Below are 144,179 nucleotides of genomic sequence, written 5' to 3' on the forward strand. Positions count from 1 at the left end.
TAAATGGCAGATATTTCCTGGCTTTTACTAAGGAAATCTCTAAAGGAGAACATGTCCTGAGGTCGCATTTCTACTCTTTGAGGAAACATTTTCAGAACTCTCTCATCTCGCTTTCCCTCCCCTTTTAGAAATACACGTATAATTTTAAACGTGTGGAGTAATTTTCCACAGCAGATGACTTGAAAACACACAGTAGCTTGTGTGTTGATTTACCACAGTACCTACATTTAGATTTATTCTTCACTCACTCCATGACATTGGGAAGCTTAGCCTGTCTGTATGGTGGCTCGTATGCAAATATCAGGGTGATAACGTCACCTGTCCCGGAGAGCTGGGATGAAGTTGAGACCACACCAAGTACCTATTCTCATTATCTAGGCGCTTCAGATACTGTGTGGGTCATAGTGAGGAGTTTTTTGTTTTTTGTTTTTTTCTTTTTTTTCAGAGCTGGGGACCGAACCCAGGGCCTTGCACTTGCTAGGCAAGCGCTCTACCACTGAGCTAAATCCCCAACCCTATAGTGAGGAGTTATTATGCCTGAACTATTATTCTGTGACTTCATAGCAACATGGAAGGTTTTTAAAAATACCCAAAGGAATAATTTCATATTCTTTCTTTTTTCTTTTTTCTTTCCTTTTTTTTTTTTTTTTTCGGAGCTGGGAACCGAACCCAGGGCCTTGCACTTGCTGGGCAAGCACTCTACCACTGAGCTAAATCCCCAACCTCATATTATTTCAAAACCATGCTTTTAACATAAATTAATGATGCTTTTTGTATAACTACGTATCTTCTTTTTAAAGTCACATGTATGGTAAGTGTTTCTAGTTTAATTTATATATTTGAAGTTTTTTTTTAAAAAAAACAGTAAATTCATTTTGGATTATGCATTTAACTTTTAAAATTACATTTATTTAATTATTTATTTACACACATACCCTGTCTGTCTGTCTGTCTCTCTCTCCGTGTGTGTGTGTGTGTCTGTGTGTGTTTGTGTGTGTGTGTGTGTGTGTGTGTGTGTTAATGAGTGTAGGTCAGACTACCCCTTCTGGTTTGGCCTTTTACCACTTTTTACTAGGACCCCAAGTGGGTCCTAGGTAATATTAAACTCGAGTCATTGGGCTTCATGGTAAAGGTATTTATTAACTGTTTTTTGACTCCTACCTTCTCTTTTGACGTTAGAATCTGCATGCAGTAAATATTTGGTTTGTACTCGTTGACTCTTCTGTCTGAAGACTGTGTCAGAGATTTAGTACTTTTTTGTGGCGGCTTAAGAACTGTCCTACTGAGCGCAAGGTGCCTTTAAGTGAGTCGGTTTCACACGGGCTACTTTATACAACATTGGTCCAGCTGAAAATCCCCGTTAATTATTAAGCCCTTCGGTATCATCTGGCTAACTGACTCTGCAGACTGAGACCAGAGAGTGTTAATTCCTGAAGCTGAGCCAGCGCACTGTGAGGAAAATGTAGCTACAAAGGGATTGAAGAACACTCAGCTTTTTCCTCGCGCGCGCCCTACGGAAGGAAGCATCAACTCTCTCTGGCATGCCTGGTGCATTCTAACGCTGGTTCAGGATCCTTGGTGGCTTGTTTAAGCATGGCGGAAGTCAGTGTTCAAAGAATCCTTCTTTTGGTTATTTCTCTGGCAAAGTGTCTGGAGGGTACAAAGTTGCTGGCACACCTTAAAAAGTGTGGGGACTTGGAATGTGAAAGTAAGTTCGCTTTTCTTCTTCCCTCTCACGCTGAGTTCTAAAATCACATTAAATCTTACCGTGGACTTGTGTGATGAAAAGTATTGAGAAATATTTGAATTATAAAGCAAAGCTTGATGGGAAAAGGGGAATTCTAGAAGTAAGGTATTTTGTGGCAGCAAATTATAAATTTAACACGGTTAATATGTTTAATACTTATAATCTAACATAAATATAAAGTTAAAGGCAAAAAGAAGTCTGATATATATCAGAGAGGTTGGGGATTTAGCTCAGTGGTAGAGTGCTTGCCTAGCTAGCGCAAGGCCCTGGGTTCGGTCCCCAGCTCCGAAAAAAAAAGAAAAAGAAAAAAAAAAAAAGAAATATGTCAGGGATGGTATTAATTCATGTGCCAAAAATTAAATAATCAGCCTTTTACTGTCTTGGATTTTTTTAAAGGTAACCGAGTTGTTTAGAAGGCTCTCAGGCAGTCTGTTAACTCACTGTTGATGAACCCTCTATGGTTCAGTTTCTGTTCCACAACCAGAACTTTCCGATTCTCGTGAGCTTCTCCCAAAATGTTTTTATTTTAAACTGTCATATTTGAAAGCCGTTTCCAAATTTTATCAAATGCTAATCATTTGTGTCAATTTATTGTGTAAGAAATGCTAAAATAAGCATTCCAATATGTTTGTGTGTGTATGATGTATAACATTTAATATTAAACTTTCTTAAGTCTCTATGAAAAGAAGTTAATTTCTAGTTTGTTGTTTAAGAAGTCACTTTAAAGACGTATTTATTTTTATTTTATATATAAGGGTATTTTGCCTGCATGCATTTATGTATGTATGAACATTCCTAAACACTTATGTGCCTAGTGCTCACAGAATCCAGGAGAGGGCATTGGATTCCCTGGAACTTGAATTACAAACAGTTCTGAGCTTCCACGTGGTGTTGGGAACTGAACCTGGGTCTACTGCTGAGAGAGCATTAAGTGCTCTTACCCACTCTGTCATCTCCCCAGCCCCAAGAACTTAATTATTTGGTATCCATATGACTGTAGACTAATTTTATTCTGCCAGGTATAATGGTACCAGGAGGCAGAAGTAGACAGAGCTCTAGTTCCAAGCCAGCTTGGTCTACATAATGAGTTCTTTGTCTCAAAACAATAACAACAGGGAAAAAAAGAAATATTGTATCCTTAGAGTTCCTGAAAATAAGTCCTATCTTTCCAACATGAAAACTATTTATAATGTTGTAGAATGTAAATTAAAACACAATATATTATTATATGAAACACAAAAATGTCTAAGACATATATGCACATTTAATGATTTGTTTACTTCTATTTTATGTGTATTAGTGTTTTCCTCCATGCATGTAAAGGCATTGTGTGTACGTGGTGCCCCGGAGGCCAGGGAGCGTTCTGAATCCACAAACTGGAGCCACAGATGACCATGAGCCACAATGTGGGTGCTAGGAATTGAACACAGGTCCTCTAGAAGAGCAGCCACTCCCATATGCTGAGTGATCTCTCCAGCCCAGTAATATTTTTATAAGTAAAAATTTTTGTAACCTTTTGTAGAAGCAATTTAAAACATTTAAGTTTACTAATTTTTCTCTCTTTTGTTTCTTCTTTACTTTTCTTTCTTTCTTTCCTTTTTTCTTTCTTCCTCTCTTTCTTTGTAAACTGTTTCTCTACATGGCCCAGGCTGTCCTGAATCTCCCTATGTAGACCAGGCTGGCCTTAATCTCATAGACATCTGCCCGCCCCTGCCTCCCAAGTTCTGGGATTAAAGGGTTGCACCAGCATGCTCTGCCAACAACATGGTATTTTATAGTAAAAATTCTTTAATTTTTCCTCAATTAACTGCTTTTCATATTTTCATAGTATTTTTAATTCATTCTTTGGCAACTTCATACCTTTAAACAATGTGTTCTGATCATGTCTATCCATATCCCACTTCCAACCCGCAGGTGCTGCAGCATCTTCTCTCCTAATTCATATATTTTTAAATATTTTTTTAAAAACGTTCTTTTTGAAAATTTATTTATTTTATATGTGAGTGTTTTTGCCCTCAGAGTTTCTTCGTGCAACCCTGGTTGTCCTTGAACTCACTCTGTAAACCTGGCTGGCCTTGAACTCAGAGCTCTGCCTGCTTCTGCCTCCCAAGTGCTGTTGTGTGTGAGTATTTTGTCTGCACGTATGTCTGCATGCCACATGCGTGCCTGATGCTGGCAGATGCTATAAGAAGACATTGGAGCCCCCCTGGAGTTGGAGTTTCAGATAGTTTTGAAGTATCGTGTGGGTGTGGAGAAAATGATTCTCTGTTGGGAGCGATGGACTCAGTCGCTCCTTCGATAGCCGTGGGGACTTGTGAGCCCCTCCCCGCTTTGTTCTGGAATGTCAATGGCTTGATCTTGCGGAAGTCTTTGGTAGGCAACCACAGTTGCTGTGAATTTGTGAGTGTAACAATCATGTCCAGAAGATAGCGTTTCAAAATGCAAAATATGAGTAGTTGAAATGTAAAGATTTCACAAGTGATATTTTTACGCGTAATCCTTTTCTCTTAACCTTTTGAAAAAGTCATTCAATATGTAGAGAAGTTATGGTACTTTGCAGGGACTACTCTTTCCCACTTTGTATTAACTTATAATGCAATTTTGACTGTTATTGAAGGATTTAACCAGTATGTTTTAAAATTTTACACATTAGTATCACAATAATTATGTGATTTGCATGTTACTTCAGGCATTGAAGGGATGAATCAGTCATACATGATTTACTCAGTTATTGAGGGCCTACTATGTCTCTGGGGGTATGTGTTTTAATACAATGCATTTTAAAAGCAATAAAATGAAATGTAAGTGATTTCCTTCTCTGTAGGAATCTTCATCTTATTTAAAAATGATAAAACAAATCATGGAGGAACAAGTGTGATGAAACTGTAATAATGACAGGTGATGCTGGGTTCAGACTCAGAGCAGCATATGAGTTAAGCATGGAGAGAGGTGGGTTTTTTCTGGACTGAGGGGAGAATAGAAATAGGAGCTTAGGAGGACCGCAATGTTGCAGGAAAACAAATCTCAGGGCAGAGCTAGGCACCTAGAGCTATATGATCAGCCCCCTAAACCTTAGCTAAAGGTTCAATCGTTACAAAGAAATGGGGTGATTTACCCTATAGATGTGCACTGAGGACTCAACAGAACGAAAATATAATTTGGAAATGTAAAGGTACCAGAAAGAAAGCCAGCGTTTCCTACACACCCGAGAAGAGTCGTGCCTTATTCCAAGAACAGCAGATTTGCAAGCCGGAATGTGTGCGAGCCTTGAATCTGTGTGAAGGAGCGGTTGCTTAAAATAGGGAAGGACAGGGACTTCAGAGGGCAATGTGTAGTTAAGAGTGCTCACTGCTTCTCCAGAGGATCCAGGTTCAGTTCCCAGTACCCACGTAGCAGCTGACAACCACCCTCTCTGGACTTCATGGGCACCAGGCTTACATACAGTGCACATACATACATGTAAGCAAAACACTCAAACACATAAGATAAAGTAAAAATTAAATAAAAACATCTTTAAAATGTAAAACGAAATAAGGGAGAGCCTGTGCGATGAGTCAGAGGGTAAAGGCTTTTGCTGCCAAGCCTGAAAACCTGAGTTTGATAACCAAGATTCACAGGACAGAAGGAGAGAACTGACTCCCAAAAGTTGTATTCAGACATGTGCACTACACATACACACACACACACACACACACACACACACACACACACACACACACACGCACACACACAATTTAAGTCTAAAAAATAGGTAACTGGGATCAGGTTATGAATAATAATCTTCAATACTATGCCAAAAAACCTGGGCTTGAATTTGTATACAGTGGAAAGTCTGTTTTAGTTTTTGAGAACATAACCAATATTAGTAAGCTAGGGTTTCGACTATGATCATCATCGTTATTGTTATAGAAATGTATCAAACTCTTGGAATCGCTCTCAGCTTAATGAGTGCTGTGACTGCAAATGTGAGCCCTCAGCCCTACCTCTCATTTCAAAATTTAAAGGATGGATTGAAGAAAGGCAAAATAGATGGAGAAGTCCAATGTTATGGTGGTGTATATATCTATAATCTCGGCAGCGGCAGCAGCAGGAGAAGCTGAAGCAGGGAGATTTTAAGTTTGGGGCCAGTCTGGGATTCACAGCAAGACCTTGTCTATACATAAGTAAATGAGAAGCAATGACATTTTTTTTTTCCTTTTTCTTTTTTTTGGAGCTGGGGACCGAACCCAGGGCCTTGCGCTTGCTAGGCAAGCGCTCTACCACTGAGCTAAATCCCCAACCCCAGCAATGACATTTTAAAGTGTGAGCTCTTCTTTCTGTGTCTGTATAGCTTTGATCAGCAGAGTGTCAGCCCTGAGAGATCACACAGGACCTGACTGTCGGTACCTGAACTTCACTACGGGAGAAGAGATATCTGTTTATGTGAAACTCGGAGGAGACAGAGAAGATCTGTGGGCAGGAAGCGTAAGTATTTATTTAGTTTTAAGAACTAAATGCAGAATAAATGTCCAACTCAGACAAGAATGCCCGCTGTCAGTATGGAAAGGAACTCTTATTTAACAACCCCAAAGCTCTGTATAAACACTAACACCCTCATCATATTTGAGCAAACAAAAAAAGTGATCACATGCATGCCTTTAATTCAAACCCTTGAGAGGCAGAAGTGGTGAGTCTCTGGGAGTACAGAGCCAGCCTGATCTATATAGCAAGTTACAGACTATCCAGGGTGCAAAAGACAGACACTCGCACTTAGTGATTGCTCTAAAATTCCTGGAGAAGAGGTTTTTGAGGAAGATAGCTTGAGATAGCCTGAGGTGGAGGACTAAAGGAGTGCATCGCAATTATTTTTTACATAACATAATTTTCAGCTTAGAGGTCATGTTTATTAAGAAGGTTGTTAGGAGTGCCAGCATATTTTACGGCAACCACAGCATTTCTCTGTACTGTCAGTGGCCGAGTTCGAGGGAGACTAGGAAGTTAGTCTGTCAGATTCCAAAGCCTGTCTGTCTGAAAAGAGAGAGGACCGAGGTGTGCTGGTCAGGTCAGCAGAAAGGTTGGTATGGTAGGGAAAAGAGGTATATAATTTTTCATGGAAAATAAAATAACTGGGAGATCCTTTTATTTGCCCAAAGTAAAAGAAGCCCAGACTATCTTTTGGAATAATAATTCATGTTTTCAGTTGAAAAGATTTCTATCTCTGGTGTGTGTTATGATTTATAATGTCGGCAAGCTATGATAGATGAGTTTACTTCCAATCTGATAGACGTGGCCAGCCGGATAGCCTCTCACATAGTTCCCATACTGTGTGTACATCAGATTCTTCTGTAATGTAGCCTCTGTGCTCACTGTCTGAATGAACAACTTCGGTTTTGAGACAGTTTCATGTGGCTTAGGCCATCCATAAACTCCCGTTGTCTGTAGCTGGGGATGAGTCTGAATGCCCGGTTCTCCTGAGTGTTGATGTTGCTGGTGGTGTGGGGTACTGCCCGTCTGACGGTGCAGACTGTATTTGAAACCTTCCTCTTCCCACGAGGGGATATGTAACTGAACCTTTGCCACGCCAGATTTGATTTCTCCTTATTGCCTAGAATGGTTTTAAAATACCCGTCTCTGTCTTGAATGCATCACAGAAATCTGACACAGGTATAAGAAAATGACTGAGTATATGTCATAAAAAGCAAAGAAAACAATTTTGATTTTTTGTTTACTAAGTATGAAAATTATAATTCTACATAAAACAGTGTTTAATGGATAAAACCTTGGGAAAGGTCATGGCTGCTTTTAACTTTTGGTACCTTAAATGCTTAATCTAATTGCTTCTCTGCGTTTTGGTAAGCAGAAGTAGAGATAGTTGGTCTGTGCTCATTACCATTGAAGAACTTTATAGGAATAAGAGGGGCTCTGAGCGGTTGAATGCTGACTTCACTCATGGGGAACATCCTACATGTATTTGAACTGGGGCAAGACAATCTGTTACCACGATGGCCCAGAAAAGCCAAAAGGAACTGCATCCTTCCTTGGTGACACATGGATCTTAACTACCTTGAGAAACCCATCTGCCACTTCTGGGAGTCTAAATCCCTTTCTTGAAAGTGACATCTTGATAACTGAGTTTGCTACAGTTCTGTCTTCCTGAACTGTCACCTGAGTTGTTACTTTCTGATATCTCAGACCTAAAGTGTAAATCTGCATAACCTAGGCAAAGAAGGTCCTAGAGAACTGGGGTGAGGGTTGGGGATGGGCTAGATCAATGATCCGGTGGTTAAGAGCTACACTTCCAGAAGACCTGGTTCCCAGTAACCACATGGTAGCTCACAACTGTCCAGAATTCCAGTTCTAGGTGATCTGACAGTCCCTTCAGGTATCCACAGGCACTACAGAAAAAACACCCATACACATAAAATAAAATCATATAAGTCTTGTTGGGCAGTGGTGCTGCATGCCTTTAATCCCAGCACTTGGGAGGCAGAGGCAGGTGGATCTCTGTGGGTTCGATGCCAGCCTGGTCTACACAGTGATTTTCAGGACAGCCAAGGCTACAAAGAGAAACCCTGTCTTGAAATACACTTGCATGCATGCGCATGCATGCATGCACACACATGCATGGACATATTTAAAAGAAATAGAGTGGAGACAGAGAGAGCGACAATAACAGGAGTATATAGTACAGTTTTCAAGTTTGCAACAGTGGAGTTTTACAGTTCAGCTCCTCACGCCCTTAAGTTAATGTCATTCTGTCAAGGAACAAAACAGGGGGGCTTCACTCATGTTCATCCCACTGTTGTAGCTTTGTTTGTCACTGGGGCTCGAACCCAGGACCTGAGCAAGCACTCTACCACTTAATTATATGCCCAGTCCCCACTCATCATTTTTTTTTTTTTTTTTTTGGTTTTTTTTTTCGGGGCTGGGGACCGAACCCAGGGCCTTGTGCTTCCTAGGCAAGCCCTCTACCACTGAGCTAAATCCCCAACCCCCCACTCATCATTTTTAGATGGTATTTAATAGCCAGTTAATGTTTTGTGATTTAATATAGCTAAAAGCCAAGGTCCCAGGACAAGATGAGACCCAATAGATAGATATTCTTGCTTCAATCACTTTTTCCCTTAAAGTCTTTGTTCTTTGTTTTGACAGAAAGGAAAAGACTTTGGATTTTTTCCCAGAGATGCAGTTGAGATTGAAGAGGTGTTCATATCTGAAGAAGTCGAAATGCCAACTAAAGTGAGTAAATTCATTCTCAGCAATTAATTGAGCTTAAAAGTTCTTGGCAAGGGGTTGGGGATTTAGCTCAGTGGTAGAAGCGCTTGCCTAAAGCTTAAAGGCCTAGGTTCGGTCCCTAGCTCTGAAAAAAAAAAGAAAAAAAAAAGGTTTTGACAAAAAAAAAAATGGTTTCCTTGGTATAAATGTTCATTGGTTGTGTACCTCACTTTAGTGAATGCAAGCGATAGTTGTTAAGAACTTGTCCTTGGCATTGTTTGGGCATGTGAATACAATTAGATAAGACAGAATTAACGACCATTAAAGACTTTCCCTTCTGAACAATTAACAGGCAAAAAGAGTACAGTGGTTAAAAGTGTGAATTTTGGAGAAAGTATAAGTTTAAGGCCCCACTCATCTGTTGATTGAGGCTGCAGGGATGCTTACACTTTATCACTGAAAAACAGGAGTCGTGAGTGTACACAACACAGCGCAACCTCCAACAGACAGAAGGAGAGTAGAGCATACGAAGGCCACAGAGCAGACGCAGCAGCTACTGTTAGCCACAGCTACTGATACCGTTGTCCTGCTAGGACCAAAGGTTGCCTCTCCTTCCACCTTTCCCAGGACTCACATCTGTACAAACACTTTGGCTAATGTTTTTTTAATTAATTAATGTTATGATTTTATGTGTATGAGTGTGTCTGTCTGCACGTACGTCTGTGCACCACATGCATGCCTGGAGCCTGCAGAGGCTAGCAGAATGTGTCCCTTCCCCTAGAGCTGGAGTTATAGACAGCTGTGAGTAGCCATGTGAGTACTGAAAATTGAATCTAGGTCTTTTGGAAGAACAGCTGCTGCCCTTAAACCCCGAACCATCTCTCCAGCTACTTGCTGTTAGAATTCCTTTTTTTTTTTTAATTAATTTTACTTTTTACTTTGTGTGTGCGTGTGTGTGCGTGTGTGTGTGTATGTGTACATACACATGTGCATCCCACTGGCCTCTACTGGTATTAAAGGCATGTACCATCACTGCCTTGCTGCCCTTGGAATTCTAAACGAATTTCAAATCATGTTGAGCTTGGGAATATAAAGGCATCAGAGGGCTGGAGAGATGGCTCAGTGGTTAAGAGCACTGACTGTTCTTCCAGAGGTCCTGAGTTCAAATCTCAGCTCACATGGTGGCTCACAACCATCTGTAATGGGATTTGATGCCCTCTTCTGGTGTGTCTGAAGACAGCTACAGTGTACTCATATACATTAAATAAATATATCTTTAAAAAATAAAGGCGTCAGAAAGTGATATTTTAATATATGAATTTGGCTTGCCACTTTAATTCGGATTCCAGGTTTACCACGAGTCAGGTCATGGTGAAATGAAACTGTTTGCTTCCACACACTGTTGTTGGCACTGGGATTAGCTGTCCACTGGCTGCAGGGTACTTGGCTCTGGTCACTTTTGTGCACTTTATCTGTAGCACATCCTCTTCTCTGTAGTTTCACTCTTGTAGACCTTATCCTAGGCATAACCATGTATCTCTCTTCGTCACAATCTTATGTAATCATCACTGGGCATTAGTGTGCACCTTGAGGGCAAGAGTGCATTGCCATGGAGAGCCTGTGCAGGTCAGAGGACAGCTTTGTAGACTCAGTTCTCTCCCTCCACCCTTGTAGGGATTGGACCCAGGCCTTTACAGCCTTTACTCATGGATCTGGGTCAGTAGCCAGTCATGGTCCTTTCTTGACTGGGATTCAGTAGCTCTCTAGCTGCTTGATTGCATGTTGTTCCTTCGAACAGCAATGATCTTATTAAAACCAGCCCAGAAGATCAGGCCAGATCACTTCTTCTGTTAATTTTTATTGGACCTAGCGTACAGCCTAGACCCAATCCATCCTGGCCTCGCAGGTCCTGTTCTTGCTGCTCTTCCTGTCTGTGTCACTCTTCTTGGTAACACTCCCACCCCCGGGACAGACTGGCTTTTGGACTGACTGCCCTTAGATGTGCCAATTCTTTACTAGCCCAGGGACTTGAAGGGGCTCTTTCTCTGGGAGAGCACCCCGCACCCTTTCCATCTAGCACTTTCCTCTTACCCTTCACACCCCAGCTTAAAACATTAGTGCCTCTCAGGTATTCTCCTAGATCACTGCTTCTAACCTTCCAACGCTGTGACCTTTTTAATACAGTTCCTCATGTTGTAGTGACTCCCAATCATAGAATTATCTCATTGTTCCTTCACAACTGTGATTTTGCTACTGTGATGAATCATAATGTAAATATCAGATACGCAGGATATCTAATACCTAACCCCTATGAAAGGATTTGTTCAGCCCACAAAGGGGTCGTGACCCAAAGGATGAGAACTGCTGCTAGCCTAGACTGTTGTGATGGCAACAGCAGTGGATTTCTCTAAACTTACCAAATTAGATGCAGTTATAGAGTGTCTTTTTTTTTTTTTTTTTTTTTTTTTTGGAGCTGGGGACCCGAACCCAGGGCCTTGCGCTTCTAGGTAAAAGCGCTCTACCGCTGAGCTAAATCCCCAGCCCTAGAGTGTCTTTTTTTTGTGTGCCAATTATTACTGTATATAGATTGGGTAAATGATACAATTAGTTTGCAGTTTTAAAAAAATGGGAGCCAGCAAGAGGGCACCGTCAGTGACAGAGCTTGCCATAAAGTGTGACAGCCTGAATTTGATTCCTGGAATTCATGAGAAAGTGGAAGGAGAGAACCCACTCATCTCCACATGAACATCATGCTATACATGTGCTCAAATACACATTTCAGGCATGTGCACCTGCATATGCAGATGTATGTGTGTGTGTGTGTGTGTGTGTGTGTGTGTGTGCGTGTGCGCGCGCGCGAGCGCGCACACATATACCCATGTGTAGAGGTCAGAGGTCAACTTGCTGGGGTTGATTTTGTCCTTCTACTATGTGAGTTTCTACAGTTAGTTGATAGGCACTTTTACCTAATGGACAATTCAAATATATGAGTCTACGGGGACCATTCTTATTCAAACCATGAAGGCTAGGAAGTTTACCCTCAACTGCTGACATTTGATGAGGACATTCTTGTTATATGACTCTGTGACAGAAAGAAAGAGAGTGGGAATTGGCTTAACAGAGCTAGAGGTGAGCCTATCCCTTGATGAAGAATCCTGTCTGGAATGACACACCCACTCCTATGGTAACAACAGTTTGTATCCATCCACACTGACATCATGACCTAATCACTGACCATAACGGTCCATCTCCTAAGCTTCCAACGTATGCTTTTGGGGGAAGACATTTAATGTACATAGCCCATGCTCTCAGACCACTGCACAGATGCATCCGCTCGCCTGGGTACTCTCAAGAGGTGAAGCTGTGTGTGCTCTCTCATCCCAACGGATCTGTGGGATATGCTCAAAGTATTAGCAATCTATGCCTCTCAAATATTTGATAACAAATGAAGCATACTCTAAGGATTTTACGTCTATATCATTAACCCTTAGAGGTGAGTTGTGGTGCATTTATCTGAGATTCTGAGACCCGATTTTACTTTGTGCTCTGGGGTTAAGCTAGTTGTATATATTTCTGGGAAAATTAAAGTCATCCTTTATTTTACCTTTTGAAATAAACGCGTAAGTCTTTTTTTTTTTTAAAAAACACTTATTTTTATTTACACATCATTGGGTGTATCTGTGAACATGTATGCCACATGTATACAGTTGCTTTGGGAGGAAAGAAGAGGGGGTTGGATGCTCTGGGACTGACGTTTTAGGCAGCAAGTGAGCTCAGGTCCTCTGGGAAAGCAGCTCCTAACTGCAGAGCCATTCTCCAGTCCAAGGTAAAGTCTTTCTATACAGATGAGCTGGTCTGAAATTCACAATCCTCCCTACACAGTCTCCAACATGCTGGGATTATAGGTGTGAAACAACACATCTGGACATAGTCCTCCCTCTTAAAATATTCAGGGGGAGACATTTATGATTTTTTTTTCTTTAGGAGTCTGACTTTCTGTGCCTTCTTGGAGAAGGCTACATATTTGGAAGTGAACAGAGTGAGTTTAACAGTGATGATGATGGTGAAGAACATATGTACCCATATGAAAAAGATGAAGACCAAAACTATAACATATATGAAGATGATTTTCAGCCTGAACACGACTTTTATGAAGCTTCTGAAGGGTCTTTGCCGGAAGACCAAATTTCAGCATCAGAAGCTGCTGACGATTTTAGGTTTTCCAGTAAGTGGAAGGACTGGGAAGGGGCTGCCAGCGAGGGCACAGGGGATCAGGATTACACTCCAGATCCCGACCAAGCCTTGCCATCCCTCAGTACGCCAGAAAGGCAAGGATGGTTTGGCCTGGGGACAGAAGAAGCTGAAGAGAAGACTTTTGAACCAGATACGGAACCCACACAAGAAAGCTCATTTCAGAGCAGAAAATTAACACTAGAAGAGGAGAGTGACCTGGAGAAACTACACAATGGCGAACCCCAAGGGGAACTTGAGCAAGAGGCAAAATCACGGTTTGATTCGGAGACATCAGAATTCAGTTCAGCGCCAGAGGAACAGCATGACCTGGCATCTGGGTCGGAGGGTGCACCCAATCTGAAAGCCTCTGGCTGGTTTGGTGGTGGATTTACAAGTTATTTAGGTTTTGGAAATGAGGGTGCCGAACTTGAGCCATTGTCTGAAGAAAGCCATCCGCCATTACAAGATGTTCCCAGTCCTGTCTCACCGGATGAAGATGCTCCAGCTCCATGCAGAGAAACATCAACAGTCAAGGAAGACATAGTTGTCAATGATAGCTCCGTTCTCAGTCCGAGCTGGTTTTACTTTGGTTTTGATATGCTAGGCTTTACAAATGCTGATGAAGACAAAATTATTTCAGACAAAAGGGAAAACGAAGACGGTGAGGTAGATGATCTCAAACATCCTACAGAAAATGACTTCGACCCCGAGAAGGAACAAGAAAGGAAAACAGAAGACCAAACAGGCAAGGAAAGCACCTTGGAGAAGACAGATGATTCTGGTTCTATGCAGTATCTGAAGAAGTTCTTTGATAATCCTTGGGGCTTCCAGAATCGCCCGGAGGACACAGAATTACCATTTTCCAAACAGAGGCTAGATGAAGATGACATAGTAGGTAGTGACAAAACTGAAGAACTTCTCACTGAAAATTCTCCCACCGGTAGCATGAGAGATTCCATGATGTCGGGGAGCAGATACAGCCTGTCAGGTTAGTATGAAAAGACTTATCGACATATTTGTTAAGATAATTTATTTTCTAAGTACAAGTCAGATGAAAAAAATCATGCTGGCACTGGGAGATGGCTCAGGGGATTCAGGATCTGGCGGGGAGACATAAGGATGAGCTGGCATTCTCCCCGAACACATAGCAAGCAGGGCAGGCATGGTGGCAGCTTGTGGCCGCAGCACCCAGGAGGCAGAGAGGATTACAGGGCAAAGCTGGCTAAGCCAAGCTGGAACTGTGGAACTCCACGTTCACTGAGAGATCCTGCTTCAGTGAGGAGGAGGGCAACCGAGACAGACCGAGGATGTCAATCCAGGCTTCCACGTGCACTCACACACCCAAATAAATACACGCTCTAAAAAGAAAAAAGTCCATGTTTTTGAAAATAGTCAATGGCCAACAAGAGCTATTCTTACCAAGAGTTTGGTTTACTCTGGAACTTATAAAATAAAACCCAAGGAAAAGAATGATTAGCACTGTCTTGGTATTCTGCTAAAATTTTAAGATATTTATAGTATATTTTAATTACCAGAGAACCATACTATGTAAATAGAATTAAAAGTATAAATATGGCAAGGCCTTTTAAAGTGATAGCAATTTCTTTTTTTTTTTTTTTTTTGGTTCTTTTTTTTTGGAGCTGGGGACCGAACCCAGGGCCTTGCGCTTCCTAGGTAAGCGCTCTACCACTGAGCTAAATCCCCAGCCCCGTGATAGCAATTTCTGTTCTATCTTTAGTCTCACCTTTGTCCCATTGGTCTTAGGTTTGTTTTCTTTTTTTTTCTTTTTTTTTTTTTTTTTTTTTTTTTTTTTTTTTTTTTTTTTGAAGTCCATTTAGGGTTTTTCCTCCTATTTTTATAAATAAAATCTTTGTATCATATTATTTTGATTTATTTATTTTATCCAATGTCTGTTGACTTTTAATTGTGGTAGATAAATATTTCACTTACTGACGATCGGTTTTTAGGCATTTCTGGTAGAATCATACAGGTATTGTTTTCTTTGAAACCTAAGCTAAAGGCAACCTCAATAATTCAATAGTCTAGATTTATTTTGAGGCAAGGTCTCATTATGTAGATGAGGCTGGCCTTGATCTCACAGATGTGCCTGCCTTTGTCTCAGTGCTGGGAGTGAAAGGGAGCTTTACCACACCCAGGTAGTTTTGATTCTTAAATAATATTTTATTCTATCTGCAGTTATATATTTTTTTGTTCTCCTAAGAAGCATTATGACAAAGGTTTTTCTCTAAATGTACTAGGCCCTAGAGAACTTCAAGTAGGGTTAGGAAGATGGCTCAGGAGTTAAGAACACTTGCTGATTCTCTAGGTCAATTCCCAGAATCCACATGATGGCTCAGTCACCCAGAACTCCAGTTCCAGGGAATACAATGTTTTATTTTGGCCTCTGTAGGCACCAGTCATGTATGTGGCACACATATATACAAGCATACAAAAACTTAGATATATAAAATAAAAACAAGATACTAAAATATTTTAATCACAAAATTACAAAAGATTTTCAATTTTCTTATTTCTGAGAGTGCACCAGAGGACCACACAGTGGGGGAATATCAGAATAAACGCCTCTATTTAGATGCCCATCTATTAACCACTTCTGTGATTAAAACCACATGAGTTGAGTCAGTTGTGGTGCTGCATACCTTTATCCCTGCACTTGGAGGCAGAGACAGGGACAGGTGGATCTCTGTGAGATGGAGGCCAGCCTGGTCTACATAGTGAGTTCCAGGATAGCCAGGACTACATACAGAAACTCTGTTTCAACAAACAAACAAACAAACAAACAAACAAGCAGACAACAACAACCACAGAGCAACAACAAAAAAAACTCTCACATTTTGTTTGGGTTTTTTTAGTTTCTCCTTTCTTCTTCTCCTCCTCCTCCTTCTCCTCTTTCCCCTCCTCCCCTGCTCCTCTCCCTTCTTCTTCTGGGTTTCTTTCTTTCTTTCTTTTTTTTTTTCTTTTTTTTCGGAGCTGGGGACCGAACCCAGGGCCTTGCGCTTGCTAGGCAAGCGTTCTACCACTGAGCTAAATCCCCAACCCCCTGGGTTTCTTTGTGTAATAGTCTTGGCTATGCTGGACTCGCTTTGTAGACCAGGCTCCCAAGTGCTTGGATTAAAGGCTTGCACTGTACCTGACCTCATGGGTTGTATGTTAAGTGAAGATCTGAATTGTGCTGCTCTCAGCCATATTGTGTTGCTTGTGATGGATAGATCAGAAACCAGAAAAGGAATGGAGAGATGGCTCAGTGGTTAAGAGCACTTGATGCTGTTCTGGGGCCCTGAGTTCAGTTCACAGCACCCACACTGGGCAGTTCAGTTAGAACTCCAATTTCAGGTGATACGGCAGTCCTTTGGACTCTTGGGATCCTGCATGTACATATAGAGAAGAAGACTCACATACGTATACATAAATAAAAATAAAAGATTTTTTAAAACCTTCAGAAAATATTGATCAATAATACAGAGATAACTTGTTTCTAGAATGACAGAAAACTTTTCAGAACTAGCCAAATATACTGAGAAGTCAGAAGGAAACATATTTGCATCAAATCTAGAAACATACACGATTTAAAAAAAACAGACAGATAGGTTCATAATGTATATATTTGCATAAAACTGTCAAATATAGATTAAAAAAATACTTTCAAGAGAAGAAAGCATTCATGTAAAATGAGAGTCCTGACAGATTATGCCTAATCTTCAATACAATTATTTACTGTTCAAAAGATCTATATATAAAAATTTGTCACAGATTACCTTTTTGATTTCAAAAAATCTTGAAAAATTAGTGTTTTAAATTTTATTTATCATTTCAAAAAGCAATTCTGGTAAATTTTCTAAAGAAGAAAGCTTGACACACTGGGCATAGTGATGTTCCCCCCCCCCCCAGTTGCCCCTGCAACCTTGGCAATTGGAGTTGGAGGTAAGAGTATCAGGAGTTCAAGGCCAACTTAAGCTATAGATATGTGGGGTCAAACAAATGTAAGGCTAGCCTGGGTTGTATGAGACCTTATCTTAAAATATCCAAAAAAAAAGGGGTTGGGATTTAGCTCAGTGGTAGAGTGCTTGCCCTAAGCAACCGCAAGGTCCTGGGTTGATCCCCAGCTCCAAAAAAAAAAAAAAAAAAAAAAAAATATCCAAAAAAAAAAAAAAAAAGAGAGAAAGAATGAGGCAAGACAACTAGTCAAGTACAAATTATAAGCAGTTTCGACAAACTCTGATGATGAAAATATTCAGAAATTCTTTTAAGTTTCAGGAAGTAGATATTCCACTCATAAACAAAGCAGGGCGTGTGATTAAAAGTTGAACCCGGGCTCATTCGGCTTGCACTTTACCATTGAGTTATAGCTCCCACCATTTATTACTTTAATATTTGATGTTATTTATTATGTTTTTATGTGTTTGTTTGTTGAGACAGGGTCTAACCTTGTACTCCTGGCTGACCTGGGCCCACTATTAGACCAGGCTAGCTTTGATCTCACAGAGCTGCAGCTGCCTCTGCCTCCGGAGTGTAGAGATTATCCTGTTAGTTCTTGTCTTTAAGGCATGGTCTTATGCTGGCCTTCAATTTCCCAGGCACCAAATGCTGTGCTCAAACTCCTGACGAGCTACCTCGGCCTCCAAGGTAGTTGGGCTGACAGCCTTGTCCCATTAGCTCTGGCCCAAAATATTTGCTCTGTATTAAAACAAAGAAGCAAATAAGCAAGCTAAAAACCAAAACCTTAAAAGAAGGATAAGGCTTTAGATAAAACCCTAGACCCTATGTCTTGAGTGTTAAAGAAATAGCTTTATAGCCAATTATTTTTTTCCAGATGACTTCAATAACTTAGGAACAAATAAAAACTGTGCTAATTAGAACGGGTGTATAAGAAAAGGAATTGTGATTCCAAATCACAGTCTGCGAAAAGCTAAGACTTGAGTTTAGAAAAACTAATATATAGGAATTTGTAATACAGATAAACTAGGGAAGTTCTGTTTTAGAAAAGGCCTCCAACAGAGCTTATTTAAATGATTTTGTAAACTATAATTAAAAGGTATTGCTGTGCTTGACTTAAAATTCTGTTAGTAATGAAGAGAAATGCGTGTTCATATCTAATGCAAATCTTAAAGGTTAGATTTAAGTTATGTGAAGATAATATCCCCAAGCTATAAATGTGAAAATACCATATGGATTCACCCTTTTTCTTAGCATATACTCATTTCAAATTAAGTTTAAAACAGTATTTTGAAAAACAACACCTATAATCACATATACATTTTAGTACAATTATTGGATATATTCCTTTGAATGCTGTTAACCAGCATTGTATATCAGCATTTAGTCCTGGATTTATATCAGTCTCAGTGAGCTTACGTGGCAGTGTGTGTATGTAGTCCTGGAACCCCAGAGGCTGAAGCAGAAGGCCCCCTTGAGTCCAACACCAGCTTGGGCAACATAGAAAGACCCTGTTAAAAACAAATGAGCAAAGGGAGCTCCAGCAGCACACAAAACAAACCAGGAATGCGACCTGATCTCTACTTTTCACCTTCGATGCCCAGGGGTGTTGTTAAATTACCTGTAACATGGTGAGTCTCTGGGGACTTTGGTTCTTTAATTTTATTTTAAACATCTATTTTTTTTCATATGGGTGTTTTGTCTGCATGTCTGTCTGAGCCCTGCGCTACACAAGTGCAGTGCCCATGGAGACCAGAGGAAGGGCTTTTGATTATCTGGATTTGGAGCCTCCACGTAGGTGCTGGAACCTTCATGTCTGGAGGAGTGGCTAGTTCCCTTCCCTTCTTCCCTTCCTTTCCCTTCCTTTCCCTTCCTTTCCCTTCCCTTCCCTTCCTTCCCTTCCTTCCTTCCCTTCCTTCCCTTCCCTTCCTTCCCTTCCTTCCTTCCTTCCTTCCTTCCTTCCTTCCTTCCCTTCCTTTCCTCCTTTCCTTCCTTCCTTCCTTCCTCCCTCCCTTCTTCCCTTCCTTCCTTCCTTCCTTCCTTCCTTCCTTCCTTTCCTTCCTTCCTTCCTTCCTTCCTTCCTTCCTTCTCCTTCCTTCTCCCTTCCTTCCTTCCTTCCTTCCTTCCTTCTCCTTCCCTTCTCCCTTCCTTCCTTCTCCTTCCCTTCTCCTTCCTTTTCCCTTCCCCTCCCTTCCTTTTCCCTTCCTTCCTTTCCTTTTCCTTCCTTCCTTCCCTTCCCTTCCTTTTCCTTCCCTTCCTTTTTCCCTTCCCTTTCCCCTTCCCTTCCCTTTTCCCTTTTCCCTTCCCTTTTCCCTTTTCCCTTCCCTTTTCCCTTCCCTTCCCTTTTCCCTTCCCTTCCTTTTTTTCCTTTCCTTTCCTTTTTCTTTCCTTTTTCCTCTTCTTCGTCCTTTCCTTTCCCTTTCTTTTTGGTTCTGTTTGTTCTGAGACAGGGTCTCACTATGTAGCCTAGCCTGTTCTGGAACTCACTGTGTAGACCAGGCTGGCCCCAGACTCACTAGATCAGCCTGACTGCCTCCTGAGCGCTGGGATTAGAGGTGTGCACCACCATAGCCAGCATAGTCAGTGGTCTTAACAGCTAAGTCTTCCCTCCAGCCACTTTAAAAGAATCTTGTCTTTAAACAATGCTAAATGAACAACATTGTCAAAGTATCTTATTAGGAATCATTAAGGCAAAAAAATAATTCACATCTGGCAGTAGTGGCACGTGTCCCTTAGTCCTTACTATTTGTTTTAGGAGCACACTGACACTTTTAAGACTTTGTCTTAAGTATCTAAGTAGATTGCACAGTTCTCTTAAATATAGTTCTTCAGCATAGGACCAGTTAAAACATTAAAAAAAATTTTCATTTGATCGAATCAAATGATCCATTTAAACTATGTTTGTAAATTGTATTAATTTTCTTTTCTTTTTAAAAAGATTTAAAAAAAATTTTTATGTGTATGAGAGTGTCTATATGTATATATGTGTATGGCTTGAGTGCCTAGTGCCAGAGTAGGCCAGAAGAGGGAGTCAGATCCCTTGGAACTAGAGTTTGAGATAGTTGTGAACTGTCATATGGGTGCTTTGCAAAAGTAACTAATGTTCTTAACCACTGAGCCATCTCTCAAGCTCTTTTTTTGAATATATTCATTGTTATTGTGCATGCAATATGGAGTGTGTGTGTGTGTGTGTGTGTGAATGTGCCATGGTTCATATGTAGAGGCCAAAGGACAAATGTTGGGAGTCCTTTTTCTTCTCTCACTGAGGGTTCTGGGGATTGAACTCAGGTTGTCCGGCTTGTGCAGCAAGTGTCTTTACTCCTGAGTCATCTTACTGGCTAACCCCGTCACTGATAGTCTTGAAGTAAATCGATGACTCTTTGGACCTGTCATTGACGTAATTATACAGTGCACCATTATAAACATAGTAATTTTGACCTACCTGTGTTTGAAATCGGAAATTTAAAAGTTAATTCTGCAGCAGACACAATTCTTTAGAAAATTGCTACACAGTAACTTATTTTACTGTGTGTGTGTGTGTGTGCGTGCGTGTGTGTGCGCGTGCGCCATGGTGCTTGAGTGGGAGTCAGTGGGAAATTTTCTGGAGCTGGTTTTCTCCTCGCAGAATGTTTGTTCCAGGGATGGAACTCAGGTTATGGGGCTTGATGGCAGTGGTCTTGCCTACTGAGCCGTCGTCTGCCTGGTCAGATAATCCCTTTTTTTTCTTTTCTTTTCTTTTTTTTTTTCCGGAGCTGGGGACCGAACCCAGGGCCTTGTGCTTGCTAGGCAAGCGCTCTACCACTGAGCTAAATCCCCAACCCCCAGATAATCTCTTTAAAATGTAGGTTTCCTGCACAATTCTCAGCTTAATTTGGCAAGAACTGGAATTTTTATAAGAATCCAAGCCAATTCGTTATTTTTATTTATTTATTTATTTGCTTATTTTTTGTCTTTGCTTTTCAATACACTCTGCTATTTTTCTTTCAAAAAAATGTAGGTTATCAATAGATGTGCTCATATGATTTTATTCTGAGGTTCAGGCATGCTGTGGTGTTTAAAGAATGTACTTGTGAATTAGGTGTGGTGGCGTATCTGTAATCCTAACCCTTAAGAGGTTAGGGAAGGGAATCCAGAGTCCAAGGCTACCCCAGGTTACAGAGTGAAACTAAACTCTGTCTTTAAAAAAAAAAAGGTATTATAAAAACAGAAAGTTCAGGAATATTTTGCACAAATTTGTATCATCACTATTTCATTGAGATATGAAATATTTCCCTAGTGCTATAAAAATTGTTATCAGTTAGATAACATGCTTTAAAAATTAATTAATTTATTTTTATGTGTATATATTTTTGCCTTCGTCTCTGTCTATCACATACATGCCTGGTGCCTGAGGAGGCCAGGAGAGGACATTGGTTTCACTGTGAACTGCCCTGTGGATACTGGGAATTGAACCTCGTCCTCTGGAAGAGCATTCGGTGTTCTTTCCATCCCAAAGACAGCATGCTTTCAGATATTTTTACTTTAGACTGACAGTTTTATACTTGCGTGCAGCATACCTTGATCAAATCTTCCTCTACTCCCTCTTTCTCCTTAGACTCGACACAGCACCCCTTTCTGCTTAAATTTTATCTTTTCATTTTCTTATTTATTTTGTGTTTATCTTTTCGTGAATGTATGGGGACAGCTGTGCTATAGCATACATCGAGAGGTCAGAAGATAATGTATGAAAATTGATTTTTTTCTTTCCACCGTGTGAGTCCTAGGGACCAACTCAGGCTTTCTGGCTTAGCAGCAAGAGCCTTTACCTCAACAGACACATCGCTGGAACCTTTCTTTTTTTTTTTTTTTAAATTTTGAGGCAGGGCTTGGTCGTGTAGTCTGGGCTGACCTTGAACTCAGTCTCCTGCTTTATCACCAGGAGGGCTTGATTATAGGGGCTGCACCACCACGCTTGGTTGATAACACGCATTTTTATTTAAACAGATCTAATTAATTTCTGAGGGGAAAAAGTAGGGATAAGTTTCATAATTTCCTGAGATTGCTTCCGGGATTTTGACGTCGTTATTTTGCCGGAGTAGCGTGTAAACCACCTGAAATCACCACAGGAGGCAGTAATCTTGTGAGAGTTTTTCTTTGCCTTAGGCATTGGTAGCCAAGATGATCTAACACACAGCTTAGTGTTGCTTTTAACTTAATTTCTCAGCACAGCCTCGTGCTGTACGTGGCCTGAAAGAGAAAAGAAGCATCTGTGTGTGCAAACTCATGGCGGCATGGATTCCATAGTTGCTATTTTTATATTTCTATGACGTCAGTCTCTTCCATGTACAGAGCCAACACAGAACTACAAAATGTTGTGGCTTTAACTCTGCCAATCCTTTTCTTGTTTATTCCTTGGAGCCTTGGTCTTTTATATTTAATGGTTTGTATTATTACATACACACGGTCCAGTGAGATCCAGTTCCATCAGGTTTGGAACTTGGAAATCAATCACTGTAAGCTCTAGTATGGCTTTTCTTGCTGTAACTATGTGCTCTGTTTATTCATTAGGATTAGCAACCAGTATTAAGCATCCTCCAGATACTGTAAATAACTTTTGTCATTCTGATTGTCTGGTTCTCTAACAGATAAAGTAGGCAAAGTCTGTTTCATGGAGTGATATCTACATATTGTATCTCTTTGGATAAATGTTTTTTTTTTTTTTTTTTTGGTGCTGGGGACTGAACCCAGGGGCCTTGCGCTTGCTAGGCAAGCGCTCTACCACTGAGCTAAATCCCCAACGGATAAATGTTTCAAACAGAAAAAAAAAAGCTTTTTCATTTTTTTCCAGACAGTTTCTCTGTGTAGTCCTAGCTCTCTTGGAATTCACTCTGTACACACGGGGTGGCCTCAAACTCAGAGATCTGCCTGCTTCTGCCTGGAGTTCGGGAACAGAGGCATGCGCCACCACACCTAGCTGAAATCTTGTTTAAAAAGTTAACTTGATTATTTTATTAATGTGAGCCTTTTACCTGTATATGTACTTGTGTACCACCAGAAGCTGAGACTGGATCCCCCGGATTCCAGTTACAGGAGGCTGTAAGCCGTGGGTGGGAATTGAAACTGTGTCCCCTGCAAGGTAGCAAGTCAAGTGCTCTTAACCACTCAACCATCTATCCAACCCCAGGAATGAATGAATGAATGAGTGAGCGATTTATTTATTTATCATTTTTAAAATACTTATTTTTATTTACATGTGTGTTTGTCTCTGTATGCATTTGTATGCAAGTTTCATGGTGTATGTGTGACAATCAGAAGACAAGTTGCAGGAGCTGGTTCTCCTCCTCCTCCACCATGCGGGTCTTGGGGATTGAATTCTGCTCGCCATGTTTGGCAGCACTCGCCTTTACCTGATGAGTCATTTTGTCATCCCCAGGAACGAAATCTTAACCGGACCTTTTTATTATTCTTAGTCATGAGCTTATACAGTAGAAGAAAGTTGGTGTTGCATTCGTTCCTAGTTTTATTTTTTTTAAGACCAGGCTGATGTTGCATTTGTGACTTTCTTGTCTCTGTTTATAAAATGTTGGGATTACAGACCTGTGTCACCATGTTTGGCATCATTTCATATATATATATATATATATATATATGCATGCTTGCTTAAATGAGTACAGGTTTGTTTTTGTTTTTGGTGTGTGTGTGTGTGTGTGTGTGTGTGTGTGTGTGTGTGTGTGTTCCTTGGGCCAAGGTATCAAGCACTCTGGCGTCATCTGGGCCCCTCAAGCCTCTGTCTTAACCTCCAGCCTGTGAGCAGGTTATTTCACAAGCAGGAAGGATTCAGAAGCTGTTCTTTGGTTACAATATAACCTCAGGGTTTCTCATGAGAAGAGAGCAGGAGAGTTCAAATAAGAGGTGACAGGCTGTGCCCCTGCTAGTGAGTGGAGAATGGCTCTACAAAGCCAGGAACGTGGGAGACTTCCGGAAGCTACAGAAGGCCAGCATTTGAATTTTCCTCCAAGTTTCCAGAAGGCACACAGTTCAGCAAATATGGCTTTAAGATTTGACTTCCCACTGCTCTGGACTGGGTCAAGGGCAGAGGGAAGAGCTGTGCTTTGGGGTTTGTCCTACAAGAAAGGTTTTGGTTTGCTTGTTTAGTTTTGAGACGGAGTTTCTCTGTGTAGCTATGGCTGTCCTGGAACTTGCTCTGTAGTCCAGGCTGGCCTTGAACTCAGAGAACTGCCTACCTCTATCTCTTGAGTGCCGAGGATTAAAGGCGTGGCCGCCACCACCTTCCTTAAAAAAAAGATTTTGACTTCCAAAAGTCTAGCAGAATGAATTCTGTAACTTAAGACAAAAGCTTGAGGTCATTTGTCATACAACTATGGGAACTTGTCTGGGTCGCAGTTAAGGTCCTGTGCCTTTTCTCAAATGAAGTGTCGTACAATAACTTCAGAAAATAAAAGGAACTGATGACAAAGTATGTTAGAAAAGACATTTTTCTTTATGTATTTGTAGATGTGGCCTCTGAAACAGAGTCACCCACGGGAGTCCACGAAGGAATAAATTTTAAATCCTCATCTTCTGAAAGGAATGAGCAAGATCCAAAATCATGGGTGGACCCTGAAGAGCTCTCTGTGGCACAAACAGAGTCTCTGGAAGGCGCCTTGCTCGAGACTCAGCTGGTTTCTCCAAATGGTAAGAAATATTTGTTTTTGTTTTTGTTTTGTTTTTTGTTCCAAGTCATCAAGTGAAGAATAAATTAACTTAACAGATTATATATCAAGTGGTAATATGTTTTATTTCTAAAACAACAGAGCGTGCTGCAGAGTTTCAGCTTCTGAAGTATTTGTTACACATCGATGTCTACGGTTTCATGAGATCTGCTTTTTCACCAGTTGAAATTCTTTTAGAAAGTGTAAGTTGGATTTTAAATTTTCATTTACATTCTTTAGTGTTTGTTGCCTGTTTGTCTCCTTTCGTGTGTGTGTGTGTGTGTGTGTGTGCGTGTGTGTGTGTGCGTGTGTGTGTGTGCGTGTGCGCGCGTGTGTGTGTGCGTGCGTGTGTGTGTGCGTGTGCGTGCGTGTGTGTGTGTGCGTGTGTGTGTGCGTGCGTGTGTGTGTGTGTGCGCGCGCGTGTGCGTGTGCGCGTGTGCGCGTGCGCGCGTGTGCCGTGATACAAATGTGAGGTAAGAAGAGCCTTTGCTGGAGTCTGTTCTCTCCTCACCATGTGGGTGTTGGGGATCCAATCCGCTAGGCCTGCCAGCAAGCACCTCTAACAGATGAGCCATCTCAGCACTCCATGGATTTTTAAATCTGTTGCAATAATTTTACCTAATATAGAAATGACTTAGAGTGTCTCTTGCTTATATAAACCTCTCAGTTCCTCACTTCCCATGAAGTCTTATGTTTGAGTTCTCTGATAAAGTGGATGTTGTTAGGATTTTGTTGTTGTTGTTGTTTGTTCGTTTGTTTTGCTTTCTGACACAGGGTTTCTCTGTGTAGCCCTGGCTGTCTGGAAACTCACTCTGCAGACCACACTGGCCTCCAATTCAGAGAGCTGCCTGCCTCTGCTTCTCGAATGCTGGAATTAAAGACATGTGCTATCCCCAACACCCCAACCAGGATTTTTTTAAATCTTTTTTTTTAATACTTGAATAATAGTTTTCTGTTCTTTTGGGGAAATTATACTAAATGAGTTAATTAGAAACAGTATGGCTTAAAGAGTCTTGAGTAAATTGTTAGTACCAAATGAAGTGGTGTAATAAGAATACAAAACCTACTAGTATTGTAATAATTAAATTTACTATAGCAAAAATTCTGAATTCTACTCACATTTCTCATATGTGGCTAATGCTATCATCAGCTAGATGTGGGGTTGTATTCCTGCAATACCAGCATTTGAGAAGTAGAGGCAAGACGATGGTGAGGTGGAGTTACTGGTGTTATACACTGAAACTCCATCTCAGAAAAGAGAGGGGGCATCAGAGAGATGGCTCAGTGGTTAAAAGCACTTGCTGTTCTTCCAGGGGACCTGGGTTCAGTTCCAGGCACCCACAAGTCAAGTTACAATTGTTGGGGCGTAAGAGTCCCTTCACAAACCATATGAACATTGATCTCAGTCAGAGACGTATAGTTTATTGAGTACACATCCCAGAACTGATGGATCAGGGCCATAGGTCCAACTCAGGAGCTGAACCATGACCTTAAGATCCTACAGGGCTTTTAAACCTAAAATCCACAAACGTCTGTGCCAAGTTATCCCACTAATCATTATTTAGTGGTGGGGATTTCCTTAGGAACGTGTCTTTGTTGTACAGTTATCCTGCTCCCATTGGTTAGGGTATTCAACTGTGACAGGGTACTTGCCTTGTCTAACATCCATGTCTTAACTCATCAACCAGAGTGTCAGTTACCCATGCACATGTCTTTTTCTGCCAAGAAGGATGTCTGTTCCCAGGGAGGTCTTGGGAACTTAAACTTTACTCACCCCCTACTCAAAGTGGAAGTCTTGTCCCAAATAGTTTCTTATATATTGGTGCTGGTGTCTCTCTTATTGGGATCCATCTCAGGAGCAGCTTATAAAAGGATACACCTTGAAAGCTTATTCACACGCAGGAAGTGCTGCTGGGTGGGCGGTTCCGGTTCAAGCTTATTGTGGTTAACTATACTAAGCAGTTCTAACTGACTTCTGATGTGAAGTTCAGGAGCACGGAATACAACAGAATATGCAATCAACTTGGAAATGAAGAAGTAATAGTAATAACAGCATATGAGAGTTTCCTTATGACATTGGTAACAGCACAAGATGGGAGGCGAGACAGTTAACAGTTAACACTTCACCTAGGCCTTCACACTTCAGCTAGGCCTTAGCAACAATCAGCTGCAAATCCAGTTGCAGAGGATCCAGTACCCCTTCTGGTGCCGGCACCAGGCACACACATATTTGCAGGCAAAACTCTCACATAAAATAAAAATAAATATGTCTTTAAAAATGTTAGCCTTGTGGCACATACCTTTAATCCCAACACTTGGGAGGCAGAGGCAGGCAGATCTTTGTGGGTTTGAGGCTAACCTGGTCTACAGCTTGAGTTCCAGGACCACCAGGGCTACACAGAGAAACCCTGTCTCAAAAAACAAAAACGTAACACGTTGCGTGAAATATAAAAAAGCACATACAATAGCACCGGCTATTCTCTAGTAACTCGGTTTCCCCATCCTCAAGGTCTCCATGGTCGCCCAACTTGTGTTCTCTTGTTGTTGTGGATCCTGCTCTCATTCCTAGCCATCTGCCCCCTGTGGCTAGCTGTCACAAATCCCCATAACCCAGTAAAATCAAAACTCTGGATTCATATCAGCAAATTCTCAACACTCGAAATGCCCACACAATGAACTCAGAGCCAATTGATATTGATATAAGCTGCCCGCCTAGAGTGGACAAATTGTCCTATATTAATCCATCCCTACTATGATAATTCTAGCTACTATTTAAGGCCACGGGGTCCTGGTTCGTCCTTCTCTTCCTCCATCTGTCTTCCTTCTCTGTCCATGTGGCCCTATCTGTCCCGTCTCTAAAACTCTCAGCCTGTGTTCTCTATGCACTCCCCCATCACAGGCTTTAGCCTTATGTTGTGCTTGCCCTCACCTGCATATAGACAACAGTCCACAGAAACGAAGCAAAAAACAAAACAAAACAACAACAAGAACGGATTACTAAATGAGGTATAGCCTTCCAACAAGACCCCACTTTAGTATTTAGCACAATAAGAAATCTTTTGCAAACTTCTTTACTGTTTCCTCCGAGTTAACAGAGGAGGCATTTTATCTGCTCATTTATTTTGTAGGTTGCTTTCTGGGAGTTCGTTGGAAAATGTAGGTAGGAGAAAGAGTAATTGTAATCCTGGAATATAATAGTCAGATGGTGCTACCACCCCAGGGTCTGCCCAGGAGGTGGCTTAGGTAGTGTGGTAGGTAGAAAGTGTGGGAAAAGGAAGCTAGAAAGTGCCCTAGAGGGGAGCATATTTGACCTAATACTGAAAGAAAAGTAGAGTTAGCAAGAGCAAGAAAAGGTGGACATATTGTAGTGGAAATAACGTTTTAACACTTAGGAAGTGGAAGGGAACATGACTTTCTTTGAGAACTATACGTAGGTGACTCATCTTGATGGAATAGGGAAGACGTCATAGGTACATGAGAATCACATTAAGAAGAGTTTCATTACAACGTTTAATTTTGTTCTCAGTTTTTGCTATTTTGAGACAAGGTTTCTTTACATATTTCTGGCTGTCCTAGAACTCGCTCTGTAGATGGGGTTGACCTGGACCTCCTAGAAATCCACTCGTCCCTGCCTCCCCAGTACTGGGATTAAAGATAAGTGCTATCATGCCTGGCCATTTTTTTTTTCAATGCTGGCAAACATTCATCTTAAAAATAAGCCCGCTTGATCACGGCACTTGGGAGGCAGAAGCAAGAGGATCTCTGTGAGTTCTGTAGCCAAGGCTACAAAGTGGGACTCTACCTAAAACAAACAATGCTGTAGCAATCTGACAAAACAGTGTATGAGCTGTACATGGTCCACTAGGCACACTTTTAAACCTCTGGACCAACATGTGGTGGTGGTGTTGGTTGAAATGAGTGAGGGACCATTTGAATAGATCTTGTAGATACGTTCATTGGATTACAGGTACAGTTTATTGGATTTAGTAACTGATTTGTTACAGCAAGAATTCAAAAGAAAAGTGAGATATTAACAATGTGTGTAGCTAGCTAAGTGTATGGTAATACCGCTAACTGTACAACTTTATGGAAACTACCTAATATTTTTCCTTTCTTCCTTACCTTTCTTTCTTTCTTCCTTCCTTCCTTCCTTCCTTCCTTTCTTTCTTTCTTTCTTTCTTTCTTTCTTTCTTTCTTTCTTTCTTTCTTTTTTGAGGCAAGGTTTCTCTGCATAGTCCTGCTTGTCCACTTGATCTGTAGACCAAACTGGCCTCAAACTCAGAATTACCTGCCTCTGCCTTCTGAGTACTAAGATTAAAGCCATGTGCTACCACCTCCTAGAACCTATCTTCCCTTCCTTCCTGTCTTCCCTTCCTTCCTCCCTCCCTCTCCCCTCTCTCCCTCCCTTCCTTCATTTTTTTCCTTCCTTCCTTCCTTTGTTGAGGCAGGGTCTCAGTCCAGTCTGGAGTGCTCTATGTAGCTCAGGCTGTTCTCAAACCTGTGGCTGTGTCAGATCCTCCTGCCTCCTTCTCCAATGCTGTTATTACAGGCATGAGCCACCATGCCTGACTTCATCAAGTTTTTTTTTTTTTTTGGTTCTTTTTTTCGGAGCTGGGGATCGAACCCAGGGCCTTGCGCTTTCTAGGCAAGTGCTCTACCACTGAGCTAAATCCCCAACCCCTCATCAAGTTTCTTTAAGAAGCCCCTTCTCATTTAGTTTTCTTTGTTAGGTTCCAGAAGGTAGATATTATAAAATAAAAAGGTCCAGAAAAATCATTATTATTATTATTTTTTTTTTGGTATGACTCAGTCTTGAAGATGATTACAAATGTCAGCAGGTTAGGAGAAAAATTAGTGCTAATGATGATCGCTAAATAGTCAGAATGAAGCCTTCAATCTACTTACTAGAGTGCTCTGTTGAAATATCTTTGCCTGGGTGGCGGTGACACACAACTATAACCCCAGCACTCAGGAGACTGAGGCAGGCAGGTCCCTCTGAGTCTGAGGCCATCCTGGTCTACAGAGCAAGTTCCAGGACAGTCAGGACCACATAGGGAAACCCTGTCTTGAAAAACAAACAAACAAACAAACAAACAAACAAACATCCCAAAAGCTATTGTTGGGCTGGTGATGTAGCTCAGTGGAGGAGAAAACTTGCTTGGGTCACAGAAGGCCATGGGTTTAATTCCCCAGCACTGAAAACAATGGTGACAAGAAACATACACACACAGACACACACAGACACACAGATACACACACTCTCTCTCTCTCTCTCTCTCTCCACCCTCCACCTCAGGTCAACTTTCAATATCTAAAATGTGAGTTCACTTAAAAATTCTGGGTTTGGGGATTTAGCTCAGTGGTAGAGCGCTTGCCTAGCAAGCTCAGGGTCCTGGTTTTGGTCCTCATCTCATAAAAAAAAAAAAAAAAAAAAAAAATTCTGGATTCTCTTGAACACTGAAAGATTGCAGTCTACACAGCTCCAGGATGATAAACCTGAGCTCAACCTGATAAGCAGAGGAATGTAGACTTGTGCTGTTCAACTTTCTGTGATTCCAACAGCTTGCCTTCCCTCAGGCTGTTAGCCCATAATCGTTGGATTAGACGTTCTGAAGAGTTTCTAACACACCTGAAATCTAGCAATCTGGGCACAGCTTTGACGCACATATAGCATAGCACAGGTCTGAACGGCTTCAGTAAAGAAAATAATTGGAGCAATTTTCCAGCTAATTTTGAATGGAAGGGGTTCCTTTTCTTCTTCCCTAATTGTTTGAGGTGATTGTTTCAGGCAATGAGTATTTCAGGTAGATTATGTGTAGACGTACCTTTCTCGTATCACTTGAGAAATAGAAGTACATACAGCTTCTTAGCAACTTTATCTTATAGCTAAGGAACTTCCTCTTGAAGTTCTCACATGCATCTACTCCTCCCCTGAATGCTTCATTAGTAATAAGCAGGGAAACTGCCCAGCTCCTGTTGAACAGGTAGCTCCTGATTCAGTATATTCCGAGAACTCTGACATCACAGATTCAGAGACTAGCAATGTGGCCCCACAGTGTTGGTTTCCTTCCCAGAGAGGGGTGCTTATGTGTGTAACACCAGTGGGAGCGGCTAGTCCTTACAGCTTTGACACAGGGCCTTCATAAGGGAGAGCAGTTTCTAGGCAGTGCTCTAGGTTTTCTGGTTAGCAAGTGCCTAGTGTCCCTGGATGTTTCCTCATAGTTGTTATGAACACTAATAACATTCACTGTCCATTTCCTTGAAAGCAGGTCCTTTATAATAAAATCTCCTGTTTACTTATGGAAAACACTCTGAAAATCGTTCCCTTGATAGAAATTATGAACTCTATATGAATAGATTAGAATAAAATAGTGTTTCAGCAGTTACAATCTTTGGGTTTTACTTTCCAATTGTGGATTTTAATGGGTGATATGTGTAATATTTAAGAAAATACACATGTGCAGGCATGTGTGCACACATATATTTAACAAGTTACGAGGGCCATGAAATCGGATTACGGGTTGGTAGTCGCAGCTCCACCTACAGTACCCCTCCATCCACAGTGTCAAAACAGGATCACACAGCGTGTGGAAACAGGAGTGCAGAGGTATTAAATCTGGACTCTTTCTCAGGGAGATGAAGTATTCAGGAGGGGTGTATTTACATGTTCTAGTATGTTAACATGAACTTCCTAAGAAATGGAATTGGAAGGTCTGGGTGACGAGGTGAGTATCTACACTGCTCTAATGCACTCAAAAGTTAGATGCGGGGAATTTGCGATTGTCAAGTTTACTCTTTGGTTATGGAGGAATCTTCGCTATAGGTATGCTTGGGCTTTTTCTTCTTTTTAAAACTTCACTTGTCTCATTTATGCTGTTAGCATTTGGGATAACTCCTGCAGACTTCTGGAAATGGGGCACAGATAGGCTGAGCAAAGCAAGTTTTTCTCTTTTCCGTTTACAAATCCTAAAAGCCCGATAAGATTCTGGTGTGTTAAATATGCCAAGACTCTCTGTAAAATTTTTATTTGAGTAAGGTAGTATCCTAACTGAACCTTAAACATCTCTGAAATTTTTAAAAGTTTTAAGCACGATTTTCTGACTTTAGTATTCATTTAAGCTGATTTCAGCACAGTCCAACATGTACAAAAGTTGGGTACTACCTTCAAACCGGAGTATTGAGCAACTCCTGTTATCTCCTCATAGTAGCAGTTTTTGAAACTCCCTAGGGTGATGTGGCAAAGAGTTTTGAGTATGACAAAGTAGGCCTCCGTTTGGTCTTAGAAATCACAGGCTGCAACCGTGGCTGTTTCTGATTTTGTGTGTGAGTACTTGTGGCATGAAAAGTGATGTGTTTACTCTAAGGGAAATTTACAAAGGTTTAGGATTTTATCAAGTTCTCTGGGGAGGCTGCAGCTTTTTCAGTTTCTTCTCTGGCGACTTGCGTTAGTTTGGATAAGAATGATGGTGTAGGTAAAGAAGGCATACTGTAGAGACAGGTTATCTTTTAAAACTTACGTTTAAAATCGTCTCTCCCAGTACTTCGCGCCATGGCTCTAAAAATAGGGCCCTAAATTTAGAGGGCAAGTTGCTACATTTAGTTCTTTTCTGAGAACTCCTCGTGTCCGGCAGGAGTCCACACGGGCTTGATCTGGTGGCACTCCCGGGAGTACCTGGGGATAATGCAGTCTTAAGACTGGGGCGACTAGCCAGCGCCCATCAGGAGGACACGGTGAGCGAGCGAACCCGCACGCTGGCCCGAGGACCGACGTGTGCTTGCCCAGGAGAGGTTAAACTCTGATCAGACCACACAGTTGACCCGAACGCCTTCGTGTCCAGAGTCCGAAGTGCGGAGTCACAAAGCAGGTCGCACCGGCTCACGCGTCACGGGCCGTTTTTCTAGCCTGAATTATGGCGGAGGCCGGCGTCTCTGTGACGGAGGGGTCTCCAGGGGTACGACGGTGTGGGGCTCAGGCTCTAGCGGAGGGGACGTGGGCAGGCTGGGAGCTAGGGTGAGGGAAGCGGAACTTTTTTTCACCCCAGGACTGCAACGCAGACCTCGGGGTGGAAGGCTGCTGCCCCACGCTCGGGTTCCTCGTGCTACGAGGTTGAAGACTGGGGAGCGGCGCGCGGGCCCTTTAAGCTCGAGCGAGGACGTGGCTGCCGAGCTCGTGCAGTAGAGGGGGCGTCTCCGCCGCGCCGGCGAGACCAAGGCCGGGGGTGCGACGCGGGCTCCCCCCTCAGGGCCGCAATGGTGTGCGCCGGCCGCCAGTGCATTCGCGATCCCAGACCCGCGCCGATCGAGCCGGGCTTGCTGCTGGCCGGCGGGCCGGCTGCAAGGCCTCCGCCCGTGGGCGCGGAGATGGCGGGGCCCGGGGCGGCGGCGGGTTGCGCGCGGCAGGTTCTGGAGCAGCTGCGCAGGGTGAGTCCTGGGCTCGGGAGCAGCGGGCCTGGCGGGGCCGGGCGGCTGCGGCAAGGAAGCCGGAGCTCAAGCGCACCCGCCCGGCCTGTTCTCAGCCACTGCTCGCCTCGGGGAAAGAGGCCGGGGGATCGGGAAGGCAATGTGGACGTCCCAAAGGAGCCCGTTTTGTTCCCGACCCCGGAGTCAATTTGCCTGAACATCATTTATTTTGAACAGGGGTCAGTTACACGTGGTTTTTCTGACTGCCGGAAACTGGAGTTTCTTGGTGATGAAACTTCTTGTCTTAAGCGATCGCTTGAGCTGGGGCCAGAACGAGATTTTAATTCTACATTATTTTTCCCCGGTAAAGAATGCCCTTCTAAAATGCTTTAACCATAGCGTCCTTCCTCCTTTTTGCATTGTTCATGTAAAAGGTGTTCTTGTAAACTCTACAGTTAGTGAACGTTCAGGATCCAAAGTATGTTTTTTTTCTGTTTCATTTTGTAATCAGGTGGCAGAGGTTTTTCTCCTTTAGTGTTTGTAGGTGTTTTGTTGTTGTTAGGTTTCGGGACACCCCCCTTTGCGCGCGCGCTCGCGCGCAGACACACACACACACACACACACACACACACACACACCCCAGTTTTTGAAAACTGGTGTTTTTTAAAAGACCATTTAAATATTGTGGTTGTTCTGATGAACACGTTCGGGTTATGTTCTTCTGTGAATTTAAAATAGTGTTGCCATGTCCGTGTTTCATTTATTTATCCAACTGTAGTGTAGTGAGTGCACACGCCCGTGAATGAAAAAGTTCTGTGGAGGTCCTAAATGAACTAAGGATTTTGCCACTGGCATCCTGTTGTCTTTCAGTGGAAAGAAGACACAAGATTAGTCCGTCGTAGAAACCGATAGCTTATAGAAGCACACATGCAAAGCAAGGAGACAGAGATTGTATATTCCTAGGAGGAAAGTCTTTAACAGGCTGAGCAAAAAACTAAACCGGCGTATACAGGCTCTCTGCTGCTCAGAGTATAAAGTGAGCCAAGGATGTGATGTGAAATGATGCCTGTGTAGACAGTGGTTCACGAGGACGTTTGTGTGGTGCAGGAAAGCTCATGAAGGCTTTTCAGTGTTTCGGCTACTATAGATTTTCCTGGTAGTAGTATGTATGTAGCCCATATGTCAGGGAACAAAACTCAAAACAGGAAGGAGAAATGACCGCAGTAAGAAACAGAAGTTTGGTACTAAATGAGGAACTAGGGAGAGCTGAAATGCGTATAACTTTCTTGATTGGATGTGGAGAGGGGTGGGTTGTGAGGAGAACCTAGAATACTGCTAAGTTTCTGGCTGAGTCAGTTATTGAGATGAGGTTTATGGGAAGAGAATCATATTATAGATGAGAGATAATTTCAAACCATACACATCTCCCTTCACTGAACTCAACAATTAGCGCACAGGGAGATAGCTCAGTGGGTCAAGCGCTTGCTGTGCAAGCATTACCTGGAGTTGGAGTCCTCATACACACTAAATGCTAGGCTTGTAGGGACCTCTAACTCTAGCACTGGGTGGAGGTGTGTGCAGGGGAATCCCAGGGGCTCATTGGTCACCAGCGTGGCAAAGAATGGGTGAGCTCTAGGTTCAGTGATTAAGATGGAGCGAGACATTTCCACGTCAACGGCTGGCTTTTTTGCATGTGTGCGTGCGCGTTCACACAGTGTAAACATATAACACACACACACAGGGAACAGTTAACAATATTTGGCTTTGATAAGGTTGGTAATGAGGGACATGAGAGAAGGCAGATGTCAGATTTTGCACACTTTTTTGTGGGCTCAGTGGGCTATGTTGATATCTTTGTTCCTGGTTTTAGGGAACAGTTCTTCTCTTATCTTTAGTATGGTGTTAGCTGTGAATTTTCTATCGACACCACCTGTTAGGTGGGCGAATCATCTTCTTGGCCCAATAACTTTTTAAAAATGTTTCACAATTATAAATTTTCCCATTATGCCCTGCATTAACTGCAAACTATAAGTTTTGTTATACTACTTTTTTTCAATTTAATCTGAAAGTATTTTATTTTTATTTTAAAAAGTTCTATTTTACATGTATGGATGTTTTGCTCCTGCATACATGACTACGTAGCAGTGTGTTTGCAGTGCCTAGAGATGCCAGGCGTCAGATATCGTGGGACTTGAGTTATGGACCATGTGGGTGCTGGGAATTTAATGTGGGTCCTCTGGAAGAACAATCAGCATTCGTAACTGCTGAACCATCCCTACAGCTCCTGGAAATCCTTTGTGATTTCCCTAGTTGGACTGGAGTCATGCTTCAGTAGGTAAAGACATCTACAGCACAAGCTTGGTGGCCTGAGTGTAGATCACCAAACCCACATTAGATGTTGGACCCAGCAGAGGCATTTCTAACCCTAGCTGATCCTGCTGGTTTATGGGGGGGGGAGCCGGACCCTCTTTAGAAGTTTCTGGGCTAGCTAGCCTGGCCTATGTGATGGTGGACCATAGGAAGCCGGTCTCAAACAAAGTAGGAGGTCTGAACCAAAAACCTGAGGTTGTCCTCTGACTTCACCATATGGGCTTGTGGCGCTAATGTGGTTTTTCATTGATTTGTGGCTATCTAGTAGTATATTATTAATTTCCACATTTGTAAAACTTTCAGATTTCTTTAAAAAATGTAAAAATGATCTATTTTATGTATATTGAGTATTTTACTTGCATGCATGTCTGTACACCGTGTATCTTGTGTATCTGGTCTGGTGGAGGCCAGAAGAGGGGTCAGATCCTGGACTGGAGTTGTGGATAGTGGCGAACCACCATATGAATGCTAGGAACCAAAATTTGTTTCACCCACAGGAACGACAAATCAATGCTTTTAACTGCCGAGCCCGCTCACCAGCCCCTCCTTCTGTTTTTGATGGCTAATTTCAATTTATTGTAATCAGAGATTACACACTTTTCAAGATTTGGATTGTTTAATTAATTTTTAATTTTAAATTATGTGTGTGTGTATGTATGTATGTATGTATGTATGTATGTATGTATGTATGTGTCTCTGTGTGTATGTACATGTCTGAGGAAGCCAGAAGAGGGAGGACATCAGATCCCCTAGAGCCGGAGTTAAAGGCAGGCGGTTAGGAACTGCCTGATAGGGATAGTGGAACATCATGAACTCTGGTCCTCTGTAAATGTACTTAACCGTTCACTCATCTCTCTGGGCTGGGCTGCGAGCTTTTGTATTTTAAAAAGTATATGGAGGTTTATTATAGCTTGATGTATGGATTTGTTCTGAAGACTCTTGTGTGTGCAGTTGAGAATGTGTTCTCTGCTCTTGTGTATATTTTGTTAGCATGTAAGGTCTGGTTGTTGTGTGTATTTTGTTAGCATGTAAGGTCTGGTTGGCTATAGTGTTGTTCCAAGTCTTCTCTTTTATGCTGACTCATTGAAAGTGAGATCTTGAAATCTCTAAGACTGTTGGCGAATTGTCTGTTTTTTCCTTTACTTCATTTTGTGGTTCTTCTGTTGGGTAAAATATAACCTTTTTCTTAAGACCGAGATAGCTTTTGTCATCACAGGATGTTGTTCTCTGTTCTTAATAACAGGTTTTGTCTTAAAGTCACAGAAGTCTCTGCACTGGTTTATGACCAGTTGGTATCTGTGGTCACTGAGGGAGGAAGAGTTTGGAGGTGACCAAGGACGAGGTGAAATAGGCAATCAGCTGCAAGCCTTCAGCTGCATGGTGTGGAAGAGTGTTTCAGGAGAAGCCACATGAATGGGTCTTGGTTATAGAATTGTAGTCTTTGTTGGGAGGGATGATGGCAGGGTTGCCTTTTCCTGAGTGTCTTACCTTGTGATCCTGGAGACAGATGCTCCTTACCATTGCATGGGGGCATGAGACCATGTTTCTGTTTATTGGTGTCTGAAGTGAAGGAGAGAGGCAGAAGTAGGATGAAAGGTTGTTCACCCTTTCCTGTGCCCTTTTAAGGTTGGTGCTGTACCTTAAGAGGCTAACACAGAAGGGTAAAGGAACTCTCCATAAAACCCAGAGAAGAGGCTCCACTCCTCCTCTTTGGATCCTGTCTGGAGTCACAGTTGAAGAAAGAAGAATGAAGATATAAGTATTAAAAAACAATATTCCATGCTTTTCTAATATTATGTTAATAAACTAAATAGCAACCTAGAAGGAGTCTGTAGACACAATAGCTAAAGATAGATTTTAAAGAGAGTAACCGTTAGAGGGTGTGTGTGTGTGTGTGTGTGTGTGTGTGTGTGTGTGTGTGTGTGTCAGTCCCCGGAGGGGAAGATTGCTGTGAAGTTCTAGCTGGTTCTGTGCAGATGCCTGAAAAGAATCAAGCCTGGTCATTCTTTGGGTTCTTTTTCAAAGAACCATCCATGGTGTGTAAGAGCCTTTCAGAAGGAACGTAGTGAGGCTTGGCTTGTATTGTCTTGGGCTTTGGGGAGAGATGGTGGGAATAGTTGCTTTTTATTGAATATCTGTCCTTGCGATCAAACTACATTATTAATTCAAGGTAAGGAGAGATAGGAGAGAAGGATTCATATCTCAAATTCAAAGCTCTATCAGTTGTTTTATAACTATTTCCCCTACTCCCACCCGGAAGTTGTTTTTTTTTTTTTTTTTTTTTTTGTTTTTGTTTTTTTTTGTCAAACTCAATGTGTTGCAGGATATTTTTTTTTGTTTTTATTCACTGAAAAAAAATCTGTTTCTAATTGTGGTTCAGCTCAGCCTTAGCACATCCCTTTAATCTCTGACTGGAATATAGACACGCTCTTAGTGTACGTCTTTAATCCTAAACAGTGAAGGTAAAGATAGTTTATAGAAGGAAACACTCATGTTTGAAAGTGATGTCTAATTGAGTGGCAGACAAAGTGAAGAACCAGAGAAAGATTTGACAGAATGGCATATGCCCAACTCCCACAAGAAGAGAGAGGAAATGGAAGCTACTTAAGAGAAAGCAGTTCAGAGAGGAAAAAAAAAGGTGAATAAGGCAGTTTTACAGGACAGTTGTACAGTGACAGGTTGTAGAGAGAGAACAAACTAGATACCCGTGAGGACAGAACAAGCCAGAGAATGAAGGATCCAGAAGATTAGAGCGTATTGCTAAAGTTAGTTTGAGGCCAAGCAGAGCAATTCAGTTGGAGGCTGAGAGAGAAGTCAGATTGAATCAGTCAGCTTGGGGAGGAATTTGGAGCCAGAACAGCTGAGTTGAACCAGAAAGCCAGAGATCAGAAAGAACTAGGAATGGGTGAGCTTATTCAGCAGCCAAGTCTCAGAGGCTGAAAACATTCTAGGCCTGGATAAGATTGTATGGAGGTTAGAAGCTTCCAGGACTAGATCTAGGGTTGCAGACTGAGGCAGTAATATCAAGCAAATGAAAGCTACTTTTACCCCAATGCATATAGATAAAATCTGAGCTTGTAGTCAGGGACACTACCAGCCCAGGTCACTGATAATCTTTTCTTGGCCCTCTCCCTATCCTTGTTCCTTCCTGAGTGTAGCTCTGAAAATCGCTTCATAGTTCCTCAATGGTGTGAAAACTATTGTGTTTCACCACACTGTTGCTCTTCACCCCGTGAGAGCAATTCTAAGTTGCCAGAAGAAAGTGGTTAGAGGCAGAAATGCTTGATTCTGTATGGCAGCATGTTTCACATTCATGGCGTCGGCTTAAACCACTTGTACCTGTCTTTGTAGCAGTGATGTGGAAGGTGTGTGTTTATACGCTTGTCTTCCCTTTCCTTGAAGGTTGTGGCAGCATTGCCTGAAGATATGAGAGCAGACTTCAATCCCAATGGTTTTTCATTGGAATTGGCGATATGTGTGCTTACCATTGGACTGCTTGCAATTGTCCTGTTTCTGTGGAGAGGCTTCCGATCAGTAAGTACCTACTGCATGCTAAGAGAATGTTCATTCTGGACTTAAAGCTTTTTGTTTTAAGGTTTATTTTATGTGTGCCTGGTACACACGGAGGTGAGAAGAGGGCATTGGGTCCCCTGGAACTACAATTACAGAGGGTTGTGATTACTATGGGTGTTGGGAGTTGAACCCCTGGTCCTCTACAAGAGGAACAAGGGCTCGTAATCCCTCACTCTGTCTTTCGACTAAACAATGGATTGGAGAAACTTCATTGCTATTTCAGGGAAATAAGTTAGGTCATAGTGTTCTGGGTAATGTCTGGTTATTAGAAACTGAATAGAGATTCAGAGAAATGTTTTTATATGTAAGGATTCTTAGAGGATTTTCTTTGTAGGGATAGTACACACTAGTTCCAAAACCCCACCCTTCCTCCTCCTACTCCTTGTGTTTCTTCTTTCTCCTTCTCTTCATCTTCCTCCTCTTCCCCCACTCCTCTTCTTCATACCTACCCCCTTTTGGTCTGGGTTTGCTTTTAGCAGTATAAAAAGCCAGCAGATACGACTACCTTTCAATTTAGAATAAAAAACATGGCCACTCATTCAGTTAATAACGAGATGGTTAATTCCCCCCCCCCCCTGCTGTGTAGATGAACCCCTGTCCCAGACCCTGGATCACTTATTCCTATAGATAACATTTTTTTTTTTAAAAAGAGGGAGTCCTACCATATCCTTTTCTTTCTGAGACTTCTTTTTAGATGTTGGTCCTTGTGCTTCTGACTCCATTTCTGATTTCTTCATGGTTTTCCAGTGCCCTCCAGAAGGAGTCCCTCTACCCCATGTTGCCTTTCCCATATTTCCGGCTTACACACATCTCAGAATAGCTTGTCCTTTTGATTTTCTCTTCCCCGTCTTTGCTAGGTGGTATAAATCTTCCTTTTACTCTAGCCCTAGGGCTGTCACAGTGGGTTTATCTTTCCTTCACTGAGAGCTGAGGCTTAAAGAAGAAAGGCCAATGGGTTTTTTTTAAGAGTTGGTTCATGTTTAGAGCCCCATGGTATTTCTTAGACTATTATTTTGGCTATTAAGTAGGAGTCTTAATAATAGTGCCCTCAAAATACTTCGTGTTAGGGACAGATATGTGTGGGAAAGATGGGTCTGAGTGAAGGGACAGGCGTCTTTAGACTGAGGCTGCTTCCAAGCCTTCATATGGTAACACGCAATGTGAGTCTTCACGCTTTTATCGGAAGTAGAATGCCTCTGGGTAATTCACTCATGGCAAGGACATAGGAAGTTGTTATCTTAAAGTTGGGAGTAGAAGTCAAATAGATTTACTTGAATGTTTATTTGTTTTAATATACTTTTGTTAAAAATTTGTTTCAGATTCGAAGCCGATTTTATGTGGGTAAGTTGTTATTTTTCTATTTGAGAGCTCATTGTTGTACGTAATTAAAAAACCTAAAATAGTCACAATAATTTTCTTTTTCTTTCTCAGGGAGAGAAAAAAAACTTGCTCTTGAGCTTTCTGCACTAATTGAAGAAAAATGCAAACTACTTGAAAAAGTCAGCTTTGTTCAAAAGGAGGTAAGGCATGTCTGAGAACAGCGCTGCTGGTAGTCTGGAACTTAGTGGTTCTCCGTGATTACTTAATTCCTCCAGAGCGCTGCTGAATTCGAGTTCTGTGGCTCCTCACCCCTGTCACTTAGCCACCTCTTCCCTGACGACCAAGTAGCACCTTGATTTGTTTATCGGTCATTTAGATAGTCTTTGTGAAGTTGCCTTTTTAAGTCTTTCACCGTTAAAAAAATTACATTGTTGTTATCGTATGTGTCTGTCTGTGCCTGCGCTTGTGTGCGTGTGTGGAAGATAGTGGAGGTCACTTCTTTTCTCACTCATCCGGATCCCACAGATTGAAATCAGATTGTCAGTTTTGGTAGCAAAGTCCTTAATTCCTGAGCCGTCTTGCTGGCCCATTTCTACCTTTTTAAAGACACTTACACTCTTTTCCCCTTTATGTCATATAGAAGCAGGGTTTTTGTTTTCTTTCTAACATTTTATATCGGGGTTGGGAATTTAGTTCAGTCCTCAGCTCCAGGAAGGAAAAAAAAAAAAAGATAAAATATCAAAAAAAATTAACATTTTATATTCGTTATATATGAGTTTTGTTAGATATATGGAATGCAAATATCTTCTGACTTATATTTCTATTTTGTTTGGTGTCTAAGAAAATAGGTTTAGAATTAATGTAGTGTAATTTGTTGGTTCTTTGTTTTTTGTTTTTCTTTTGTGCTTCCTGCATAGAGATTTTTGCCTGTCAAGGCTGGAAAGTTATCCTTGCTTGTTATCACGTAGAGACTTTATTTTTTTCATTTGGGATTCGTGTTAGCTTGCAAGGGCTGCTATGACCAAATGCCACTTTACAAACCGGAGTGAACTCCCTTACAGCTCTGCAAACAGCAGTCAAAGGTTAAGGTGTAGGTAGGCTTTGCTGCTTCTGTGGCCTGTCCCTCGACCTGTGGATAGACCTGCTCACTTGCTGTGTCTCCCTCTGTCCTCAGCTCTCTTAGGATTCCAGTCATATTAGGTTAGGCTCTTCTTAACTGCCTCATTTTAACCCGTTACCGTCTGAAGACACACGCATTCGGAGTGGTTGAGACTTAAGAGACGGGCTCTCTTTGTGTAGTCCTGGATGTCTTGAACTAGCTCTGTAGATGACACTGGCCTCAAATTCATGACTGCTCTCTCTTGAGTGTTGGGATTATAAACATGTGTCACCATACCCAGTTTCAGAGTAAGCATTTTTATTATTGAATTCTTATCTGTGGATTATAGTCCACTCTTCTGTATATGCTTTTTAAAGTTCGTTGTTGTTGTTTTCATGAGACAGGGTTTCTCTGTAGTCCTGGCTGTCCTGAAATTCACTCTGTAGACCAGGCTGGCCTCGAACTCAGAAATCCACTTGCCTCTGACTCCCAAGTGCTGAGAGTAAAGGTGTGCTCACCACTGCCCAGTAAACATATGTGAGGTAGTCTTTTCCTTTCCCTTTACTACATTGTGTGGATGTGTCTTTGCCATGTGTGCATGTAGTGCCCCAGAATCCAGAAGAAGGCATAATTATTTATTTCTAATTTTGTGTGTGTGTGTGTGTGTGTGTGTGTGCATGTGAATACAGAGTCCAGAAGGTACCCCTGGAGTCTGAGTTAGAGGAATTTATGAGCTACATAATGTAGTTGCTGTGACTCAGACTCAGGTCTTCTGCGAGAGTAATATATGCTCTTAACCACTGACCCACCTCTATAGCTCTCCCTACCCATTTTTGTTAAGACAAGGTTTTGTGTAATCCAGACTGGCCTCAAACTCTTATGTAGCTGAGGGTAATGAACTTACGGGTCCTCCTGCCTCCACCTTCCAAGTCTTAGGATTCCTTCAGCCCCACAGCTTCTTTGGGATTCTACAGCACAGTTGACTCGCCCATGTGAAGTTTCTAGGGGAGTCAGCTGAGGTGATACATGACCATAATCCCAGCATTTTGAAAGCATTACAAATTTGATTATAGTAGAATTACAAGTTTCAGATTATCTTGGTCTTCATGGTGAAATGACTTTTGTTATATTCACAGATTTGGATATCCATAATAGCAATCAGATTTTGAACATTTCTAAATTTTTGTTATTCTTCACCCAACTTTCCCACTTTATACATAGTTCTAGTTACTTACACTTATATACTTTCTGTCTCTACAAGATGTTTCTCCCCTCCCCTCCGCTCCCCTCCCCTCTCCTCCCCTCCCCTCCCCTCCCCTTCTTTTCATTTCTCCAAAACAGAGTTTTTTTTCTATGTAGCCCTTGGCTGTCCTGGAACTCACTTTGTAGACCAGGCTGGCCTTGTGCTCACAAGAGATTCACCGGTCCAAGCAAGCTAATACAAAGCCCAAATGGAGAAAGTAAATGGGAGGGCTGTCTTTCACAAAGGAGCAAAGAAACCCTGTCTCAAAAAAATAAAAACAACCCCCCCAAACCAAACAAAAACAAAAACAAAGAGAGAGAGAGAGAGACAAAGCGTAAAACGCAGAGAAGCAGGGAGGCAGAGAGGGCGGTGGGGGAGGGGAGGGAGAGGGGGAGGGAGAGGGGAGGGAGAGGGGAGGGAGAGGGGAGGGAAATAGCTACCTATAGTGACTCACACCAATAATCCCTGCATTCAGGAGGCTGGGGCAGAAAGAGAGCTAGCTACAAGTTCAAGGACAGCTTGGGCTATAATAGGAGACTGTTTCAAAAGAGAAAGAAAGAAAGGAAGAAAGAAAGAAAGAAAGGCAGGCAGCCAGGCAGGCAACCACAGTATATGTTACCATGTATCTAGTAAGGGCTCTGTATCTAGGATGTATAAAACATCCTAGATGCAGCATATACCTATAATGCCTGCATTCAGAATGATAAAGCAGGATGGAGAATTCGAGGGCAGCCTGGGATACTGGTAAGGCTGTCTCAAAAACAAATAAATATATATGTAATAGGTAAACCGGATAAACTTTGCTGCAGAGAAGAAAAACTTTATCAGCAAGTGGCAGGTAAACTTTGAAGACACTCAGTGTCACCAGCTTCCAAGCAAAGGCTGGTGAAGACTGTGACGCTCTCAGCCAGTGCACTGGCAACAGCACGGCACACACTCAGGATGACCCAGAGAAACTGCAGCACTCACCTACTAGTAGAAACGTGAAGCGACACAACCACTGTGGAAGTTAGACAGTTCTACCAAAACAAATACAGACAGCACTCCTCGGGAAATACCCAAAACTGCTGAAAATGAATGCTCTGTTTTTGGGGTAGGGTCTCACTATGTAGCCTGGCTGGTTTGGAACTGAAAGAAATTTGCCTGCCTCTGCCTCTTAAGTGCTGGGATTAAAGGAGTTAGAAGTATGAAAAGAATAGAGAAAATATTATGTATCAGTATTTAAGAAATGGGTGAAAGGGGACTTGGGAATAGGGCAGAGGGGAACATCAGAAAAGAAGAAAAACGTATATATCAGAGGTATGAAAAGAAATAGAGAAAATATTGTGTATTTGGTTTAGAGGTAAAAAAGGACAGAGCCTTTCCCACCAGGATGCCAGATCCCACATAGGAACCAAATACCTAAAGTAAAGTGTTCATAGTAACAAAACATTAACAATTAAAGTTATGTATAAATAATTGGAAAATAAAAATTAAAGATTAATAACACAAATGAATAAGATGAATTGGAGGTGTTATGCTCTTGGTCAGCGCTCCTTGCAGCACAGTAGCACTACCCAAGCGTTCCGTGATTTGTGTAGCTTCTTGCTGGTGTGCCTGGTCTGGGGTGTCGGGAATCCCTTAGCTTCTGCTGTCTCCCCAGAGTGTGCTGATGGGGCCTGTCGGTCCCATCTGGATGCTGTTCTGAATTCTGCAGGCTCTTTCCCGGTTCCAAGGAAATCCTTGTTCCATGGGGCAGTAGCAGGGGCTGGAGAGAAGGTTTCTTGAAGTTCTTCAGGGTCCTATGCCCCCTCTTGGCACTTTCTTGTCTATAATTTGCTGAGCTAGGCTCTTTTAGCTGAGCAGATTTCTGAGCTGGTAGATTGAGCCTCCAAGCTAGTGCTTCCCATGGTCTGTCCTGAGTCCGCGTCCTGCTCTCTGCACAGGCAGGGAGACGGAGTAGTGGGCCTTGGAAGGCTCTCGCTCAGATTCCCTATCCCTGTGTGGCTGTGGTGGTCCACTCTCCTGACTGAGTCCAGCCTTGAATTTGGATGTTTGCTTGCAATCTTTAATGGGCACCTCCTGGCAGGATCCACTGATGCTGTCTGGTGTGACTGGGTGTGCCTTTGCAAGAGATTCCAAGTCATCTTGTTTTTCCTTTCTGTGGCTCTCATTCTATATCATTATCCTGACTTTCTTATACACAGATTCCTGGCCTCCCAACATCACTTCTAAACTACTACTGTGAATCAAGGCTGTTGGTGTCTTTTTGAGCTGCTTCATTATTTGTCATGGACTGTCTGCTACTTTATTGAATTCATTTGATGGACTTGTAGTTTTTGGGGCAGTCTTAGAGGTTTCTCTACATTTAACATGCTAGATTAGTTAGGGTTCTCTAGAGGAACAGAATTAATAAAATGAATCTATATACATTGAAAGGGGATCTTCTTAAGAGTGTTTCATAGGCTGTGGTCCTGCTAGTCCCAACAATAGCTGTCTCCCAGCAGAAAAGCACAAAATCTGATAGCTCTTCAGTCCGCTGGGCCAGATGACTGAGTCTTCCATATACCTTGGAATCCTGAAGACGTAGGTTCTAGTAGAGAGATTCTTTGTTTGTTTGTTTTGTTTTTTTGGAGCTGAGGACTGAACCCAGGGCCTTGTGCTTGCTAGGCAAGCGCTCTACCACTGAGCTAAATCCCCAACCCCGAAGACGTAGGTTCTAATACTAGTGAAGGATCTGTTCTCACAGATGAGTGAGGGCAAGCAGGCAAAAATCAAAAGCTTCCCTCTTCCATGTCCTTTTATATGGACAGCCACCTGAAGGTGTGGCTTAGAGTTAGGGTGTGTCTTCCTATCTCAGATGATCCATTCAAATCAAGGGATACCTAGTTGCTTGTGTTTTAGTTAATTACAGATATAGTCAGGTTAATAAGCAAGTTTCTTCAAATAGAGATAGTCTTTTTTGATCTGGTTAAGTGTTGGAATCTCTTCTAACTGCTCTCAGTAGGACTTTCAGCACTGTGTTAGCCAGCTGTTGTGTGTGTGTGTGTGGGGAGGGGGGATGCCCTTACCCTGCTCTCAGCTCCTCCCCGTTGGCTGGACTTTTTATAAACGATGAGGGACTTTATCATGATGAGGGACTGACCTCTTATACATAAATCTGTGCAAGTCTTGGTCAAAAAAGGATGCTGAATTTTGTTCAGACCTCTGCTTGAGTTATTTGTTTGCTTGCATGGTCTGGCGAAGCGATGGATCATGTTGACTATGCCGGGGGAAGCCCACATGATTAGGCATATAATCTCTTTGAGAGCAGTATTAAGTTCCACCTGTTAGAAAAGTACTTAGAATTTTGCAGTAGTTACCAGACACATTGACCTGTTTTCTTTTTCTTGTGTCTTTGTCTTGCTTAGTTACCAAAACAATACTTTTGAAAATATTCAAGCAAGCACAGGATAGGTCCTGAAGTATATGCATTGTTTCTCTGTGGTTTCTAATTCTCTTAAAATCCTTATCTAGTTCACTCACTCTGTGTGAGTGAGTCTCCTTTTTAAGGAGAAAGAAGTGTGAACCACTGGGCTTGCCTTTCTGCAGGTCTCTCTTCTCCCTTAAATCTTTACTGTTTAAATAGTTCTCTGAGGCCTTCAGATAGATTCTGTCTTTTGGTGTGTTATTTAGCTGTTAGTCAGCAGAAAGCTTGATTGGAAGCAACATAGTCAATTTAATCTTGTGATGTTTTATATTTAATTATTCTTAGTTTTCATCACTTGATATTCTGTCTTTTAAAAATTTTATCTTCCTTACTTGTCTTATTTGTTATATGATATAAATGTCCGATGGCCGGTTACTGCACACCACCCTACTGAAAAGGCTGGAGAAACTGTTAATTTGTTCAGGGCATGACAGAAAACTCATGTCTTTGACGCTCTTTAGCCTTGATGCCTGCGTTTTTACCCCAGCTGACTTGGGTCAACTTTGCTAGTCACAGCTGTAAGGTTCTTCATATGTTGTTCAACCTCGTGGTTGTGACTTGTTAGGGGTTCTGGCTTTGCTTGTCACAGTGGTTAGATTGCAAAACTAAGCTCAGAGTTCGTTCCCCAGGTATCTGTTGAGATACAGTTTGGATACAGTTCAAGGTTTTTACTTACGTGTTGCCTTGTTTCATTCAGTATGAAGGCTTAGAGTCATCTTTAAAGGAGGCCAGCTTTGAGAAGGAGTCAACAGAAGCACAAAGTTTGGAGGTAAAAAAAAAATATGATTTAAAAGCTAGGGAAAAGATTCTCATTAAATAGCAAACTTTAAAAATATGTTATCTTCTCAAAAATAATTATTTCAGAGAAATATGAAATGGTGTATCAGGATCTTAAAGCTTACAGAAAGATTGGAGGAAATAGAATATTTGTAGTAGCATAAAACAAAACACTTTGCACTCTTATTGCTAACTTGCTATGAGGGATACATAATCAGTTTATCAGACTATATAGGTTTATAGGAAGAAATCCTTTATTCTGTATTTCTAAGAATGTATTGAAGAGATGGTTCATTTTTTGACACTGTTTGCTCCAGGAAAGAGAAACAGAACTCTCACAAATTTAAGCATAGCAGGAGACAATAAATTATGTAAGTTGTGTCCATGTTACTTTTTTGTCGTCTGGTGATAGTAGGCATTAGCTAGGATTAAACCAGAGGTTTACATTGTAAATTGTGGTATGCTGGTAGATGTTTATTCCCTGTGTACAGACCATTTCCTGAGTTTTGTATTATAAATACTCCATCATGGCCAGTTTTCAGTCAGTCACGTGATGTCACTGAATGGGGAGTTTAGGAGAGATTCATAGTTAGCGCGATGCTAATTTTCAGCCTAGCAGACAGATTAGGACGTGATGGAGTGAGTTCCAGATGGAAGTGTAAAAAGTGAGCCTGCATGGTAGAAGCAGCCGGCCCTAAAGATGAAACCATAGAAGACGACCTTTTGCCTTTGGTTTTGTGTGTCATTCTAGTGTGGCAAGTCCGTCACCTCATTGTCTGTGCTCAGTAGAAAGTCTGTGTCTTGTGATTTAGAATGCACTTGTAGAATTCACAAGAAGCTAAAGACTCCAAATGCATTTCTTAAGTTTCTTTTTCTTTATTTGTTACCTATGAATATCCTCAAGAGCATTTTTAGTTGCTATGTGTTCTTTGCTGAGCCTCTGATATAAGTGCATTCCCAATGGGAATGAATTTGGGAATTTGGGCAGGTGTGAGGGATGCCTGCCACCCTGGCATTTGGGAGGCCAGTGCGGGAGGATTGCCAAGTCTATACTAAACAGAGAAGCAAAAAACAACACCCAAAACCAGTTAAAGCAAAAACACATGAAGAGTTTTAAAAGGTGTTTTGCATGCATGGTAACAGAAAAATTGTTACTTGGTAACAAAGACAAACATATTCAAGCTTGGTCTTACAGGTAATATAAACACAGCAGTTTGTTGTTATGACAACAGATTTATGTGAATTACGAGCCAGATGAGTTGAGATTTGGTCAAACCGAATATCTTAGAAAATACTCTGTTAATTTTAGTAGTTGAAAACATTTGTAGGAATAGTAATTGTAGTTGGACGCAAACTATAATGTAATACAAGTTTTACAAAGTTTAACAGTTGATTTTGCAGATAAAAATCAAGCCAATAGAATAATTTTGATTGAAATCAGAAGTCCTATAATGAAATAGTCAAATCTGGGGAGATTGTAGGTAAACAGTCTCTTAAACTACTGTAATACATTTTGGTTTTGTTCTTCTTTTTAACAAGTTTGTTGAAGGATCACAAATATCAGAGGTATGTTACAGTATTTAAAATCAATTAGACCAATCTAATAATTAATCATTTTAAATTAAAAAGATTACAGAAAATATGATGAAAAATATGATGATGCAGTCTTGATTTTTAATTTAATTATTTTTTATATTAAATTGACCTTGCCATTTCCCCCTGTAACATGCTTTTAAACATGCTTTACAACTAGATTGACAAGCTGTGCTTAATGGATTTTCTGTTTTTATTGGAATGCAACTGTATTAATTACTTTAGGGGTGGCCTGTGTTTCTCGCTGCGGTTAGCTGATGGGAGCCTGAAATACTTACACTCTTACAGAAGTTGCTGGCAACTGCTAGACCTGCTCTTATCTTAATATTAGAAGCAAATGTATATAGTGTCATAAACCTGTTTGATTATACTCACTGATTTTTACTCTAACTAAAATTTCTTATGCCTGGCTTTTAAAGTTGTCTTTCTGTTTTAGGCAACCTATGAAAATCTAGAAAGATCCAAATCTAAACTTGAAGATGAAATATTGCTACTAGAGAAAAAGCTAGAAGAAGAGAGAGTTAAACATTCTGAACAGGATGAGTTGGTAAGTCTTGTATATTCAACAGAATTATGTAAAGGTTATTGAATTTTATACATTTACATGACATTGATTAAAATATTATGTGCATGCCAGCCATAGTGACAAGGTGATGCCAGTACTTGAGAGGAAGAGGTGGGACTTCCAAGCTGGCCAGGACTGCTAAAGGAGAGGAGACACTGTCTTTCAACATGTAGTGAACAAAAATCACTAAACCAAGCAATAAGTCCAACCAAAGCAAAAAAAAAACAAAAAAAAAAAAACAAACAAAAACCTCAGGCATGAGAATAGAGTCTAGAAGGCCACAGACGGCAGTGTCTCCAGCTCTAACCGTTCATATTAGCTCTGACTCTTTACATGTAACCATAGATCTTTTTTACATGCTCTTTTCTTACTGTTTCTATGTAGCCCAGTCTGTGTAACTGTATCACTCAGGCTGGCCCCAAGCTCATGATCTTCCTGCCTCTGCCTCCTTCCTGCTGGGATTACAAGTGTGTACACCCCCACACTTGATTCTCTTGTACATTTATGTAGAAATTTTCCATATTTGCTGTAAAAGTAACATAAACTGTGTTACTTGAGTAATCATATACTTAGTAAAGTATATATATATAAATATATATAACTAAAAATATAACTTTCTAATTTAAATTCTGGTGTAAGGAAAATCTTGATGTATGTGAGGTGATTTAATATGACATTAGTGCACTCATCTTTAACCTGAAAAGTGCTATGGTACATTGAAATTGAGAAATGTACTATTATGTGATGTGTAAACTCTTCTTGAGCAGATGGTAAGCAAGCTGCTAATGCACTCTCATCTGAGCTCTTTTATTGATGTAATTTAACAGTACACCTAGCAAATACATGTGTTGAAGCTAGTGGGACTTATTAAATACTTATAGACTGACACTCTCTTTCCAGATGGCTGATATTTCAAAAAGGATACAGTCCCTAGAAGATGAATCAAAGTCTCTCAAATCACAAGTAGCTGAAGTAAGTAAGACTCTAATTGGTCTGGTAACTTTTGAAAACTATTTACATTTTCATGATATTTTTATTATTAGGTGTATTAGAGTTTTCTAGAGGAACAGAACTAATAGTTCATCTTTCTTTCTCTTTATCTATTTATCCATCCATCTCTCTATCTAAGGGATTTTATTAGAGTGCTTTATAGGCTGTGGTCCAGCTAGTCCAACAACAATGGCATTTTACCAGTGAAATGTCCAAGAATCCAGTAGTTCATTCTATGAGGATGGATATCTAACCTGGTCTTCAGTTTACATAAGAATCCTAAAGAACTAGGCTCTAATGCCAGTGAAGGAATGGATTTGCCAGCGAGACTGTGAGAGCAAGCAGACAAAGAGCAAAAATTTCCTTCCCTGTCTTTTATATGTCGGCTGCCACCAGAAGATTTGGTCCTTATTACAGGTGGATCTTTCTACCTCAAAGGATCCTGATACAGGAGCTCTAAGATCTGTATTAAAGCGGTTCTTCCCACTTCAAATGATTTAATTAAGGAAAACTCGTCACAGGTATACCCTGCCTGTTTGGGTTTTAGTTACTTCCAGTTGTAGTTAAGTTTATAAGCAGGAGTAACCACCATGCTCGGCTGTGGTGGTGCACACCTTTGATCCCAGCACTTGAGAGGCAGAGGCTGGTGGATCTCTGTGAGTTCAAGGCCAGCCTGGTCTACAGAGCAAGTTCCAAGACAGCAGGACTACATATAGAATTGCTATCTTGGAAAACAAAACCAAACAAAAATAGCCAACATATTAGGTAATAAAATATGTTAGTATTTGAGATAAAGGGAATCTTAATATGCATTTTTTAAACTTGAGTTACTTCAGTGAAATTCAGTTTTCGCTGGATATCTTTAAACTATGGCCATATGTGAATACTCTTGAAGTTGTATAGCATTTAATAGGAAACACTAATGGCCTCCTACAATATAAAGTGTTAGAGAGGAGACAGAGGATAAGCAGTATTGTGGCTCTCTTTCTGGAATAAGCACCCCAACAGCAGTGAGTACAGAAGAGAAATGTCACCAGAAACTAGGACAGCTGAAAGGCTGCTGTGCCAAGCCTAGTCTGTATTCTCATTTTATACTCTTCAAAACTCAAGGTAGGGCGGGCAGTTAAACAAGACTTCACAGGTCAGCAGGTTGTTAAGGGCAACAACCCATTGTTTCAGCTATTTCTCCAGGTGTTGCTGTAAAAATAAAATGCTGTCTTTTACCCCACACTAGGTCCGCCACCTTACTGCTCCATCACATCTGTTGGATGTCTTCATCTCAGTCAGCAAAGCGTCTCACCCACTCTGCTCCATCCCACATCACACTGCCAATTCTCTGGTGGCCCAGTATCTCCAGCCACCACACACTTTCTTGAATTCAATTAAATCGCCACATGAAAGAACACACAACACAATAACCTCTGATCCAGTTGATAAGATGTAATTGCCCACCTAGACATACAAAGCCCTGTATACATCCATCCCTTAAGAATATTCATAACAACCTGTAAATACACAGAGAGGAATCCTAACGTCAGCCTCCATGTTCTCTCAGCTGCTTCTCCCCCTCGCTCCTGTCTCCTCCCCCTCTCTAAAACTTTTCTCCCACCCAGCCTTCCTACTCGTCCAATGGCAGGCCTCATTCTATCCTATACCTGCCTTCACCTGTGCAATGACATCATCCTACATTCAGGTCATTCCTCTCCCAGATAGCATGTGAAGTCGTGCTTAGCCAATAGGCAGTGCAAACCATGCTGGAAGTAGACACTAAATAAGTCAATAAAGCAGTATCTAATAATCGGATTCTCCTATCTTTTCTACTTCAGTAGGTAACAGAATTGACTGCACAGTACATGGAAAGTTCAATCATTTGCCCAGAGTTACATGGAGAATGAGTGGCAGGGCTAGGACCGGGTCCTTGGTCTTGGCCAGCCTTGTTTGCTTCATCATGTGCCTCTGCTGTTAATAGTGAGATGTTTTGGCCTTTGCTTAAATCCTGTGGTCTGTGGAGAATGTATAAACCCGAGGTGTTCTGTTGAGTTGCTATAAACTGTGCGTTTGTTTTGTTTAGGCCAAAACGACCTTTAGAATATTTGAAATCAACGAAGAGCGACTCAGGGGAGCAATAAAAGATGCCTTGAATGAAAATTCTCAACTTCAGGAAAGCCAGAAACAGGTTTGTAGCCTGTACAGTCTCTTTTAGATATCGGGTATAGATTTTGAATGTTCTGGGCAAACTCAGATGATCCATGAATGGAGTCACATTCATGAGGGGCATTTGCTATAGAGCACAAGGGCAGGGCAGTCTCCCATGCATACTTTTTATCTCTGGTAAAGGGTTGAAAAGTATTTTTGTCTTTGTTTTCTCCCATGAAAGAAATAAGCCAAGGCAGTCAGCATTCTGATAACCATAGGAAACAGCAGTTAACACCGACCCTCAGTAGAGAATACTAGTAAGAGTTAACACATTAGCAGTCTGGGTCTAAAGGAAGGAGCAGTTCTGGGACACATAAAATGAAAATTTAGCTTCATTCTTATCTAACCTTCCCCCTCCCCCTGTCCCAGGTACTCCTACATATATACCCTCTCTTCTGTTCTCCTAAAACAATTTTGTCTTGTCTGTCTTGTCTGTCTGTCTGTCTCTCTTTACCAATCTTTCCCTCTCTGTCTCTCTCCCTTCTTTTCTATGATATGCATATGATGTGCATGTGTGTGTGTGTGTGTGTGTGTGTGTGTGTGTGTGTGTGTGTGTGTGTGTTTGTGAGTGTTCACATGTTATAACTTGGTGTTGGTCCTTGCCTTCACCTTGTTTGAGACAGAGTCTCTGTCTGTTTTCTTTTGTATATGCCTCGGTAGCTAATCTGCAAGCTTCTAGCTTGTCTGCCTTCCATCTCTGCATAGGAGCACTAGGATTACAGATATTGTGTTGTTCATCTCGATTTTATGTGAGTTCTGGGGAATTGAACTCAGGTCTTCATGCTCGATGGCAAGTGCCTTTGCTCATCTCCCCCTGCATAGTGAAAACATTCTCTAAGTAGTAGTGTCTCTGAGTCACATGCTGGACTTGATTATATATTCTGTGTTGACCAACATTTTCTTTTTCCTATTGTTAATAATTGCTTGGTTTTCTGTAATACATATTTGTAATGTTTTCTTCTATGCTGTTTGAGAGATGGAAATGTCATTCAGTTGACTGCTTTGGCTAATTTGTTCATTTACACTTCTCTTTTTTTCTTTTCTTTCTTTTTCTCTTTTCTCTTCTGTTCTCTTCTGTTCTTTTCTTTTCTTTTCTGAGACAGTCTCCTAGTGTAGTTTAGGGTGGCCTAGAACTCACTCCTAACTGCTGGCTTTATAGGCATGTACTATGCCTGCTGCTACCTCTTCTCTTCCTCTTCTGTCTGCTCATGTGTGTGTCTTGAGTGTGGATATAATCACACATGTGTAGGGGCCTTTAGAGGCTAGAGGTATCAGATCCCTCACAGAAGTTGGGTTACAGGCAGTTATGAGCCAACTGACATATGTGAGGGGAACCCCGCTTCAGTCCTGGGTGAGAGCAGTAGGCACTTTCAAACCCTGAGCCATGTCTCTTGTGCTCATTGTCTCTGTGGAGCTGGTTCTTGGGAGCGTAGGTCCTCTTGTCTAGTAAGAAAGTGTTCTGTAGAACGACTGACCTTTGTTCTGAGGAATCACTTCACTCCGCTGCTGAGAAGTCTTGTTTTTCCTCATCTTAAATGTTTTATTTCCTGTATCAAAGACTTGCTTTCTTGTAGTTGTTTTGATTAAACTTTCAGATAAAGAAGTACTAGAAGTAATTTTTAAGAGATTTATAGCTGAAGATTCTTATCTTTCACTTTTAAAAAAAATTTATTTTTAAATTCATTATTGTTTTAATTACATGTATGCGCATGTCTTTGTGTGCATTTGTGGTCATGATTAAGGTGTCCTCAGAGGCCAGGAGAAGGTGTCGGATCCTCTGGAGTTAGAGTTGTGCAGTTGTCAGCAGCCCGATGCGGGGTTGGGAACAGAGCTCAGGGCCTCTTGGAGAAGAGTGCGGCCTCAACCACTGTGCAGTTGCTCGAAGCTCCTGGTTGCCGTTCACATTTCTGATAGTTTGATGATCCTTGTTAGTGCTGCTTTTCCTTTTTTACACAAGTTTGACATTGCTGTATTATCTTCTTTCCACTTTGGGTTTTGAGAATTGAGTGCTGTGTAGACTATGGGGTCTTTTCTGCTTTTTTGTTCCTGCTCTTTTTGCTTCACAAACTACTAACCCGGCCTCCTAAGCCCCTCCCTCACCCCCAGGGTTTCTCTTTGTAGCTGTGGCTGCTCTGGAACTCACAGAGATCAAAGGTGTGCATCACCACTGCCTGCCTGACTTAATATATTTTTTGTTTTGGTAGGCTTTTCTCCCCTTTCATTTTTGAGGATATTGAAAAATTTTTTCAAGTGCTTTTCAGTTCATTATGTTGCCTTGTTTCTTTTGCATTCATTTTCTGTTTTACCTAAAAGGCTTACTTTTTATTTTCAGATATTTGGGACTGTTTGTTTAATTATGAAATAGTCTGAATCCAGTGGGAAGATTTGAGAGTGTCCTTGGTGTTTCTTTCTGTATTGCGATATGGCTATGGTGTTTCTGTGAGGTTCCCTAGTTGTTGTATTTGAAGATTGTTTCCATAGAAGTAATTCTGCATCAGTTTCCATTCAGAGGAGTTAGCTTTTTCTAGCAGCCTTGCAGCTCAGTGAGGTCAGGAGAACCTGCATCTCATTGGTCAGCTAGTCCCCTTACATTTTCTCTGTGTGTTACTCCTACTCCCCATCTGGTCGAGTCATCCCAGGTCCTCAGGTTCCATTTTTCCAAAGAATAACTGTTTTTGACTGTGTGTGTGTGTGTGTGTGTGTGTGTGTGTGTGTGTGTGTGTGTGTGTGTGTGTGTGTGTGTGTAAAATCAAGAGATGAATGGCATAAAATGAGAGGATGTGTATATGTATGTTCTAGGAGGAAACAGAAACAGGAAGGAAGAAGGGAAAACAGGACCAGTGCAGATGCTGGGAACTGCGTGTGGATCCTCTCCTAGAGCAGTACCAAGTGCTTTTAACTGCTCAGCTGTCTCTTCAGCCCCCCATGTCTCCCCTTTTAGTTTCCACTCATCCTCCTGTATTACTGCCTTCAAACCGTGAACCTTTCTGGGTTGTGTCACATTGTCTTTTTTTGCCTTTCTGCTTAGGTTTCTTCCATTGCCTGTGTAGTCTTTTATCATACTTACGTCTCTGCCTTCTTTCTATTTCTCTAGTTTCCTTTTCTTCATCTCTTCTCCTCCTCCTCCTCTTTCTCTCTCCTTTCTGGGTTGATGTCTTTTCCTTTTCCATTGTTCTACCATCTCAGATTTTAGAGAACATGGTGGCGATGCCAGTTGTGAAATTTCCATGCTGTAATTAAAAGTGCCCCTCCTTACACCCTGTAAAAGTCTTATTATGTAGCCCAGGCTGGATTGGAACTCACAGTGTAGTTCAGGCTGGAATTATCTGGTCTAGATAATAGTCTTCTTAAAGGTTACCTATCTTCAGGACAAAACATCCTGGTGACTAAAAGAATATCCTTAAGGTAAGTGAGAGATGTGGCGTGTTCTGTGGGTTCAACGATAAAAAGAATTGACTGGATACAGCAGAAATGTGTCAAAGACCTCGTATTGGATAACAATTTACTTTGGCAATCATTTGAAGATTATTTGTTATTTTACACTCTTCTGTTGTGAAAGTTCTTTATAGGCAGGTGGGAGGTTGAGGCAGGTTCATCTCTGTGAATTTGAGGCCAGCCTGGCCTACAGAGCAAGTTCCAGGAAAGCCAAGACTACATGGACAAACCCTGTCTCGAAAAACCAAAACCAACCAAACAAACAAAAAAGTTCTTTATAAATGAGAGCCACACCTGGCTTCCTTTTAAAAGTAGCAGCCCTACCTCTTAATGATACATCTAAGTATTTAAATCTAAAGGTTATGTTGACTTTTACCTCTTTTGTTGCTGTTTTTCCATCAGCTTTTACAGGAAGCTGAAATAATGAAAGAACAAGTGAGTGATCTCGATAAACAGAAAGTGACTTTGGAAGAGTCCAGAGCACAGGCGGAGCAAGTTCTGAGTGAGAAGGAAACTCAGATTGAGGTAATGGCCTTTCACTTTGGGACTGCTTGGCTGCCATTTTATACTTAGAAATTCAGATACTTCAGCAGCTTTCACTGCTGTCATTTCTCTGTCACCATTCAAGTGCTCCTTGAAGATTCACAGATATGTGCGTTCCCTGACTGTGTCCCTCCAGTGTTTTAGCTTGGTATTTAGCAATAAAGAAGAAAATAGGGGTTGGGGATTTAGCTCAGTGGTAGAGCACTTGCCTAGCAAGCACAAGGCCCTGGGTTCAGTCCTCAGCTCTGGGAAAAAAAAAATAATAAGAAAATAATGGTGTATTATTTTTTCTTAGTATTCTGACATCTGCTAAGAAGATGTTGAAAAGACTTTGATAAATTGGGTTTATTATTTTAATGAATTGACTGAATATTCTTAGTATCTCTACAAGTTGGTAATGCTTTTATCTATATAAAAACTTTAAAAAATATTTATTTATATTCCAGTCATCAGTTCCCTCAGTCTTTCCTCTCATAATTCCTCATCCTATTCTTCCTTCCCCTTGCCTCTGAGAGGGTGTTTCCCCCCAAGCCCCCAGGCCTCCCCGTTTTCTGGGGCCTCAAAATTCCTGACCCGGAATTGTTCCTGTCTAAAAGAGCTGCAGGGACAAAAATGGAGACTAAAGGAAAAGGAAAGGAGGTCCAATCAGAGGCCCAACTTGGGATCCATCTCATGGGGGAGGCCCCAAAGCCTGACACTACTGTGTTATGACGTGCTTACAGATGGGAGCCCGGCATGGCTGTCCTCTGAGAGGCCCTACCAGCAGCTCACTGAGACAGAGGCAAATAAATACTTAAACCCAACCATTGGACTGAAGTCAGGGACCCCTATGGTTGAATTAGGGCAAGGATTGAAGAAGCCGAAGGGGAGGGAGACCCCATAGGAAGACCAGCAGTCTCAGCTAACCCAGACCCCAGGGAGCTCCCAGAGACTGAGCCACCAACCAGGAGACACACGGGCTTGTCTGAGGCCCCTGGCACATCCGTAGCAGAGGTCTGCTTTGTCTGGCCTCAATGGGAGAAGATGCGCTTATATAAAAACTTTTTAAAAAATTGAAATTTGGTCTGGGGAGGTGGCTCACTGGATAAAGGCCTGTATTTTATAAGCCTGATGATGTGAGTTCAGATTCCTAGAACCCAGGCAAAAGCTGGCCACAGTAGCACAGTATCTAAGGCCTGTGCTCTGTGGTAGAGAGACGGAGGCAGCGTCTAGTGACTTTCCATAAGCTCGAGGGCCAACTAGCCTGGCTTCCCCTGTCTCAAACCAGTTGGGAAGGAAAGGACTGACTCCAAAGGTTTGTTTTGGTATATGTCCCTGATCCTATACATAGGAACATATGGCTCTCAGGTCACACAGAACTGATTGGAACTTCACTCTAATTGTAGGAATGAAATGCTTGACTTCCCATAGGCCGTTGAGAGCACTCCGTGGGTGGAAGCACTTGATGTACAATCTGGGCAGCCTGAGTTCATTTGCTCCTTAGGGTTCGTAGGGTGGAAAGAGAATTAACTCGTAAATTGTCCTCTGACCTTCGTGTTTATGCCATGGCGCATACACATAATGTTGCTCCCTACCTAAATAAGTCAATGTGGAAAGTAATTGAAAAAATGTTTTTGAGAGACTCTACGTTTACTTTTATTCACATCTTGCTGTATAGTTGACTAACTTTTCTACCTCTCTGAATTCAACCAGTCTGAGAATTGTGCCCTGTGGATGCTTTTCTCCCTCTAAACAGTCTACTTACGGAGCTTAGACTGCATATGCAGCTGCGTACTCACAAGCATGTGATGCACACAGAGAAAAGATTTTACTGTTTGCAGTCATTTGGGATGTTTAGTAAGAACGGGCCATTGTAAAATACTGTTGATTTAGGAAGAAGTTTTCTCTCTCTCTTTTGTTTCTTTGTTCTTTCTCTCCCTTCCCCCACCCCTTCCTATTGCTCCCTTCCTTCTCCCCTCCCTCTCTCTTTTTTAAAATATAAAGTTAAATTATATAGCCCTGGCTAAACAGACTACTTACCTTGTAGACCAGGCTGGCTCAAAGCTCACTGAGCTCTGTCTGCCTCTGCTTCTGAGTGCTGGTATTAAAGATGTAGTACCATGCTCCGCAAGTTTTGTTTTGTATTTTTTAAGGTTTAACAGTCAATAAATGCTCTAGTTCAAAACAAAACACAACCCAAAACACAACCCAAAACCATTAAAATATCTTAATGGCAGGTAGAAAATTAGAGCACATTAGGACTTACTTATGTGTATTGATTTAAAATTCTTTTATTACATCTTCGAATTTGTTTGTGTGCGATAGGTGTGGAGTTCAGAGGACAACCTTTGGGAGTCTGTTCTCTTCCTTGTGGGCGGGTCTCCGGTTCAAACATGTCATCAGCAGGAGCAGATGCTGTTATCTGCTGAGCCATTACTTGGGCCTGGGATTGATTGCTAGACTGCTGCACATTTCTAAATTGTAATACCTTCTCTCTTTGTTTTCTTGTTTGTTCTCTGTCCAGTCTCTGATCAAAAGCCTGCTAAAGATGAAGGATTGGTCTGCTGTGCTTGGAGACGACACAGCAGATGATGGAAATCTGGACCTGGATATGAAGAGTGGCCTAGAAGACACTGCTTCCTTAGGTGTGGCAACTGGCTTCCTACTTCCTCTGCATCGGGCATGTGTGCTGTGTTCCTGTACACTCGTCCTTGTACATGGAGCTCAGCTGCCCGAAAAGCTGTCTGCTCTCACCATCGCATGCAGCTAGATTTCCTAGTAAATCTTTCCTCCCCTCTTCAGTGTTGGAGCCCCTTCTGCTTTGTCCTGGGAGTCACACCTCTTCTGTTACAGTAACGTTAGGATTTGGATCATAACCACTTATGCCCGCCGTCTCTCTTGCTAATTGTATAGGTGTTGGACTAACTTATTCCCGACGCCTTTCTGCTTTGGACGGTTACGGTGCTTTAGTCTTGTTTGCCACAGACTTACTGCCATTGCTTGCTATAGTATCAGAAAACTCACGTTCCGTTAGCCATTTATTGTATTTTTAAGCCAGTTCTCTTGACTTGTTAGAGTTTAATTTGAGAAAATTACAGAATAATGATAAAAATAATACAAGAAGGTCCCATGTACTCCAGACGTAATTTGCTCCATTGGTGATTTATGTCTTGTCTCTTGGCTCCCCGACCTGTTGTATAAAGTAGTCTTCACAGAGACTAGTTTCAAGTTGTCTAGTAGAGGCCTGTACTGTACCTTGTTGCTGTGCCCTCTCCTGTCCTTAGATAACCTTTAGAAGTTTAACTGTTACATAGCCACAGTAAGAGACTTGGAGCAGCAATAACAAAACAGGACAGTTGTGACAATATACTGTTATGAAGCCACTCCCGGTGCTGGACCAGGTTGTCTAACTGAGTTGTGTACAAAGGGAGAATGAACAGATACAGTGTGGCCTGTCTCAGGAAGAGAGTGGTAAGACTTCATGCTGCTCAGTGACATGTGAGCTGTGTAGTGTAAAGTTGTTGCAATGGAGCAAGAGGTGAAGAAAGGTTACTAGAAAATGTAGCTATTTCAGGTGGTGAGAGTGGGTGGAAATTTGCACAGGCTGCTGCTAAAACAGACGAGTGGAACTATAATGAAGTTGTATTTATACTTTTTCATGTACACCTTATCATGGAAAAATAGTTTTCTAATAGGATTTATGCTTAATATTACTTTATTTGGAGCTGTAATTTCACTAATACGTTAGTATCCAAGAGTGGTTACGTCTGTGGCCAACATTTAGGTGAATATTGAGTCTTGTCAGGACTCTGTAGCTGGTACTCTGATTGCTTTTAAGGTCTAGCTTCCCGAGAAGCTATACGGTCACTCTATTTTACTTAATGTTGTTCTGAGACAGTGTCTCACTGTAGCTCAGGCTGGCCTGGAATTAACTTTGTTAGCCTAGGCTGGCCTCCAACTCACTGTAAGACTCCTGTCTCAGCCTTGGAGTGTTGGGGTTGTAGGCACGAGGCCCTCGGCTCCAATTTTTTATTGTGGGGAGAAGAGGGGTTGTAAGATTAGCTGAGGGGATAATGAATCCGTTTGGATGTCTTCAGTAATTATGGTTTCGTTTTTCACTTAGATAATCAGCCAAAGGGAGCTTTGAAGAAGCTGATTTATGCAGCTAAGGTTTGTATTTTTATGTAAATACAAAGATGGGAAAGAGGCCCTATAGCAGGGATTAAATCTGTATGTCCTTATTAATTAATTTAAAGATTGGGTTTATTTTTTTCCATATAAGGTTATCTGAGAAATTAGAATTTTATCATTTGCTTTTATATTATCTTTAGAAATTCACATAATTTAATTTAAAAAATTTCAAGTTCTATAGTAACTTTTTCAGTTAAAAATAATTTAAAAACGTTTTATAGTTATTTCACAGTTCCCTTTGTGCTTTGTTTTTCTTCTGGTTTTATTATTTTCTTACCCTGATAGGTCTAGGTCCTATTTTGAAAAGTAGATAATAGCTTTGTTTTCTTCTGGTTTATTCCTTGTACCTGTTCTTACGTAACCTGTGTGAGAAGTCCAGATCATGTAGTGTGAAGGCTGCCTTACGTCAGCTCTGATGAACACAGCTGAAGAGCAGTGCGGGGTATATGGGAAGATGTGTGTATGTTGTGTAATTGATTATTGCTTTTTTCTTCCTTTCTTTAAAGTTAAATGCTTCTTTAAAGGCTCTGGAAGGAGAAAGAAATCAAATTTATACTCAGTTATCTGAAGTGGATCAACTAAAAGAAGACCTTACAGGTAAGGTTCTTCTCAATGAGTGTATCTCCTAAAGATAATGCATTACTCCTGAGTTTTTCTGTTATTGGTAGAGGCTTTTCAGCTTCTTATACTTATAAAATAATTTTTAAAGCATGTAAGATTGTGGATCACAGTGTGTCTTAGTCAGTGTTCCATTGCTGTGAAGGGACACCATGACCATGGCAGCTCTTATAAAGGACAGCATTGAATTGGGCCGGCTTGGAGTTCAGAGTTTTAGTTCATTGTGATCACTGTGGGAAGCATGGCAGCGCTCAGGTAGACATGGTGCTGGAGAAAGAACAAGGCAGCAGGAAGAGACGGAGACAGTGGGATTGGCCTGAGCATTTGAAACCTCGAAGCCTACCCTCAGTGACACACTTCTTCCAACAAGGCCACACCTCCTAATAGTGCCACTCTGTGGGCTTGTGGACCTGTGGGGCCATTTTCATTCAAACCACTACATAACGTTATATGTTTGGTATAGTTTTAGTTGTTAAAAAGTATCAAATTGATTCCAGGACAGTCAGGGCTACATATAGAAACCTGTGTTGAATGCAGGCACTTTTTATTTTATTTCTTCTAATCTACATTTTCTTTCCTTTTTACTTGCGGAAAATGTCTTTATTGGTGCAGGCGCATGTGTGTAAATCGTGCAGCACGAGCCGAGTTTGTCCCTGCAGAGCTTTGCTTTCCCTGCCTGGTCTCTCCACGCATGTGTCTAACTGTAGACCAATCATTGCTGACCGGCCTTTACTGGTTACAGAGCTGGAAATGCACAAACCAGAAACAAACAAACAAAAGCTCCTGCTCAAGGGGGGCAAGAAAGAAATACCCAGCCTTTAGTCAGCCATTGCTACAGCTGCCCAGAGCTTTTCTCTCTAATTCTCAGCTTATTCTATTTAACCCAGAGCAGCCAGACCTGTTTGAATCTGGACCAGTGCTCTATAGGAGACTGCATCGCTGGGAGCCAGTGTCAGTGCACTCTTTTGTCCCTTTACAGCCATCAAGACTTGCACGGAGATCTGATGAGGAAGGGACAAAATGGGTCCTTGTCTGATTTTCAAAAGCTTTTTTAAATGAGTAAAATGTATAAAAAGATTGAACCACTGGATATAAAAATTACTAAGAAATGATCATTGCTCTACGTAATGATTGTAGTAGTTGCATTTTCATTAGACCTGAAAAAATGGTAGTCTAACTTTAAACCAAAGCTGCTATGAGCAAAGACTAGTACTCAGCCTGAAAGGTCCATGGAGGAGTAAGCACGGTGTTGTCAGGGTACCTGCCCTGTGGTGCATGTTACCATATGTGTGCCTTAGTGGGGAGTGCCAGTGTAGCAAGGCCAGGTCACCCGTCATGCCATTGTTTCCTGCAGTCTGTGTATATAGTATTCCTCTGAATCTAACTACTCATATCATAAAAACTTTCACAAATTGATTTTTGTTGTATATAAACATTTCCTTCTAATCCTCCTTCTCCTCTAGTCTTCTACTTCACTCAAATAATTTACAACAATCTTTCTATTGGAGTTGTGTCTTTATGGAACCCCAGGCTGTCTTGAAGTCCTGATCCTTCTCTCCGAGCCTCCCATATGATGGGGTGTATATAGGCTCATGACTACCATGCCTAGCCTGTATAGTATCCTTATAAAATAAAATATATGGGCTGCTGAGACAGCTCAATGGTAAAATCCTCGCTGCTGAGCCTGATGGCCTGAGTTCAGTTCCCAGTGGAAGAAGAGAACTGACCCCTGACCCCTGCTAGTTGTCCTCTGACCTTTGACTGCTTGACCACGCAGACACATCTCTCCCTACTCCCTGCCCCCAGCACACTAATTTTTTAAAAGTTTTAAGTAAAATAAAGTATGAGACAAATGAGCTAGAGTAGATAAAAATAAAGAATTTGTGTTGTTTTGTAAGGTTTCTGTGGTATTGTGAGTCAGTTATAGTAGAGAGAATATCCAACCTTGATTTCTTTCCTAAGTGACTGTTTTTGAAATTGGCTGACAGCATAGATGGACTTTTTTTTTTCTGGTATGAGATGTTTTTTCTGATATATAAAAATTTTCAGAAAAATAACAATTCACAGTTTTCGGTACAAGTACCATTTACTATTAATGTATTTACATAAACTTTTATGGTATATATGTTCAATTAACTGGTGTTTTAGAATAATTACATACCATTACATGTAATTACTAAGCGTTGCCACGTTTGTTACAGTTTTGGACCTGCCCTTCTGAAGCCTAGTACATTTACACATGTTTTGGGAAATGATCTTAGATGAGATTAGAACTGAGGTTCTCATCGTGGTCCCTTAATATTAGAGATGTTCAGAGTTGAAGTAATTATATTGAAAGAGTAGTGGGGTGCTGGTTTATACAGGACATATAGTTACTTGGCTTGTTCCTTTTCATTTCTGCCTGTGTTCTTGTATGTCTGTATTTACACAACTGTGCGTAGGGAGGACAAAGGTGACATACAGTGTTTTCTTCTGCTGCTTTCCACCTTGTTTGTTGAAGAAAGGGTCTCTCCCCAACCCTGGAGCTTGCTAATTTGTCTACAACAGCCGGCCAGTGAGCCCCAGAATCCTGCTTGCCTCCTTGCACAGTAATAAGGCTTACAGGTTTATTTTGTTACCCTGCTTATATGTGGGTGCTGGGGATCCAAACTCTGGTCCTCACGCTCGTGTGGCCACTACTTTACTATGTGCCATCTCCCCATTTTCATGGCCATTCTTTTAGGTAGTTTAACTGTTGAAACAAAGTTAAAGTCATTATATTCTTCCCAGGCTTGATCTTGATTGAGACACGGTCTCTCACGGCACTGGAAATGAGCACTTGTTGTCAGCTAGGGTGAATTGCAGCATATGCAGAATTTGGCTTAAACAGTGGGGCTGGGTGTTTATGGTACTGGTGATTGCAACACCACAGCTTTGTACATTCTAGGCATGTGCTCTGCCACTCAGCTCTCTGCACCGGCCTGAGCTACCGTGTAACTGACGTTTTCACTAGGTCGTCACAGATACTCAGCAAGTGAAATACAGAGTGCTGAGGGAACTGCTTGCCCTAGAAACTCTCGTCCTTCCTTTAGAAGCTACTATCTCAGACTGAAAATCAAATTCTAGAATTAGAATGCTAGAGATTTTGGAGATCTTTGTACTAATAGTATTAACTATTTAAAATAGTGTGTGTAGCATCTCAGTTAAATAGTGGAAAACAGTTGGGCAAAGAAAACATCTTATAGGTTTTCTATTGTTGCTGGAGGAAGTTTGGTTTGTTACTATTTTTAGTAATTGTCTACAGCCGAATCACCCAGGGGAATGTCCAGTCTGTCTATTTTTTTTTTTTCTTTTTTTTTTTCGGAGCTGGGGACCGAACCCAGGGCCTTGCGCTTGTTAGGCAAGCGCTCTACCACTGAGCTAAATCCCCAACCCCAGTCTTGTCTATTTTTAATAGGTTTTCTTTTATGAAATTCCTTTAGTTTTATTCCTTAGTGACTTTTCAACAATTTCTTTAGAGCATATCAAAAGTCTTGAGTCTAAACAAGCGTCCTTGCAGTCAGAAAACACGGAGTTTGAAAGCGAGAGCCAGAAGCTTCAGCAGAAACTGAAGGTCATAACTGAGCTGTACCAGGAGAACGAGATGAAGCTTCACAGGTGAGCGGTGTGGACGACCCCGCTGAGTGGCAAGTGGAATGGCTATGCAGTAGTGGTTCTCAACCTTCCCAGTGCGGTGGCCTTGAATACAGTTCTCGTGTGCTGAGCCCAGCCATCACAGTAGTTTGTTCCTACTTCATAACTGTCATTTGGCTACTGTTGTGAATCCTAATGTAAGTTTCTGATAAGTGGCCCCAGATGGGATCACGGTCCACATGTTGAGAACGGCTGCTTTAAAGTAAAGGTTATGGGCTGGACAGATGACTCAGCGGTTAAGAGCACTGACTGCTCTTCCAGAGGTCCTGAGTTCAATTCTCAGCAATCACATGGTGGCTCACAACCATCCGTAATGAGATCTGGTGCCCTCTTCTGGCCTGTAGTCACATATGCAGGCAGAATGCTGTACATAAAATAAATAAATAAATCTTAAAGGTTATATACTCATGACATTAAGGCTTACAATTATTGGAAGTTATCCGCTGTATTGCACTATCACTTTTAAGAGTGTTATTTGATCTTGAGACACTTTTTTCTTCATAGAAGAAAGTGTAAATGATGTTTGAATTTCCAAGCTACCTCACACGATCTTCTTTAATGTCTGCTAAACAGTTATCAGATTATTTATTGCCTTGGAGTAATACTAGTAAGTGGGCTCAGGGAATCTGATGTGTGTTGTAAAACTGGTTGCTTTCTCCTGTGCAAATTAGTCTTGCTCAGTGTCCTTGTCCTAGTGAATACATGACAGTGTCCTTTCTTGTGTTCAAGGCAGCTACTCAGGTCGTCCTAACGCGCCTCCTTGTAGCCCATATTCAGCCTGTCAGCCTTCCTGTCCTGAGTGTGATGGTATTTTACCTCTGCCACTGCTCTGGTTAAAGCGCCATTGGCAGTAGTTGGCTTGTCACTGTGGCCTCATGAATGTCATCTTTACACCTTAACTTCCTGCACTGTCTTTCCTCTGTGATCAAGAATAACTGTGAAAACATGAATTGTGGTTCCATATTCTTGTCCTTGGATCCCCACCCCCCCAAGTATATTTAAATAGATTTAATGCAAAATTTTATCTTGCCATCAGTGCCCTCTGTAACCTGCCTTCTTGCTATCTCTGTAACTTTTTCTATTTCTCTTTTCTTTGTTGCTCTCTGTGGACGCGGACTTTCTTGAGTTTTGATGTGTCAAACATATCTTTATCTTAAGGTCTTTTATGCATGTTTCTTTTGCCTTCAGTGGTTGGCGTTCTCCATCTGTGTTTGTATGGTTTGATCCTTTGTTTATTTGGGTCTAGGTTTGGGTGTTATCTTTTTTTTTTTTTTTTTTTTTTTTTTTCTTTTTCCTCTTTTTTTTCGGAGCTGGGGACCGAACCCAGGGCCTTGGGCTTGCTAGGCAAGCGCTCTACCACTGAGCTAAATCCCCAACCCGGGTGTTATCTTAAAATGCTTTTTGACTGCTCCAACTAAAACAATACCTGAACATCAAGTGTGTCCTCCACCTGCTAATAAATTTAAACTCTGGGAAATTTTTGTTTATATGCCCAGTGCCTAAACTGAGAGGAAACAGTAGGTTTCCTGTCAGTGTTTGTTGAACGTACAGATGCGTATCCTCAGTGCGCTCACCTGTTGACGTTAGGCTGTGCTTACAGGTAGTGATGCCTAGATGGAGGCAGAGAGCAGACCTCGAGGCACTGATCCAGAGACTGCAGATTCAAGTACAAACTATAGCATAGATTTTTCTTTATGAAACCTAGCAGACTTTCACTTCTTTTTAGGAAGTTAATGAAAGTTGGAAGTTCTTATCCTTCGTACATTCTGGATGGAAAGTTAGTCTATTGATAAAGTTTGTTTGTAACCTTAAAGGCCTGGTCTTACAGAGCCTTCATGGCCTTTCATAAATACTCAGAGAATGGTAAAGGGTTTGAGTTTCCCAGCATGAGCACTCCCAGTGGAGGACGAATCAGCAGCCTCTTTCCGTTCTCCGTCTGTAAACAAGTACCCTTCTTGCAGTTACCCAGTGCCACAGCATTGAGAAGCGTTTATTGGATGATTTAACTGTTTTGTGTGGTGATTTAACTGTTCACACAGACCAGGCCGATGCTTGAGTGCTGGTGAGGGTTCCTCGTGGTAAGAAGACCACGATGTAGTTTGTGCAGAAATAACCTCGTATTAGATTAACTTTGTTTGGGTATAACTTACAGTGCTGTTGTCTATGAGTTTAATGTTAGGACATCTACAATATATATAAAATAAGACATCTTTTATTTTGTGAGATTATTTCATGTGACCCATGCCGGCTTGACCTTGATATATAGTCAACGATGACCTTCAACTCCTGATCTTCCTGCTTTCACTCCCAAGTGCTTTACAGGTGTTTGCCACCATTGTGGTTTTTTATTTATTCTTACAGAATGTATTATTTTAAATTATGTGTATGTGTGTGGGTGCTGGTGCTTCCAGAATCCAGAAATGTTGGATTCCCCCTGGAACGACAGATACATACAGTTATGAGTCAGTAGACATGGGTTCAGTGTGGGCTTTCTTAACCTGCTGAACTATCTCTCTAGCCCATAAGTATTTATTTCTATTTTCTGTGTATGTGTGAATTCCTACATGTGTGTGTATGGGACACGTGTGCCTGTTGCCCTCCAAGGGCAGAGGATGGCATGGGTCCCTTGAAACTAGAGTTACAGACATTCGTGAGCCGCCATGTGGGTGCTGGGGACAACCTGGGCCTATGCAAGAGCAGCGAGCCATCTCTAGCCCCTGGCAAGTTTTAAATATCACACAATATACATAAAGCAACGTTGTGTACTGTTTAGTTGTAAGTATTGTGAAGAGAGGTTAACAGAACAGTAAGCTTGCATTATTCCCAGGAAAAGTGTTCCCCGTATTTGTTAATTAACAGTTTTTGGTCACTTCGAATAGAATGAGTTCAGATAACAAAAATCCACTCTCTGTATTTGAAAAAAGAGTAGAGAATATTACTGCTCTGTTGAGCTATGACTGCGGATTGGTTACTCTCATTCCCTCCCAACCCCAGTACTGCACTTCCTCACATGGACCCATCGATCACTGAGCAAGAAGATGCCTCACAGGCTTGTCCACAGCCTACTCCTGTGGACGTGTTTTCTCAAGTGAGGTTCTTTTTCCCAAATGTCTGTAGTTCGTGAGCAGTTACCAAAAAACTAACTAGCACAACTTTTGTATCCCCAAATATTATACATTCTGTTCTGAAGATACTCACTATTCAAGTTGAATTATACCACTGGTTCTTCAAGGCAGGAAAGAGAAAGCTGGTGGAACTGTTAAAATGCTAGATTCGATTGTTGCCTGTATAGGATATAATACAGGCTCAGTAATTTTCTAGATTTCTTTTTTTAGATTCAGATTTAATACACAGACCCTTTTTGGATGCGACCTTTGCAGTAGTGTACAGAAATTGCTTTGTGGGATGCATCAATTCTGTTGTGATTTAAAAAAATGTATTTTCTTGATGTCTTTCATGACATTCATTTGTTGATTGTACTTTTTGAAGTTAATATTGGGAAGTAAAATATTAGAACCTAGGAGTTGGTATACTATTTTAAATACATGATTCTTTAAAGTTCTACCAGTGGAAATTACTTTGACGATGCCATTTTCAACTTTAAGGCTGTATTAGTTACTTTTCTGTGGCTGTGATAAAACACCATGACTGAAAATGCTAAACAAAACATAGCAAAAAACAAAATACTGTGCTCAAGGCGGCTGGCGGCATGGAGAGCCTGTGATGGTAAGGGGAACACGGAAGCTGTTAGTCCTTACCTAAGCGTGAGGACAGCGAATACTGAAGTAGGGAGAGGCTCCCAAGGCCTGTTCCCGGTGACAGTCACGTGACACTTGGTGGCATGTTGGCCAGCTATGAATCATAGATATAATAATGCTTCTATGACACTGCCACCCACTGATTGTTGGCCCTCTTGGGCTGTGTAAGAACACTGTGATGTCCACAGAGTAAGGAAATGGCTTCTTGGTACATTTTTCAGAGATCTATTGACACATAGCATATGACTATGTTAGTTTTCTCTGTATTGCGTTTTCCTTTTTGTGTCACAGGAAACATAGTCCCTTGTGTATAGCTGCTGACTTCTTAAATGCCCCTGAAAAGTCAAACAACAGTTGTTGGCACACACTAATGTGTCAGTGAGTTACCTGTTACCCACTACTAGTAGAAGAAATAAGGAGTGACAGAATTAGTACGTGTGCTGGTGATCTGTGTTCTATTAGCATAATTATAAGGCCTGGAACCAAATTCTTCATTTTTATCTACCAATAAAAATATGGGGACAGGTGTGATTGCACAGACCTTTAATCCTCTCTCCCAGGAGCAGAGACACGCTGATCTGTGTGAATTAAGAGGCCGGCCAGGTCTCCACAGTGAGTTCCTGGCCAGCTAGTGAGTTTCAGACCCTGTCTTAAAAAACAACAACAAAAACCAAAACCGAAAGCCATAGTTTTAGTTGTTAGCTCGTTATTAGCCAACGTAATGCTTTACCACAGGGACTCTTGGTAAAAGTGTTTAATAATATTTATATTGGATAAAACACTTGAGACTGTTAATAGCAGTAGCACTGTAATGAGCAAAGTACAGTGCTTTATAATGTTAAATTTTATGTCAGAAATACACAGACCCTTTTGCTTGTGACCTTTGCAGTAGTATATGGCAATTGCTTTGCGGGATGCATCAGTTCTGGTGTGATTTTTTTTTTTAATGTAGTGGTTTTATACATTAAAAGAAATAAAATACTCTTTGGTTTTTGTTTTTTAAATTATTTTATTTACATTCCAGCCATTGCCCTCTCTCCAGTCCCCCCTCCCACAGTTCCTCATCCCATTCCTCCTTCCCCTTCTAGATGAAATCATACATTTCATCTAGATTTTTCCAGTTTTGTTGAATATACGCTTTAGTAGTAGGATCTGATGATTTTTTTTTGAAATTTTCTGTTTCTGCTGTTTTATCTCCCTTTTCATTTCTGATTTTGTTAATTTGTATCCTGTTTCTTTACTTAGTTTGACTAAGGGTTTATCTATCTTGTTGATTTTCTCAAAGAATCAGTTCTTGGTTTTGTCGATTCTTTGTATTGTTCTCTTTGGTTCTAACTGGTTGATTTCAGCCCTGAGTTTGACTGTTTCCTGCCATCTACTCCTCTTGGGTGAATTTGCTTCTTTCTGTTGTAGAGCTTTCAGGTGTGCTATTAAGTCGTTTGTATGGGATTTCTCCACTTCTTTATGAATGCTTGCATTGTGTCCCATATGTTTGGCTAAGTTCTGTTTTCATTTTCATTGAATTTTAGAAAGTCTTTGATTTCTTTCTTTCTTTCTTCCCTGACCAAGTTATCATTGAGTAGAGAGTTACCCAGTTTCCATGACTGTGTGGGCTTTCTGTCATTTTTGTTGTTATTGAAGACCAGCCTTAGTCCGTGTTGATCTGATAGATTGCATAGGATTATTCCAATCTTCTTGTATCTGTTGAGGCCTGTTTCATGTCTGATTATATGGCCACTTTTGGAGAAGGTTCCATGAGGTTCCATATTCTCTTGTTTTGGGGTGAAATATTCTGTGGATATCTGTTCAATCCATTTGGTCCATCACTCCTGTTAGTTTCACTGTGTCTCTGTTTATTTCCTATTTCAATGACCTGTCTATTGGTTGAGAATGGGGTGTTAAAGTCTTTCACTATTAATGTGTGAGGCTCAATGTGTGTTTTGTTCTTTAGTAAAGTTTCTATTACAAATATGGGTGCCCTTGCACTTAGGGCATAGATTTTCAGAATTGGACCTCCTCTTGGTGGATTTTTCCTTTGATGAATATGCAGTGTTCTTCCCCATCTCATTTGATAATTTTTGGTTTTACTTTGTTTTAAGGAAATTAACAGTAGAGGAAAATTACCGATTAGAGAAAGAAGAAAAACTTTCCAAAGTAGATGAGAGGATCAGCCATGCGGCCGAGGAACTGGAGACCTACAGGTATGAAGTGCTCCTTCTCGTTGGCAAACTCAGAAGCAGGAAGCAGTAACTAAAGTGATGGTGCTGGTTCGTTTGCTTGTTTGTTTGAGACAGGGTTTCTCAGTGTAGCCCTGGCTTTCTTGGAATTCATCATATACACCAGGCTGGCCTCTAACTCAGAGATTCGCCTTTCTCTGCCTCCCAAGTGCTGGTACCCCATGCAGGCACCACCACCAGCAGCAAAGTGGCTTATATTTTTATTTCATTTCTTTTCATTCCGATTTCTTTGTATTTTGCAGATATTTAGAAAATATAAGAAGAGAAATCTTCCTTTTCAAGGATTTGATACTTAAGTCTCACATTGAATATAGACATTTTCTGTGAATGTCGAGAAGTTTGTAAATAGTTATTAATGCTGAGCGTGGTGGCATGCACATTATCCTGTTCTGCAATCCCACCTGCAGTCCCAGCACCTGGGGTCACAAGGTCAAGGCCAGCCTTAGCTAAATAGTGAGTTTGAGGCCAGCTTGGCCCACATGAGACCCTGTCTTGCAGAAGGAAAATGGAGAGAGCAGTTAATTTAAGCTCACATGGCTTTGTTCAGATGGGGAGAATGTACACAGATAACATTGAGTAAGTGAGCCATGAAACCAGCCGCTCACACTCGGCAAGTGCACTGAGCAAGTGCTTAGCTGTAGTTTTTGGTTCAGGCCTCAGTGGATCTAAGGAAATCGTAGGATGTCAGTCAGAAAGAGGCTAGCAAAGTGGCGCTCTGAATCATAGTGGGACTTCTCTTTACTCCAGGAAGAGTAAGTTTGCATTTTGTCTAACAGAGAAATTACCTCTGTTTCATAAAGGCAGTAAGTCATATTTTGCCTTCTAAGAGTTCCTATCCTGGGACTCTAATGACATTACAGGCATCTGAGTTAATCTCTAAGGATTCTACGTCCTGAAAATAAAAACCTGAGGACCAGGATGGTGTCTGTGACTCCAGCACTTGGGATGGAGAGAGAGGAAATTATAAATTTGCTCAAGGTCAGGCAGGGATACATGGTGAGACCTTGTTTGTTGTATAAATCCTTGTGTGAGTTTGTTTTAGCCACACCCAGGCAGTGGTACTCATAGGTTTAATTGAGGTTAAAATTAAGGCAGGGAACTTGCTTTGGGGGTGGCATATGTCTTTGATCCCAGCCCAAGGGAGGCAGAAGCAATTGAATCTCTGAGCTCTAGGCCAGCCTCCCCAGGGCTGGGATCAAAGGCATGCACTACCATCTCTGTTCATACTTTCGTAGTCATGTGTTCTCATTTCTTACTGCATGTACCTTAGTGGAATAATTACTTGTTCCTTATAGGCAGCGTGCCAAAGACCTTGAAGAAGAACTGGAGAGAACAATTCATTCTTACCAGGGGCAGGTATGTGTGTGACTTCTGTTGTGTACACAATGAAAACAGTTTGATTCTCTAGAACTGATGGAGGACTGTAGCTTCTTTTCCTCCTGAGGAGGTCAGAGGCTGATACAGTTCCAGGGAGCTAATGATTCTGAAATCAAGATTATGAACTTTTTTTCCTTTCTTTGGGTATGAGAATTATGCAGTCAAAATAAATGTCACCTTTGCAGCCCCATGCTGGGTTCATTATCTGCTCCTTGGGAGCTCAGGTTATCACATGTGGTTTGTTGGCATTACAAAAACTTACGTTCAGTTTTTGTTTAAGAGTAGCAGAATAGATCGTGTATGTATGAAAGCGTATTTTCAGACACTCGAACTGCTTCTTCAGAGATGTTGGGGCAGCTTGAGTTTATAGTTTATGTATTCTGCACTAAATTTTAGTGTTGGGAATGAATTTTTTTTTTAACTTAAAATTTTTTTAATAACTTTATTTTTTAGGTTATTTCTCATGAAAAAAAAGCACATGATAATTGGGTAAGTTTTAAGTCCTCCTAAAGCCCTTTGTTAAATTCCTTTCAGAGAATATACTAGCATTTTAGGTTAGGGAAAAATACAGACAGTATTTAAAATATAATTACTTCCTATTAATTTTATTAATTTTACCAGTGATAAAATAGTATTAGAGACCACAGGATGTGCTGAGAAGTGATTCTCTTTTATTTGTACTTTATTTGTACTTTTCTTTCTGAATGCACTTAGTTATAAAATCACATAAATTATAAATTCCTTTTAATGGAACCCCGGGGGTTACAGAGATGGCTCAGCAGTTAAGAACACTGCTGCTCTCCCAGAGGACCTGAGCTGCATTTGGTTCTGAGCATGTCACCTGGCTCGCAAGTGCCCGTAATGCTAGTCCAGGTGATCCAATGCCCTCTTCTGCTCTCTGTGCACGTCCACTTACATGCGTGCACACACACAGCAAGCAGAGCATAATTCTAGTAATTCCACTTATGTCACCTCCAACCGGAATATTCCTACACATAGAACTAAATAAAATTTAAAAACAATTTACTAGCTAATGTTGTTATTGGTGTAACATTGGTGTAATCGTTTCTGTTCAAAATTGATTTTATGATCATGTGAAAATAATTTGGAAAATAATTTACACAAAATTCTTTGATAGTACTAAATATATTTTAGCTTTGTTTCCTGTGACTGTTTAGTTTGTCATTGGCTAACATCAATTCTTATGTATGTTTCACAGTTTTAAGTAAAAGCAAAATAGAAAGAGTTTCATTTACTTGTAAATGGTTGATGGTATAGACTATTAGCTTATTTTATACCCTGTATTTAGGTAAGCCACTGTTTGCATTTGATCCATTTCATGTTTTAGGTATTCTGTGGCTAAACTGTAGAGTCCATAGAATGGCTGAAAAGCATGCAGAACAGCATATACTTAGCCTTTGTTAATGTATGTCCTACCACACACACACACACACACACACACACACACACACACACACACACGCCATATTTTAGTATCTGTACATTGTTCTATACTTAATAGATGTGCAGTGTGCATGGATGGTACTTAGTTATTAGAAACATGACCTCTGTTGGCATTCTATGAAACTGTCGTTTCCCAGAATTATGGCCATGATGGCCATGTGTTCCCAGTGACTTTGCCCTAAGCTTGTCTGCCAGCATGCCTCTTATGATTGGATACGCACATCTTCAAATACCTGTAGGCCCTGACTTTTATCTAAATAGCAATGTTCATTAACAAGGACCTGTTAGACTCTAGGCTTATGCTTTTGACTGGCATGAAACTCATTCCTCTTTTGAATTAATTCCCCAAATTTAAAATGTTTTACATTGAATTTAATAGATGTGGACTTATATCTGTTTCAGTTATGATATTATATGCTGTCACTATATGCTGATGTTTATGCTGCTCTTTCATTTAAGTTTAATTAGATAGATTTTTCAAGTGTTTTATTTTCTTCAAGCTGGCAGCTCGGACTCTTGAAAGAAATCTCAATGATTTAAGAAAAGAAAATGCCCACAACAGACAAAAGTAAGTGTCTTTGTGGGAATACTTTAAAAGCCAGAAATACTTTAAAAGCCAGAAATACTTTCTTCATTATATAATATTTGAATAAAAATAAATAAAAATGTAGTTCCCACAGAATCTATTAGGAAATATCTAGTTAGTTTTACTAGGTGAGAAGTTGTATTTATTTTTTGTTTGTTTGAAATAGTTTTCTTAGGCTACTACAGTGGCACTTTAAAGAAGCTTTTACAAATTGTACTGTAAAAAGTGTAACTTAAAAAAATTTAAACTAGTACGAGTGGACAGAAAAGATAGTGGGTGAAAGAAAGACTGTGTCTCCTGGGCACAGTGATGCTTAGAACCCCTCCATTTTCACTGCCAGGGAGATAAAGTGTTTATTGTCTCAGCCCCTAGCTTGCTGTTGTTGGGTGTCAGGTTGAGCAGGAAGAACGTGAAAAGAAGAAGAAAAGGGACAAGTAAATGCTTTTCTCAGGGTGGTAGCAGTCTTCTGGAGTATTGGACTTGCTTGCCAAACTGTACTTTTAGCATCATTAGAAACTTAGTTTTTGTCTGCTGGCTTGTAGCTTAGAAATTAAAGTCAAACAGTTGTCTTATTCTAGATATAAGGCTCAGGAACAACATTTGTTTTAAAATGTGACATTTAAAGATACAAATAAAGTAGAAATTTGAAATAAAGTAGTAGAGTCATTTAGTGGGATTTTCATTTCACAAGGGCAGTATAGTAATTCAGGGCAGGGGTTCTGCGTTGTAGCCCTGGTCTTTTTATTTAGAATGAGTTGGTTAAACAAATGATATATTTGCATTGTTTCATCTTGAATGGTTCTCCTATTTCAGAAATGTGGACTCTGTGAGGTAGCACTCACCAGTCTAATTTTAAAGAGCCAAATAATTCCAAACACCAGTGCTCTAACAAGAAGCCAGTCACCCCAAGTCCGTGTGGGCCTATGGCAGGCATCTGCCCAGAGCACTGTCAGGCCCTCTCTTTCTGCAGATGTTGAGCTTGTAAGAGTAGCTGGTTTGGAAGTGGCCTTTGCTTAAAAAATGTGTTTCTCTTGGATAAGTAACTTAGAGATGTTTGTTCTTTGTTTGCAGATTAACTGAAACAGAGTTTAAATTTGAACTTTTAGAAAAAGATCCTTATGCACTTGATGTTCCAAATACAGCATTTGGCAGAGGTAGTCTTTTTTTTTTTTTAAACCCCTTGTTTGAAATACATATTATATAACTTATATATATTGTATGTATAGTATACATTAGTGTAAGTTACCATTTCCATTTAACAGTAGTTTGGATTTTGTAGACAGTATTCTATTTGAAACTATTACATTAACTTATGCTTCATGGTTTTGTTTTCCTAGCAACAATGAAAACGATTGGTATCTCCCCTTTCAGTAGATCTCAAGACAGAGATTTAGTGTCCTCAACTCTTTGAAAAGCCCAGTGCTCTTAATAAAAATTCCAGTTTGCTAATTTTTGAGAAAATGAATGAGAAATATTTAAGTGGAATAGCATGTGACTTTACATATTATTAATACTTGGAAATTTGTTTGGTTAAAGTGAGAATTAGCATAGTTCTTCAAGAAATTCCTAGGTATTGACTTAGAGTCAGGGCAACCTTAGTGTAACGTGTCATTACTATAATACCCAGGGAGGGCTGCTCCTTTAAAGACGCAGTCGGTATCTCTGCCCGTTTACTTCTGAGTTAAGCATTTTCAGAGTAATGTTAGTTGAAGTAGAATTAAACTCCTGTTGTTATAAAAAGGAATCTTTATAGGTGGAATCTACTTTAATAACCTCTGGGAGTCATCAAATCACTTTTCAGAGTCCACTTTCATTAAAATGTAAATATGTCTTACAAGCTAAAATATCAGATTATTGTAGATTTGAGGTAGTAGCAGAGTTTGGAGTGGACAAGTGTATGAGGGGATTTGAATATAGACCCAGTGTAGGAGTCTGAGGAGGATAAACCATGCTGTGATATTTCTGTAAACTACTAGGTGTAACAAGTACACTTATAAGACTTACTGTGCTTGAAGTGTGACGTTCTTGGGGTTTAAGTTCATTTTTGTGTTGCTGTTTTTTGACCTTTGGAAGCATAACCATAAACTGGGAGTGATTAAGGTTAAGCTCATGGTCATGTGGGTTACAGAGAAATTTATTGGCTCCATGAGAGTGTGTAATTGAATCTTTCACTTACACGGATACAAATCTGGCTCTGATTCTTTGGAATATTTTATATATTTATTTACTTTCAAATTCTGACTCTGACTAAAACCTCTCATGGTTTAACATGGCCTGTCTGGCTCTGACATAAATCATGCACTTCTAGTATTATAAACCTTCCCATTTGAAAAATTGGGAAGGAATATCAAAATCCTGAGCCCTCTGCGTGTAGTCACCTTTAGTGCTCTGAGGAGAGGACAGGCTGCTCTCTGAGGCTAACTGCTCTACATATCCAATTCTAGTGCCACATAATGAGACTGTTTCAAAAAACAAAACAACAACAAAACAAACAAAAAACGCAAACCAATGTCATGCTCCCTAACTCTGTAACTCCTAAGTACCACCCGCATCCTTGTGTAACCCATGTTGTTACTTAACTATAAGCTAATGTTTTTGTTTTGTTTGGAACTTTTTTGTCTGTTGGTTGGTTTTTATGTACCATGTGTTCTGAAAGTTGCATTTATTTAACCACATAATGTTTCTCTGGGAGTTGTGGCATGCCCTCAGCATTGCACAGATAACTCTTCCAGAGGACTTGCGTTTGCTTCTTAGCACTCATGTCAACTAGCTAGTTCATGGTTCCTGTTAACTTCACATCCAGGGGATCCACTGCCTCTGGCCTTGTAGACTACTGCCACTTACATGTACATACCCACACATAGACAAACACGCATGTGCAAAGTTAAAAATAAAATACTACCTTTAAAAACATCAGAATAATGTTTAGCTGTATATATAAGTGTAAAGGTGACAGAATTCAAGTTCTGGGTGTTCATATATACAATCTAATGTTTTGAATTGTCTAATATCTAATTTGTTGAAAAGCTGTAAAAGCACCAGGCCTCCTATTTATTTAATCCTGTGCAGTGTTCAGGGCACAGATTAGACTTAAGCTGACAGGAGGGTAACCAGGTGACAGTTACTCAATAAGATGCTGATGTTTCCGTGCAGCTGACTGGATATGCATTTATATCTGCTGTTTTAATTGTTCCAGAGCACTCCCCATATGGTCCCTCACCATTGGGCCGACCTCCATCTGAAACGAGAGCTTTTCTCTCTCCTCCAACGTTGTTGGAGGGTCCACTCAGACTCTCCCCTTTGCTTCCAGGGGGAGGAGGAAGAGGTATATTTGTTTCAACATTTTTACTACTCTAAATTCCTTCCTTCCTTCCTTTATATTTTCATCTCATCTTACCTTTGAAATAATCTGTAAATAGACATTTGGAAAATACAGGCATTCCTTGCACTTATCAGAGATTTGTTTTTTTTTTTTTTTTTTTTTAACTAAGTAGAGAATATTTGACCAGATATTGTGGCGCACACCTTTAATCCCAGCAGTTGGGAGGCAGAAGCAGGAGGATCTCTGTGAGTTTGAGACCAGCATGGCACACATAGTAGTCTCCAGGCCATTCAGAATAGTAAGATTAGTGATTCAGAATAGTAATTCTGCATAGTAAGATTCTGCTTCAAAAAACAAACAAAAGCACGGCTCTGTAGCACCTTGTTCTGGTGTTTTCTTGTGCACAGTATAGTGCAGGTGACCATCCCAACTCTGACTACAGTGTACTGCACGTGGCTGTCTTACTTAGGGTTTCTGTTGCTGTGAACAGACACCATGACCAAAGCAACTCTTGGACAACATTTAATCGGGGCTGGCTTACAGGTTCAGAGGTTCAGTCCAGTATCATCAAGGTGGCAGCAGGGAAGCATCCGTACAGCCATGGTGCTGGGGAAGGAGCTGAGAGTTCTACATCTTGCTCCAAAGGCAGCCAGGAGAAGACTGTCTTCCAGGCAGCTAGGAAACGGGTCTGAAAGCCCGTGCCAGCAGTGACACACTTCCTCTAACAAGGCTGCACCCACTCCAATAAGGCTGCACCTCCTAATAATGCCTCTCCCTGGACCAAGCATAGCCAAACTACTACAGTGGCCATCCCAACTGTGGCACGCAGTGTAATGCAGGTGGCCCTCTCAACTCTGACATGCAGTTCAGTGCAGGTGACCATCCCAACTCTGTAGAGTGCTCTGAATGCCAGACTCTTTGGGTATAGTACTTAAGAAGTTGTGAATTTTAAAACATCTTATATTGCAGATTTTAGATTTATGATGGTTATCCCTGAAGGTTTGTAGTCACAAGTCAAAAAAAAAAACAAAAAAACCAATGGTTGGAACTGGAAAATATCATCCTGAGTGAGCTAACCCAATCACAGAAAGACATACATGGTATGCACTCATTGATAAGTGGCTATTAGCCCAAATGCTTGAATTACCCTAGATGCCTAGAACAAATGAAACTCAAGACGGATGATCAAAATGTGAATGCTTCACTCCTTCTTTAAAAGGGGAACAAGAATACCCTTGGCAGGGAAGAGAGAGGCAAAGATTAAAACAGAGACTGAAGGGACACCCATTCAGAGCCTGCCCCACATGTGGCCCATATATATACAGCCACCCAATTAGATAAGATGGATGAAGCAAAGAAGTGCAGAAGTGTAGATCGCTCCTGAGAGACACAGCCAGAATACAGCAAATACAGAGGCGAATGTCAGCAGCAAACCACTGAACTGAGAATAGGACCCTCGTTGAAGGAATCAGAGAAAGAACTGGAAAAGAGCTTGAAGGGCTCGAGACCCCATATGTACAACAATGCCAAGCAACCAGAGCTTCCAGGGACTAAGCCACTACCTAAAGACTATACATGGACTGACCCTGGACTCTGACCTCATAGGTAGCAATGAATATCCTAGTAAGAGCACCAGTGGAAGGGAAGCCCTGGGTCTGCTGAAGACTGAACCCCAGTGAACTAGACTGTTGGGGGGAGGCGGCAATGGGGGAGGGTGGGGAGGAACACCCATAAGGAAGGGGGGGGGGGGATGTTGCCGGATACCGGGAAAGGGAATAACACCGAAATGTATATAAGAAATATTCAAGTTAATAAAAAAAAAAAAAAAAAAAAAAAAAAACCCATACTATATAGCAGTGTAACCAGCATAAAATGTGCTTTTATGAAACAGGATCAGAATATAGAGTTTTCTAAATATATATCTAAATATATATAATATGTATATTACATAAATTAACACTTTTTAATTGTAGAAAGTCAAAACATGAAATCCTTACTCTCCTTTTGAATCATGAAAGACGTCAGAAGCGTTGTTTCCTACAGAGTTTTGATGTGGCCTTTTCAGGAGGCCTAACTTTTACTTACACTTTGAGAGACTAAGCCAGGGTTGCTTGCTCTTTCTGTATTTCCATAGCTACATTAAGTACATGAACTGCTAATGACTGTCTCTAACCATTTATGTAAGTGATTTAACAAACTAAATGTGAGGCAGAAACAAAGGAGACTGTAAAACAGGCAGCTAAATGAAGCAGACACCTCACGCTGAGTCCACTCCGCTCCTGAGTCTCCCAGGCAGCAGGTCCTTCTGCTGAACCAACGCCACTGTACGTCTCTTCCAACCGTAGTCTTTGGAGTTGGCTTCACAGTGAGGATATGAGTTTCCCAGGCTCCCCGGGTTCACTGCTGCAGGTGAAGCAGCGTGTTTCCTCTTTGTTACCTTCTTGGCCCTAAGTTTGCTCTTCTGAATTGTTTTCACATCCCAGCTCCTGAGTTGGGTGCCAGCCCTGGCTCACCTCAGGAAGAGCTTTCTTTGCTTGTGTGGGTTTTGAACTGGAAACTTCGAGGGAAAGCGATTATGCCACAGACATGGAGCCCTAGGGGGTTGTATTGAACACTTCAGAACGGGGTTTTGTTTTGAAGTTTACATGCCTACATTAAGCTTTGGGCTTAGGGCTGTTAGTCAGTGCCACCACCGTTTCCACTTCAACTTATAGAACTAAGTCATGTCACATTACATACCTATAGCAACATAACCAAAGCCAGCCACATAACATATTTGCCATTGCACTTTAGTGATTTGTGATGTTTCTGTACAATGTTGCCACATTTCATTAAGAGAATAGTCATTAAGACAAAGTTAATTTTGCATAGCACACATGGGTAGCAGCTAGCTATTATCAGCATATTATCCTAGAAATAGGGCTAATTGGCTAAACTAACTCACTGGAAGCTGAATTGTATAAGTCAAGGATTGCTTGTAGTCAAATGCTTGTTTGAAATTAGAGTAAAAATTACATTTCCTTTCTCCTTTCCTGTTTAAGTACTTTTCTATTTAATCGCTTTTAAGTGACAGTGTGTTTAGATTATTCGAAAGGTTATTTCTTATCTATTCAAAAAGTTACAGAAGTTCTTGGTAAGTACCTTCAGGCTTAAAATCTTGATTTGGATCACTTTTCCTATGACCAATGAAAGGAAAGAGTGGCTCCTTCTACTTCCTTTTGTTATCTTGAAATTTGAAAGCTTGAATAAGATTGTATATAACTAAAACAATGATTTTTAGAGAGTGGATTATATATAACTTGTTCTTAAAACCCTTTAGCTCTTGTACTTTTAGGTTTGCAGTGTACCTGGTAGTCTGTGACTCTGGTTCTCTGGTAGCAAGTGCTGAGGAGAGCCGTTTGAAGTCTTTCATTAAGGCCTGTGCACTTCATTGGAGATGCGCTCCGCCCAGTGGACTCCTGAGTGTTCTCCCTTCCTAGTCTTCTCATGAACCAATGAGGGGGAGAAAGCTAGAAGGAAAGATGTGGGAATTTTCTAGAATGTATAATCATAGTAGGTTAGAATTATAAATTCGATTACAACTTGTGGTACAAGTTTTGGCCTCTTAATGTCAGTATAGTATACTTGCAGAGTCTGAAAGTGCGTGATTAGTAGCAGAGTGGCTGGGAGGTGTGAAGTCTAGGACAGCTGGTTCACATCAGGCCTGAGCTACAGAACCTCCTCATTCACTGCTGTCATTTTGCTTAGTGCAAGTTTTTACAGTTTACTCTCTATGCCTTATTTTTCAGATTTAGTATTTATTTATTTAACCACCGGATGTAATTATAAAGTGCTGATGGTGATAATGCTTAAAGAGGCATTTTATAGGCAAGTGTTGCTAGATATTTATTTACTTATGTGTTTTATGCATGGGTTGACCCCAGAGCCTTGTGTTAGCTAAGCAGTGCTCTAATCTCTGAGCTATACACCAGCTCATAAGCAAGTATTTGTTTATGTACATTGTAAAATTATTTTTCCTGTTTCTTAGAAATGGTTTTGGTAGAAGCTTTGTTTGAATTAGTATTTCCTTTTAAAAACTGTCTTGATTTTATGACACCTTTGTGACACTTCTTGAGATAAACTAGATTTGTGTTTTCTTTATTTAGGCTCACGAGGCCCTGAGAACCTTCTGGACCATCAGATGAACACTGAAAGAGGAGACTCAAGCTATGACAGGTTATCTGATGCTCCTAGAGCACCTTCTGACAGGTCCCTGTCACCTCCATGGGAACAAGAACGCAGGATGACAGCCCATCCACCACCAGGTGTGTGAAACAGCAGTCCTATCTTAAAGTCAAGACACATTTTGGGAATAAGTCCTGAAAAAAGAATACTAGGAGGTGATGGTTTACATTAGAAGAAGCTTTTCCTTATTGTTTTTGTTGCTTATAAAAGTAATAACGCTTATTTTTGAAAATATGAGTAGTGTAGGGATGTATAGCTAAAAAGTAAAAGTTTCCATTGTAATCTTAACCATCTTGCCCAGAATGAATGAATGAATGAAAATATATATATATATTTATTTATACAAAAAGTATATATATACATATATTTTCCCCCCCACAAACATAGTTGTTGAAATTCTCTTACTGCTGCTTGAACTCTCAGTTCTGCATCCTGGGAAGGTGCCCAGATGATACTCTCTAAGGCGACCGGTGTTCTGGTGGGCAGGGGTCTCCTACTTGGGAAGGAGGGAAGCAGTCACCTTACTGAGATATGTGCAGATCCCAAGTATGGCTTGCCTGTAGACAGGGTCGTCTGTGCGTCTGTGGATGGCAAGGACAGAGCTGGGCTTCAGGGTCTCAGACTGCGCTGTGACAGCAGACTGGGCTCCAGAGCCTCATCTTCCTCTGCTGTGGCCCTCCCCGACCGAGCCTACGCTGTTCAGCTGTCAGAGCTGTTTCCTAGGGGTTTCTAACACTGGTTATGGCTCATTGAATCCAGGCTTCTCGATTTGTGCTTGATCTCTGGCCCCCAGTTAGCTGTTTTACATAGCTTCCCTCTCAAGACAATGCTCAGCCTTCACCCTCCAAATTATTAGAGAGGAACAGGATAGGATTGCTTTCTAGTGCCGACTTCTGCTTAAGAATCACTCGCTCACCAAAACCTGCATTTCTGTTTGAGTCTTGTGAACACTGTGGGTCTGCCCTAGTTTAAGATGGTCAGTCCCCTCTTACCTGGGATACCTGGCTAATCTTTTGGATGAAGCTTCTGCTTCCTTTACCCTGCCAGAGCCATATGACTGGAACCATGTTTGGCTTGGCCTCTTTTTCATAACTTATCCATTTAGCAAAACAACCTGTAGGTTCCCCTCTAGGGACCGTGAACTTCCCAGCCACAAACTTTTGAGCAGTACATTGCATTGATTCCCTTCTGTAAAGCAGGCCTCAAGTTCAATCAGGAAATGGTTGGTCACTCCCAAGAGAGTTATGGTGCTATTTGGCCAGTGGTGTGTCTTCCCTGGACAGCTGTTCCTGTAGCCTGCAAAAGCCGTCTTACATTGGTGACTTTTCTTCTCCGGTGGACTACATAGCCCCTTCTGGCACTGTGAAAGCCAGCTGTGGGAAGAAGCTTCTAGGTCAGTTTGCGTTCTCTCTGTCCCACAGCAGAACTGTGTTCTTCAGCGACCTAGCTGTTACCACAGCAACAAAGTTCAGTAAAGTCCTTTGACCCCACTCAATTTTTACTCCCATTATAATTGATAATCGGCTTTTCTTGTTCCTTGCACATACCTTTCTTAAAACACCAATCACACAGGCAGTGACATGGCTCAGGAGGTAAGGGTGCTTGCCAACAAGCCAGAAAAACCCAAGTTCATTCCTTGGAACCCACTTGGTAGAAGGCGAGAACTGACTCCTGAAAGCTGTCTTTTGAACCTCCACACTCATGCCATGGCATATGTACACACGTGCACACACAATATAATGAGTGTTTTAAGTAATCAGCCACGTTATATTTACTGACTTCTATTGCAGTTAAACTCTGAGCGTATACTAAGACCAATATATTGCCGCACAATAGGCCCCAGATTTAAGGGACAGATTGCTTTTGTTAGTGGAGGGCAAAATGTATGTATTTTGTTAAGGAATAAAGTCTGAGTTTCTGATATTTTGATGTACCTTAGAAGCAAAATACTAATGTGTTCTCTTGAGACCTGATTAAGGACGAGTTGTTTCAGGTTTCTCCACTTAATTCTTCTGTCTCATTAATCCCATGTTTGAAGAAGATGGGGGTGTTGTGTTTACATATGAGGCCCTCTATTAGCTCTTTGCTAAGATCTGAAAGGTAGTGTAAGTGAGTTTTAGAGCCTTTCCTTAGTCACATCCCCTTACTCTTGGGAGCTCATTAAATACCGTTTTCCCCGTTGGCTCTGTTCCATCTAAGTGCTCTCCTTGGCTTTGTGCAGGAGAGATGTTCCAGGCCGTCTCATGTGGTGACATCAGGAGAAGAGTGACACTAATGCTCAGTCTAGCACCTCACATTATGAACCCCTGCCTAGTGAGGCCATGGAGGAGTGCTGCTTACTGGCTTGCTCTCCAGGACACCTGCCAGGGCTGGCAGCACCCACGGTGGCCTAGGCCCTCCTCCATCCATCACAGAATTAAGAAACTGCCCTGCAGCGCTGCCTTCAGTCAGAGCTCATGGAAGCACTTTCTTGACTGAGGTTCCCTCCCCTCGGATGACGTTAGCTGTGCCAAGGTGGCACAAGGTCACCAGGCACAAACCGAGCGCTGCATGGCCCACTTTCTCGGTCTCAAGAGTCTGGAGTGGATATCTTCCTAGCATTCTCAGTAAGTCTTCCATCACCTGCCAGGACTCCTTGTAGTCTCTTCCAGATGCTGAGTTCCACTAGGAATGAAGTTCATTTCCCCTTTCAGTGACCGTGACTGTGACTGAAGGAGTTGGCCGCAGAGGCCCTCGTTTTATAGTTAGTGCACACACGTGTGTGCAGATGCCCTTCGTCTGAGCGGACACCTTCTGCCTACCAGTTGAGACACACCTTCCTTCAGTTTGGAATAAATGCTGTAAATGTAATTTTGAGGGGATTACCTTCGCCCCTGGGTGTTTTATGCCATTGTAGTCCATTTTAGCTCCTGAATAAAAGACATGAAAGACTTGTATTTTTTATTAACAAGCTTCAAGCGTTAAGCTGAGCAGGTTCTGAGCTAACCCAGCTAGGCTGCTACCACCCAGCAGAATGCTCTGTTATATGCCATCTGTTTGCCCTGGCTGCTTCTGCTCCATGTGTGTCCCCAGGCTGCTCTCTCATTGAGACCTCATGGCAAATCCCCCAGGTCCAGCTCTCTTCCTTTTTTTAGCCCTGGTCCTTTTCTACTCTGTGGTCGTCGTCGTTGGGGCACCCTGACTAGAATCAGAAGTCCCACTCTGTCTCTTCTGCCCAGCTAAGTGGCTGATCAGCTCTTTAGTAACCAATTAGAGGTGATGGAAAGCAGTTTTTACATAACTTTAAGACTTGGCCATGCCATCTTCCTGGACTGCAAACACACACAGTGCACAAAACCATCCAACAGAATGCGAAAACCAGAATTCTCAAGTTAGTGAAGATTGAGCACACGTGATGTCTGCAGTATTTTTGCCATGGCGGCAAATGTGACTCTCGTGCTGAATTCCCTACTCTGCTCTTCCTTCTCACTGAGGGTCTGCTCAGCAGTTTCTTTGACATGTTGGTGTGGTTTCCTTGAGGTAGTTAATAATTTGACGGTGAAATGAGTAAGTTGTTTCCACAGATTCTGTCTTGTTCAGCATTTCATGTGCAGATTCAACTTCCATTTATTCAGTAATTGAAATATTCAAATTCTAACATGTCAGAGTATGCCAGGGTAACTTCTTAAATTGTTAAGAATTAATATATTACAGGTGCTTACCTGTAATATAGGTTCACAGTTTTTGTTTTTAATTTTTGGATGTAGAGGAAATGTCTAAGCATAAGTAATTAATGAAGACATTTAAAAAATTATTTTTTAGGCCAACCATATTCTGATCCAGCGCCACAAAGGCAAGATAGATTTTATTCTAATTCTGGTAGACTCTCTGGACCAGCAGAGCTCAGAAGTTATAACATGCCTTCCTTGGATAAAGTGGGTAAGAAACACTACGTGTGTGTTCGCTTGCGTGTGTGGGTGAATGTATGCTTGTGTATGATTAAATTGTGATGGTCTAGAGGACTAGGAATTGAGCAGAAGGCTGATACAGTTACTATGTCAAAGAGCTCTGAAGGCCAAAATCTCTTTCCTTACTTTCCTGTGTTTGTATTTCTTATTGTCTTAAAAAAAAAAAAAAGTTTTATGCTCTATGTGAGGGTGCTTGGCCTGCATTTATTTGTGTGCATCACCTGCATGCCTGATGCCCGTGGAGGCCAGAACAAGCCGTCAGATTCCCCTGAACTAGAGTTACAGATGGATGAATGCTGCTGTGGGTGCTAGGAATCGAACCCAGGTCCTGTAGAAGAGCAGCTGGCCATCTTTCCAGTCCTTCTTTGTTGTATCATATTACAGGCGTGTCATATAAATGAAAAGGTTAAAAAAAATAAAATTAAATCAAAAATAAATAGCAAGCAGAAAAAAGTATGTGTTGAAGGTTAGTTTGGGTGCCATGATAAGGGTTTGCTACCCCTCCCTGTGATACAGACTTCTCTCTGTTCCATAGCTAAGGTCTCATTGTTTTCAGTCCATTTACATATAGCCTGTTTTGCATTCAGGGATGTTAGGTGGCCGGCCACACGACAATGGATGTTTGTTGGGACCTCTTTGACTACCACTGAACCACCCACTGAAGGTGGGAAATGTGTGTATTTACTGTAGCAGAAAGCACACAACATTAAGAAAGAACAAAATTCAGAAATTTCAGTTTTCATTGTGCAGTCATGGGGTTCCATAAGGAACTTTTACAACAAAAGTTTATATTATATACCAAGGGGGTGGAGGGCAAACAGGAAGGATGGGAAGTTGAGGTGCTGTCCCCCAAGAAGTTCCCTGAGGAAGATTGCTTAGGAACTAGCCGGAAAGGTCATCACAACACTGCGAAAGAATGTCTGTTCTATTGAAATTTCCACAGGCCTCAGGCTGCTCTTGGGACCCTAATATGGAATAATCATGTCAAGTTCTTCTCTTGAGCCAGCAGGGGCGGGGAACACATCAGTGTCATCTGGTTCTGTAAATAGTCCAGGAATGGAAGCAAGAACTCATGAATTTTTTTCCTTTTTTTGTCTGTCTAGATGGGCCAGTATCCTCAGAAATGGAATCCAGTAGAAACGATACCAAAGATAATCTTGGTGTAAGTATTGAAAATTAAATTCTACCCTACCCATGTATCATAACCAGTTTCTTGGTTTTACTAGAACAAGGCTAGAACTATTCTACTTTGTGATATCAGTATATTATTAAAACATATGTCTACTTAGGATTAACACTGTTTCCTTCCTAGCTATGGTTTTCTTTCGCCTATGGTGAAATATTACAAATCACAAGCCGGGTTTTGGTGGTGTATGTAATCCTGTCATTTTGGAAGGCTGAGGCAAGAGGATAGTGAGTCCAAAGTCAGTGTGGGCTATATAAGGAGATGTTGTCTCAAAAAGCCAGATAATGGGCTGGAGAAATGGCTTACAGGCTAGGAGCACTGACTGCTCTCCTGGAGGGCCTGGGTTTCCAACTGCATGATGGCTTACAACATCCTTCACTCCGGTCCCAGGGGATCTGAAGCCCCATTCTTATCCTCCAATAATTGTACATGGCTATGCATGGAATGTAGGTAAAATACCCATACACATGTGGTAAACAAAACATTTTTAAAAAAACAAACAAGAAGAGACCTGACAGCCCCCTCCTTAAAAATAGCATGAATTTCAGATGGGTTTTAAAGCCACCTTACTGCTGAACAAAGTTTTATTTGAATCTTAAAGTATGTTTTAGTTTTAAAATATAACATTGATTTTGGTCATTTTGAAAATATCAGCATCTTTTTTTCCCATTAGTTTATTCATTTTATGTCCTGATCACCTAGCTCCCCTCTCCTCCTAGTCCTCCCCCTCCCCCATCTCTGAAAAAGTGGAGATCACCATTGGACACCAACCCACCCTGGTACCTAGGTACATCTTCTCTTGTTGAGGCCAGACAGGACAGTTCAGTTAGGGGTACAGGATCCACAGAGAGGCTGAAGGAGACAGGTAAGCCCTGACTCCGACCCACATGACGACCAAGCTGCACATCTGCCACATGTGTGAGGAGGCGTAGGTCTAGCCCAGGCGTGCTCTTTGGTTGGTGGATCAGTTTCTGAGAGCCTTCAAGGGTCCAGGTTGGTTGATTCGGTTCGTTCACTTGTGGAGTCCCTGTCCTCTCCGGGCCCCTCAATCCCTTCAACTCTTCCACAAGACTTCCTGAGCTCCATCTAGTGTTTGGCTGTGGGTCTCTGCATCTGTTTCAGTCACTGTTGAGTGGAGCCCCTCAAGGACAGTTATGCTCGGTTCCTGTCTACAAACCTAACAAAGTATCATTAATAATGTCAGGGGTTGGTGCTTGCCCATGGGTGGGTCTCAGGTAGGACTGGTCATCAGTTGGCCATTCCCTCAGCCTCTGCTCCATTTTAATCCCTGCACTTCTTGTAGGCAGGACACATTTTGTGTCAGAGGCTTTGTGGGTGGGTTTATGTCCTTATCCCTCGACTGGGAGTCCTGGCTGGCTACAGGAAGTGGCCACTTCAGGCTCCGTATCCCCCACTGCTAGGAGTCTGCTAGAGTCATCCTCATGACTCCCTGGGGCCTCCTCTCTCTCTATCCCAGGTCCCTGGCAGGTCCTGGAGATGCTCCCTGCTCCCCCAGCCCCATTTGTGTTCACTCGGCTGGTTCTCCTTACACCCGATCCTCCCTTGTTCCCCTTCTCAGCTCCAAAATATCAGTATCTTAACTTTTTCTTTTAACGTGTGTTTGACTGTAGTGTCTTTAAACTTTTTAAGTGTCTGTTTTGATATGCTTGACCCATGCTTGAGTTTTAGGTGAGCTAGGTAGACTATTAACTACCACGATTAAAGTTTTCCGTTGAGTTGGTAAAGACATGTTAGCACATAGCTCGTATGCTGGTGTGGAAACTGAGTCTGCTGTGCAGCTTTCTAGAGTCATGGACCACTTTCGGCATAGGCGCCTACAAGCTCTCTTTTATGCCTAATGTTCCCAGGAAAGGAGCTGTGAATTGCGCCACGTTACTGACTGCTGGTTGTCACTCTGTTACAGAACTCTAATGTGCCTGATTCTCCTCACCCCACTGAAAGCGAAGCAGTTGGCCGGGGCTTCGTCCCGCCACCATTTCCCCCAGTCAGAGCCCCATTGTTTCCAGTGGATCCAAGGAGCCAGTTCATGAGAAGGGGCCCCTCCTTTCCCCCACCTCCTCCAGGAAACATCTATACAGCTCCTCGAGATTATTTTCCACCAAGGGACTTCCCTGGACCACCACTTCCTCCGTTCCCAGGTAGGCTTTTTTAATAGTCTGTGCATATGACAGTTTATCTGTGCTTTACTTCTAGTGTGGTCCCTGCTGCTGTGATCACACTAACCAGAGCCACCTCGGGGGGAAGGGAAGGGTTTGTAGCTCACAGGTTATAGCCCAACATCAAACGGAGCCAGGGCTCGATCCACCTCAGCTAACTTTTAATTTTACTGTATTGTGATAGTTCAGAAAACCGCTGAATTTACAAGCAGTTTTAAGATTAAAATTATGTGTATTTCATTTGTTAGAAATGTATTGTGGCCGACTAAAATGTTGTAAGATCTTTTTCATAATAGTTCCTAAGTGATCATATTTATTTAAAATCTGTGATCATGTTTGGCTATTTGTTGAACCTACTGAAATTCCTTAATTTTAAAAATAAAAGTAATTTATTGCTTTTACAGCATACTTTAACATTTGGAACCCCAGATTTCTACACAGTAAATCCTGTTTTCAAGTACTAGACAAGAATCAGCTTAGGTGTCCTAGGTAGTCACTCTGACCTCATCACTGGTTTTAAAGTTCAGGTTTAAAGCGAATCAAAATGAATTTTGTTTGGGAAGTTTTAAGGTGGTCCTTGGTATATAGGAAATATTTTTAGTAGAATATCAAGGTTTTAAGTCTTGAGTGTATCAAAATCTTGTATAGCTGCTAAGATAGGACAAACATACCCGAAATTAATGATATTCTTATTAATTCTGTGTTTTTGAAGAAGTACATTTTTCAATGACAAAATTAATTCTTAAGTCAAGTATTCTGGTATGAATGACTGAATGTCATAATAGCTACTGGAGCTGGTAGTTTAACAAGTGTGCGGTACGCAGTTTAAACTTCCAATGTCTTTTACTGATCTCTTTGAACAGGGAGAACTGTGTACGCACCGAGGGGCTTTCCGCCTTTCCTTCCCCCGAGAGCTGGGTTCTTCCCCCCACCCCCACATCATGAAAATCGGAGTGAGCTCCCGCCAGACATGAGTCCGCCTTCAAAAGAACCTGCAGCTGACCCTCCAGAGACACAGGAGACCTGACCGTGTTGGGTCTGTCGGCAGTCATTGCCTTCTCACTTTCAGTTTAAGTAACTGCCGTTACTTACCTGATTATATTTTTGCTCAAATTGAAGCTTAATGGAATTATAATTCTCAGGTTAGTATTTTGTAAATAAAGATGATTTAAATATGAATCTTATGAGTAAATTATTTCCATTTTATTTTATTTTAGATAGTAACTATCTTACTTTGATTACCTCATCTATAGTTATGCGGTTTTATATATGTAATCTCATAGTTGGGGACATCTCAAACTCGAAAGGCTGTGTCTTTATACCGGGAATGTGTTCACCATGGTTGTAGACAATGTAAAAGTAACTATGTTTAATCAAATAAAATTTTAATTGATTTAAAGTCTTGTTTTGTATTGATAATAATAAAACTAGACCAGCTAGTCTTCCATAGTATGTTTCCATAAATTAGTCTTTTGACCTGTACCAATAATTCGGTGGTTCAGAAGTAAAGCATTTGAGGCTAGAGAGATGGTGGCTCAACGGTTAAGAACACTGGCTGCTCTTCCAGAGGATTTGGGTTTGGGTCACAAGTTGGGCAGTTCACAACGCTCTGTAACTCCAGCTCCAGGGGCTCAGTGACCTCTTCTGACCTCCACACGGCCAGGGATGCTTATAGTGTGGGAACATGCATATAGAGAAAATGCTTGCACACATTAAATTACATTTTAAAAAGTAAAGCATTTTATGGTCTTTCTGATTTGATTATCTTGCAAAGTATGTACCCTAGTTCTTACAGTTAGATATGAATGACCCAAAACAAATTAAAACTTTAAAATATGGATTACTTTTTTTTTAAAGCCCAGATATTGTCTAATGGTGAATTTCAATTTTTTTTAACTTACTCCACTGACTTATTTTTTATCAGTTTGAAAACAATGTGTGGGGGGACAGTATACAAGCATCCACTCGTGGGGGGGACAGTATACAGGCATCCACTCGTGGGCATGGAAGATGGTCAGAGGATCACTGGACGGTTAACCTCTTTCGACTGTAGGTTCCGGAGACAGCTCAGGTTGTCAGGCTCACAGAGCAAGCACTTTCTCCCCTATACCTTGTGGGCCCTACTGACTGACTTTCTTATATAATTTGTCTTTCTATCACTCTATAACTATTTCATTAGTGAGTTTGAGAGGGTTTCTGAACAGCACTGACTGCCTTGGAACTTGGCTTGTAGACCAGACTGGCCTTGAATATAAGAGATAATGCCTACTTCTTGCTTTAGAATGTGAATAAAGGCATCCTGGGAATAGAGGCGAGGGCCACCGGGCCAGGCTCTCATTTTACTCTTAACTTGTAAGATGGTGACTTTTCTGAGGGCAGTGTTAAGAGAGTTGCCACAGTAACTACTGTTGAGGCAATCTGTCTGCACTTTGAGCTGGGGTTCAAGTGTCTTCAGATGCTCTGTGCTTGAGTTCTTAGTCTTTGAATGCCAGTGAAAGGAGAGTGGGACCTAACACGGGGTGTGGTCAGCTGTGGTTTTCACTTAGGTTTCTCTTTTCAGGGTCGAAGGTCAGCACTTTAAACATTCTCTAACACAGCAGTGTGATCGTGATTGGAACATTCCCATGTGTTATTGGAAACACCAATGTTCTCTCTGGACTGCAGAGAAAGACTTTGCATGGAGTGTCTATTTCCCCTATTCAGATTCTAGTTAGAACATATACTTCTTCCTCTTCTCATTTTATTACTCGATTGAGCACACTCACCAGTTTGTGTGTTGTTTCTGTGGAGTAAGAATGTACAACTTTGAATTTTACAACGTACACCTCATCACACCACTTCCAAGTCCACTTCTGCCCCCTCTTGTGACCCCTCCCAACAGAAGCAAGTCCAATTTGTCTTATCTATATACTCACCTTAGGGTGCTCAAACTCTCAGTGGCTTGCCACCTATTGTGGAGAGCTACACTTCAGCACCCTTACCACACTTTTTAAGACTTCCCTGGTTTCCTGTTTAGGTTGTTAACTCTTGGGGAGTGAGGTGGAGTGAAATAGGGGTTGTCACAGAAGCCTTCCTTCTGCGGTCACCCATATCACTGCAAAAGTAGCTTCCTTGTACTTTATAGTCAGTGGCAGCATGGACCATGGGCTGTCACACGGTTCCTGACAACACTGTAGACCTCAAAAATAACTCCCAGCTGCAGCAGGACTGTGAACCAAGGCAAGGCTCTCAGAGGCAGCCCTGACTGACAGCGGTCATCAACATGGGCTTAGGTGCCAGCGCAGGCCACTCAGATCAATATAGCAGCATGGCCCAAGGGCCTCAACATGGCTTCATGCTGAGGAATAGATCATGGACTCCCCATGGTGTGATAGTGACAAGAGCCACAGACACCAGCGTGGCTCCTGGCTATATATCAGGACTACTGACTGACTCATACCCAGCAGCAGCAGCATGGATTTTGTGCCTGAGCATGGCCTCGGGTGGCTACATAGGCCACTCACATCAACATCCCCTCCTACCCGCTGGACATCAGCAAGACTTCAGTCACTACTGGCCATATGGATCTTGGGCTTCATTTTGGCCTGAAGCAGCAGCGTGGACCACCAACATGGCCTCTGGTGGCATTTCAGATCATGGCAGTCCTTCGAGGCGGTCAAATCCAGAAAGTGAACCTTTCTCATCTAAGGCCTTTGTACTTGCCCAGAGCCAGGGCGATCCTGTGGTGTTGCAGTGTATTGGGGGACAGTGGGGGTGTGGCTGAATCTGCATAAGTTCCAGGCTACTGCAAGCCACCTGGAGACCCACAGCTGCCACTGCTGTCACATCTCCATAGTTATGCACAGTTCTGCTGTTCCATTTTCCCACCTCGCCATCACATTCCACTGCCTGGCCACATTTAAGGTTTATATTGATACCTTAGTAATCTTAATATCTTTGAATCTGTTTAAACCTACTTTTCTTCTTTCTCTCCCAGGACCAGTTAGCTATGCATTTATATTTTCACATATGCTATTAATTTTATTGTGCATATAAATATATGCATAGTTGTTCTATATTTTACCTAAAATTTGCAAGTCAAATCAAATTTATCATGTAAGTGCTAATTCAGCACAGTAGTAAACACATGATTAAGTTTCTGTTCCCTTCTCTGTGACTTGCAGTGACACAATTTTCCGTCCAATCCTGTTTGTTCTTAAGCATCAAGAGCCTAAAACAGTGACACATTTTAGTTTCCTTTATCCATAGACTAATTGAAGTGATAAAGCTCAAGAAATTGAATTAGGAATGATTTTGACCAGTGTGAATGTATAATTACATGTGTAATTTTCTGATTAATTTTGTTCTGAAAAACAAAACAGAAAATGAATGTATTAGTCCTTGCAGAATGGTAGACAATGGCTGAAACAACTGAAGCATTTGTTAGGAAGTGGCATTTCTGTTCCTTCAGGTGATGTTCCCTTCTGGCATTCATCCTTCAAATGTATTTTTTTATTGGATATATTTTTATTTATATTTCAAATGTAAACTATTTCCCAGTTTCCCGTCCATAAACCCCCTATCCCATGCCCCCTCACCCTTCTTCTATGAGGGTGTTGCCCCCACCCAACCACCTACTCCTTCCTGCCTCCCTCCTCTACAGTGGTGGGGGGGGTCCAGCTTTGGCAAGACCTAGGACTTCTCCTCCCATTGGTGTCCAACAAGGCCATCCTCTGCTACATATGCAGCTGGAGCTATGGGTCTGCCCATGTGTACCCTTTGGATAGTGGTTTAGTCCCTGGGAGCTCTGGTTGGTTGGTATTGTTCTTATGGGTTTGGAAACCCCTTCAGCTCCTTCAATCCTTTCTCTAACTCCTCCAATGGGGACCCCATTCTCAGTTCAATGGTTGGCTGCTAGCATTTGCCTCTGTATTTGTCATGCTCTGGCAGAGCCTCTCAGGAGACAGCTATATCAGGCTCCTGTTAGCATGTACTTCTTGGCATCAGCAATATTGTCTGGGTTTGGTGGCTGTATGTATATGGGCTGGATCCCCAGGTTGGGCAGGCTCTGAATGGCCATTCTTTCAGTCTCTACTCCAAATTTTGTTTCCATATCTTCTCTTATGAATATTTTTGTTCCCACTTTTAAGGAATGAAGCACCTGCACTTTGGTCATTCTTCTTGAGCTTCATGTGGCCTATGGATTGTATCTTGGGTACTCTGAGTTTTGGGCTAATATCTACTTAGGAGTGAGTGCATACCATGTGTGTATTTTTGTGATTGGGTTACCTCACTCAGGATGATACTTTCTACTTTTATCCATTTGCCTATGAATTTCATGAAGACATTGTTTTGGATAGTTGAATAGTAAGTACTCCATTGTGTAGATGTACCACATTTTTTGTATCCATTCCTCTGTTGAGGGACATTTGGGTTCTTTCCAGCTTCTGACTATTATAAATAAGGCTGCTATGAACATAGTGGAGTATGTATCCATGTTATATATTGGAGCATCTTTTGAGTATATGCCCAGGAGTGGTACAGCTGGGTCCTCAGGTTGTACTATATTCAATATTCTGAGGAACTTCCAGACTGATTTCCAGAGTGGTTGTACCAGCTTGCAATCCCACCAACAACGGAGGAATGTTCCTCTTTCTCCACATCCTCACCAGCATCTGTTGTCACCTGAGTTTTTGATCTTAGCCACTGGCATGAGGTGGAATCTTAGGCTTGTTTTGATTTGCATTTCCTCGATGACTAAGGATGTTGAACATTTCTTTAGGTACTTCTCAGCCATTCGATATTCCTCAGTTGATAATTCTTTGTTTAGCTCTATACTCCATTTTTTAATAGGGTTATTTGTCTCCCTGCAGTCTAACTTCTTGAGTTCTTTGTATATGTTGGATATTAGCCCTCTATTAGATGTAGGATTGGTAAAGATCTTTTCCCAATCTGTTGGTTGCCATTTTGTCCTAATGACAGTGTCCTTTACCTTACAGAAGCTTTGCAAATGAGGTCCCATTTGTTGATTCTTGATCTTATAGCATAAACCATTGGTGTTTTGTTCAGGAAATTTTCCCCAGTGCCCATGTGTTCAAGGCTCTTTCCCACATTTTCTTCCATTAGTTTGAGTGTATCTGGTTTTATGTGGAGGTTCTATATCCACTTGGACTTGAGCTTTGTACAGGGCAATAAGAATGGATCAATTTGCATTCTTCATGCTGACCTCCAGTTGAACCAGCGCCATTTGCTGAAAATGCTATCTTTTTTCCACTGAATGGTTTTGGCTCCTTTGTGAAAATCAAGTGACCATAGGTGTGTGGATTCATTTCTGGGTCTTCAATTCTATTCCACTTGTCTATCTGTCTGTCTCTGTACCAATACCATGCAGTTTTTTTTTTTTTTTAAATCACTATTGCTCTGTAATACAGCTTGAAGTCAGGGATGGTGATTTCCCCAGAAGTTCTTTTATTGTTGAGTATAGTTTTTTGCTTTCGTGGGTTTTTTGTTATTCCAAATGAATTTGCAGCTTACTCTTTCTAACTCTGTGAAGAATTGAGTTGGTATGACAAGAATTTTAAGTCTCTGAAGGAAGAAATTAAAAAAACTCTCAGAAGATGGAAAGACTTCCCATGCTCATGGATTGGCAGGACCAATATTGTAAAAATGACCATCTTGCCAAAAGCAAACTACAGATTCAATGCAATCCCCATCAAAATTCCAATAGAGTCACACCAAGGTATTTTATGTTATTTGTGACTATTGTGAAGGGTATTGTTTCCCTAATTTCTTTCTCAGCCTATTTATCCTTTGAGTAGAGGAAGGCTTGAGTTAATTTGTTTGAGTTAATTTTATACCTGGCCCACTTTGCTGAAGTTGTTTATCAGGCTTAGTAGTTCTCTGGTGGAACTTTTGGGGTCACTTAAGTGTACTATCATATCATCTGCAAATAGTGATATTTTGACTTCTTCCTTTCCAATTTGTATCCCTTTTGCCTCCTTTTATTGTCTAATTGCTCTGGCTAGAAATTTGAGTACTATATTAAATAAGTAGGGAGAGTGGGCAGCCTGACTTTAGTGGGATTCCTTCAAGTTTCTCTCCATTTAGTTTGATGTTACCTACTGGTTTGCTGTATATGGCTGTTACTATGTTTAGTTATGGGCCTTGAATTCCTGATCTTTCCAAGACTTGAATATGAAGGGGTATTGAATTTTGCCAAATGCTTTCTCAGCATCTAATGAGATGATCATGTGGTTTTTTTTTCTTTGAGTTTGTTTATATAGTGGATCATGTTGTTGGATTTCTGTATGTTGAACCATCCCTACATCCCTGGGATGAAGCCACCTTGATCACGATGGATGATGGTTTTGATGTGTTCTTGGGTTCAGTTTGCAAGAATTTTATTGAGTATGTTTGCGTCGAGACTCATAAGGGAAATTGGTCTGAAGTTCTCTTTCTTTGTTGTGTCTTTGTGTGGTTTAAGGTATAAGTGTAATTGTGGCTTCATAGAAGGAATTGGGTAGTGTTCCTTCTGTTTCTATTTTGTGGAATAGTTTGAGCAATATTGGTATTAGGTCTTCTTTGAAGGTCTGATAGAATTCTGCACTAAACCCATCCTGTTCAGAGGGTTCGTCTTGGGCCAGGAATGAGAGCAGAAGTGGTGGTCTCCCCTGTGCTCTCAGGATTGTCCACACTTCTGAGAGTTCAGCTCTCTCCCCCAAGGGTTTTGGGTGCAGAGAGCTGTGGGACCAGTTCAGAAGAGGGCGCAGACAGAAACCAGAAGGCTCAAATGTATTTTGAATATGGATCCATGTATTTAGATCCATATTACATATTTGTATAGATCAATACATATTTTTGTACAAATAGTCTAGCACATTGCTTTTGCTACAGTCTTTACAAGCTTCATGTTGTGTGGCATTAGTTTGTGAAGGCAGTTGTAACTAACGTTTCTTGGAGCTAGGGCTGGAGAGATGGCTCAGGTATTAAAGGTGCAGTCTGCACTTGCAGACAGCCTGAATTAGGTTCTCAGTGCCCATGTCAGCTTACGTACAACCAATCTTACTGCCGCAACCTGCTGACTAGGGCTGGCCTGGGATGCTTCTAATCTCAGTATTATCTTGTCGAGGCTAAGGTTGCTTTTGGTCTCTGAGATTCCTCTTCTTGTTCTTTCTGATCTCTGGCTGACTGGCTCAACTCAGCTGCTCTGGCTCCAACGCCTCTCAAAGCTGACTGGTTGAATCTGGCTTCTCTTTCAATCTCCGACTTTGCTCTGCTTGGCCTCAAACAAACCCTGGCAATCTGTTCTGATCTTCTGGCACCTTCTCATTCTCTGACTCATTCTGTCCTCACCTGTGCCTCGCCTGTTCTCTCTGTGACCTGTCTCTATCAAACTTTGCCCGTAAAATAGCCTTCTCTCCCTTTCTTTCTCTGTGCTCTTTTCTCCTAAGCAGCCCCTCTTTTCTCTCTCTTCTTGAGAGTTGGGGATATCCTGTTCTGTCAAATCTTTCTCTGATTCATCACTTTGTCTGACACTCAATTAGACATCACTTTCAAGCATGGGTGCTGCCTTTTACAAACTAACTTTACCTCCATTGTTTGGGATTTAAGGTGTTTACTAAGGGTGAGTCTATTCCAGCCAGAGGGATTAAAGGTGTGTGCTAAGGCTGAGATAGAGCACAATTAGAAACATCCCCAGGGGTCACAGTGTAATCAAATACCCTGCAACAGATAGGGTTAGGAAACTATAAAGCTGTCTGTTGGGCGATAATTGTTGTATTTGCAGTAGTAGTTCCAGGATCGCCATAAGCCTGTTTACAAACAACTTTAGACTTAGTTTTCGCAACTTAAACCACCTGGTTTTTTCATAGCTATTTTCGTAGAACTTGGTAGGAGTTTTAGAAAACTTTCTTTTGGGGGGATTGTTTTTGTTTTTTGTTTTTTTGTTTTTTTGTTTTTAATTTGAGAGCCCCCCCCCAAACAAGCTTTGAAGACTGTAAACTTACTGTGTGTTATGGGAGGGAGGGAGGGAGGGAGCTCTTGATTGTAAGACAGAAATGTGATTCAGCCTCGTCTGAGAAAAATAAATGGAGTATTACTTTGTGTAAGAATTTCAAAGCTTTCCAGTGTGTAGTGGCATGAAGTGTATTACGGGAAGCTGGTCTCTCCTGGGTAGCTCCTCACCGTGCTCTCCTCTGTAAGTCTTCTCCTCAAGCTTCTTATTTTCTCAGGAAGGGACCACATCTTCAGGCCACACAGCATTTAGTCTGTATAATGTCAAGCACCAGTATTTATTTTTATTTAAATTTTAGCAGGCCTAGGGTTGGCTCTGGGTTTCCTGGTAGTATTTGGATGTATAAATGGGTAGAGTGACTGGGCAGACCTAGGACTCTTCCCCAAAGGACGGTTAAATGCACACAGTGACTGACAGTGCTATCGTTCACATTTTTTTATTTCTGTGTACATCTGTTTGAGTGGATTTGTGTACCATGAATGTGCTGGTGCTTGCAGAGGCCAGAGGGTGTTGGATCCTCTGGAACTGGAGTTGTAGGCATTTGTGAGTCACAGGCTGCTGGGAATCAAACGGGAGTTCCCTACCAGAGCTGGGAGAGCTCTTAAATGCTGAGTCAGCTCTCCAGCCTTGTGATTCGTTTTATTTGGGGGGGGGGGGGAAATCAGGAAGTCTTAATTTGGAAAAACATGGGAAAATCGTAGGTCACAAGTGTACTGAAAAGGATGTAGCTCCTTTATGCACAGACCTGAGAAGCAGATGTCTTGATGAATTAGAGAAAATGGATGTGGATCTTTTAGAGAGTTTGTTTTGTATCCAAATAGTCAGCAGTGGGAAGCTGCCCTCTTCCTGCTGGAGCTCAGAGGTCACAGGTGCACTGGTTAACTGTGGAGAGAAGCTTATGTAACAGGAGGCTGGGGTGCTAACAGGGATTACTGACTCCTCTAGGTCTCTGGGTGTTAGGAGAGACTCATCTTTGCATCTGATGTTTCATACTTTTCAAAATAACTCTGTAAAGCAGTTACAGCTGGTGCTTTCGTTTCTGTTTTAGATTCAGCCTTAGGGAGCAGGGCCTTGTCATCTGCTTTTTAGAACCAAAACTGAAGCTCGGGAGGATGTACTTGAGCTTGAACCAAAGCCACTTCATTGTTTCAGCTAGATTTATAAGCATGAGGCAAAGGTAACTGGGGATGTGGGGAATACCACAAACCACTGAAAACCGCAAGATCACACTCGTTACTACTTAAAAATATCGTGTTTAAAGGCTGTAAAAAATTCTCCAGTGAACCAGAATATTAATATCAGTGTTGCTGCGTGTGACCTGCATGCTCTAAAGTATGGGGGCCAGGCAGTGCTTGGGACTACAGACGTTAAGATGACCTCTTAATTTGTCTGAATTTGAGCTGCTTTGCCCTCTAACGTCATGACTACTCTAACAGATGGCATGGCGTGTAGTCTCATGTATGTGGAATTTGTACCGTGTTATATCATCAGCTCTGAAAAGTTCGCAGACCTCTCGTAGTGAGTTCAGTTCAAGTCAGGGTTAGGTAGGACAGCCATGCTCTGAAGACAGCGTTCCACCTGATCCCACTCCCCCTCTGCCTCTTACCCCTCCCACCCTTCTATGAGGTTCCAAGTTTTGGAAGAGGTGATATAAATGGTTGAGCATTCGGCAGTCCATTTACCACTCTGACAGGTTATGAGTCTCTGTAGTTACTGCTACTCATGGTAAACGGGAGACGCGTTAAGCAGAACAGAGAGCAGTGCTAATCTACGGATATAAACATAACTATCTGGAAGGCGGTTTGATGTTCGTGTGGCAAAGATCCACTGAGCAGAATAACAGCTGATTTCTAGGATGTCTGACTTTCGGATTTCCGCCATGTTTTCTGCACCAGATTTGAACTCACTCTTGTGGAGTGAGCATCCGTGGTCTTCTGACTGGGCTTTCAGTAGCAGACAGATTCCCTCCTCTGGCTTGTCGAATCTACTCATTAGAAGCAATTGGCTATTCCCATTTTACTGACCTGGCATTTGAGTCCCTTTTGATTACTTCTCCAACTCCTAAATGTGTCAACCTTACATTTTCAAATAGTTTGCCCACAAGACTATGTTTTATTTTAGCATTAACTCAAAGAAATCTCAAAGTCTCACTTCTCCATGTAGTATTTTAATGAAAACTAAAGTCTAGTTATTAACATGTTGTCAAGGACTACACTAAGTCAAAAGAATTTAATTTCCTTATTTTGGAGAAATGGGTCACATAATGGCCTACAGCTCATAAGGTGCCAGAACAGTTTATTTATTTAATAATTCAGAAGGGAACAAGAGCGGTCAGCTAGTATGTTAACAAATTTGATCAGCCAGCTTTTGATAAATAGCTTCTATCTATCTGGTTTCCAAATATATAAGAAAATGCTCATAAAGTATAAACCTCCATTTTATTTCAGTACAATCTTCAACAAGACATCATCACAGGTGAGCACAATTCTTAGTGTGCAGAAAAACAACTACAAAGTATTGTCCTTCTAATTTTACAGCTGCCTACCAGCAGGCAGACCACACACCAGCCGTGACTTTTCTTATTAAAACCAGGATAAGTTTATAAGCCTATATAGTCTACTTACATTTCTACTTTGTCTTCATAGACACTCTGTAGTAGGGCTGAGTTAATGCACCCTACAGTCATTCTCTTGCCTTGCGGTTCAGTAGACCGATACAATCACACCAGGCACAGACAATGCACTTCAGGACACTTGGAGAACACTGGCATATGAACACATGCGGTTTGACACTTAAGTAAGCGGAAAGACAGGAAAATCTTCTCACCAGGATGTAGTGGCAGGCCTGGAGAGTGACAAAGGGGCCAGGAGTGTGTGTCATGAGTACATAAGCCTTTAATCCCAGCAGGATTTATTACCAAGGAGGCAGAGGCAAGCTGATCTCTGAGTTGGAGGCCAGCTTGGGTTTACACAGCAAGTTTCAGGCTAGCCAGGGCTACACAGTGAGACACTGAGTGGTAGGATGGGATCATATAACATAGGGGCCTGTCTGACTGCGCACGTTTTCATTCTTATTTATGAAACTCATTGGCCTTGGAATTGGACAAGATTATTGTTTCAGTTTCCTCATTCAATGGAGATGAGATGGTAGTGACTCCAGGGTTGCTGTGAGAATTAAGTAAGCAAACACTTACTCCAGCACTTAAAGCAGTGCTTCACACACAGTAAATAATGCGTGGGCGTCCAGGACACTTCCAGTCAATCTTACCAGAATCTTACCAGGTGCAGGTTCTTCATTCTTAAGGCCATTCTTTTAAACACAAACTCAAACCATCGTGTGTGTAAATGCTTCTAAGTGTGTCGAATGCTTAATTTCCTCCACAACTTTGTTGTGGTTTAAATCTGAATGTCCCCCACAGGTTCATGTTTGAATTTTTTGTTGTAGTACTAGGAATAGGACCTGGGCCTCACATGCCTTTGCCAAGTGCACTGCCACCGAGCTGCCTGGGGCCCAATGATCCCAACAGCGATTCACCAGCTGAGGGTGTGGACTTGGTAGAGTGGGGCTTAGTTGGCAGAAGTAGGCACTTCGGTGGGCCAGACCACATTGTTTCTGTTGGGTATTGAAGTCACAGGGGTGAAAAGGTAACAGAGACAATGCAGTATTTCTCTACCGATTTAAGCACCACACATGGCCCTTTATTTCAGCCTTGGTGCAGGCATGCTGGAGTCCTCCCGGGCTCTGCAGAAGTGGACTGATGAACAGTGTGTGCTTACTTGTAGGTGCATGGTCCTGCCAGTCTCTGCTCTCATCCACTGCAGACTGAGGAACAATTAACAGGCTTATCTGAATTACGAGCTAAAGGGAAGTAGGAATGCCTCTTCAGGGTGGTGTCATTGAGGGACTCAGCTAACTAGGTATAACCTTCCACTCTGTGAGCTGAGACAGCAGCAGACATGGTGGCAGCACTGAATTTCTGAAGAGGCTGACCATGGACATGATTATATCTGAAAGATCTACAGAGCCAGGAGATTTCTCAGTGCATAAGCTAAAGGTACCTGCTGCTAGGCCTTCCAATGTGAGCTCGATCCTTGGGACCCACAGGGAACATTGTCTTCTGACCTGCACACATTCCCGGGGGCAGGTGCAGAGTTAATGTAAAAAATGTTGTATATAAAAAGATTACATTTTATTTAGTCATTAGAAAGAAAATGCAAATGTTACAGGCTAATGGGGGGGGGCGGGCAGGGATTCCAGTTCTTTCCAGTGTGTATCAGTTTCCTGTGTGGTATTTTCTGTGTGAGAGTGTGTAAAGTTTGGGAAGCAATGACAGTGTAGGGTGGTACCTGCATATTTTTCATGTCTGTATACTATTCCAGGAACACAGCTGTTCTCGGCTTCATAGAGAGCCACTGATTCCTGTAACAAGCCCAAGCAAGCTGGTGTCTGCATCTTAGTGTTCAACCATAGGCACACGTTCTTTCCCAGCCACCCCTCACCTCCCAGAGGCTCCCTGACTTCTTTATTCCCAGGGTGGTGAAGACATGGGAAGATGACTTTATTCACTCTGTTGTTACTGTCCTTTTGGCGGTGCTAGGGATGGAAGGCAGGGCCTTTGCACACGACAGGGTTTATTCTTGGTCCAATAAGAAACAAGGTACCATATTGAATATATTCAATATTTATTTTTTTAAAGATGATCTTATTTGTCTATAAGCTGTCAAGCTAAAAGCAGCTGGGATTTTCAAAAAGGGAAGGGCAGTATGAGATAACCGAGTCCTACTCTATTTCTGCCTGTTATTTTCTTTTGGTTTATCGAAGCGGCATGTCTCCGTGTAGTGCTGGCTGTCCTGGAAGCTCTGTAGAGCAGGTTCGACTGGAGCTCAGAGATCTGCCTGCTAGGATTAAAGGCATACAACACCAAATTCCCTTTTACTCAAGAGATATGGACACTGACAAAGGGCAGCTTGTGTTGAAGCAGGTAGAGCCACAACTCGAGAGCCTGAGGTCAGCACCTGACTCTTCACTGGGATGCTGATCATCGCTCCTAAGTCACTCTCTGCACACACCCGGGTCCATGTAGACAAACACGCTGAGTGATTCGCAGGCATCAGGTATGTTTAAGAAAAAGACTCAAAGGACACTAGATGACTCCAAGAGGGATCAGTTCTCAAAGAGTCAGTGCCCACAACTAAAAGGAGGATGGAAAAGAGAAAGAGACTATTTCCCCTTGAATGAAGGCTGTTCAAGGACCAAGAATGGAGATTAAATTAAGACAGCAATAATAGGGGCTTAAGCGAGTATTTAACAGGGGCGATTATTTCTGCACTAAATAAAGCAACTTTTAAAAATAGGAAGTTTGCAGTATCAATAACATATGCTAAAGGCACAGGACAATGGGATTTTGTTAATCAGTTCGGTATCTTTTCGCTTTCTTTTGATAAGGTCTCACGCAGCATGCAGTCCGTGCTGTCTTCAAACTCACTCTGCAACAGCAGGTGACTCTAGTGGTCTGAGTAAGAATGGCCCACTAGGCTCACGTTTGAACACTTGGTGTCCAGTTTGGGAAGGATTAGGAGGTATGGCTTATCACTGAGGGTGGGTGTGCTGGTTTGTATGCTAATGGCCCCCATACCTGAATACTTAGTTGTTGGTAGACTGTTTGAAAAACTGGTAGGGGGAGGGGGCGGCTGCAGCTGAAGGTGGGCTTTGAGGTTCAGAAGTCCATGCCAAGCCGCGTCTTTCCCTGGCTCTGGGTCCTACCCTGCTGCCTAAGGACCAGGATCTCAGCTACTTCTTTAGCATCATTGCCTGCCTGCATGCTGCCATTCTCTCCAGAGTTCACTTAGCCCCGAGACTGTGGGAAAGCTCCCGATTAAATGCTTTCTTTCATAGGAGTTGCCTTGGTCATGGTGTCTCATCACAGCAATAGAACAATGACTTAGACAGGGGCTTTGAGGTTTCAAAAGACCTATGCTATGCTTAGCTTTGTCTTCAACTTGTGGTTCTAGATGTGAATTCTCAGATGTTCCCGCTGTCATGCTTTTCTTCCACTATCATGGACTTTAACCCTCTGAACCTGTAAGACCGATTATTTAACTGTTTAATCTGTCTTACAGGTTCACTTATAAAATGCCTTGATCATGGAGTTTTGTCAGGACAACCGAAAGGTAATTAAGACCCTGAGCCTGAACTTCTGATCTTCCTATGTCCACTTTCCGAGAGCTGGGATTACAGGAGTGTACCACAGTGCTTGGGTCAGTATCTGTTTTTAAGCTTGCCTTTTATAAAAGTGAAAGAAAATAAAAATCTCTAAGCTATGCAGCCTAAGCTTTTTATTTAAACATAAACACTTTGAGCGTTTTGTATACAATAAAATACATCATAATGCCCATTTTTTAATGCTTTATTCATTGATTAAAAGAATATACATTTAACATAAACCATACAACATCAGTCATCAGGTCAAACATTCAGCTGGTTTCCTTACAGTTTCTGTCAGGAGTTATTTTATCTGATCACATATACAAGATAAAATCTCACCACATCTGGCATTTACACACACTGTGCCAGTGGATTCACACTACTGATGTACATATAAAATCCGCATGGTATGTGCTCACTGGAGACAAAACAGTGCACACCTGTCAAAAGGTCATTTAATATAAGATGGTAAAACCATTTGTAAAACATATAAACTTTTTCCATAAATAGAATCATATCTGGACATCTGTTGCATAAATTGTGTTTCCAAAGCGTACAATAGAGCAGCCAGGTCTCAGCACTGCTGGGCACCCACGCTGGCTACTTACTTATTATTGCAGACTGTCCTTAACATTAAATGCACAACATTCGTACCACTTAAAACTGGGGTCAGGTGGAAGTCTCACAGAGACCACGTCTGGACCGCGGTTGCCCTGAAACAGTTAAGTTGGCTTTTAAAGCCTCTCAGATATAACAAGGTTTTAAAACATACTCCATGGAATGTTCTTCATGTATCATAGCAGCTCATACCTGGGATGGAACAAGCTTTTGGTTTTCCTTTCTTTCCTTTACATTCACTATTCACAGTGAAACAGGTGCATGTTTTTTTTCTTTTTTTTCTTTTTTATGTTTTTTTCAGAGTTCTGAGGTTGCTGACTGAGCACAGCACAGCTGTGTACCACAGGTCGAAACTCGACCTTAAATATTACAATCTAGCAGTGTCTGCTGGCCGGAGCCGGCCAGCCCCTGCCAGCATGTGGGCACTTCTTCATGTAAGTCTATTCTTTGGCAGCTGACACTTGCGCTGACAGAGAGAATCCAGTGACGTGTTAGGGATTTCACGACTAATGTTGGCTTGCAGGCCTGTGCGTTTACAGTTCTGGACTCTGACTTGGCCTCAGAGGTTTCCCTGGAATGCGGTTCCTTTCCTCCTCTACTATTCTGAAATCTGGGCTAAACAAGCTAACTTGAATGTAACAGATGAAAAAAATTATGTCAGATATAGTTTAAAAAATCCAGCAATTTGAGTGTTCATGTCTATGTAAATACATTTAAAAGGGGATTAAGCAATGTCTAACTTATACTATATGAAATTCAGAATGGTAATTGGCAATATCAATTATTATATAGGTAATAAAAGTTAAACTCAGCTTTCTGTTAAAGATAACTCATTTGGGATACTATCTTTGCTTCTATTTCAAACAAAAATCAATGAGATGCTATCAGAATACATAGATGCAGTGCATTGCATACAAATCCACCAGGCTTATGGATATTTATATATATATATATATATACGTATAAAAATATTTGGCTCCTGAGCTCTGGATTCTGACAAACAAAGAATAAAAATGTCAAAAAGGCAGAGTAACTCAGTGAAAAACAGTTAGCCAGTAACCTCAGATAATCATTGGCTGTATGTCCTTAAGATTTGCTAACAATCCCATTAACCGTGAAAGCCCTATACAGTGTCACTTTGAACTTCTAAAACCAATACCCGACTACGTTCTTTGATCAAGAAGTAGAATATACATTTATAATTCTATAAAGCTAATACTGATTAAACACAGCACAAAAGGATTAGTTTCCACTAATGAAAAAAAACATAATGGGACCCTACTTGCATATGTAGCCACAGGAATTATACATTTTAAAAAAGCTAAATGTCTTCGCTGAAGCTTTGCATCTCTCTGTAAAAATGACGATTTGGTTCAGTGAAGACACTGAGTGATTCGATGTCCAAGACTGCGTGCCAAGACTGACCAAGGCCCAGGGATACCTGCTCAAGAAGGTTATGTACGGGATCCACATCCTGGTCGGCTAGTTCACCTTGGTCAAAATCAATGCTTTCTTCGGTGACTTCAAGCACTTTTAGGTCAGAGCCACGAAGACGAGCAATGGCAATGAGGTTGTGTGCCCACACGGTGTAACCTTAAAGATAAGCAAAAGGCAACTCTGTCATTCTCTTCTGTTTCACTCTGTCTCTGGTAAGTTAGTCTTTCCTCAGTAAGTAGTTCTTGTGAAGTCTCACATTTGTATTAACCTGTTGGTCTTTTCCCCTTAGAACACACTGAGAATAAAGAAACACAATTACCTAGGAGAGTGTACTATCTTTAAGAATACCATGGAATTGTGACCTGTTAAGTGGTGTAGCATCTTATTCTGGTATTTCATTCAGCAAAACAGAAGACATTTAAAGTATATAAATAATAACTTTGGATAATGACCTATTACAAGGAACAAATTTCATTTCCAACAAAAGTCTCTATTAACAATATATAGTAACCTGCAGTTTTTATTGTAAAAATCATTCTTTATGGTTTTTCATAGTCGCAAGTTCATGACACTTGAAACTTTAAAGTTAACTGTTCATTGTCAGAAGTCATAGAAATACCTCAGAACAGAGGTCGGCTTTAAGAAAGGGTAAGGGAGACAGATGATGGGTAAGCTTTATGTATCTAACATCTTGAAAGAAGAAAAAAAATGTAATAAAAGGGCTGGTTTAAATTAACATTCAAATAACTTGATATATGCTGAACCCCATTTTATTTCATACCTTTTTTTGTGTGTACTGATTGTATAAGTGTGTATGCATGTAAATGTGCTCACATGTATGTGGGTTCATGTGAATAGACCTGCCTGTGGAGGCCCCGAGATGATACTGGATATCTTCCCTGGTTGTTCTCTATACTTTATTCGTTGAGGAAGGATCTTGAAATCGAGTCAGAGCTCAACTGGCTAGTCTAGATAGTCAGCTTGATCCAGGGACTCTCCCCGCCTGAGTATGGGATTTGAGGTTCCCACCAAGCATGGCTGGCTCTATGTGGCTGAACTCTGGTCCTACATTTGCACAGTAAGCATTTAATTCACTGAACCATTTCCCCCAAGAGCCCCTTATACTTTTAATACGGACCTGTTTTTTGGTACTACCTGTTATGAACGGCCCAAATATGAGAATGTGAAAATCAAAACCGTAGGCTAAGAAAATGGTTTAAAAAAAACAACGTAATATGAACAACAATGCCAACCAACCAGAGGTTCCAGGGACTAAGCCACTACCCAAAGACTATACATGGACTGACCCTGGGCTTCAACCTCATAGGTAGCAATGAATAGCCTAGTAAGAGCACCAGTGCAAGGGGAAGCCCTTGGTCCTGCCAAGACTGAACCCCCAGTGAAGGTGGTTGTTGGGGGGAGGGCGGTAATGTGGGCAGAGTGTGGAGGGGAACACCCATAGAGAAGGGGAGTTGGAGCGGTTAGGGTGATGTTGGCTTGGAAACTGGGAAAGGGAATAACAATCTAAATGTAAATAAGAAATACTCAAGTTAATAAAGATGGAAAAAAATAAATAGAAAACATAAGAGATAACAGAGTTTAAGATATTCTTTGCTTGTTTTGTTATTATTTTTAAAAATGTTCTCATTCTGTAACTCAGGCTGGGTTAGAACTGACTTATGTAGCCCCAGGCTGGCCTTTCACACTCATGACAATCCTACACCAGTCTCTTAAAAAGTAAGATGATGATGTGTGATACCATGCCTGGTTAAGTCATTTTCATAGATAATTTTTGTAACTGTTTTTGAAATAAAACATTGTCTTAGTTTATCAGAATAGCAACTCCATTCAAATGAGAACAGTTCACACTCTAAGATGAATGCCTAAGAAATAACACGTACCTAGCCAATAGTTACTTCAACAATACAGTAAATACACCAATGTAGAATCTAAATGATGAGTCTGTAAGTATAGAAGCCATACTTTCCCTCTTCTGTGCTAAGTAGTTTAGTATCTTCTGACTGCAACGAATACACCCACGGCAGCTAGACACAATCTATTTACTTAGTCGTACAGAAAAAGCATTAGAGGAGTGCTTGGACAGAGCACTCAGGGTTGAGATACAACTTTCTACTTGTGATATATTTACTAGCATAAAATATTTTAGGCATGGTGTTAATATCAAACTATAGTGAACAAAAGCACATACCATGAATTGCCAAAAGAGTGAGCTTTGTGCACCGCCATGCCAATAAAACCAATGGATCTTCATTTCGGTTGTCACTAAGATCCGGAAAACCAGACGTATCAATCATATCATTCATCAATATAAAATGGGTGAGGAACTTGTCATACTGCCTGGATATAAGATCAACAATAGCCCCTGAGACACAAGTGACGTAGCTGTCAAAGTGAACCCTCTCAAGTGGTATACTGGGTTTCAGAATCTTTAGCATGTCTTCACTTTTAACATCAAAAGCCATTAGATAGACCCGAAGGCTGGAGCTCTTTCGTGACAGGGCCTTCCAGTGCTCATCGTTTGGCATGTTGTCTAATGACTTGAGCATCACTGAAGCATTGTGGACCAGAAGAGACAGTCGCTGCAAAGGCACATGGTTGCTATCGGTCAAGACTCTCGCCATCTCAGCTGTAAAGTCACAGAAATCCAGGGCAAGTGAACGCAGATTTACAAAGCGCTCTAGTTCGACTGCGGTGATGAGCGTGCTGTTGCCAGGAATGTTGTTGTCCAGTAAACTCAGGTGTTCCATGGTGTTGGCAATGGAGTTAGACAGAGACGACAGTGATGTTGGGGTTACTATTTCCAGCATAAACCCACAGGACAGCCATTTTAGTTGCCTACTATTGCTCAGTATCTCTTCAAACAGCTGCTGAATTCTACAAGGAAAATGTCACAATTTTGTCACTAGCACTCAGCATCAAATTTTTAATGGTGACTTTAAAAAATGGGCAATAAATGGCATTCAATGTTGAAATACATTTTCCCTCAATAATTGATTTCTATCCAACCTACAAATACAATTAGAATTCACATTACAATATAATAAATAAGATATATACATTAAACATGTAGAAATGCTTCTTAAGAAAATTTAGTTTTTGGGCTGGAGAGATGGCTCAGTGGTTAAGAGCACTTGACTGCTCTTCCAGAGGTCCTGAGTTCAAATCCCAGCAACCACATGGTGGCTCACAACCATCTGTAATGAGATCTGATGCCCTCTTCTGGTGTGTCTGAAGACAGCTATAGCATACTTATATATAATACATAAATAAATCTTAAAAAAAAATTAGTTTTTACTAAATATCATGGAAAACTGATAGGACTTATTTTATAACAAAGTCAAATGAAAAATTAACACCTCTTAATGTTAAGGGACTGTGTGCAAGAGAACTTTCTGCTGCAGGGAATCCACATCTATTCTCTAGCTCACAACACCTGTGACTCTATTTCCAGGGGATCTAACTCCCTCTTCTGGGAGTTCCTTTGTGGGAACCAGACATATATGTGGTGTATATATACACAGTCAGGTAAAACACTCAAACACAAAGTAAAATATTAAGAATTTATACTCCAATAATTATCCAGCAAGCTATATGATTTATCATAAAAGGCTTATGCCATGGTGTCATATAACCATCACTAAATGTATGGTTAAGGCATTTCTAGGACATATAGTTTATCCCAACTCCTTCCCTCCCTCCTATGCTTCCTCCCACGTTCTCTCTCTTCCTCCCTGTAAGTGCGTCTGAGGGTCTCTCAATCAGACCAGAGCTTGCAGAATGTATTTACTGTATTGTTGAAGGACTGCTGGTCAGCTTTCACTGGGGATTTCTGGTCTCTCAGTGATTCCATTCCAAGGTTAGAAAGACAGGTAGTCTGCTCTGCCCATGTGACATTCACATGGGTTCTTTACGGTTATGGGTTAAGCGCTTAACTGCCAAGCCCCATATATTTTCAGAGAACAAAAATAATTCTTGATTGTGTCTTGTGATTTTCAGAAAGGAGCTAGATTAATTAACACAAGCCTCTGTAAGCTTACTGTATAACTTACTGCTTAATCTTCTTGCCGTCAGGGTCTACTCTGCTGAGGTATGTGCTGGACAGACTTCCTTGCTGCTGAACGACACTTATATCTCCAAAAAGACTAAACTTCTGGAGGTTCCTATAGGAGAAAATGGTTAAAATGATTTTCTAAATGTTTAATAATACATATACATACTAAAATATGTAGAAAAAACATTCTAGAAGAGTTTACACTTTCTAACTTGCTTAGAATCCAAATAAGCTTCAGACTGCTATACATATTCAGCCACACAGCATGGAGAAACAGCGTATGTGTTAAAGGAGGTGGACCAGGTACAAAACTTGTACTCAAACTTTACTGACTGTGAAAAACAGTGACTGAAACCAACACTGAGCTCACAGGCTTTAGGTGCAAACAATGTGCAACACTGGGAACAGAAACACTTTAAGTTATGAGATGTCAATCATAAGAAATCAAATAAGCGGGAGGTGGTGGCAAACACCTTTGAACCCAACTCTAGAGAGGCAGAGGCAGGCTGTGCATTCAAGGCCAGTTTGGTCTTCAAAGCTAGTCCTAGGACAGCAACCAGGACTGTTACATGGAGAGACTTCATCTTGAGAAGCAAAAAAACTAAACCAAGCAAGCAAGCAACCAACCAAAACTTCTCAAACAGGAATGTAGGTAGGGATGGCCTCCATAAGCTCATGTATTTGAATATTTGGTCATTAGGGAGGAGAGTTGCGTGACAGGGATTGGGTGTGGCCTTCCTGGAGTAAGTGTCCCTGAGGGTGGGCTCTGGAGCTTCAGTGGCCCACACCAGACCTAGTCAGTCTCTCTTCCTGGTGCCTGCTGGTCCAGATGGAGAACTCTCAGCCCCTCGCCAGCACCATGTGTGCCTGCAGGCTGTCATGCTCCTATGAGGATAATGGACTCAACCTAGGAAACTGTAAGCCACCCCAATAAAGTGTTTTCCTTTATAAGAGTTGCTGTGTCATGGTGTCTCTTCACTACTAACTTAGCTAAAAAAATGGGGCATTTTTTTGTAAGAAATACATTTTAGATATATAAAGGAAACCTTCCCCAGTACTGTGACCACATTTGGATAAGTCAAAGGCTATTTTTAAAAAATTATGTAAAAATCTTTAAAGTTTAAATTTCAGCTATAAAATACTTTTCTAACCGCAAACTCTAAATAAGATACTAGAAAACAAATAGTTAAGATACAAACTCCTAAGTGGTAGTAGTAATCAGAAATTTCCTTAATAACATAAACAGGATAATTTTAATGATAACTGTTCAATCCATAAAAATGGTTAAAACTAACAGTAGAACAATGTCAAGGAAAATGTTAGCAGGATTAATAAAGAAAATACAGTTTTGTCTTTAAAAGTTTCAAATCAATCTTTCTAGTAACTCACAACAGCATCTCAGCGAAGGCTAGCATTTTATACTTTAAAAAGTTCAGAGAAAATCATGAAGTAAAGACCCCGACATTTTCTCACACTAACAAAGGCACAGAAAGCTGCACTTGCCAGAGGGCAGAGCTAGGCAGAGATGGTCTATACAGTGAGCACTATAATAACCAGGACTACATACAGGAAACTGTCTAAAAACAAACCAAAACCCCTAAAAAGGAAAATAAAGCAACAGAATGACATCCCAACCAAATCAAAACCGCAGAAAGCAAAGGCAAAACCAAAGACCGAAGCAACCGGACAACGAGGAAAGTTATTCCTGGGGCCATCTCAAGGCTGCTGCCTGAAAACGGGGTGTGCTCTTCCGTCTGCGCTGCTTTGTTTGCCCTCAATGGGGGAGGTAGGGGTGGGGGTTAGGGGGAGGGGAGGAGATGCCCAGGGTTGGGGACACCTGATCTAAGAAGGGGAGGGGGATGGCGGTGACCAGGAAGTGGGCACTGAGAGGGATATAGTGCATAAGTTAAAAAAAAATTTCCTTTGAGAACAACTTCAGAGGGGCCCAGTAAGTGTCACTGTATTTGTGTTAGCTCTGAAACAATTTTCCAGTTTGTCATTTTTGTATTCTAATTTATCATAGATGGAACTTTAAAATGTTAATTTTTTAAAAGAAAAAACTTAAATACTTATAAAAAGAGAGGGGTTGGGGATTTAGCTCAGCGGTAGAGCAAGGCCCTGGGTTGGTCCCAGCTCGAAAAAAAAAAAAAAAAAAAAAAAAAAAAAAAAAAAAAAAAGGAAAAAAAAAGAAAGTGTTTAGAGGATGAGATTTTTTTTTTTTAAATTTATTTATGTATTATATATAAGTACACTGTAGCTGTCTTCACACACACCAGGAGAGGGCATCAGATCTCATTACAGATGGTTGTGAGCCACCATGTGGTTGCTGGGATTTGAACTCAGGACCTCTGGAAGAGCAGTCAGTGCTCTTAACCACTGAGCCATCTCTCCAGCCCGAGGATGAGATTTTATGAAGTAAAAATTCTATCACTTTCCATTTCTGCTAGAGGAGTTCCACAATTGCAGCATTTCCCTCTTCCGGCCAACTTCCACTGTGACTATTGTAGGCCCACAGGTCGTGGGGGCAGGAAAGCGCACAGGCAAGAGATGTATACCTTTGCCAAGGCAAAATAGAAAGGACAGGAATTGTTTTTAAAACATGTATGTAAAAGACTGTGATTCAAAAATCTTTTAAACAGATGTGGTGGTACATGCTTGAAATTCCAGCATCTGGGAGACTAAAGGGACTGCCACAAACCCAAGGCCAAACTGCTCCACATTGAATTCCAGGACAGCCTATCTCAGAAAAAGAAAAACACGCAGACAAAAACAAAGCCAATAAAATACATACATACATACATACATACATACATATATATATAGATATGTCTATCTATCTATATATATATCTATATCAGGTTTGAAGGAACATTGCAACTAACACAGATGAAAGATGAATTGCATATGAAAAGATTTTCATCATTATAATTTATCAGGGAGGAAGTTAAAGCCACAGTAAAAATGTAGTTTTACCCTGGAATGTCTAAAATTACAAGAATCACAACACCAAGTGTGGGCAAAGATATGGAACAACTAGATCTCACATCCAGTGTACACATTTCACTCAAAGTGCAAAACGATACGCTCTGAAAATAGTCCATCAATTTACTAAAGACTTAAGATACAGGTCAATAATTCCAACTGAAAGAACTTACCCAAGAGAGGTAAAAGCATGTATTCATATAAAGAATCAGATTCAAAAGCCCATAGCAACTTTATTCATAGTAAAAGAAAATTAGAAACAATTTAAATATTATCCAGCTGGTGAATAAACACATCATTAACAAATTCATGCAATGGAATAACAATAAAAATGCTTGTATATACTATAATATGGATATAAAGTAAAAGTATAACAATTATATTTATTGTATTATCCTATTTGTATGAAATTCTAGAACAATCAAACAGTAGGGCCAGGTCATTGTTTCCTTAGGGCTAAAGACAGTGAACAGAGTAAAATTTCCTTGCTAAAAAAAGTTCTACAAGTTGAATTTGGTAGTCATACAGCAGAATTAATCTTTAAACACCTCTTCAACTGTACTCTTAAAAATGAGTAAGACGGGACCCTCACTCTTTCTGGTTTGCACTGGTGCCCGGAGCAGAGCCTCTGCTCCGGATCCCCTCCCACTCACCCAACACCCCAGTTGCACCTCCCCAGGTGTTCTGACACATTCAGGATCACAGGATCACCAGCTCACAGGAGGGATAGGCTCCAGGCAGAGCCAGCAAAGGCAGTTAACATTAGAGATAACACAGGCTTACAGGAGGGTCAAGCCACTGTCAGATCCAGCAAGACAAGCTAATACCAGAGACAACCTGATGGCAAGAGGCAAGCGCAAGACCATAAGCAACAGAAACCAAGACTACTTGGCATCATGAGAACCCAGTTCTTCTACCACAGCAAATACTGAATATCCAAACATACCTGAAAAGCAAGAATCAGATATAAAATCACATCTCATGAAGATGATAGAGGGCTTTAAGAAGGACATAAATAACTTCCTTAAAAAAAAATACAGGAGAGCACAGATAAACAAGTAGAAGCCCTTAAAGCGGAAACACATAAATCCCTTAAATACAGGAAACACAATCAAACAGGTAAAGGAATTTAACAAAACCATCCAGGATCTAAAAATGGAAATAGAAACATTAAAGAAAACACAAAGGGAGACAACTCTGGAGACAGAAAATACTAGGAAAGAGAGCAGGAGTCACAGATGCAAGCATCACCAACAGAATCCAAAAGGATAGAAGAGAGACTCTATAGAAGATATAATAGAAGACACTGACACAATAGTCAAGGAAAATACAAAAGCAAAACATTCAAGATATCCACGACAAAATGAAAAGACCAAACCTAAGAATAATATGTATAGAAGAAAGTAAAGGTTCCCAACTCAAAGGGCCAGCAAACATCTTCAACAAAATTATAGAAGAAAACTTCCCTAACCTAAAGAGATGCCCATAAACATAAGAAGCTTACAGAACTCCAAACAGACTGGAGCAGAAGAGAAATTCCTCCCGTCACATAATAGTCAAAACAACAAATGCACAAAAGAAAGAAAGAATATTGAAAGCAGTAAGAGAAAAAGGTCAAGTAACATATAAAGGCAGACCTATCAGAATCACACCAGATTTCTCACCAGAGACTAGGAAAGCCAGAAGATCCTGGGCAGATGTCACACAGATCCTAAGAAAACACAAATGCCAGCCCCAGCTACTACATCCAGCAAAACTCTCAATTACCACAGAGGGAGAAACCAAGGTATTCCAAGATAAAACCAAATTTAAACAGTATTTGCCCACAAATCCAGCTGTACAGAGGATAATAGAAGGAAAAGTCCATCACAAGGAGGGAAACTATATACCCAAGGAAAAGTAAGAAAGTAATCTTTCAACAAACCCAAAAGAAGATAGCCACACAAAAATAATTCCACCTCTAACAACAAAAATAACAGGAAGCAACAATCATTGGTCCCCAATATCTCTCAACATCAATGGACTTAATTCCCTAGTAAAAAGACAGACTAATATTCTATATACATGAACAGAACCCAGCATTTTGCTGCATATAGGAAATGTACCTCAGTGACAAAGACAAACAGTACTTCAAAGTAAAAGGCTGGAAGACAATTTTCCAAGCAAATGGTCCCAAGAAACAAGCTGGAGTAGCCATTCTACTATAATGTAAAATAGACTTTCAACCAAAAATTATCAAAAAGATGGGGAAGGACACTACATAATCAAAGGAAAAATTCACCAAGATGAACTCTTAATTCTGAACATTTATGCCCCAAAAGCAAGGGCACCTACATTTGTAAAAGAAATGTTACTGAAGCTCAAAGCATAAATTGAACCTCACACAATAATAGAAGATTTCAACACCCCAGTCTCACCATTGGACAGATCACGGAAACAGAAATTAACCAGAAACTGAAACTAACAGAAGTTATGAACCAAATGGATTTAACAGATATCTATAGAACATTTCACCCTAAAACAAAAGAATATACCCTTCTTCTCACCACCTCATGGTAGCTTCTCAAAAATTGAGCATATAATCAGACACTAAACAAACCTCAACAGGTACAAGGACATTGAATTAATCCAATGTATAATATTGGACCACTATGGACTAAGGTTGGTCTTTAATAAAAACAAAAGCAACAGAAAGTCCACATGGAAGTTGAACAACTATCTACACACTTTTAACTTGGTCAGGGAAGAAATAAAGAAATTGAAGACTTTTTAGCATTTACTGAAAACGAAGGCACAACAGACCCAAACTTATGGGACACAATGAACGCAGTGCTAAGAGGAAAGCTCAGCTCTGAGTGGCTCCAAAGAGAAATTGGAGAGAGCATACACTAGCAACTTGACAGCATACTTGAAGGCTCTAGAACAAAAGGAAGCAAATACACCCAAGAGGAGTGGACTGCAGGAAAGAATCAAACTCAGGGCTGAAATCAATCAACTAGAAACAAAGAGAACTACACAAAGAATCAACAAAACCAGTTCTTTGCGAAAAATCAACAAGATAAACTCTTACCTGAACTAAGTAGAGGGCACGGAGACAGTATCCAAATGAACAAAATCAGGAATGAAAAGGGAGACATAACAACAGAAACTGAGGAAATTAAAAAAAAAAAAAATCAGATCCTACTACAAAATTCTATATTCAACAAATCTGGAAAATCAAGATAAAATGGATGATTTTCTAGACAGATACCAGGTACTGAAGATAATCATCTAAACAGTGCCACAATCCCTAAGGAAATATAAGCAGTCATTATAAGTTTCCTAACCAAAACCAGTCTAGGGCCAGATGGTTTTAATGCAGAATTCTATCAGACCTTCAAAGAAGACCTAATACCAATATTTCTCAAACTATTTCACAAAATAGAAACAGAAGGAACACTACCCAATTCATTCTATGAGGCCACAGTTACACTGATACTTAAACCACAAAAGACCCAACAAAGAAAGAGAACTTTAGACCAATTTCCCTTATGAATATCGACGCAAAAATACTCAATAAAATTCTTGCAAACTGAACCCAAGGACACATAAAAAAACGATCATCCATTATGATCAAGTAGGCTTTATCCCAGGTAGCAGGGATGGTTCAATATACAGAAATCCATCAATGTAATCCATTATATAAACAAACTCAAAGATAAGAACCACATGATCATTTCATTAGATGTGGAGAAAGTATTTGACAAAATTCAAGACCCCTTCATGATAAAAGTCCTGAAAAGATCAGGAATTCAAGGCCCATAACTAAACATAAACTCTCTCCCTCCTTATCCAAAGTGACTGGATATAAAATTAACTCAAACAAATCAGTAGCCTTCCTCTATTCAAAGGATAAACAGGCTGAAAAAGAAATTAGGGAAATGATACCCTTCATAATAGTCACAAATAACATAAAATACCTCAGTGTGACTCTAACCAAGCAACTGAAATATCGGTACGACAAGAACTTCAAGACTCTGAAGGAAAAAATTGAGGAAGATCTCAGAAGATGGAAAGATCTCCCGTGCTTATGGATTGGCAGGATTAATACAGCAAAAATGGACATTTTGCCAAAATCAATCTACAGATTAAATGCAATCCCCATCAAAATTTTCAACTCAATTCTTCATAGAGTTAGAAAGAACAATTTGCAAATTCATTTGGAATAACAAAAAACCCAGGATAGCAAAAACTATTCTCAACAATAAAAGAACTTCTGGGGGAATCACCATCCCTGACCTCAAGCTGTTTTACAGAGAGATACTGATTAAAAACTGCATGGTATTGGTACAGAGACAGGCAGATAGATCAGTGGAAAGGAACTGAAGACCCAGAAATGTACCCACACACTTACTGTCACTTGATCTTTGACAATGGAGCTAAAACCATCCTATGGAAAAAAGACAGCATTTTCAACAAATCGTGCTGGTTCAATGGGCAGTCAGCATGTAGAAGAATACAAGTAGATCCATTCTTAAGTTCTTGTAAAAACTCAAGTAAAAGTAGATGAAGGACCTCCACATAAAACCAGATACATTCAAACTAATAGATGAAAAAGTGGGGAAGAGTCTCAAACACATGGGCACTGGGGAAAATTTCCTGAACAGAACACAACGACTTATGCTCTAAGATCAAGAATCAACAAATGGGACCTCATAAAACTGCAAAGCTTTTGTAAAGCAAAGGACGCTGTCTTTAGGACAAAACAGTGACTAACAGATTGGGAAAAGATCTTTACCAACCCCATATCCGGTAGAGGGCTAATATACAAAATATACAAAGAACTCAAGTAGTTAAACTCCAGAGAGCAAAATAACCCTATTAAAAAATGGAGTACAGAGCTAATCAAAGGATTCTCAGCTGAGGAATGTCAAATGGCTGAAAAGCACCTAAAGAAATGTTCAACAGGGGTTGGGGATTTAGCTCAGTGGTAGAGCACTTGCTTAGCAAGCGCAAGGCCCTGGGTTCGGTCCCCAGTTCCGGAAAAAAAAAAAATGTTCAACATCCTTAGCCATGCAAATCAAAACAACCTTGAGATTCCATCCCACACCAGTCAGAATGGCTAAGATGACAAAACTCAGGTGACAGCAGATGCTGGCGAGGATGTGGAGAAAGAGGAATACTCCTCCATTGTTGGTGGGATTGCAAACTGGTACAACCACTCTGGAAATCAGTCTGGAGGTTCCTCAGAAAATTGGACATTCCACTACCTGAGGACCCAGCTATACCTCTCCTGGGCATATACCCAAAAGATGCCCCAATATATAACAAAGACACGTGATCCACTATTTTCATAGCAGCCTTATTTATAATAGCCAGAAGCTGGAAAGAACCCTGATACCCTTCAACAGAGGAATGGATACAGAAAATGTGGTACATCTACATAATGGAGTACTACTCAGCTATCAAAAACAATGACTTTATGAAATTCATAGGCAAATGGATGGAACTGGAAAATATCATCCTGAGTGAGGTAACCCAATCACAGAAAAAAACACATGGTATGCACTCACTGAATAGTGGGTATTAGCCCCAAAGCTGGAATTACACAAGATGCAATCCATTTAGATTGTTATTCCCTTTCCCGGTTTCTGGGCCAACATCCCCCTAACCCCTTTCCCTCCCCTTCCTCCCCCCATTACCGCCCTCCCTCCAACAATCACCTTCACTGGGAGTTCAGTCTTGGCAGGACCAAGGGCTTCCCCTTCCACTGGTGCTCTTACTAGGCTATTCATTGCTACCTATGAGGTTGAAGCCCAGGGTCAGTCCATGTATAGTCTTTGGGTAGTGGCTTAGTCCCTGGGAGCTCTGGTTGGTTGGCATTGTTGATACACCTTCTTCTCACCACCTCATGGAACCTTCTCCAAAACTGACCATATAATCAGTCACAAAACAGGCCTCAATAGATACAGGAAGATAGAAATAATCCCATGCATCCTATCAGATCACCATGGACTAAGGCTGGTCTTCAATAACAATAAGGGAAGAACGCCTAAATACACATGGAAGTTGAACAATGCTCTACTCAATGACAACTTGCTCAAGGAAGAAATAAAGAAATTAAAGACTTCTTAGAATTTAATGAAAATGAAGATACAACATATCCAAACATACAGGATACAATGAAAGCAATGCTAAGAGGAAAATTCATAGTTCTGAGTGCCTGCAAAAAGAAACAGGATAGAGCATATATCAGCAACTTGACAGCACACCTAAAAAGCTCTAGAACAAAAAGAAACAAATACATCCAAGAGGAGTAGAAGGCAAGAAATAATCAAACTCAGAGCTGAAATCAACCAAGTAGAAACAAAAAGGACTATACAAAGAATCAACAAAACCAGGAGCTGGTTCATTGAGAAAATCAACAAGATAGATGAACACTCAGACAAACTAACCAGAGGGCACAGAGAATGTGTCCAAATTAACAAAATCAGAAATGAAAGGGAGACATAACAACAGAATCTGAGGAAATTCAAAAAAATCATCAGATCCTACTACAAAAGCCTATATTCAGCGAAACTGGAAAATCTGGAGGAAATGAACAATTTTCTGGACAAATACCAGGTACCAAAGTTAAATCAGGAACAGATAAACCATTTAAACAACCCCATAACTCCTAAAGAAATAGAAGCAGTCATTAAAGGTCTCCCAACCAAAAAGAGCCCTGGTCCAGACGTGTTCAGTGCAGAATTCTATCAGGTCTTCATAGAAGACCTCATACCGATACTCTCCAAACTATTCCACAAACTAGAAACAGACGGAGCACTACCTAATTCCTTCTATGAAGCCACAATTACTCTTATACCTAAACCATACAAAGACCCAACAAAGAAAGAGAACTTCAGACCAATTTCCCTTATGAATATTGATGCAAAAATACTCAATAAAATTCTTGTAAACCAAATCCAAGAATACATCAAAATGATCATCCATTATGATCAAGTAGGCTTCATCCCAGGGATGCAGGGATGGTTTAATATGCAGAAATCCATCAATGTAATCCACTATATAAACAAACTCAAAGATAAGAACCACATGATCATTTCAGTAGATGCTGAGAAAGCATTTGACAAAATTCAATACCCCTTCATGATAAAAGTCCTGGAAAGATCAGGAATTTAAGGCCAACATCTAAACATAGTAAAAGCAATATACAGCAAACCAGTAGCTAACATCAAACTAAATGGAGAGAAACTTGAAGCAATCCCACTAAAATCAGTGGGAGAAGGCTGCCCACTCTCTCCCTACTTATTCAATATAGTTCTCTAAGTCCTAGCTAGAGCAATCAGGCAACAAAAGGAGGTCAAAGGGATACAAATGGGAAGGGAAGAAGTCAAAATATCACTATTTGTAGATGATATGATAGTGCACTTAAGTCATCCCAAAAGTTCCACCAGAGAACTACTAAGTCTGATAAAGAACTTTGGAAAAGTGGCTGGGTATAAAATTGACTCAAATCAGTAGCCTTCCTCTACTCAAAGGATAAACAGGCTGAGAAAGAAATTAGGGACATGACAACCTTCACAATAGTCCCAAATAATATAAAATACCTCAGTGTGACTTTAAATAAGCAAGTGAAAGATCTGTATGACAAGACTTCAAGTCTCTGAAGAAAGAAATGGAAGAAGATCTCAGAAGATGGAAAAACCTCCCATGCTCATGGACTGGCAGGATTAATACAGTAAAAATGGACATTTTGCCAAAATCAATCTACAGATTAAATGCAATCCCCATCAAAATTCCTATTCAATTTTTCATAGAAATAGAAAGAGCAATTTACAAATTTATTTGGAATAACAAAAAACCCAGGACAGCTAAAACTACTGTCAACAATAAAAGAACTTCTGGGGGAATCACCATCCCTGACCTCAAGCAGTATTACAGAGCAATAGTGATAAAAACTGTATGATATTGGTACAGAGATAGGCAAGTAGATCAGTGTAATAGAATTGAAGACCCAGAAATGAACCCACACACCTATGGGCACGTGAACTTTGACAAAGGACCTAAAACCATCCAATGGAAAAAAGACAGCATTTCCAACAAATGATGCTAGTTCAACTGGAGGTCAGTCAGCATGTAGAAGAATGCAAATTGATCCATTGTTATTGCCCTGTACGAAGCTTAAGTCCAAGTGGATCAAGGACCTCCACATCAAACCAGATACACTCAAACTAATAGAAGAATTTCTTTTCTGGCCCAATCTATTTGGAGTTCTGTAGGCTTCTTGTATGTTTATGGGTCTCTCTTTTTTTAGGTTAGGGAAGTTTTCTTCTATAATTTTGTTGAAGATATTTACTGGCCCTTTAAGTTGGGGGTCTTCACTTTCTTCTATGCCTATTTTCCTTAGGTTTGATCTTCTCATTTTGTATTGGATTTCCTTTGTGTTTTGGGCTAGGAGCTTTCTGCATTTTACATTATCTTTGAGGGTTGTGTCAATGTTTTCTATGGTACCTTCTGCCTCTGAGATTCTCTCTTCTATCTCTTGTATTCTGTTGGTGCTGCTTGCAGCTATGACTTCTGATTTCTTCCCTAGGTTTTCTATCTCCAGGGTTGTCTCCCTTTGTGCTTTCTTTATTGTTTCCATTTCCATTTTTAATTTCTGGATGGTTTTGTTCAATTCCTTCACCTATTTGGTTGTTTTTTCCTGTAATTCTTTAAGGGATTTTTGTGTTTCCTCTTTAAGGACTTCTACTTGTTTACTTGTGTTGTCCTGTATTTCTTTTAGGGAGTTATTTATGTCCCTTTTAAAATCCTCCATCATCATCATAAAATGTGATTTTAAATCTAAATCTTGCTTTTCTGGTGTGTTTGGATATCTAGTATTTGCTTTGGTAGGAGAACTGCGCTCTGATGATGCCAAGTAGTTTTGGTTTCTGTTGCTTAGGTTCCGGCACTTGCCTCTTGCCATCAGGTTGTTTCTGGTGTTAGTTTGTCTTGCTGTTTCTGAGAGTGACTTGATCCTCCTGAAGGCCTCTGTGTCAGTACTCCTAAAGGCCTCTGTGTCAGGACTCCTAAAGAGCTGTTTTCCTGTTTTTTTTCAGCTGTTTCTGGGAACAGGTGCTTTGCTCTCAGGTGTGTAGGCCCTTCTGGTGACCGTCTTTCAGCTCTTGGTGCAGGCAGGGATCAGAAGGTCCCCGCCCTCCCTAGTCGATTTCCCTCCTGGGTCAAGAATGTGGGTAGCAGGCAGTCTCTGAGGGTCCAGCTCTCTCCCCCACGGGATCTGGGTGCAGTGAGTTGTTTGACTGGTTCAGTTCCGGCACAGACCGGAACCACAGTTACCTGCTGCTAACTGCTCCTACATTCCTGTGTCCAGAGGCACTATGCCGTTTCCTCTTGGGCCAGGGATGTGGGCAAAGGTGGGCAGGGGTGGCAGTCTGTCCTGTGGTCTCAGGATAGTCCACACTTCTGGGTGTTCACCCTTCTCCCCCATGGGATTTGGGAGCAGGGAGCTGTGGGATGGGATCAGTTCAGTTTTGGGCACAGCCAGAAACCGGAAGTGCCCTGTCCCAGAGTATTTCTGCCTTTGTGTGTCCTGAGTCCACCAGGCAGGTCACTTGGAGCAGAAAAGCTGGTCTCTCGGGTGTGTAGGCACTCCTGGTGACTGTCTTTCAGCTCTTGGCATAGGAAGGGATCAGAAGGGTCCTGCCCCTGACTGCTCCTAGGTCCTTGTGCCCAGGGGGCACAGTTGGCACTAGGAGATTCCCTCTTGTGTCGGGAATGTGGGCAGAGGGTAGTCTCCTCTGATTTCTCAGGAGTGTTCGAATTTCAGAGGGTTAAGCTCTCTCCCACATGGGATTTGGCTGCAGGACAGTGTGACTTTTCAAGCTAGCTAGTTCCTGTCTCTTTTTCTTTCAAAAGCTATTAGTGCCAACATAGTTTACATTTATGATCTACTAAATTCTAATGACTTGACAATGGCCCTACTTTCAAATTCACATGAATCTGAGAATTAAGCTTTCTTTTTCTAAAAAATTGTGATTCACTTGCTACAATTGTTTTAAAAAATTATTCATCTTTAATTTTTTTGTCGTAGATTTATTTCTATTATTTTGTGTGTATGAGTGTTTTTCCATCTGTGTATCAATTGTGTGTCTGGTGCCCAAGGAAGCAGTGAGCCTCTATATGGGTGCTACGTTTTGAACCTGGATCCGTTAGCAAGAACAAGTGCTCTTAACCTCTGAGACAATTCTCCAGCATCTAAGCTTTCTTTTTTTGAGGAGGGCTTCGCTAGGTTTGGATCCTAGCACCCACAACGTGATTCACAGTTGCCTGTTAACTCTAGTTCTAGGGGGAATCCAACATCCTGTCTGGCCTCTGCAAGCACTGAATGCACATGGTGCATAGGCAAAACATCCAAAGTACTCACACATACGAGACAGAAAGAGACTGAAAAGAAGACCTACAACGCAGCTTAAAAAGGAGGATGGGGGGGTTGGGGATTTAGCTCAGTGGTAGAGCGCTTGCCTAGCAAGCACAAGGCCCTGGGTTCGGTCCCCAGCTCTGAAAAAAAGAAAAAAAAAAAAAAAAGGAGGATGTGAAGGCAGTGCTGGGGAGGGGTAACTAGGCTATGTGAAGGCAGTGCTGGGGAGGGGTAACTAGGTTATGTGAAGGCAGTGCTGGGGAGGGGTAACTAGGTTATGTGAAGGCAGTGCTGGGGAAGGGTAACTAGGTTATGTGAAGGCAGTGCTGGGGAGGGGATAACTAGGCTATCTTAAAAAGGAGGATGTTAAAGGCAGTGCTGGGGAAGGGGTAACTAGGCTATCTTAAAAAGGAGGATGTGAAAGGCAGTGCTGGGGAAGGGTAACTAGGTTATGTGAAGGCAGTGCTGGGGAAGGATAACTAGGTTATGTGAAGGCAGTGCTGGGGAGGGGTAACTAGGTTATCTTTGGTGCTCAGTTGTCTCACCAGAGGTGTTACAGTCAAACTTCACCTCCAATAAGAGCAGTAGTCTCTGAATTTTTATATCCACAAGCCCCGAAGGTCTCTTCCTTCCATCAATCGACAACTCTGAGTCAGAGTGTGTCCAGGGCACTGCTTATGTCCCGGATCCTAATTCATAGACACGAGTCTATGTCAGGACAGTGTGGGGCTCTACGGCACAGAGGTACGGAAGACCTTCACAGGCTCGAGACCAACATGCTGGGTACGACTGACCACTTTAAGTGTCTGGGCCTACACAGACTGGCAACACAGACTGCCTTGGCACTGCTGCTTTCTATGTCTTCAAAGTCTGAGAGACAATTGGTAGAAATTAAGCGGCTTTGCAGGCATTTTCCATGACCATGCCCACATTAGCACTGAGAGCCCCTCGTATGAGAAGACGTTTACCACAGTTGTTGTCTGTCTGTCTGTCTTTCCTTTTGGAAACTTTGGAAATGAAAATGCTCAACAAAGCTTAAAACAAATTTTTTAAAACAAATTTAGCTCAGTGGATAGTATATCCTGAGCCTAGGGGTTAACACACTAGATCAAGTAGAAGAAAGAATATCAAGGATTAAAGCAAGGTTAAGATTTTACTATATTCAGACATCAATAAAGAAAATGTCATTATGGCTGTGACCTTCAAGAACTGTAATATATAATCTAAAGACTAATGCTGTTTAACAATCCTTGAACTAGAAGGTGCTGAGGCTCAAACCAAAGGCATTAGGGAAACAAACACATCCCTCCCCATGAACACATTCAATGAAATTAGAGCAGAAAAGTCCCCTAACCCAGGGGAAGTTGGAGACATCCAGAATTAGGAAGAATCTTAGAACTCCAAATATGATTAGAAAAGAACCTCTCCATGTGAAGAGTTCAGAACAAAGAAAGAATACTCAAGGCTGCAAGAGAAAAGAGCCTAGTTACTTACAAAGGATTTACCCCATCAGCATTACATCACACCTCTCAGAAGAAATGCTAAAGGCCAAGAAAGAACAGGAGGATGTGCTTCAAGCCTTGACAATAACTAACTGCAAGCCAGGGTCTCTATACCTAGCAATGTTATTCGTTGCCTCTTAAATGGATGGAATAAACAAAGACTCCAAAACTAAGCAATTCTTCACCTCTAAGCCAGCACCAAAAAAAAACAAAACAAAACAAAAAAAACCCAAAAAACAAAAAACAACAACAACAAAACAAAACCCAACCAACCAACCAAACAAACAAAAACATAGAACAGGAAAATTAAATATTTTATAGTCAGTATGCCAGCAAACCTTTAAAATTAAGAAGGGAGAAAGATAAGGTGCAAGATAACACAGGGGTTTGTATAGTTTTGAAAGAAAATGTCTTGTATAGTTACATAATAGATTTTATGACATTTTATAAATTTACATGTTTTGCTCATATTCACACCCATTATTCTGTTCTTCCCTTCCTCTTCCCAACTAATCCCCCTCCACCCTTTCTGAAATAACGTAATGAGTTTCATTAATGTTGCTTACAGGGACATGGCTGAGGGTTGTTTAGAGTTATATGGGTACCTTACTAGTGGCTACTATTAAATGCACACAAACCCTCAGGGTGAAATGGGGCCCAGCAGTTCTCCCTTTCATGACAGGGTGCCGTCAGGTCCAGCCTTGTGCAGGTAGCTGTGTGTTCAGGAGTAAAATGGCAGGGTAATGCCCAGTGATACATACTCACCTGCTCCTCTAGTCCTTGAGTTCTTTTAATCCTTTCTTTGACAACCTGGAGACTTAGAGGGGGTGATAGAGATGTGTGTGTGTGTGTGTGTGTGTGTGTGTGTGTGTGTGTGTGTGTGTGTGTGTGTGTTAATGGCTGAGCCCTCGACAGTCACTTATTCTCATCATTCTGACTAGTTACAAGCCTCAGCAAGACTGCCACCACTACAAAAGGAAGCTTCTCATATCAAAGCCCGCAGAAGCACTAACCCATAGACATAAACACAGTAATCTGAACAACAATAGACAGCAAAGAAAGAGCAGCCACTATGTTTACCCACTGAGCCATCTCTTCAGCCCTGTCCACTATTCTTGACTTTACAGTATGCTTGGCTCAGAGTTTACCTGTCCTTCCACCTTTTATGCCTTCGTGCTTTCACTCTTATGAAAGTGTATTCTAATTGTAATGATCAATCTTGATTATCAACCTGAGATTTATAATCACTAAAGAAACATACCTCTGGGTGTGTGTCTATCAAAGTATTTCTGGGAAGATTTAATTGATCAAGGAAGCTCCATCCTGCGTGGGGGAGCAGCCCTAGGCTGAATACAAAGGAAAAACTGAGTTGACACCAGTGTTCATTTCTCTGCTCCTTGACAGAGAAATGTGATGAGCAGCTGCTTCATGCTCTTGTCACGCGTCTGCTGCTATCCTGAACTTTCCGCTTTTAAACCAAAGTCAAATACACACCTTCTCTTAAGTTGTTTTTGTCAGGCACTTAATAACAGCAACGAATAAAGTAACTAATACAGGCATCTTCATTCACTGAAAGATCGGCTTGGCCTGAATTCTTTCTCTTTAATCAGTATCTTCATTTTGTCAGGAATGTGGCAAAAACCTATTCATTGGCAGGCACAGTTTATCCTGCAACTGATATTTTTCAGTTCAAATCTATTCTGAATCTAAGTGTTCCCAGTCAATGGCTTGTTTAAAATAGGGCATTCTTCAATCAAATCTTTAATGCTTTCCAAGGTTACCTTGGTACAAGCTTTTGGTTCCTGGCTTCCATTTATAAGTTTATTTCTTTATTCCTTTTTATTTTTACTAGGCACTTATCATGTACAATGGTCGTAACTTCTGCAGTATGAGGTACTTAAAGACAAAAGCATTTTTTTCTTTCTTCACAACTTCAGAGAATAGTTCTGTTTGTAGTATAGATCCAACCAACCTCAGTATATGATTATTTTTTTTCCTGAAGGTTTCCTAAGTGAAACCTTTTCACTTAATTCCAGCACTTGAGGGGAGGCAGAACTGGTAATCTCTGTGAGCTCAAGGCCAGTCTGGTTTAAAAAACAGTTCCAGGGCATCGAGGGTACACAGCTGAGACCCTGTTTCAAAAAAAACCAAAAGAACTTATTATCTTTTCACTTAAAGAATTTTAGAGGTTTTCTGTGGCATAGCTGACCTGCTGGTTTCAGTACTCGTGTGCTTGGTGTTATTACTAAGTAAAGTATGGGTTACTTAGACTTCAGCACAGTGGTGCTTTATCAGTCAATCTCTGAAGTGAAGTGTCTATTAGTGAGTAATTGGTGGACAGCATAGACACTACAGATACACTGGGCAGAGGGATGAGTCATGTCTTAGGGCCAGATGCGGTAATATAACTTTCCACTATTCTACTCGAAATGATCTGATTTAAAACATGTTTGACTTTTTCCATATAGTATTTTTGGGTCATGGTTGATGGGTAACTGAAATACCAGATAGCAAAGTAATGCATAAGGAGCGACCTTATCATGCTGGTGTCTGTGGATTTAAAGAAACAGTACTTTTACTCCAACCTCAGATTACTGGAGATGTTTACCCTTCTTCTCTGGTACTAGGTGTCCTGGGCATCTAGGCTCTAGTGGTTTTCTGTACTCAATATGAAGGAAGACAGAAACCAGTCATTTTGGGATTACACTGAAGTAGGGTACACGGCTTACTTCATCTCTCCCCTTCTCTCCAGGAGGGAAAGTCCCAGTCCGGAGCTTTTCTGAGTCTTGTGGAACACTGTCAGCTGTAAGAGGAAGGTCACTTTTGTTGCTCTTTGTTGTCTGAAGGGTCTGTGCTCTATATGTCTTTCTGTGGTAGTATGAGGCAAGATAGAAATGACTCCTTAGGGTGAAGATAAAAGGCTTCTTACAAAAACCAGATGGCCAGGAATATCATCCACTGTATCCTTCACTACCACAGAAGGCCTAGGAGGTAAGCGAAGGAAAAAGCTACTGTGTTCTTACCCACAGGAGCATGGATTTCTCAGGTTTGGCCTTGTCTATGGTGTTATAACTTCTTAAATGGGTTCTAGCCTTTTACTATACATACTTTATTTGAATATTATTTTAATGTTTCTGCAGGAAAACAATTGTTTGACTTATTTACGTCAACTTGCTCTCATAACAAAATTTTCATGTGATAAAAATGCACATATTGATGAAAAAGATAAAAATTATAAAGCACTACAATTTTGCAGAAAGATGTATACATTTACTGGTGATGCTATCTGCTGAGTTTATTTTTTTCTGTATCTTCCAATTTTTCTATTTTTATAAACACATTTCTTGGGAATTCAGAAAGAAATTAAAATAACTGTATAGTTTTGAGTTTACAAGAATTTCATTAACAATCATAATAAAATTTACCTAGTTAATATACTGAGATGCTTTGGAAGATTTCTAGTTTCAGGTTTAGGACATATTTCCAATGTCCAAGCACTAAATGGCAATGGAATAAAAATGTTTTCTACATTCTGGAAATCAGTCTGGAGGTTCCTCAGAAAATTGGACATTGAACTGCCTGAGGATCCAGCTATACCTCTCTTGGGCATATACCCAAAAAAGATGCCCCAACATATAAAAAGACACGTGCTCCACTATGTTCATCGCAGCCTTATTTATAATAGCCAGAAGCTGGAAAGAACCCAGATGCCCTTCAACAGAGGAATGGATACAGAAAATGTGGTACATCTACACAATGGAATATTACTCAGCTATCAAAAACAACGACTTTATGAAATTGTGAGGCAAATGGTTGGAACTGGAAAATATCATCCTGAGTGAGCTAACCCAATCACAGAAAGACATACATGGTATGCACTCATTGATAAGTGGCTATTAGCCCAAATGCTTGAATTACCCTAGATGCCTAGAACAAATGAAACTCAAGACGGATGATCAAAATGTGAATGCTTCCTCCTTCTTTAAAAGGGAACAAGAATACCCTTGGCAGGGAAGAGAGAGGCAAAGATTAAAACAGAGACTGAAGGGACACCCATTCAGAGCCTGCCCCACATGTGGCCCATATATATACAGCCACCCAATTAGACAAGATGGATGAAGCAAAGAAGTCAGAAGTGTAGATCGCTCCTGAGAGACACAGCCAGAATACAGCAAATACAGAGGCGTATGCCAGCAGCAAACCACTGAACTGAGAATAGGACCCCCGTTGAAGGAATCAGAGAAAGAACTGGAAGAGCTTGAAGGGGCTCGAGACCCCATATGTACAACAATGCCAAGCAACCAGAGCTTCCAGGGACTAAGCCACTACCTAAAGACTATACATGGACTGACCCTGGACTCTGACCTCATAGGTAGCAATGAATATCCTAGTAAGAGCACCAGTGGAAGGGGAAGCCCTGGGTCCTGCTAAGACTGAACCCCCAGTGAACTAGACTGTTGGGGGGGGCGGCAATGGGGAGGGGTGGGGAGGGGAACACCCATAAGGAAGGGAGGGGGAGGGGATGTTTGCCCGGAAACCGGGAAAGGAATAACACTCGAAATGTATATAAGAAATACTCAAGTTAATTAAAAAAAAAATGTTTTCTAATTGTGACAATAAACCGTTAACCATCTTTTAATAGTAGAGCCAACAATATACCCACGAACTGGCTGGTTATGGATAGGAGAGACTCACAAGTTATGTGGAACCATCCAGGCCAGAAAAACACTATCATGCACAGACTAGAGTTACCTGCAGCCACAGTCATCAAAAAAGCATGAATTAAATGACAGCTCAGTCAGTAAGTAAAATACAACACAAGCATGAAGACCTAAGGTAGACAGACAGATGCCCAGCTCCCACTTTTACAAACAGATCCCTGGTGCTCCTAAACAGTCAGCCTAGTCTGTTCTCGGAATTCAGGTCAACTGAGACCTTATTTCAAAAAGCAAAGTAGATGGCCCCTAAAGAACACCACCTGATGAACTGTTTGAGGAGTAAGAGGAAGATTAGGCCTGGCCTTGTTAGAGGAGGTATGTTGCTAGGGGTGGGCTTTGAGGTTTCAAAAGCTGAAGTCAGTCCCAGTGTCTCTCTTTCTGCATGCTGTCTACCATCAGCATATAAAACTCTCAGGCACTGCTCCCGTACCTTGCCTGTCTGCCATGATGATAATGGACTAGCCCTCTGATACTAAGCCAGCTCCAATTAAATGCTTTCCTTTATAAGAGTTGCCTTGCTCGTGGTATCTTTTTGCAGCAACAAGTGAATAAGACAGTTGTACACGCTTCTATAGCTCCATCTTTCTTCCCCTTTGGCTCCCAGAACTTTTCCTGACATGGCTGTTATTCATTTGCCTTGGTCATCACTCTTTCCAGACCAAAAATCGTGCCAAGTTCAGGCCTCGGGTCTGCTCTGTACTTGGAATGTTATTTGCTCTGAGACACACAGGGCAACTCTAGTCACTCACCACACAGCTCTAAATGACTTTTCCAAAGACGTCTTTGTGTACCACTCTATCTACTGTTCAACTTAAGTCACTACTATAATCTCCTTTTATCTACTGTGCTAATGAGTCCCTGAATGTATGTGGATGTCAGTGTATGGATGGTGGCCGCATTGCTTAGTAAGAAAGGTTATCTCACTGAGACCTGTGGCCAGAGAGCCAGGGAGCCTGACTCCATGTCCCTAACATTAGGATTACAGTGTGTGTCACCATTCCTGATTTTTTATGTGGGTGCTGGGAACTGAACTCAGGAGGTCTTCATGCATGTGTGGCAAGGACTTAACCAACTGAGCTCTTTCCTCAGCCCATACTCTTTTTATTATCTGACTTTCAATTATACAACTTGAAGAGATCTTTTATTTGAGTATTGTCTTCCTAGAAAGTAGATGTCACAAGAACAAGGGATTTGTCTACATTCTCTGGCATATAGTAGGCTCTCAGTGTTCAGAAACTAAAAAATAGACCCCATATTTTTTTAATTATCACTTTAGGTCTCAAGTTAGGAAAACTCTTCCAAGGCTGTCTCAAGAATAACACTACATTAAGATGGATTTAATTACTTCATTCAGGTTTCTCAGTGGTTTGAGTCTTATTTTTTTTTTTTGTCCCTTTGAGTCTTATTTCTTATTCTCAATAAAGATAAAACTGTACCATGCATTAGAAACTCCAATCCCTCTCATAGTAGCTCTCCAGGTGAGTTTGATCAGCCTCTATTCACAGTGATCTTAAGTGATGTTAAGGCTATCTTGGGGAACTCCATTACCATATCATTTTAAGGTATGGAGTTGTTGGTTATTCACAAACTCACCTATTGTCTCCATCAGCAATACTTCTTGGGCAGTATGAACTGGTCAATCACCACATATTATATGTATTTTATAATGAGCTGTTTAAACCAAGTAATAATCAGTGAGCTCATCAAAATGAAAGGTGTCTCACGCAGTATTTGTTAGTTGCTGGAGCATTTTCTTTTAAGAAAAGTAAGGCTCAAGTCTGTTGAATTAATGGACCTTGTTTGAGATAGTGCTGAAATTGGGATATGGATTACTCTCAAAGTCCATGGCTAAGGTAGGCTTGAATTTAAAATCTAAATAAACTTATGTGGCTAGTAGCACCGTATTGGGTAGACAGAATAATATTAGAGCCAACAAATAGGTCAACAGACTGAAACCTTCAAAACAGTAAGCAAAATTATTATTTTTTTGATAGGCTCTCTTTATGTAGCTCTGACTGTCCTGGAAGTCACTTTGTAGACCAGGCTGGCTTCAAACTCACAGAGATTCACATGCCTCCACTTTTCAAGTGCTGGGATTAAAAGACACTCACCACCACTTTTAACATCTCTTTCTTTTCATCAGTTAATTTAACTGAAACATGTTACAGGAATAAAAAAGCTAACTGACACACAGGATAATGAAGTAGAAGTAACCATAAAGTAGCCAGTCTACAAACTAGGAAAGAGAGGCAAAGCCTAGAATTGTAAAGAAGAAAACCAATCCCACATTTAACTTCTCTGGCCTGGTGCAATGTTTCATCTTAATAAAAAAAAAAAAAAAAGCACCATTCCAATTCAGAAAAGCTTACATAAAGCTTACATACAGTACACAGAAAAGATAAACATCAATTAGACAATATTATTGCGTCAACATCTGTTAGAAAACTGCATCTGCCTAGGATACATGAGATTCAGGAATGCTCCAATACAGCCAAAGCTACAGAGAGAAACAAAAACAAAGAAAAAACTACCACCAACAAAAAAAAAAAAAATCCAAATTAAAAAACAAAAACAAAAGCAAACAAAACATTTTAGTGAGCTTTTACTGCAGTTCTAGACAAGGCAGGAGGTCTTGCCTCCTTTAAAGAAATATTTCTGAAACCCTGTGTTTTATTGGCAAAGAGGTATTCTTTATTGTTTATTATCATCTGTTCTTAACACATTCGATACCAGTATGGCAGCCATAATCACTCTGACAGTATAAATAATTCAACTCAAAACAGACAGTTATCTCTCAGAAGATCAGTAACACTGATTATACCCCACAACTCTAGGTCAACATTTTGGTTCTTTTCCTGTAAGGCATGACCATACTTGGAAGAAAATCAAAGTAACTATGACTTGTGTAAGGCATTCAGCACAAGGCTGGGAAGTGGAATGTCTGGTACAGTATAATTCATACTCTTATGTTTAAAAAATGACAGAAATCGTAAAGAGCATTATAAATTAAAAGAATATATAATGTTTATTTCTTATTAGTTACTAAGTTCTGGCAAACAGGAAGGACTGGGTTCAGTTCCCAGCAGCACTTAAATTGGCAGTGGTAGGGTTGGGGATTTAGCACAGTGGTAGAGCGCTTGCCTAGCAAGCGCAAGGCCCTGGGTTCGGTCCCCAGCTCCGGGGGGGGGGGGAATTGGCAGTGGTAGAACACACAGTACTTCAACACTAGAAAAACCATCAAAAAACCACTAAGTGACATTGTTAATACACTATTTTAGGTTTGTAGTTTTTAATCACAGAATCACAAGTGACACTGAAAGTTTACAAAAAAAAGAAGGCCACAGGCTTGACTGAAGTTAGTGAATAAGATAGTTAGCTTAAAATGTTTTTAATTTGTTAAAGCTTTAAGGAAAAGTCTCATTTATATTTTTATCATTTGAATACTTCCAGTATCAGAGTATTTAGACAGTTCCAAAAATAAAAATGACATTATCTCCAAACATATAAACATAACTTTTTGAAAAAAAAAAAAAAAAAAAAAGGGTCTCGTGTATTCCTTTAAACTAGCTAAATAGTCAAGGCTGACCTTGAACCTTGGATCTTTCTGCTTCTTCTGAGTGTGTGTGCTACCACTGTCAATCTAAGTGGTGCTAGGGACTGAACCTAGCCACAACTTCCTGTATACCAGAAAAGCACCTACCAACCAAGCTACACCCCAGTCCGACAGGATTTAATTTTAAGAGAGATAGCATTAGTACAAATAATATAAACGTACATAATGAACATGCTACCAAAGCATCAGTGTACTCACTATAGCAGATGGAAGGAAAAACTCACAATCACGGACAACTGACAGTTGTTAGCAGAGAAGTGATAGCAGACTCAGAAGAGCAGACACACAGAGCTTCACAAACAAGTACATTAGGACAGAGACTTAAATGGTAAAGATGAAAGGAAAAGAACTAAAGACAAAATGTAGTACTGTACTATTAACATGCTATAGATCCATGCTATAGATTATTAAAACACCGAGAAAAGCTAGGCACTGTGGAAAGTTCTTACTTGAATCAAAGGCACTATGCTCCCACCCCACCCCCAACCTCTTTTTGCAGGGGCTGGTTAACTCAGAACATATCAGCTGGTCTCTAGCTATGTTCAAATCTTGGGAGAAAGCCTCCAACCTGATTAAGAAAAATTTTAGCCTTAGTTAATTTTGACAAATAAATTCAAAGCAATAAAGTGGAATGACTTCATGTGAAAAGCTTATGAAACAGGACCCTGGAAAAATGTTCCCATAAACAATTTTTTTGTATTGTTTTGTTTCTTGAGACAGGAGTTCACAAAGCTCATGCTGGCCTTGGACTTGCTATGCGGAAGATGATGGATGACCTTGAACTCCTAAGTTCCCTGCTTCTAGCTCCCACACATTGGGATTCCAGATCTGTATCATCCTGGTGTCCATACACAAATATGATGCTATAATATAGCTTAACCTACTTGAAGCAGGGTTTCTCTGTGTAACCCTGGCTGTCCTGAAACTCACTCTGTAGTCCAGGCTGTCCTCGAAGTCAGAGATTCCCCTGCCTCTGCCCCCCAAAGCGCTAGGATTAAAGGCAAATGCCACCACCACCCTTGCTTAAACTCTTGATTTAATTATAAATCATGGAAAAAAATGTAGTCTATACATAAGACATATTTGGCTTAGCATTAATCACAATCTATTCTCAACCCTATTTAACACAAAGATGGTAGGCTATTGATTGTGAAAGGAAGGACACTGCTTAGAGAAAAATAGTGCCATATAACACTGTACATCACTTGTCCTACTAAGCACCCATTTCTGGTCTGTAAAGTGGGACAGTATTTTCTGCCTTGACCCTAGCAATGTTGGAATGTCAAACCACTAAATTATTTGTGCTGCACTTATTTTTCTTCCGAATTAGGAGTGCCACTGTAAGGTTGGAATAAATTTCCAGATACAGAAAATATAAATATGGTTGGACAGGCACTAGACTTTCATGGGACAAAAGAGAAGTACTGATAGGATATGGAGTCTGCCCTGGAGTCCGAATACGGGTTATGAGCTCTAGGTGGAATTATAATAAAAGTCCTGATTCGAAATGACAGTTTCATACTTACCTCCACCCCCAGTCTGCCCAGCTCCTTTACTCCATCCCAAGTTATGTTGCATTACTTTTGTGTTAATTATTGGGAGTAAGTTCAGTCTGATGGTGCATAGGCTGAGGCTTCAAGTCTGACAATTTTCTCCCTCGATGATTTTAACTAGCACTCCTCCTAGTTTTGGGCATGGCCCAGGCTAATAGAACTATTTCAGGTAGGGAAAGGACTGTTAAAGATTTCTTATAGGTTAATTCTTGTAGTCATGGACATCAGCAGGAAAATTATTCACCTCGTCACTATGAATTACCTATCGCCAATGGTCAAATTCAGAATCAGAAAACTTATTTTTTGTAGACGCCTCACAACTTTCCCACGCATAAGATAATGACATTGCCCAGTAGCTTTATCCCATTGCCAAGAACGGATGAATGAAACCATGCCTGAGAGGCTCTAGGAACATCGTTTGATAAAGTGTCTCGCCAAGTCCCGTTATCATCTCTTGTCTCCGGAAACAGTCCGGTCAGGACCGATAGCTGCACCGACACAAGGCCACCCTGAAGCCGGCCGGCACACCCCCACGGGATCTTCCCAAGGCGAGAGGAAGGGGAGACGACCCTCGTGGTCCCCACGCAAGCCTACCTGTTGTTCCGGATGCTGAGCAGCACGCACAACACCAGCTCCAAGTAGATGCGCAGCACTTCTAGCCAGCGGGAGGAGAGTTGCAGGGCCTCACCTTCTTCCCCTCCGTTGCCCGTGTCGGTGCCCCCGCCGCTACCGCCACCGTCGCCCGGGCCGCCGCCTCCGCTCAGATAATTCTCCGCGGCGAACTCAACCCGCAGCTCCCGTACGAACCAGCCGCACTTGCGCATGAGAAACTCGAGCCGCGGCTGCTCCGCTGGCGAGACGCGGAGGCAGATGCGGAGCTGGGGCCACAGGGCTGGGTAGAAGAGGCACTCCCGCCAGTGCGAGCAGGAGGCCGAGGCCCGCAGCCGGTCGGGCGCCGGCAGAAAGGGAGAAGATGTGCACGATGAGTTCGCTGGGCAGCGACGCGGCGCCGGCCGCCTGCCCGCACAGAGCCATCCGGCTCCGCCGCCGGCCGCCCGTCCCCGACCGCCCGCGCAGTCCTCGCAGCAGCCCCGCAGCCGGCGCAGCTGCCGCAGCCGCAGCCGCTGCCGCCGCCGCCACCGCACCACCCGGGCGGCCCCGGCTCGGGTTCGCGCTCCCGGCGGTCGGGGCTGCGGCACTGACAAGAACAACAACATCAATGACAAGGAAGAAGGGGGCGGAACCGTCGTGCGCTTCGGCGGAACCAAGTGCACCACGAGTGGCTGAGAGGGGGAAAGGCTTGGGCGGGAAGGCCTGCGCGCCTCCGGCTTTCTGTACCGCACGCAAGTGTTCCCCGGCCAGCCAGTCAACAACCTCAAAATCCTCGCTCGAACGGACCGGGGGCCCGGAAGCGGCCGCGCTGCTTCGGAGGAAACCGCGGCTCTCCCCGTACTCGGACGCGGAGGCACGGTAGTGGTAGGGACTGAGCGTGACGTCGGCGGCGACGGGCGGAGCCTGGCCCGACTTCCGGAACCGGGGAGCTCCTGGTTGCCTGGATCTCGTGGCACGTGACCCAGGACGTCAGCAAACCGGAGGGCGTGGCTAGGGCGTGGGGGGCGGAACCACTCAGAGCGTCCCTCGCGGGGTAGGTCTGGCCCTTCCAGCGTGCTCGTGGCGGAACCCCGGCGTGCTGCGCGAAGACCCGACGCTTTTTCATTCGCTGAACTGAGGTCGCGGCTCCCGAGGGCCGGCACGCAGCATCTTTTCCCATCTTACTTGTTCAGAGTAGGACAAAATCGGCTACCGAAAGGCGGGTCGTGGTGGCACGCGGACCTTCCATACAGAGGCCGACGTGCAGAGGCCGCCCACTCCCCAATGAGGAACGAGTGACGACAGCGCCACCCTTCGTGTTTAGAGGGGCAGGGAAAAAAAATGGCTAACGATTTTCGTCTTTAAGGCTGGTACCCAGGCATAAAGGCTCTCTGAACCCTTGTCTGCAGAAGTTCTGTGTAATTAGTGTGTTTTATTACTAGCTAACGATCATTTAGAGGTAACATCAAATTAGGAAGTTAAGACAGGTTTTAATTTTCAGTTTCATAAAATCATTTAAGTGTTTTTGAAGAGAGCTGTAGACACAGATGGTCAGTGCACCAGTGTACATTCACCTCTGTAACAACACACCCCTGTATACAAAAGTAGCATGAATTAAAGTAAATATTTTAATATTATCTGATACTCCTAAAAACAAGTCGGAGAGAACCTTTTGTTTAGTTTGGTGATCCCAAAGAAAGGGATTTTTAAAACAACCCTGTAAGTTCTCAGCATAAGAAGTAGCTCACTCAAGTTGTAGGAAGCAGCGATATCGGAAAGGGTTAAGAGATTTTATGTCCGGGGTTGGGGATTTAGCTCAGTGGTAGAGCACTTGCCTAGCAAGTGCAAGGCCCTGGGTTCAATCCCCAGCTCCAAAAAAAAAAAAAAAGAGATTTTATGTCCACTGCTTCAAATTGTTGGAACAATCTCTTACACTAAGCAACTAGCTATTCTAGATGTTTTTAGCCCTATGATATGACAGCGGACCTTTCCGTTCATGTTTCTTTTATACATTTTGGTGTCATGAAGCTAGTAAGATAATAATAGTATCCCTTTACCTTTAAATTTACGTCAGCTCAGTTGGTACTTTGAATAAAAAATGTATTCCAGGTAGGTCACTTCTTTGAACCCTCGCCTGTAAATTTCGATGTAATTACTGTTTTATAAGCATTCAGTGAACATTAAGTGGCAACAGTAAATTAGGAAAATAAGGCTTGGATTTGAATTTCCGCTTCAAAGTCATTGAAGTGTTTTGAAGAGAGACAGATTTTGGAGCTTCGCTTTAGTGTACACCTGTTACAGCTATTTTTGGATGCCAATTTGACTCTTATCTGGAGTGAACTACGATCCAGAAATGGAGGGCACACTTGTGAAAGTGTGGCTTGGTTTGAAGTGGGTAAATTCACTTCTAGTTGGGACCTTTGAGGTAGGAAGACAAACCTCTGATTTGGATCTTGAGGGTGAAAGACATACCTTTAATCTGGGCCACAACTTCGGCTGGAAGTCTATATAATATGGAAGAAGGCAGTTTTGCTCTTTGCCTGAATGCTCTCTCTTGCTAGCACATTCATTCCTTCACTGGCTTTGGAGCCTACTTTGGAATTCCAGAATATACAGAAGACCAACGGGCACAGCTGCCCATTGTTGGGTTAGTTATACTGCAGTCTGTAAGTCATCCCTGTAAGTTCCATATATATATGGAATTTATTAAAGTTCTGTGACGCTAGAGAAACCCTGACTAATACAACCTCCATAAAAACAGATTGCAAAGATGACATCACAGGTGGGAAAAATATTTGAATATTTACTAACATTCCATATTTAAATTACAATTACTTCCCAAAATAGGTTTTATAGATGCTTTGTATAAACTAGGATCCAATTAAGGGCCACACTTGCATTTCTTTATGTAATTTTAAATTTTGTTTTCCTCCATTATGTAATCTGGGAAGCATTTTGGTTTGTTTTCTTAAATGTCCTCCTTTCCCTCTAGCCATACACTTAGTAGGTCTGACAACAATTCATAATTCTTGCCTAAATCACTGTTAAAATGGTGGTTAACTTCCTTTTCCATTATTGTATCTACAGTTATTTGTATTATTCTGTAGACTTAAGAAGCTTTCTTTAAAAAAGAACTAGTAACATGGAAGATGTCAGATGGATTTTTCTTGAATTTGTTTTTTTCTGCAAATTACTATTTATTCATGAATGTTTTATATATTTGAATCAATCATTGCTTCTCTAATTCTGGTACTTGCAGAATCCTCTTTCAAATAAATTTTTCTATAGTTTTTTTAATTTTTAAAAAGTTTTCTCTATCTTACCCTTGACAACTGATGGATTCTTGGGGAGGAACAGTTATTGTCTTCAGTTGTATAACAAGCAGTGGGGGGGGGGGCACCAGGCTACAGTGATCACAAAACAAAACCAAAAAGCATGAATTTTGGAAGAGCATCTGTGAAGAGTGGGAGGGATTATGGAGAAAGAAAAGGTGGGGGAGAAAAAGAGTAAACAATGCATTAAAATATGTACGAAAGAACATTTGATCCATAAGGAGTAAATTAAAAAAAAATCATTAAGCCGTTTTAGTAAAATGAGTGGAAAGGTGAAACTGAGCTTCAGTCCTTTTCTGCGTTTGCTGTTGTGATGGAGCCGGGAGAACTTTAAATGTGTTGTGTGACGTGTTTGGTCTTTGCTTTCTCATCCGGGAAGGGATTTCTGCAGCCCTGGTCTTTGGCTCTTAAAAAGACACACCTACCTTTTCATTGAGATGTATTTTACATGCCACAAACTTTCTGTTCCAAGTGTGTAACTGGATGATCTTTAGTAATTTTGTCGAATGATGCAGCCATCACAATAAATCAGATTCAGAACATTTTCTTCAGACACACCAGAAGAGGGCACCAGATCTCATTACAGATGGTTGTGAGCCACCATGTGGGTGCTAGGATTTGAACTCAGGACCTCTGGAAGAGCAGTTGGTGCTCTTAACCACTGAGCCATCTCTCCAGCCCCCAGAACATTTTCGGTCCACAAATAAGGTTCCACATTTGGCTAATCCTCACTTCAACCATTTCCCAGACCATTGTGTACATTTTTGTCTGCATTGCCTATTTTGGGCATTTCAGATGAAATTATACAATATATGACTCTCCGGTTTCTTTTACTTATAATGTTTTGAGGTTCATTTGTAATATGCTACATGTTTCTTTATGTTGAAAATATTCCATTCTGCATTTTTTTTTTTTTTGGTTATGTCCAATCAGTAATTGATAGATGTCTAGATTGTTTTCAGTTCAGGTTGTTATAAATGTGCTCTTCTTTAATTCAAACTAACAACTGAGTGAAAGGAAATTCAGAAGTAGCAGCATGATATCATTGGCAGTCTATTAGATGCACATCACCAAAATGCATCAAAAAATTATGAACATGGCCGTTGGTGATACATACCTTCAATTCCAGCTCTCAGGAGGCAGAGATAGCCAGATCTTGAGTTGGAGACCAGCCTGGTCTACAGAGTGAGTTCAGGAACAGTTAGGACTACAGAGAAAAACCCTGTCTCAATCAATCAATCAATAAATAATAAATAAAAGAATAAATAAACTATATAAAAATAAAGAAAAAATTGTGAAATTGTGATTTGTAATTGATATTTTTTCCTTAGTGTTTTACTACCAATATGATGCCTTCTTGGGCTAGGCTTTAATAGTTAAGAATGTTACTTAAGTAAAAGATATTTTACTAAGGTGTTTCTAAGTGTTATGTTTCAATTTTTACTTTCTTATTAGAGATAGGAATACTGTTACCTATAACTATAAGCTAAGAAATGAATTATAAGAAACGATCATGCCCAAGTACAATAAGAAAACAGCAGTTTCCAATAGTGCCACAGAACTTTAAGGCACTTAACATTAATTGTCCATTGAGTATGTGCACTTAACGTGTTAAGTGAACTAGATTTTTTTTGACATTTATGTACTCATTATATTGCTAAAGGAACATTGTTGACTTACAAAAGTCAGTATGAAATCAGATTTGATGAAGTTATAAAGCCTGAGCTATGATTCAGAGTGTGGGAGGAGGCACTGGTGTTATGAAGCTCATAAATACCTAGTACTACTGAGTTCCAGGTTCCAAAAGAGGCATATTGTCACCATGGCAACCACCATGCCTATTTTTTGAATCCCAGGCAACCGTTGGTGGTTGTTAGGACTGCCTTATCCAGGTGGATGGATTGGATTGAATTGCCTACCTGTTGACAGGCAGTGGGTCTGTTTTTTTCTCATAATTCTATTGTAGAGATGTATTAGTTCGTTGTTTTGTCTTATTTTTCCACAAGACAATTTTAAGTATTCTGTGTTCTTATATGCTTCTTTTTAAAATATGCTAAGTTTAGTGCTTTTCTCCCAGTTAGGTAATTAGAATTTTCTCCCCATTATTGCTTAGATTTGGCAACTTGTTTTGAGCTAAATATAATTTTTATAATACTGAATCATGGGCAATTTTATGGGCAGAAAAAAATGACTGTGGCAGAATTCATTTTATGGAACTTAGGGCTACTGATAAAACAATTCCCTAAATTCAAACAGTTTTTGAAAAAGTTATTTTTTTCCCCTGAGCAAATCTATCATCTTAGATGATGTTGGCAAGTAAAGACAACATAACTCTCTTCCAAATTATGTCTTAGTGCATTGATAAATTTACCCAGAGGTAACCAGGCATATATCCAGTTGAGGCACAGGGCCATCCATCAGTCTTTAAAATTTTTGACCCAGAATTGTTCCTGTCTAAAGGAAACGCAGGGACAAAAATGGAGCAGAGACTGAAGGAAAGGCCATCCAGTGACATCTTGGGATCTATCCCATGCATAAGCACCAAACTCTGACACTATCACTGATGCCAATGTTGTGCTTGCAGACAGGAGCCTAGCATGGCTGTCCTCTGAGAGGATCTACCAACAGCTAACTGAGACAGACACAGATACTTAGAGCTAACCATTGGATTGAGGCCGGGGACCCCTATGGAAGAGTTAGGGGAAGGATTGAAGGAGCTAAAGGGGATTGCAATCCCATAGGAAGAACAACGATATCAACCAACCAGACCCCTCAGAGCTCCCAGAGACTAAGCTACCAACCAAAGAGCATACATGGGCTGGTCCATGGCCCCTGTCACATATGTAACAAGGACTGCCTTGTCTGGCCTCAGTGGGAGAGGATGTGCTTAATCCTGCAGAAACTTGATGCCCTGGGAAGGGAGGTGCTAGTGGGGGTGAGGCAGGGTTGGGTGGGTGTTGGGGGAGCACTCTTTCAGAAGCAAAGGGGAGGGTGGATGGGGTGAAAAACTCAGAAAGTGGGAAAACAGGAAGAGGGGCAACATTTGAAATGTAAATAAAATAATTAGTTAATTGAAAAAAGAATTTTAGCACTTGGAGGCAGATAGAACTCTAAGTTTGAAGCCAGCATAGCTCAGCATTAGGCCAACCAGGACTAACTATGTAGTGAGACCCTGCCCAATTGTAAGACACACATACACTTCTGTGTATGTGGAAATAGATCTTACAATTTGAATATTCCTTCTTTCTTCCCTAGACAGTAAGGTGGAAGCAGTTCTTAGTAGGATTTTATTACAGGAAAAATAAAGGATTGAAGAGAACTTGCCTTTACAGAGTGGTTAGCTAAACAGATCAAATGACCTGTAGTTGGTGTCTTATGGTTACTATGGCTGTGATGAAACCCTCTGACCAAGGTAACTCTTAGAAAGCTTTTGATTCAGGGCTTGCTTACAGTTTTAGAGGGTGAGTCTATGATTATGGTGGAAAGCTTATATGCATGGTGCTAGAGAATAGAGAAGTAGCTGAAAGCTTTGTTTGATGCACAGGCAGCAGGGAGAGACAGAGAGAGAGGGAGAAGGAGAGGGGGAGAGGGGGGAGAGGGAAAGAGGGAGAGGGAGGCAGAGACAGAGACACAGAGAGACACAGAGATAGAGAGATAGAGACAGAGAAACAGAGACAGAGAGGCAGACAGAGAGATAGAGATAGAAAGAAACAGAGACACATACAGAGAGAGAGGCTCAAAGCTCACTCCTAGTGGCACACCTCTTCTAACAAGTCCCTGATTTCTGATTCTTCTCAAACAATTCCACTCCCTAGTGACTAAGCATTTGAATATATGGACCTATGGGGGCCATTCTCATTTTCATTCAAAGCCCCATAGCTTGTATTTTGGTTTGGGTATAGCGAATTGCTGGTTGCCGTTATATATATATATATATATCTGAACCTGCCCTGTATAAACCACTTATAAGTTGGTTGTACACATTTGGAAATTGGAAGGTCTACATTGACAAAACAGGGATTGGTATCTCGTATCCCAAGAAAATCTGGTCAGGAGCATTGAGAAAACTGGGCCCTATATGGTGAGATAGGATGTGAGGCTGTTGCTTTCTAGAAGGGACTTTTACTAGAAGTGAGGCAACCTCTGTGTTCCCAGGTGTCATAGTTAGGGCTTATGTTGTTGTGAAGAGATACCATGATCAAGGCAACTCTTATAAAGGAAAACATTTCATTGGTTGGCTTACAGTTCAGAGGTTTAGCCCATTATGGAAGGAAGCTGGTGGCATGCAGGCAAACATGATACTGGAGTTCTACATCTGCATCTGCAGGCAGTAGGAACAGACAGTGAGCCTCTCTCAAAGCCTGCCTGCAATGACACAAATCCTCCAACAAGGCTATGCCTACTCCTCAAGGCCACAACTCCTAATAGTTCCACTCACTATGGGCCAGTGGAAGCCATTTTTATTCAAATCACAATGCCAGGTTTCATAGTTCTTCAGGAGTAATTAAAACAATTTTTAAAGCGATGAAATCTCTTGATTGATGCTTGATTGACATTAAAAGTATTCTGCAGACATACAAGACAAGAGTTGATCTTTCTTTAGGACACTGAATGACAAATTCCTAGTGTTGTGAAGCTGAGGGTGGCATGCCTTTTCATTCTTCTGTCTGGGCCTGCTAACGTATTCCTGACATTTAAGTTCACTCCAGAGGTGCTGTTTCCACCTTCCCCACTCCATTTAAAGAAAAAGAAAAAAAGTTTATCTTGTATGACTATTTTAAAATATGTTGATTTTTGGCCTTTTACTGAGAAGGATACTTTCAGAGGTATATTTTACTGATTAAATATAAATTGTTATTATATTATAATTAAAATCCAAATATCACTATTTTTAAGGTCTTTTATTTAACCACAAAGAATTTTTGATACATAATTAAAAATTAACGATTTGATGATTTTGATGATTTTGGTTAACAAGGGTCAGTCTCAGAGTAGTGACTTCAGTTTGGTTTCTTTGGTTGCTAAGCGAGTTGAAGCATTGAAAATATTCCCTC

The 144,179-nt window shown here is 41.2% G+C and overlaps 2 protein-coding genes and 1 non-coding gene across 12 annotated transcripts; 2 read left to right on the top strand and 1 right to left on the bottom strand.

The window, feature by feature from the left end:
• The first annotated feature begins 1,527 nt into the window (after positions 1 to 1,527).
• Positions 1,528 to 90,508, top strand: Mia2 (MIA SH3 domain ER export factor 2). 10 transcript variants are annotated; one of them, XM_032907801.1, is made up of 30 exons: positions 1,528 to 1,708; positions 6,078 to 6,211; positions 8,879 to 8,965; positions 12,926 to 14,162; positions 24,623 to 24,802; positions 24,922 to 25,022; positions 38,992 to 39,123; positions 40,482 to 40,503; positions 40,594 to 40,682; positions 46,970 to 47,041; positions 48,589 to 48,615; positions 49,079 to 49,189; positions 50,108 to 50,179; positions 52,269 to 52,373; positions 56,231 to 56,353; positions 58,875 to 58,995; positions 60,474 to 60,520; positions 61,048 to 61,138; positions 64,657 to 64,795; positions 70,689 to 70,790; positions 72,122 to 72,182; positions 72,657 to 72,692; positions 74,168 to 74,235; positions 75,325 to 75,407; positions 77,450 to 77,578; positions 81,721 to 81,879; positions 85,601 to 85,717; positions 86,850 to 86,908; positions 88,857 to 89,091; positions 89,973 to 90,508. In XM_032907801.1, the coding sequence occupies exons 1-30, from the start codon at positions 1,594 to 1,596 to the stop codon at positions 90,134 to 90,136; spliced, it is 4,218 nt and encodes a 1,405-aa protein (XP_032763692.1). In that variant the 5' UTR covers positions 1,528 to 1,593; the 3' UTR covers positions 90,137 to 90,508. The 10 variants fall into 10 exon arrangements, with proteins under 10 accessions (XP_032763692.1, XP_032763688.1, XP_032763691.1 ...); XM_032907797.1 differs by lacking the exons at positions 1,528 to 1,708; positions 6,078 to 6,211; positions 8,879 to 8,965; ... (1 more) ...; positions 24,623 to 24,802; positions 24,922 to 25,022 and adding an exon at positions 31,392 to 31,544; XM_032907795.1 differs by lacking the exons at positions 1,528 to 1,708; positions 6,078 to 6,211; positions 8,879 to 8,965; ... (1 more) ...; positions 24,623 to 24,802; positions 24,922 to 25,022 and adding an exon at positions 32,674 to 32,771.
• LOC116906483 lies at positions 37,203 to 37,324 on the top strand. The gene has a single exon (XR_004388726.1). It is a non-coding gene; the product is annotated as a small nucleolar RNA SNORA26 (small nucleolar RNA).
• A 14,644-nt stretch (positions 90,509 to 105,152) lies between the features above and the next one.
• Positions 105,153 to 136,698, bottom strand: Fbxo33 (F-box protein 33). The gene is given in 6 exon segments (XM_032907803.1): positions 105,153 to 106,516; positions 108,570 to 109,255; positions 110,431 to 110,541; positions 135,797 to 136,167; positions 136,169 to 136,290; positions 136,293 to 136,698. Coding segments are annotated over 6 exon segments (1,689 nt in total). The 5' UTR covers positions 136,420 to 136,698; the 3' UTR covers positions 105,153 to 106,244.
• Positions 136,699 to 144,179: the final 7,481 nt, after the last annotated feature.

The sequence above is a fragment of the Rattus rattus genome, chromosome 7, assembly GCF_011064425.1.
Source record: "Rattus rattus isolate New Zealand chromosome 7, Rrattus_CSIRO_v1, whole genome shotgun sequence".
NCBI lineage: Eukaryota > Metazoa > Chordata > Mammalia > Rodentia > Muridae > Rattus > Rattus rattus.

Excerpts from the sequence above, each read along its gene's own strand:
- Mia2 (XM_032907801.1), top strand. The coding sequence starts at position 1,594 with ATGGCGGAAGTCAGTGTTCAAAGAATCCTTCTTTTGGTTATTTCTCTG. Across the intron at positions 61,139-64,656 it reads ACTAAAAGAAGACCTTACAG|AGCATATCAAAAGTCTTGAG; the intron begins GTAAGGTTCTTC and ends CAATTTCTTTAG. Across the intron at positions 75,408-77,449 it reads AAATACAGCATTTGGCAGAG|AGCACTCCCCATATGGTCCC; the intron begins GTAGTCTTTTTT and ends TAATTGTTCCAG.